At 42.5% G+C, this 124,512-nt stretch overlaps 3 protein-coding genes and 4 long non-coding RNA genes across 13 annotated transcripts; 4 read left to right on the top strand and 3 right to left on the bottom strand.

Annotated features, from left to right (window-relative positions):
• Nucleotides 1-3,176: 3,176 nt before the first annotated feature.
• Nucleotides 3,177-10,867, bottom strand: LOC136007221 (uncharacterized). Its single transcript, XR_010609533.1, has 4 exons — nucleotides 10,822-10,867; nucleotides 9,144-9,244; nucleotides 5,335-5,444; nucleotides 3,177-3,846 (listed from the first exon to the last, which is right to left on the bottom strand). It is a non-coding gene; the product is annotated as an uncharacterized LOC136007221 (long non-coding RNA).
• A 3,232-nt stretch (nucleotides 10,868-14,099) lies between these two features.
• Nucleotides 14,100-21,968, top strand: ETFBKMT (electron transfer flavoprotein subunit beta lysine methyltransferase). 5 transcript variants are annotated; one of them, XM_065681814.1, is made up of 6 exons: nucleotides 14,144-14,161; nucleotides 15,847-16,033; nucleotides 16,710-16,753; nucleotides 17,067-17,495; nucleotides 20,178-20,308; nucleotides 21,062-21,968. In XM_065681814.1, the coding sequence occupies exons 4-6, from the start codon at nucleotides 17,173-17,175 to the stop codon at nucleotides 21,424-21,426; spliced, it is 819 nt and encodes a 272-aa protein (XP_065537886.1). In that variant the 5' UTR covers nucleotides 14,144-14,161; nucleotides 15,847-16,033; nucleotides 16,710-16,753; nucleotides 17,067-17,172; the 3' UTR covers nucleotides 21,427-21,968. The 5 variants fall into 5 exon arrangements, with proteins under 5 accessions (XP_065537895.1, XP_065537886.1, XP_065537876.1 ...); XM_065681804.1 differs by lacking the exon at nucleotides 14,144-14,161 and adding an exon at nucleotides 14,169-14,867; XM_065681823.1 differs by lacking the exon at nucleotides 15,847-16,033 and having other exon boundaries at nucleotides 14,100-14,161.
• Nucleotides 21,969-22,648: 680 nt separating this feature from the next.
• On the bottom strand, nucleotides 22,649-37,712 carry AMN1 (antagonist of mitotic exit network 1 homolog). Its single transcript, XM_065681846.1, is given in 8 exon segments — nucleotides 22,649-25,763; nucleotides 26,407-26,518; nucleotides 27,646-27,702; nucleotides 30,514-30,731; nucleotides 32,824-32,968; nucleotides 34,419-34,551; nucleotides 37,406-37,510; nucleotides 37,512-37,712. Coding segments are annotated over 8 exon segments (897 nt in total). The 5' UTR covers nucleotides 37,565-37,712; the 3' UTR covers nucleotides 22,649-25,689.
• Nucleotides 37,713-53,053: 15,341 nt separating this feature from the next.
• On the bottom strand, nucleotides 53,054-66,609 carry LOC136015611 (uncharacterized). The gene is made up of 3 exons (XR_010613259.1): nucleotides 66,433-66,609; nucleotides 55,602-55,879; nucleotides 53,054-53,113 (listed from the first exon to the last, which is right to left on the bottom strand). It is a non-coding gene; the product is annotated as an uncharacterized LOC136015611 (long non-coding RNA).
• On the top strand, nucleotides 62,020-63,132 carry LOC136007220 (uncharacterized). Its single transcript, XR_010609532.1, has 2 exons — nucleotides 62,020-62,556; nucleotides 62,704-63,132. It is a non-coding gene; the product is annotated as an uncharacterized LOC136007220 (long non-coding RNA).
• A 242-nt stretch (nucleotides 66,610-66,851) lies between the features above and the next one.
• LOC136015616 (uncharacterized) lies at nucleotides 66,852-79,836 on the top strand. The gene is made up of 3 exons (XR_010613264.1): nucleotides 66,852-66,936; nucleotides 67,888-67,977; nucleotides 79,612-79,836. It is a non-coding gene; the product is annotated as an uncharacterized LOC136015616 (long non-coding RNA).
• A 508-nt stretch (nucleotides 79,837-80,344) lies between these two features.
• On the top strand, nucleotides 80,345-110,747 carry RESF1 (retroelement silencing factor 1). Of its 3 annotated transcripts, none has more exons than XM_065681769.1 (4): nucleotides 80,345-80,664; nucleotides 102,288-107,435; nucleotides 108,233-108,307; nucleotides 109,515-110,747. In XM_065681769.1, exons 2-4 carry the CDS (start codon nucleotides 102,323-102,325, stop codon nucleotides 109,655-109,657), a joined length of 5,331 nt encoding a protein of 1,776 aa, XP_065537841.1. In that variant the 5' UTR covers nucleotides 80,345-80,664; nucleotides 102,288-102,322; the 3' UTR covers nucleotides 109,658-110,747. The 3 variants fall into 3 exon arrangements, with proteins under 3 accessions (XP_065537841.1, XP_065537824.1, XP_065537832.1); XM_065681752.1 differs by lacking the exon at nucleotides 80,345-80,664 and adding an exon at nucleotides 102,166-102,199; XM_065681760.1 differs by lacking the exons at nucleotides 80,345-80,664; nucleotides 108,233-108,307 and adding an exon at nucleotides 102,166-102,199.
• Nucleotides 110,748-124,512: the final 13,765 nt, after the last annotated feature.

The following is a 124,512-nucleotide window of genomic DNA, read 5'->3' as shown; positions in this document are numbered from 1 at the left end:
ACTAAACCATGTCACTGAGGGTCTCATCTACACGGTTTTTTAACACTTCCAGGGATGGCGATTCCACCACTGCCTTGCACAACCTGTTCCAATGCCGGAACACCCTCCCAGTGAAGAAATTGTTCCTGATATCCAGTCTAGACCTCCCATGACACAGTTTGGGGCTGGTCCCTCTTGTCCTATCGTCTCTTACTTGGGAGAAGAGATCAGCAACCTCCTCTCTCCATCCCCCTTTCAGGTAGCTGTAGAGAGCGATAAGGTCCTCCCTGAGGCTTCTCTTCTCCATCTTAAATACTCACAATTCCTTCAGCCATTCCTCATAAGACTTGTGCTCAGGCCACTCCCAGAGGCCAGCCCCAGTGCTGACCACTTTCTGTGGGAATTCTGCGGGGGAAATGGCGTTTTGTCTTCCTGACTCAAGTGCTGAAACAACCACCACCACCCCACAGGCACCCCCCTCGGCAAGGATCTGCTGACAGAGAAGGAGGGGGGCTGGCTTTTGTGGGCTCTCCGTCCCTGCACCATGATTGATGGCAATCACGTCCCCCAAATTGCTAGGATAGAGAACTATTTCTTTGCCAAATGCACTCTGTTTCAAAGCAAAAATCTGAAACGCTGCTTCATTCACAGTTTATTGAAAATTTATTACCCACTCTGCGGAATCCAGGAAGAAATCAATATTATTTTACTCTTGTTGCTAAAACTCCTCCGGTTATTACTCCCTGATGGCAAAGCACAGGCAGATCCATTCAGGAGTGGCACCTACTTTGAAATGGACAATAATGATTCTTTTGGAGTTCTAAACTTTTCTTCCCTAAACTGATAAGATCCCTGCTTATGACAATGACTCTTCATATGTGTACTTTAGGATGCTGTGGGTAGCGTTCAATACACACTTTCATCCTTCTGTGTTTATCTGTTTACTAGTCTTGGTTCATGCAGTCTGTAATAATTCCAGTCTGATCCTTTGCTTACTGTGGACTCTTATAACCTCTTTCTCTTTCCCCTCAGCAATGTGAGCCAAATTTTTCCTTTGTATGATTTATGCTTGTCCTTATTTAACAAGCACCTTTGATAAAGAAATGGCTGAAGGAACCTTGCAGCATTTCATCCAGTACAGGTCATTTTACAGGGGTATGTGGAATAACTGTTCCTACCCGCCTGAAGGCAACCTGGATCAGCATATCTCTCTCTTCTGTCTTTTGAATTAACAGGTTTTATGCCTTTTTACTTCTCAGCTTCCCACAGTGCTCTACTGAAAGCAGGCAAGAACTAACCCCAATATCCAAGGAAAAACATGAGTACTCTGTCACTTTCAATGATTCTGGTGGTTGCAGCACTTGGAATAACAAGCTGAACCTTGCTAGATCCACGTAGTAATTTGCTAGGACACCAGCTGTTTTCTCAACTTTGCACTGAGGGCTAGGTTATTTTGTGTAGCTTGGTTTGCTTATTAACTTGTATGTAATTGCTTATTCAGCTCTAGGTCAGATGATAAGAGTTTGACAAGTCAGTCTCATTCAAATCTAACTGCTGTTACTGTGGAGAAGTACCATCTTCATCTCTTATTGTACACTTTTCTTTTGGAGGCCTGATGGCATGGTTGTCTCCAGCCAGTCCAAGACAGTGGTTTCATCAGCCTCTCTGAAGGATGTATGAGTTAGAACTGATTCTAATATTAACCCAAAGTTTAACACAATGGTCCTGACTTCTTTACCTTGGGTGGCAAGTGGTTCTAGGTTGTTTTGGTTTAGCTGCCTTCTGCATAGGACAGTATTTTTTGCTTGGATAAAATTGCAGTGCCAGTAGAGCTGGCTGTGCCAAGTTCATCTGGACTCTAATAAGTCATGTTATGTCTCTGGGGCTAGGTTTTTCTCATCTAAACTCCTCCATCTAAGTTGTTCCAGTCTTTCCCTCCAAGCTGGTCTAGCTTAAGTCACTGCATGCTGCCTTTGGGCAGCTCTTCACTGTCATGTTTTTTAGCTCCATCCTAGCTCTCATCCCAAGGAATCAGTTAATTTTCAGGAGATTTTAATAGTGAAAACAGGCTTAAAAGTTAGCTTACTGGACAACAATATTGATTATAATAAGCAATTTCAGAGCTCAACTGCAGGGTTTTAATGACGTCAAAACCTTTTCCTTCCTGCCCAGTGGCAATACTTTTCTCCACTCCAGGAACTGGACAGGATACCTGTTTACATCTATTTTTTTTCCACTGGTCTTCTTTCGCTACATTCATGTCAGCACAAAATGGGTAGGAATACAACCAAATCTGTTGCAAGCTGCTTCCTTCTTCCATCCACATACAAACAACTGCTCCCAGGAAAAGGCATCAAAGGCCTTTGCCTTTGGCTGGAGGAAATGTGCAGAGCAGAGCAGAGCTGGCTGAGCTACATTGGCTTGCAGCACCCAGGAGAGCTTTGTGCCCACCTCATGCTCTGTTGGGCCTGAAGTCTTCCCACATCAGGCATGTGAACAAAGTGCAATTACACCTTCTCTATTACTTGCCATCACCTAACACTATCTTATGATGTGCAGCACACGAAAGCACTGCAGCAGTCCCTCAGTGTCCATAATTGCCTCTTCTCCATACTGAGATTTTTTGCACTACTTTTCTTCGAGAATCTCAATATTTTGGTTGTCTTTTCACTGTCCAAAAGCATTCTGCACTGGTCACTGGTGCCTCTCTAGAAGGGCTGCCCAACTTTAGGGACAGACCAAACACTTCTGCTCTGCTTGCAATGTTGATTGCTTAAATTTCACAGCATTCACAGGCAGATGCACAAAGCGGCTGTGGAACTTCTTGCAAGAGAGACAGGATAACAAAGACAAGGACCCAAGGCATCCAGAACTTCTGTATATGCTCCCTAATAAGCCAAATGCCATTCAAAAGCATTTTACAACCTGGGAAGACGCAGTGACTGATAGGATTGTGCTGTGAGGCACATCTGGCACAATCAGAGGTAACTGGTGGGACTACGAGTATTTTTTCCTTTCACAAACAAAGGGTGTTAAAACTCCACGAGGAGCATGGATGGGCTGGATTTCCCCTATTCAAAGCATATTAACAATAATCCTGGGAAAATAAGCCTTGTCCCTCGCACAGCAGTCCACAAAGCACCATCAGAGCACTAGGAGCTTCTTATCCCTGTTCCTTGGAGGAACACGTATGGTAGGATTGAGAATTTCAGACTGGGACAAGCACAGAAACTTGCAGGCATAAAGGAGAACTGCCTGGGATGTTTCGTTTTCATCTGCTCTCCTGTGGCAGCAGCTTTGTCCCATTACCAGCAGGATTACCAGTGGTGCAACAGCAAGGGAAGGTTTTTGGCTTGGCAGATTTGTTCTTCTTCCTCAGGTACTTATGTCTTCAGTTGTGGTGAATATTTCTCTCAGTATCAAGTTGGTTCAGCTTTCCCTCTCCTTAACCTCTCAGGAAGCCTTTGTTTCTCAGAACCTCTTAGTTTAAACTGGGTCAAATGCTGACAAGTGTGTCGCCCCCCTGCCCTTAGGATCTGACATAAAAGATCAGTCTACAGGCTTGTCAAGCTCTTTGTCCTACTTCTGTAAGAAGCCAATGCCCAAAGCTTCTGAGAAGTGGAAAAAAACTGCTGTTTAAAGGTTACATCCCTTCTCCTTGCTGTGATGGTGTTGCATCAATTTTTATTTTCTTCTTTATTTCCTCCTTCAATGACTTGGAGATCATGCTCCTGGTGATGGATTGCCCAACTCCTTCACACCGCTCTACAGCTCCCTGCAGAAGATCTTTCACCAGCTGCCAAGCCACATTGATTTCCTGTTGAAAGCTTCTCCTGTTTTGCTGTAGTGCCTATGGGGTCATGAGATCTTGTCGGGTGGAAGCGAGAGAAAACAACCAAGATCCAATATGAATGTTTGTAATACTCAGAACAGTTTTCTACTTCCAGCTGACTTTCAGTTGAGTGGTTCACAGCACTGTGAGCTACTTGATGAGAAGTATGAAGTATGAATATGAACAGTATGAATAGTCAGCTAAAACAAATGGGACAAGGATGGACTTTAAGACCAAAATTGAAGCCATTCTGGCACAAAGTGGAGAAGAGCATATAGCAGAATGGGAACTAAAAAAACAACAGCGGAAAATGTTACAGCAAGCTTCATACAGAAAGCGATTTTTATTCTCTGAGCTTATACAAGAAGACTACTTAAAGCACTGATAAAAGTATTGGCTGCCTTAGGGTTTAAAACCCAATAAACCAAATCACTAGCTGTAAGGCATAAAGCAAAGATTGTTTCTTCCAGTGCAATTCATCATTGCTTAGAAAGCAGGTACTATAGGCACATATTCTAATATTAAATCAAATCGTAATACCATTATAGCAAGTAGCTCATCTTCTATACTGGCCTTGTATCTATAAAGATTAAGCTTGAATGAAAGCACACAGATTTCGTCTGTCAGATTGGGAAATTATTATACATACAGCAGAACTACAGATAACAGTGTAAAAGATGACAACTTTCCTGCATCTCTGCTATAGGGTCTCTAAAGCTTCAGTGATTTAAAATTTAAATGCTTAAAATCTCTAATTCCCTAATGTAGCTCATTGCATTTTATTCCTTTTATGTATATCCATCCTACGTGCTCTTGCATTGCAAATACATATAGACACATTCCACTCATATCTGCTTTCAGAGAGGATCTTTGAGGGAGGTGTTTCAAGAGGCAGCGGAAATGATTCAATAGTTAACCGCACCTTCTTCCCCCCTCCCTCCCAGGACTGGCCCTATGTTCTTGCTGCTTCCTTCACAAAAAATCCTTGGTAATGAGAAAACAGATCCTTCACCATGGCCAAGCATGGAACTACATTGCCTGTCTTCATTTGCATGGTTTTGGTCCTGCCAGCCAGGCTTTGCAGCACACAGCTCAGTGCTCTGCTGAGGAGGTACCTCCTGTTCAGGCGTGGCCTCACCTCCTTGCTTCAAACCTCCCCCAGCCTGAATCAGCCTTCTCAGGGGTTCAGCTCTTGTGGGGAACTGGCAGTGACACCCCAGGCAGAGAGGGCACATAGACTTTGAACACTGCCTCAGAAACAACTCCCGGGCAATAGTTCCATAGTTGCCGGGCCCAGTTTCTAGAGGTTTGTGCCCTTTGCCACCCTGCCCTTTCCTCTCCAAGTGCTCAGCAGCACAGAATGGCAAAAGTCTGTTGTGAAGACTGCCATTTCACTCCATTTCTGCCTGTGCTTTTACACAGAGCTTGCAAGATGTGCGTTTTCCTGCTGAGCAACTGACTGGGTAGAGGTTTTCCTTCCCCCACCCCATGAAGTCAGGAGAAGAATCATATACAGCCATTACCTTTTGTATGATTCAGTGCCAAGACCCTGAGGTCAAAGACTGTATTTTGCTCAGAGCGAGGTACACCTTCTGCTCTTTGGACATAGGAGGTACACAGACTGTTCCAGCCACTACGGAGATAAAACCTAATCAGTAAAGTATGCTGCTGGAATAAATCACTAGCATGTCATGCACTAGTGGAGGTGTTGCGCTGGGACCAGCAAGCCAAAGCACCCACACAGAGATTCCCGTCCATCTCCAACAGCATCACTCACTCACTGCATGACCTTGGCCAAATCACTTGTGGCCTGGTTTACAGAAGCACCAGCTTCCTGGAAATCAGGTCAGTGCACTCCTCGTGCCCTCAGAAAAGAAAGGAAATACTGCTTCTCCTCTGCCCAAACATCTGCCAGGCACAAAGCTCTATTGTTGCCAAAGCTGGCCCTGATGGCGTCACACTGCGAGGCAGATGCACCTCTACACAGGCAGCAGCCCTGACGCTGAGTCCTTCCAGCCCACACATCCCAATGCCATTATCTGCTGACAGATGCCTTTCACGCCAGACCTGAGATGAGGTAGGAATTCAGTGCGGACAACAAGCCTCTGTTTTTCATTTTGAAATAATCTTTGCTCTCTGCTGAGAAAGTTTGTTTCCCTGCCTCTAAACTCCAATTCCTCTGTTCACAGTGCTCCAGGACACCAGCACCTTACAATCTGTCTGCTTGTGAAAGACCCAGGAAGGTGAAAGACTTGCAACATAATATACCTGCCCATGTAAAGCATGAGTAAAGAACTGTGGCCTTTTGTTTGTTTCTTTCTTTTTAAAAAAACATAGGTACATATTGTAGCAAGGAGAAAGGCAGGAGGAGATCCTGGTGAGATGCTTAGGCCACATACCCACAGCAATATTGTCTGCGGTGTCAGGGGGTCAGGCACAGCTGTGTCTGTGGTCTGTGCTCCCCACTAGCTGATCTCTGGTGCTGGGAAAGCTTCCAGAGAAGATGCACTCAAGCTGTCACATCTACATGAGTAATGGCAATGTGTTCAAAGCCTAGTCACAAATACTGTTTTCCTGTATTTCAGTTTCCAAAGCTCAGGCAGTCCCACGTCTGCTGATACCAGTGGGAGCATGAACCAACCCCACATTTTCACATGCTCTGGTCAAAGTCTGTCCATGAACAGCAGGTAAGCTCTTTGTCAAAATGCATTTGGCCTCTGTACAAATGTAATTAGAGTCTGATTTCAGCTTCCCTGATTTCAATTTCCAAACTTCCCTTTGAAGCCTTATTTGGTAAGAAGTGCCAGACACCCCACATCTCCATTACAATGTGTCCTAACACCCTTGAAAGCCCAAGGGCATGCTAAAGAAAACCAAATCCACTAAATCCATAGCCAATATACAACATAAGATCAAGGACAGATGAAAAGTATTTCCTGCAATGAATATGCATTATGAATTCTGTCATTAAGCAAGGACTGCTGCTCTGCTGTGTGCTCTGTCATAATACATGTTCACATCATTGCAATGTTGTTATATTTTGAATCTGAAAGTAATTCTTGCTAATCAAAGCACTTAAAAAGGGTCCTTTTTAATTTCTCTCCTAGAGATTTTAGCAGAAGTCTAAACATGTACATCCACAGATTCAGCTATATCTCTCTACCACTTATTTTTCATGCCTGATAACAGCACATCACCTCGAAGTACTTGCTGCTTTAGGAGACTTTCTACTGATGACAGCTAAATTGTAGCTTTTCTGCATTCGTGTACTGGGCTCGTACTTTTCTCGAAATCAGCTCTAACACTGAACAGAAGAACAGGACAGAGATCAAAGCAGTTCGCTTCTCCTTGAGGATCATGTTTCTTAGTGACTTCCTTGCAAACTAATAGCCACAACTTCTTTAAACCTGGATCCATGCTGAGTAATTCCCAAAGTTTCCATCAAGCATATCCTTTGGGGGTGGGAGCATTTGGCACTGCCTGATGTGATGACGGGCTAGCTCAGTACCTCCCTCCAGGCTGAAATGCAGCAGTTACTGAGAAATCTCAGTAATAAAGTGTTTCCCAGGCTAAATCAGAGCCACTGGCTTCCTGGTGCTCAGCACTACCAGACAGGAGTGAAGGCCAGACAGCAGCAGTGGTCTTTGGTGTCAGGCACCATCAGTGTGTCCAGCTGCTCAGACTCTGATGTCAGCCCATGGGCGGGGGCCAGGATCAGGCCCAGCAAGGGGAACGAGGCTGGGAACACAGCCCTTGGGTGGCCATGGGGAGAGATGTGGCTTGGTAGGGCCCATGGACGGCCAGGGCAGGCGTGTGGGGAGACAGACACCAGCCTTGATATGGCATTGCTGTGGCAGGGACTGACAGCCCCAGGGCTGCTGTAATAGGGTCCTGGACTGTAAGGGGGGTCGGGGGAGCCCCATTGGGTGGGCAAGGCCCCCAAGGCCCTGACATCCAGCACATACAGCTGTTACATGCTGGTTTCAGTCATGAAAGCGCATACTTTCTTGTATGGAAGGTGGCAGAGCCTGTCTGCTCTGTTAATCTTGGGCCACTTACTCAGACTGAGAATAAGTCTGCCTGCAGATGCTCCTGCCCTGGCTCTAGCACAATTAGCAGTGATGAAGCTGAAGAGTTATGCTGTAGGGTCACAACAGCACTGCTGCTCCCACTCCAGCTGGTATAAGCTGCTTGCGTGAAGCTTGACATCTGAGCTGATAAAACCAGAGATGAGAGATCACAGCACAAGGTCAGGGGTTCATCAGACTGCCTTCATTATCAGGAGCTCCTGGACTGTGACAAGGAAGCACCCAGGCAGCCCCACATGCAACCTGTCGAGCCCTGCAGGTAACAGGTCCATTTGGAAGCAAGCCTACTCCCGGAGCACCGCTTGGGTGTTGCTGTGCCATGTCCTGTGCTGCAGTGAAGGAAACTGCAGTGCATTGCCAATGCTCCCAGCTTGGAAAAGCTTGAAATGCACAAAGATATTATGCATGGGCTAATGTCAGTTTAAATTGTTCTGTATGCAAACCCCATGGAATCATCTAGGTTGGAAAAGACCTTTAAGATCATCAAGTCCAACCATTGGTCATGTATAGTCAAACCTGCTGAAACAGAAGTAACAGAGTTGCCTGTAAGAAGAGGCATGCCAAAGACCCCTTTGGAGGACGTGCTGCCGAAGTATGGATGGGAAAGGCAGTGGAACTAACACTTTGAAAGCTGGTAAGAGGTTCAAAGCCAGAATCCTCTTCCAGACTTTTGTGGCCTTCCCACGTCTCCATGTGCATAAATAGTAACCATTCTTTGCCTGGTCACATTGAACTTGAGCTCCAACCTTTTCATCATGTGAGGGAGCTGGCTGGTGTTGCAGAGGAGCTGTTTACATTCATCTGGGCACACTTGCAGCGGTATCACTTGTTTTCCATGTACTCTGGATACTAGTACAAAATACTGAAGAGCAGACCTCCTGACATAGCATTACCCTGACTTACAACTAAGTTGGTTGAGGACCCTGAAACCCTCCAAAGATGCAATAGCAAACATCAGCCAAAAGGGAAGGCGTATTGTATCTGGTCCTTGGCAAACATCTTCCTCTAGGAGCTCAAGTGGGCACCACCTGTCCATCTTGTCTGTCTCAGATCCCCATAGTTTCCTATGTTCCCAGGTCCCTTGGAAGAATCCAAATATTTGGCAGACTACGCCGTGGAATATGAAAGGAAGAGTCCAGCTGGTGCCAGGCCCTGAGCACCAGTGGGAAACTAAGAAATTAGAATTATAAAAACAACCAGCTGCTGTGAACTGATACAGCTCCTTGAAAACTTGATTTGCTTACCTTATCCTTGACACTGGTTGGCATGATCATTAAAATGAGGTAACCAAACATACTACAGCTTCAGGCTTTGCTCCTGGACCCAGCTGCAGGAATTGCTCTGCCTGGAGAAAGAGAGAAGGAATTTTTCATAGGTTTAAACATAACAGTGAATCCAGCCTACTTGGCCAAAAAGAGGGCTAAGCTTGGGAAACATCATTTGTGTTAGGGTCCCAATTGGTGGCCATGTGCTCATGCTTCAAACTAAAATATTGTCTTAGCTCTGTTGTTTGACATTGTTTCTGCCTGTCTGGGAAAAGCTAAGGTCTAATAAATATGCTGAAGTCATAAGTCTTGAATAACGCCCTTGGTATGTCACACGTGGAGGGAATGTGGGCCAAGCCACACAGGCAAAGCAGACAGGATGTGTTTTCCTGTCATAGAAAGTTAGGAGGGATGAGGACACGGAGGATGTCTTTGTTTCATTCAAGAAAACTTAGGCAGCTACAGATTGTCTGGAGAGGCTCTGTAGTGCCTAAGCAGCCCCCTCCCTGGCTGCCCGTTTTCACTCAGCTTCCATCATCTTCCTCTCTCAGTGCTTTGTGGGAAAGCACAGAAAAAGCCCAAACCCAAAGAACAAAAATCCCCAGATACAGGCTATGACATCAGGCACAGCCATTGCTCAACTCTCTTTACAGGCCTTCCTTCTTCCCTCTAAAGCTGTGTCCCACCGTGGGCTAGCTCCAGAACTAAATCCAGACCTTGGATACCCAAACATTTCCTGCAAACTGAAGTGATCCCAGACCCCTACCCACCCAAGACAGGACACTGGCATCCAGAAAGCTACTACAGATGACAACAGCATCATCACAACAGCACAATACAACAGGGACAGTTCAGCTTCTGGAATATGGAAGAGAACAACAAACAGCCCACTGCAAACTGACCACCACCGCCACCTCATTTGTAGTGTATTAATAACACAGGCAGTTGTATCACCAGAAGTGGCTGTGTCAACGTGATGGCTCCCTCTTAGTCACTGCCTGTGCTGCAGTCTTTTTATTGTGCAAGTAAAGCCAGCAGAGTACCTGTTTTTACAGGACATATCTCTGGATGTGTTCGTTAGCTACAAGTACATTCATCAGGCTGGACTGCTTTCCATCTAGTTTTCCTCTACAGTGAGATATCACTGGGACCTGAAACTTAGGAACCCAAGTGTCATTACTGTAACAGATGTATTGGAGCCAAAGTCCTGCTAGTTCAAGGAGACTTCAACTATGGAAAAAGGGATCTTGAAGACATGCACACTCTAGTTTTAACATCAAACCAAGCATCCAAACTGTATACCAAAGAAAAGCACAAACCATCTGACTTTGTGTATCTTTTCCATCTTCATCTGTGTTATAAAAAGGCTCTCATGTCTGATTGTGCACAAGCAACCCAGCTAAGGCCATGTATGCTACCATTGCACATGGGGACAAAAACCAGAATCAAGAACATACTGAGAGACAATAGCTTCTAACTTCTTGGACTTTACCATTGAGGCTCTCACAAAGACTCCTCATATCAGAAGGACTGCATCTGTTGTAGCACAAGGGTCATATTAATACAGCTTCCCCACATTCCATCACCCCAACCCCACCCCCCACCCCACCCCCCCCCAAAAAAAAAAAATCTGCAGCTTCCAGCTTCCCCTTCTTACATTCATTGCTGGAAGGTACCCGATGTCTTCATCTCTGCCAGCTGCCTCTTCTTCCTGCTCCTAACCTAATACAGCTGGTAAGACAGCCAGGAAAGATAATCCTATGAAAAACACATTTGATGCTTTCAGCATATATTACAGGTAATGTGTGATTTTTGTTATGTTAGGGTATCTATTCCTTAACTGAAAAAGATGTACTGTGATTCTGAAATGAGTAGGTGTGGATTCTAGCTGAAGGCACAACAGAATAATTGAATTGCCTCTCTCTCACCTAGCCAGAGCTCTCATCTTCAATTTTACCTTAGCTAATACACCAGCTACATTTTTATGACTTGCTTCCGCAGCCTCTGGGCAACCACAAATTGATCCTGATGTGCAAAAACCCTGGCTCTGGATATTGAGTTGTTGGGATGCTTTTTACAAACCTCTGAATCCATCCCTCTCTCTGCTCTGTGAATTTCCGTTAAGCAAACTGTGACAGCTGGCCTTGCAACAAAGGAGGTCTGGAAATAGATGCTGGAGCTTCAGCTGTACCAGCTGGAAGAGAGGGTGAACTGGGATGATCACCTGGTTGCTAAACTGCAGGCCTGCTTTCCTCCTTTTGTATCTATAAAGATTCATGTGTTGCTAATTGCTAATGTGGAGGTAGCTCCACTTCGCTTTCTTCTTCTTTCTGTCCTTGAGCAGTTTTGTTTCTTTGTGGTTAATTGGTTCATACAAGATTTCCCCAGAGCGTTGGGCAGTCCTACCATCAGCCAGTAATCTGCTAATTCCCTTGGAAACACAGGAGCCCCCTGTGTGTTACTCTGCGTCTGCATTTTGCACATCTTGCACTCCTCCATAATACATTAAATCAATGTTATGTTGTGATCAAAGATGTCCTTGTTCTCAGAGCAAACTCCAGCAGTGGTGGCTGTTGTCTGCACAATATACTATGCATTTGAGCAGCAGAAATTCTCAAGATGTCCCCACCTAAAGCAAAAAGCCTTTGGAAATTAAACATTATTTTTTTTCCTCACAAGGAACGGGCTTTGATACTTTGCAGAACTGATCAGCACAAAGCATGTCTTGAAAGTCTAAGTGGTTCACCTAAACTTTTACAAGAGGGATGGCAGCTACCAGTGGTATCAGAGCTTTCTTATGTCATGCTAGGAGTCTATGCAATAATAACTAAACATTGGCAATTAAATAAGAAAGAGTGGGTTTCTGGTTTTAACACTGCAGCCAATGTAACTGGGAAGCAAGGACTTCACCCCTCTTTTTTAACTTCAGCAATCCCTAAGGTGGGAGCAGCCAAGGGATGGTGTTTTTTCCCTAACTGCCTCAGCATGATGTTGGTCTGTGTTAGACAGCAGGGACTTCACTGAGATGTATATAGCTACCAAGTAATACCATATATCAGGAGTGCAGAGAAAACAGACCTGAGAAGTTACCTGTTAAATACCCAGTCAGAGAGCCTGAAGACTCAAGTGCAAAAGCTTTCCTTTCAGATTTCTCTGAGAACCTTCTCAGGCACAAAATAAAATGTGCAAGGCGGAGGTGTAACATCACCTGTCAGTATGCTTAAAGCTGTTACCACACCTTACCTGGCACCTTGAGCTGATGCTGGTAAGATTTTCCTGTTACCAAGTTCTTTATCCCTAGCATGGTGGTGAATATCTAGAGGGAACAAAGACCTGTGTCCTGAATTGCGTATTTTATGCACAGTTTTGGGTATTATGAGTGTTTTCAGTGTCTCCCTCCTTTGAGAGGACCAGCAAGAGCTGCTGAAAGTCTCAAGACTTTCGAAACATCATGGTTCCCCTAAGAGCTTCAAGATATAATGTCTTTCCTGACCTTAAACCACAAATCTCTGCACCTTTATATAATCTGGGGGATCATTTCTGAGAAAACTGAGCACGCTTCCTGCTTTATGAGAGTAAAAACCATGCAAGTATCCCTACAGCTTAATGTGTCAGTGGCCTTCAGGCTCCTTCATATGGCAGGTGGACATCAGCTTCTGCCTGGGCCTTCGCCTCCACGCAGTGCACCTCCTCCATCCTGGCCCCTCTGCAGCCCAGCGTGGAGGGACCACCTTCTCTCGGGATGCTGGAGATCACCCATCTTCAAAGGTCCTGCCTTACATGCAGCTTCCACACCCTGAGGAGCGCGCTTGACGTGTAATAAGCCGGGAGATCACTAGATGGCCTCATCACCTCAGAGATTTGGGCGCATCCAGGTTTAGGCTCTTCAGCGGCCAGACGTAATTCTTTAAACCCTCTCACCCTAAGCGCTGCAGAACTCAGGATCGGCACCTGGGGCGAGGTACGAGAACCTTTTAAGAACGCAGCATGTGAAATCTGGGACGCTGTCCCATAGGGAAGCTAGAGAAAACCAAGTTTGTCCCCTTGTAAGAAGATGCTTGTATGGCCTCCCTGGACCCATCTAGGGGGGAGATCCCACAAATCTGTCTGGGGAGATCCCCGTGTGGAGGACAGGGGGGACACAGGAGGGGTTTCTGGTTCCTTGTCCAGCCACCGGTGGGTCGCAGCCACCACCTTGTGAAGATGCACTTTGTGGCCTCAGAGGAACCGCCACTGTTTGTAGGCTTGCCAGGCAGTGGCTTGCAGCAGGGCTGTGTCCTCCCTCCCAGGTAAGAAGAGTAGTGCTGTAAAGGAGGACCCTTCCCTCCTGTCTGCACTGGAGAGGGTTTGGGGAGAAGAGAAGGGATCTTTGGAGCAGCAGAAATACTAATGGGGCGGATGGAGCATGGGGAGGAGAAACATGAAGAGGGAAAGGAAAAGAGATGTCCAGCTTGCCTGAGGAACTGACTGACTCTGGAGCAGCGACGGGACCATCTTTTGGTGGCTGACACCTTCAATAGCTGTTGCTGTTTCAAAGAGATTGGGAAGATTGGTTGGGCTATGCCGGATGAGGTGGTGGCCTGGGTATGATGTGTAAAGGAAGAAAAATACATGACATACCATTTTTACTGCTGTCAAATCTGAGTGTGTGTTGCCACTCCTTTTCCCACATGTATTTTTATTAACATTTTAAAGTACAGGCCTAGTTCACCCTGACACAAGCCTTTTTAGAAGCACTTTAACTGAAGCAGGAGTGGAGTAAGCACATGATGCCCACCACTGGCCTACACTTAGAGAGGGGCAAGGCCCGAAGCGCTGCGGGGTAGGAACAGACAACCCCAAGCACTAGCACACGCTTCGGGGCGAAGCTGCCGGCCGGTACCGCCCGCTCCGCAGTGCTGCCGCTTTAAGGGCGGGCGGGCAGGAGCTCGGCCCTCCTCGGCCCGGCCCCGCGCAGCGGGCGGAGCGGAGCGGAGCGGAGCGGCGGCCTGCAGCAGGTAGGTGTGGGCCGGGCGCTCCGCGGCCCGTGGCGCGGTCCCGCCCCGGCCGGGCCTGCGGGGGTTGGGGCGGCCCGGGCCGTGGCCTCGGTGCCAGTCTGCTCCTTGCCCTTGGGGGCTGGAGGCCGCTTGGCTAGAGGGGTGCCCGGCCCGGGTGGCAAGCTGGGAACGTCGTGGGGGAAGCGGTGACCGCCCGGCGGCGCAGGCGGTCGCTCGGTGCCGCGGCTCCGGGTGATGGCGCGGTGCTGGCCTCCGTCGGTGCAGCGGGCGGCCTTTGGGCTCGGCTAGGGCTGGCTGCCTGCGATGGGAAGCGTGGGCCGGGGCGGTTATGGTGTGAAAGGCACCTGCTGCCCTGCTCCGCCGCCCGGGGGAAAGAAAAGGGAAAAAGCTCAAAGCTTACATTGTACAGGATTTTGGTTGGTCGGTTTGGTTGAGGTTTTGTGGTGGTGGTTTTCTGAGGGGGTGTGTTTAGTTGATTGTGTGGTTTGTTGGGTTTTTCTGTTGTTGTTTGGTGGGTTTGGGTGGGTTTTTTTTCCCTTTTTTTGGTTGTTTTTGGTGGCTTTTGTCAGTGTTCTACTCACCCGCTCGTTTTATTCCCAATAAGATGGGAAGGCCACGACTGTCAAATGAAAGAATATTTGTTCTGACACCTTTCTACAGTGAATGCTTAAACTCAGTTTGGCATTTTGAGGGCAGCTCTTAGCAGGTACTTTTCTACTCCTACTGAAAAGGGTAGATTTAGATTAGACATTGGGATGAAATTCTTCACTGTGAGGGTGGTGAGGCACTGGCACAGGTTGCCCTGAGAAGCTGTGGCAGATTGGTTAGAACTAGATGAGCTTTAAAGTCCCTTCCAACCCACACCATCCTGTGATTAAGTAAACTCATTTGGAAAGAGTAGCCCTTGTGACAGGCGATGTAATGTGCTACTGAATCTGAGCCCTGCTACTTTGTAGTAATTCATAGGGGGGGAAAACCGGTACAGAGCATTAGCTGGTAAGATTTGTATCTACGATTTCAGTTAACTTCATGCTTCCCTCAAGCAAGTGAGGATTATATAGCCCTGCCTTCAAAAAGGAAGGCATTAATTAATTATGTTCATAAGTTACATGGACTGTGGAATGGCATTCTCTGATGTGGAAAACCTCAAAGTGTTCAGTCACGTGTTTATTTGTAATAAAAATATAAAGCTTTTAGGCAATGACTTAAGTAAAGATTGAACTGGACTATCAGCCTAAATAGCAAAGTGTAACAGGAGGGATGTTCATGGCTTAACATTCCAATGAGCAATCAAACTAAGCCCAGTACCTGAAACAGCAAAAATGCCAATAAACACATATTAATTTTTACTACAGACAAAGAAAAGCTGAAGCAGTGAAACATGAAGTGTTAGGACTTTGTTTTATTAGCATATTTTTCCTGTTGTCCCTTTGCCTCATTATTTTCTAAGGACAACCTTCATAGCTCTAGGTGGTGAAGCTGGCCACAGTTCTTCTGTTGTGCAAAACGGGCAGGGGCAGGCTGAAGTTGATTCTCTTGATGCATGATTCTGCTTTTCCATGAAAACCATTGCAGAAGAGAGAGAAAACAATCACAAACCACCAAGTGCTGTTTCTTTTGTGTCTCTGTACCTATGGTCTTGCTGCTATGGAAGTACAGGCCTCAAACATTTCTCTGGTCATCAGTTTAGGGAAAGGTTCGAAAACTGTGCCTTGGAGCAAGTACATCTGAGTGACTGAAAAGAAATTAGCAAGATGAGGAAGGAAAAAGATACATAAATGCTGAAGGATGGATGAGATGTGAGCAGGAAGGCAGAAAACCAGCTGCTCTCTCTTCAGGCCACCCCTTGAGAGGAACAATCGCAGGATCAGTGTAAGAAGGAATCAGGGGGGTGGTGGGTAATAAAGTGCTGAGAGGCTCTTCTTTATCTGCTACTCAGCCAAGAGCTGTGGCTCTTCACACTCCATTCTCCTGATTCTTAGATTAGTCTAAACTCTGACATACCAATCCTCCATTCTCCTTTTCTTCACTGTTTGTGACCTGAAAACTGGCCTTGAGTGGTGTCAGGCCTTTGAGTGAGAGCTCATCCAGTCTGACTGTCTCACCTTCTAAAAACTTCATTTTTAAAAACATGTTGGATTCAGCTTCTCTCTCTTTAGACAGCTTGGAGCATGTTTCTATAGTTCCCCACAGTGAGTGGGCTACAGTGATTGAAGTTCTCCTTTCTTCTACAGCTGAGAACATCCACACGTGACTATCGCTCCATAAGACTAATGGAGCCTTTAAAATACAGACTGAAATGCAACAAGTCAGGAGCGTTCTGATTAAGATCAGCTCTTGGGGTGGTCTTATTATTTATTTATTTTCATTTTTCATTTTGGAGCTGGCAGCCTGCCAAACCCGAGAGAGAAAGAGGAAAATCTGTTGAGGAAATCCTTTAATTGCTTGCCTTTGAAAAGATGCTTTCATTTGAAAGACTTGTCGTCCTTATAATACTTGTAATTAACAGTGTCTCTCAAGCAACTGATAACCTTTGCTATGTCCATAGGTCCTGCAATGCCAGAGCCCTACTGCAGAATCTTAAGATTCAGTGTAAGTACCTTAAATGGGGTAGGTTGCTGTGTGCAGGGAAATGTTAAAAGGCTGCAAGTTTAATTTTTCGGTCTGTCTGCTATCCTGCTAATTGGTTGTTTCGCACTGGGTATGTTCATAGCACACTCCTGAATGGGTGTCTTGTTACCTTCTTCTTTAAATGCCCTTCTTTCAGACTCCAAAGGCTTTTTGAGAAGGGGCAAGGCACACATTCATGGTCATAGCTCAGCACATGCACCTCCTTCCTAAAACCCTGGTGGTGCACAGCCTTGAAGTTAATGAAGAAACATCACTGACATTGTTCTCCTTTTAGGAATTGTTATCCTACTATGAAAAACAACATCCTGTGAGTTTGTTTCAAGCTTTCTGCCTTATCATCTGCTTCAGTTAAGCTGTGCTCTTAGCAATCGTGGGGAGACATGGCCTTCCGCAGCTGGAAGTGGCTCCTCCTCTTGGGCAGGCAGGACACCTTTGCCAAGGGTTGGAGGAGCAGGAGGGGAGGAGGCCCTTCTCTGCGCTGGAAGCGCTGCAGCCACTGGAGCACCGGCAAGACTCTGGACCCCGAGGTTAGAGCGTTTTTGGAGGAGAACACTGAGGTCACCAGCAGTGGGCACCTCACACCAGAAATACGTCTGCGCCTCCTCACACCTCGCTGCAGGTTCTGGAAGGAAAAACCCGACCTGTGGCCTTATGGGGACCCATTCTGGGCAATTTACTGGCCAGGAGGCCAAGCCCTCTCCAGGTAACCAGCATGCATCAGTAAAGTTCTAAGTCCAGTTTGCTGTGGGCCAGGATGTCAAACCCAGCTGTGTTTGTAGTGATTCCTAGTGATGTGTATTTGCCCTGCATGAGAGTGCATTATCTGTACTCCTCTGCTTATACAGGAGTGCCAGTCACTTTGCTGATTGGCAGTGAAGGTTCAGCACCTGCTGTAATACGGAATAATTTAGAGCTCTTGTGTTGAAATCTGTTATCTTCAGTGGCGATGCATGTGTTGACAACAGGGCTGAATTTGAGTCTGTGGAATGCAATGAAAACCTAGTGAGCTGTTTAGTTTTATCACTCATTGTCATTCTGAACAGGAGGATTGCTGTTTTGTCGTAACATGTGGGTTTGCTTATTTTTTTATTTTTTTATGGTATGGTCTGTTGAGAAAAGTAGGTTTATGCTGATGCACTTGGAGTGTTGGTTAGCCTGTATCACCCTCCTCATGTAGGATTTCAGCAGCCTTATTGTAGCTGTCTCTTAGTCACATCTGAAGCCACACTTCAGTTTTGCCCACTTACTGTCAAAATGTCTTTAATGTTCCTGATTTCCAGGAACTAGTTAGAGTTCTTTTATTCTGTAAAATCAGATCTCTCACTTTGAACAGCAGCAAAACCTTATAATTGCTACAGCAAAGAAGCTGTCAGACATCCCCCAAATAGATGAAAGGATATGAATTGGGGTTTTACTGTTTTTCTGTCAGAAAGCATAGGAAGCAATGTATTTTTGATGAGGAGAAAGAGGAGTCTTACAGGTAAGTTGTGACTTGATTAGCCTGCCGTGTAGATGAACTTGAGTGCTCCTACATATTGCATGATAAAATTAGGTAAGGTAGTATCTACATTTTGTCATTGTATGATCCATATGCTCAGACATTTAGGTAGCAATAATAATTATCTGACATTTCATTGTGTTTAAGCACTTGTTTGATGTACTAGGGATGTCAGAAATTAGCTGCATAAGCTGGAAAAGTAAAAAGGGAGCCTGAAAACATGCTGCTTCCATAATTGTGCTGGTTTCATGGTTGGCATTTCCATAGCATCAGGACTCTCCCATTTCAAGCTATTCCTCTTGATGAAACCCAAGGCACCTTGTTAAGCCAGCCTGGCAGACAGCAGTTCCCAACGGCAGCATAATGTGGGTGGCATGGGAGAAGGTAATTTTCATTAAAACTGAAGCAGTTTCACTTACTAGTTTTATAACTACATACTCAAAAGCACCAAACTCTGCGTATCTAAACTGGTAGGATTTCTTGTGATGACACATAGAACAAGAGGCACAGGATGTCAGGCCATCCTCATGTCTCCTGATGTATTCTGATCTGGGTGTTCTGTACCTTCAGTCCTGGTCTTGATGTTCCTGCTGTTGTCTCTTAATGGCTTGAACTGTTTAGTATGAGGGTGGGTAGTCTTATGTTCTCCCAAGCTGGGCTTCTAGGAATCTGCATACAGATCTGTTGGGCTCTAGCCAATAGGTGCTGTTAACACTTGACAATCTTACTAGGCCTCATTCTGCCATTCCTACTGGTGCTTCTAAGTCCTGGCCTTTCCATCCATCTGTTTGCCATTTACACCAATCTTAACATTTCCATTACAGTTCTCTGCATTGCAACCCACAGCAAAAACTGTGCTTACCCATAGCCCTGTGCAAAGAGTCAGCTATAATCCTCAATCTTGGAACACAACACAGATGTAGAATCCTTTGTTTCTACTTTAAAAGAAGTTACAGCAATTGGTAGTGAATTTATGCCAATTTGCAGGAACTTGTCACCTGAGGCTCTTGCCCCCTTCACTTAAGGCCTTCCCCTTTGCAGAAGATTGAATTTCAAGGCAATTGTTTAAGTTGTGAGCTTTTGGTAATGGCTAGATGATCCGTAGTGTTCAGCGGTAACTGCTGCTTGCTTTCTGTCAGTTCTCCATTTCCAGCCCAGAGGATTTTGTTTGTGGATTCCTCTTGGCAGGTGTCAGCAACTGGGTGAAGATACCGTTTGTCCTCACTGCTGCTTTAATCTCATTTGCTTACTCCTAACTCAGGAGCAACATTAAGCAGACTACAAGTAGTTGCATCTGTGTCTGCCTGGCTTGGGAAAAGTAAGAGGAGACATTGGACATTGTTCTTCCAAGCAGTTGCATAAGCAGTATTTTAGGGCAATGGGTAGGCCTTCTCTTTTGATGGGTACAATATTCAACTGCGAATATATCCTCATGCTTCTTCAGTCAGATTGCTTTTAATTTCTACAGATCCTTCCTTTCCTGAGTCTGGTGCCAAGCATTTTAGTCACCTTGCAGTTTGTGTCCGTGTATTAGATAAGCTCACCTGTCAGAGAAGGAGCTGATTGAAATAAAATGTTGCTTACTTGGATCAATTTTGTTGTTGTTGTGTCTGTTGGGTTTTGGTTGGGTTTTTTTGTTTGGTTGGTTGTTTTTTGGTGTTTTTTTTTTTTGGGGGGTGGAGGACAAGTAGGGGAAAAAGATGATGGGTCTTGATTTTTATATCGGTAGAAACAAAGAAGGAGCCATGTACCAGCTGCACATGTGGAGTCATGTTCTTAAGATACTATGCTTCATTACATGTGTGACAAGAACTCTTATGCAGTGTAATGTAAAACAGAAATCTGCATAATTCCGTTCATTGCTTGAATGTTGTTTTTTCTTTCCAGGTATATTTTAGATAATCCACGTGTTGTTAAAGGACGATCGGTTTTGGATCTTGGAAGTGGATGTGGAGCAACAGCAATAGCTGCTGTGATGAGTGGTGCATCACAGGTCCTTGCTAATGACATTGACCCCAGTACGGCCTTTTTTCTTTTTATCTCTGTGTAAAGATATTTAGTAATTTTAAAAGCACATTTAACACAAATGTTTCTTTGCTCCACTGGGGAGAAATTCATGTCCAAAGAGGGTTCTAAGAATGCTAAAAAGATGAATGGATTTTGCCAGTATGGGAAGCTGGGTTATACCCACCTCTCTTGTACCAAGTATATCTCTGTAGCTCTGTAGAATGAACAAACAGGAAAGTTCCTATTGAGTATTGCTTGTACACCATCACAGCTGGGTTGGAGGAGAACTCCAAGCACAGGTGACAAGTTGGCTTCTCTGTAGGACCATAGCAATTTCTTGCTCTTCCATGTTTTAGGGCCTAGATTTTGCCTTTCCCCTTCACCCCCCATTTAGTTTTCCCATTATTGACTTATGAATTCAGTTTATTCATGATTTAGTTACACATTGGTTAGGGAGGAAGTATATACATAGATTAAGTGTCCTGCCTTAATGTCCTTGGGTTCAGCAGCTGGGATATTCTGGTTCAATTCTGTGATTGGTTTCCATTGGTATCCATCCAGGAATATTCTTTCCTACGTCATGGTGCAGTGAGGGTAGAATTCTATCACTTTATGCCAGATAATGAAAACTGTGGAAGTTCCTAGGTAGGATAAACAAAAATATCAAAGAGATGAAATTGAAGGATGTGTCAAGGAAATTTGTATGGGGTGTGAGTGGCAGAATGCAAAAATGTAACTTTCATTTTACTTTGTCTTTTCTTTAGTTGCAGGAATAGCAATGATCTTGAACTGTGAACTGAACCACTTGAATCCCTTCCCCATCACCATTAAGAACATCATTAACTCAGAGGCTGGCAACTGGGACCTCATTGTTCTAGGAGATATGTTTTACGATGAACAGCTTGCTGATGGTCTACATCACTGGCTGAGTAAATGCATCAGGATACAGCAAACTGAAGTGCTGATTGGTGACCCTGGCAGGCATCAGTTTTTAAGCCACCGCATTCACAGTCAGTTGCACAAAGTCATAGAATATTCACTTCCCGAGTATACTAGACAAGAGAACAATGGATTAACATCAAGTATCGTTTGGAGCTATCAGCCCTCAGATAGCTTGGAAAGCTGCTGAAGCTGGCTTTCTAATGAATTCTGTCTCACTTGGCTGGCTTTTTTATTTTTGTAAGTGTGTAAACTGAAAATGGAAATTTAAAGTGAAACACAACTGTTGACACAAAATAGATTGCTGTACCTTCTCTGTATTGATTTTGGTCGTACTCACTGAGGCTTTTGCTCCATTTGAGGTAAAAACTACATGCAAACTATATTCAAAGGGGCCTGCTCTGAAGTATAAATCCAAAGACGAGTAACATGAAAGAGTTTGCATGCTTGATGTTTTTCATGTATATTCATGTTTTGCTATTTGACACTATTGTGAAATGCATTGGATGTCCAGCATATTGCTGTGCGGGAATAGGCGGTGGCTGAAGTACTGCAGCTTAATTACAATGAAAATTATTGCTGTCCTTCATGAAACTCTCCACTAAAGTATTAGCTCATACTGTGCTCAAAGTGCCTTGCTCTTTTTTGAGGTATTTCTTCTGAATGTCAAAGTAACTTATTGATTCTTTCCCCCCCTCCCCTCTATAATAAAACATTTTCTCTTCATTTAAACTGCTGGAGTGATTATTCAGGAGTTGCACACAAATCTAAATTACACTTGAACTGTAGCTAGCGTTGAAGTTTTTAGTAAGTGGGAAGTGACTAAATAATAATAGCTATAGGGTAACTTCACCCTTTAGAGAGTAGGTCAAATGATCTACATTCTCTAACTTTGCAGGGGTAAGAAAAGGCAATCTCTCACCATGGGAAACTGGTGAGGGTAAAAAAATCTTTCCTTCTGTGACATTTTAATTAAATAAAACCAGGAAGTAAAAAGTCGGGTAGAATTATTTTTCTCTTCTCTGGAAGGGATACTGAACAAGAAGCCTAAGAATCATTCTCGAGTCCATCTGTCAAGGAAGAACCCTCTGCATGGTTAAAACACAGGCCGGAGATTGTGATTGCAGCCATTTGAAGAAGAACCAGCGTTTCAGGAAGTTCCGCAGGAACTGTCACCTTTAGCAGATAATTACTAGACAAGCAGTGATGAGGAACCAGTAACTGCAGAGTTGAACACAGTGCACCTACACCTATCCAAATACCAGGTGATATGGTAGAAGCTTATACAAATGAAAAAGCAGCTGGTGCTCCTTCAGAAAACTATGGTGTTCATGAAGTAGAAGGTTTAGGAACACATTCACAATGTACATGGTTACAAAATATAATTTAAAAAGTTTTCATAACTATCCAAACAGGTTTGCAAACTTTAATCTTCAGTACAGTAAGTATTCTGCAGTGCTCACCCAACAACATACAACAGTAACAATATCCAAACAATATGGAATAAAGTCATAAGTGCAGACCGGATGTTCTTCTCCCACTTCACCCAATGCTTGTAAACATTTGTTGAAAATGACTGTGATTTAACTTGAATCAATAAATATTCCAGTAGTTATGCTAGTAATAAACACATAAGCATACAGACTCATGCTCTGACACTGAAGGATTTAACATGACTTATGTTAAACTTTCAAGCCTAAAAATACATTGGTAATTCATTGCAGTATTGTACAGATTTTTAAGCACATCTACCTCTAAGTTACACATTTAGTAGAGGCGATAGGAGAAGATGGTAAATCTACATGCACATTTAAGGACACAGTGTAAGCTGCATTTGCCTTCAACCTGACAAATCCAAACTTACATTAACAAGGGGAAAAAGTGAGGTTACCAGTAGCACTGTCACACAGAATTTGTTTTGTAAGTGTCCTTTGCTGTTAAAGACTTTGGTGCTCTTACACCTTTAGCTGCTTTATGCCATCTCCATTTAGAATCTTCTTTCTGAATGTAGCACTTGAGATTAGAGTCTGGTGACAGTCACCACACTATGTTGTAGTACATGTCTTACAATAGCAGTCTGAGGGAACTAGGCTTCTTCAGCTTGGAAAAGAAAAGGCTTCAAGGGATCTACAAGCAGCCTGCCCATACCTACTGAGGAGGTTGGCAGGATGATAGCCAGGCTCTTCCAGCGAGAAAGGTTGTAAACTGAAGCAAAAGAGGGTCAAAACAGGCTAGAAGGGAAAATCTTTCCACCATTAATATAGTCAAGCCATGGAACAAATTGCCTCAAAAGTTTGTGAAGGCTCTGTCATCTTCAGTTTTTCAAGACTCGGCTGGATAAAGCCCTAATGAAGCTGGTTTGAGTTCTGAGGTGGCCCTGCTTTGGGCAGGAAGTTAGACTAGAAAACTTCCGAGGCCCCGTCCCACCTGAGTTAGCTCACAGTTTTACTTTTTTTGCGGTTGCTTTCTTGAAGCCAGGGCTGGCAGCATGGTCCTTATGCTTTACTTACTTGCCACAGCATTGTCAGATCCATTGCCAGAGTGTCATTGCTGCTGCCTAATCAGCTAGATGGATCAATATGAAAAACAGTGCAAAACGAATTTATTGCCAACTCATGTCCAGGACTTCAAAGAAATGATGGGCCCTGACTGATAACAGGGATTCCACAGGGCAATCCAATAAGCTACTCTTTAGCCAAGAAAGGGAATAAAATGTGGCCGATAAGGTTCTTAGGGCTCAATCTGGTCCAAGGAGTCACTGCAATTACAGCCTTTAGATGCAAGTTGCTAATGTAGCAAAACCAACTTCTCCTGTTTGCAGGAATGGTTTGTACTAATGCCACTATACCTATAGGTATCATAGGAATGTACTCATCACTGGGCTGAGACATGGCACTGCATGCAGCAGAAGTCAGGCATTTAGGCACTGGAGTTTGAAAATTATGCTTTCAGTTACACTTGAACAAATTTTCCACATGAACCTGCTCTTCCTACATCATATAATCAACAGAAGAACAGAGATTATTGTCAGACATCATAATATCCTTTAATGTTACTGGATGCAACATGTATTATTACCTTCCATGCAATTTGACCTGAATTTTAAATAATTAGTATAAGACTGGTTTATTTCTGCAACACTTTAAATAACTGTGGCTGTGATAAGTGTTAAATTATAATGTAAACATATTCCTTATGGTTGCCTAAACTCATGGCTTCCTAATTGTCATCAGATCCATGTAAGATCACCCTAGCTGAACCCTGCTACTTCCAGATGCAGAATATCAACATAGTGTGTCACCTGCCCTGTATAATGCTAAAATTGCTAACATTTTTTAAAGTTTAATGTAAAAAAATCCTACAAGTGCCACTAGAGGTTATGCTGTTTCAAGAAAGCCAATGAACATGACTTCTAATTGTCAGCATGTAATAAACACATTTTACACTTCTAAGATTTTTTTATTATGGCCACAACTGAATGATATATAAGTGGTTGTTATTTTCAGCTTCTGGGGCCACTGGAAAGATAATAAACCACACACAGCAGAACATATACTCTGCTGAACTCTACCATCCTGAGATTCATGTACTCATTCAATTTGGTCCTATTTCACTCACAGCAATGCTTATGAGGACCAGTATTTTGTTCCCTAGAAGGATTTTCATCAACTTAGGCAAAAGCCAGAGCAAATAAGTATTTGCCCATATATAAGATTTTTTTTAATCAGCCATAGCTACTACTTTGTAGCTAAGTCACCACAACAATTTCAAAGTTTATGTTTACATGTTTACAGACTGCAGTTTTTGACGTATAAAAATCCAGCAAGTATTACAAAATAAGAACAGAAACCTGCAGCATCAGTAACATCAAAAAAAAGGTACCTATAGTTTTTTCCAGACCCAGCAAAAGTACATGGTGAAAGGAGACTGTTTCTTACTAAAAATACATTTGCATTGCTGTTAATGCCACCTCCAGTCACCAGTTCGATCTGTTGACTTTTGTCAGATCCCAACCTTACAGACACTCCAGCATAATGTTTGGGTTGGTACTTTTAGTTGCAACTATCCTCTCAGACTACAAACTCAGAACACAGATTTACTTAAATTTGGTTTGTATATGTAACTACAATGGTAAAAAATAAAAAGTAGTAAGCCAAATCTCATACTTGAAGGAGGCTGAGCAATGATAGTGCAATACTAATTATAGTTTAACTTTCCTCTTACTGAAGTATGATCAGCAATGCAAAGACAGACAGGGCTCTAAGTAGAGACAACAGGGAAGCCCAGACTCACAGGCAAGGACTGGAATAGCGATGGAGACCTCTGGTGGGAACAAGGAGGGAAGCAATCTGATGGTCCAAAAGTCACCAAGATGCTATTTCTCCAAGGTGCTTGTTTTCTGAAAGAGCTCTCCCAGCTGTAAACTTTACACTCATACATACATGATAAATAATCAGTAGACGGTCCATGTTACTTGTTTGATTTTGTTTGATATAACCAGCTGTTCCAAAACTTCTCGGGAACGATCTGCAAAAGAACCAAGGAATTTCTTGTTATTCATTCAGAATATATGTAAGTGGTGTTTCAAAATTAGGTTAACAGCAAAATAATTCCACATCTGCATTTATGCTTATTATTGTAATCTGCTATTACAATATCACACTTCAGACACAGCTGTAATAATTCAAAACTACTCAATTTTTTCTCCAGTTACATAACTGCAATGCATCACCAACCAACCAAACCTAAAAAACTCAAGATATATCATAACCTCTCTTAAATTTTTTTAGGCTGATCAGTCCTTCCCCATTCCACTGTTTCTAGAATGGATACTGTTGCATACTTTTGGAATAGGGGAGGGGTTTAAGACACTAGCACATGTTTCTGAAGTCTTATCATCAACTTTGGGTCTTCATCAGCACATTGGGCTAGGGGGGAAGGAAATTGAAAAACTCCAGATTCAAAAACAACAAAATTCCCTCTCTGATGGTTTCCATATATCAAAGCAAAACTCTCATCATGCTTTGAAAAATCTCGCAGTATGATTATTAATTTATTGAGTTATTAGTTGTTTGGGATTATTTGCAAAGTGTAGTGTGCGTTTCCGGACAGCAAGAAGATACTATCGGGAAGTAATTACTCTTCTTGCTCCCTGCATGATTTGACCTACCTGTTATCAAAGGGCATCCATGGAACAGAAAAATGTGTATCTTCGGACAACAAGTAAGGACCGCTTCCACAGCGACATCAGTTAAATTCACACAGCGTTCCATGTGGATCTCCTGTTATGAAAACAGTAGTTACAAAAGCCTGTCAGGGCACCCATCATTTTGGAGGCAGACCTTGTTCAACCATTTTCAGAGATTCCCACCTAGAAGAAATCTTGACCTACTATGCCTCTTATGAAAGCTATCTGCATAGTCTCAGGGTTGTTGAGAACAGCTGGAATTAATGTTTTGCTACAGCTAAAGGTATAACCAGCTAAAAGACATTTTCAAGTCAATTCTAGTATATAAAAAATATCTCACTGCTATTTTCTGAAAGATAGTATCATCTTGTACTACATCACTTATGAAGACTAGATTCAAGACTAAAAAGATTGTCCAAAATAGACAAAATTAGCCAGGGAAAAAACAAACCCAAATCTAACTGCTTGCCCTCCAAATAAAACAGTTTTATTTTTCCAGGTTATTAATACTGTCAGTTGACTCAGGTTTGGTATTTTGTTTGGGGTTGGCTGGGTTTTTTTTGTTTTTTTTATTATAAGCTAGCAACTGTGATTTGTTTCCCATCTTAACTTCTAAATGCATAGCTTGGATTCAGAACCACTCTTTATTCAAGTAAACACACACAGATATGCACTACATAGAAAAGTAGATCATTTGTGGCAAGAGGTATGGAATGCCTCTTCAACATTTTATCACTGTCTCAGTGTCCAGATATTCTTTATGCAAAGACAACTTCATTTTCACGGTCACTTTCACAAATTAAGAGATTTATCTGTGCAGAGCTGCTAACTGATTTCTTGTATCTGTGAAATTATTCACATTACAAATTCTGCCTCAGTGTTCAACAGAATCAAGAAATAACTGCACAGAAATCAAGGGAAAAAGTTAAGCATTCATTTGCATTTATTATACAGCTCTCAGAAAGAATGCGAGTTAAAATAACCATACTACATTAAACAGCAGAAAACTCACTTTAAAGAGACTGAGCTTCTCAAAAAGCTAGTCTAGGGCACTGCTACAGAGAGACAGAGATTGAAAATATTAAATTCATAACCAAGATCACACCAAATGTGTACATAAAGGCAAACATCAGTCAACAAAAACTATCCTTCGAAGTAATACTGATAATAACTTTAAAATGCAGGCAATTGCTTTAGTTCATTTCTTTGTTATTAGGTTACCTTTAAATTCTCTGAACATGTTCCACTTACTAGTGCTACAACGCCATCATCTGTTACCTAAAGAAAAAAATCACGTTGTTATTACTATAGCAGATTAAAGCTCATTTTTTCAAACACAGCTATTTGCGGGTGTGCAGAAATGTTATTAATGTATTCACTCCCTACAGTCACTGAATACACGTAACATTACAGGATTTTCTTCCCAACTAAGCTTGTAGAGAAAATTACCCAAGTATAGCTTTTTTCAGTCTGTTACCTACTGTTGCATTATACTGCTGTGTGATCCAGCCTGCCTTTCTAAACAGATGTTTCCAACTGTGTCATTGCTGATCCTGCAGCTTCCTTGCCTCACTGAACAGTGGCCACACTATCACGGTCAGAGCATGGCAGTTTTTAATTTCTTAAGGCTTAAAGCACTTGTGCTCTACCCAGACTATTTTTTCTCCTGTTTTCAGGACTGCTGCAGATATTAATGAAATTTCTCGGATTGGGAAAAAAGACAAAAAAGTAATCACAGGAGTCTTTTATCTGTTGTCTTTGTTACCTGAAGCAAAACAGTTACACAAGACAAAAATCTCTCAAAACAAGCAGCCTTACAGCAGTTATCATGCACTTGCTCTAAAAGTTTTATCAAAGTGATTGAACAATGATTACCCGCAAAAGCAAGGAGAGAGACAAAAGACATGCCTTTCCTCAGAAAGGCAATAAAGGGCAATTTATTTATTTGCTTCCAGGAACCAAATTCATTAAACTTCTTCTTCACTTCAAAAGCTGGATTGGATGTCAGATTCATCACAGAGGCTTTTTCACAGAGCTTATATTAGATGCCAGGAATAATAGTCATCAAATACAGACAGTAAGGCTCAGCCAAATTGGACAGCTAGAATCCAGTGACCACAAGCTCCATTTCTGTTTAAAGGTTTGGATATTCCTGTTGCTTCAATTGCTTTCTGGCCCTCTATTACCAGTCTGTCTTAGAGAACTATAACAGAAAGCCACAGATCAGTACAAATGGAGAACGGACAGGAATGTTGCAGCATGAAGGCATATAAAGGCCTGTAAGAACTGTCAGGTATTGTCAATACCTATCTTAGCAGGTCATCAAGATGACAACACATTTAGCACAAGACACCCAGACAAGGAGACAAAGAGCTGTGAATGAGTAAATTCTAGTAATTCCCACAAGTGGGACAGAATGGAGAGAGTAATTACTGTCAGTTCCCAAAGGGTATAAAATGACACATCCAAAACCAATTGTCACCAACCTAAGATCAGCCTATCTCCATGTCACCAAAACAAACCTGGACCAGACTGAACATGGGAAAGATCATCTGAATGCTACTGTCTTGTTTCTAATGGGTATATGGTTATGAGAGCATGAGAGCATGAAATCAGTTTTGTATTAAAGCAAAGTCCCCTTCCTTTCCCTGCACCACTTCCATACCTTCTACTTACTGTACTTCATCTCTGCAGGCACCAGGTGAGACCTATTTTAAAAATGGCTACATCACCTTGAAGCACTTAGTCCCTTTGTGATCTAGCTCACATCTGCTTCCATATTCCTACAAGTGAGCTGTGTCCTCCTTTGCCTGTTCATTTATTTCCAATGTTCTTGCTATCTTGTTTTTTCACACAGCTTTGCCTGTTACACTTGGTACTTTTACTATGCATTCGGGCACTCAAACACAAGAATATGGCTAGGCCTTGCGATCTCTATAGGCAAGAGCCATCCACTGTTTCTCTGCTTCACTTCACACTTATTTCATTTATATCTTGTATATATTGCTATTTAGTTTTAGTAAAAAAAAATAACTATCAGAATTCTAGTGTATTATCATGATATCATTATCAGAAAAGAATTCAAAATGCGGAAACGTTTAGTTACTCAAGAAACTTTAATCTCATTTAAAACATGGAAAATGGGGAAACTTAGTTATTTCCTATGAAGGAGAAGACAGGCAAGGGAGCAAAAAAGTAATGAAGAAAGTTTGAAGAAGTAAGAGTTAAATGTTAATAATAAAAATTACCAAGGAAAAGATTAAAATTACTTTTGATGCCCTACTTCTGCAAAATCAGAAAGAACAGCATCTAAAATAAGAACCTGTTGTGTGTTTTCCAAACCTGACACTTTATTACAAATTCTCTGTGCCTGACTCACATTCAACATAATCACTCACCATCACAGTCAACCAGATGCTTAGAGCGGAAAATCCTTTCCCTCACTTCATTATCTTACTGTAATTATAAAGTATGTTACAGCATTGCTGTTGTAGCTGAACTCCCCTTCTTATGCTGAATACTGTTGTTAAGTTCTCTTACCTGTCCTTTCTGACATTTTAAATGTCATTCTTTCCATGTTGACTCCATAACTCTGACAAGCCATTCAGAAAGCACAGTCACTCTTGAACTAGAATTAATTACAGTGTTTACTTCTACTAGGGGCTTATTTTGTTTGATATCCTGTATTATTATTACTCAGGTCAGCTTATTCTAACTAAAAGCAGACGATAATCTGTCCAAGACTCTACTTTCTTTAAATGAAATATTTTTGATTACTTTACAACTTGACGAAAATTATTGCTCTCAATAAAGATACTGAAAAAAAAAAATCTCCACTATTAGGTTGATTCTAATAAAAGTTTGTGTTTGGTCCACCATACCTGCTGTAATTATCAAAATGTGGTCTTTTTTTTGGTTACCAAGATGCAAACACTGTCTTTCTTCTTCCTTGAGAGGAGGAAATTGGAAGGACCTATGGTCCTAAATCTTGTCAAGAGTACAGCTAAAAAGATCCCTTTTCAACTTTGTCATGACAATCTTATAAAATAAACAAATAGAAGTCAATTGGCCAATTGCCACCATAGCTACCTGAGTAGATGAGAAATCCACACTGTGAAGAAATTTGCAGTTTTCTCCTAGTGCTTGCAGAGATGCATCCATGATGCCTGAACAACTGCCCAAGTTCACTATTTGTAGGAACTGGCAATTGAGCGCAAGAGCAAGAACTCCACTGTCAGTTATATCACAGCACCTTTTAAAAGATGCTTCACGCAAGTAAGGACAGGATAAGGCCAGTGCTATGACACCTGTTGGAGAAACAGAGCAATTTAAAGAATTACTCATTTTTTTACATAACCACCATGCTGAATCCAGTATGCTGTCCTCTGGTCACTGACTGCTTAACTTTCATCTCATGCCATTGCAGCATACTCAGTTTTGCAGTTGGTTTCTTTAAATTCAAGAATAAGAAAAAAAAATTACCATGAACAATGCCAGAGTTAATTAAAATTTCTAAATACTGAATTCCCTTCTGTAGTGCAGAGGGATACCTGAGAGATCTTACATACATGAGGTACCAACTCAGTGAGTGCACAGAAAAAGGCCAATAGCTCGAAAGCAGACTAATGGTAGTGCTAGGTCCCACATAAAAAGTGAGGTAAGAGATTATGCCAAAGGTCAATTCAAAAAATCAAAACAGTAGTTCAGAAACAGGACAGGAACCAGGTACACCTATGATATGGCTGAGGCCAGGACTTCAGGGTCCCTAGGCAGTTAGTCTATGTGGATCTGGCAGGTGAGACCAGTCATGGCCATTAGGGTCTGTTGGTGCCCTGAGAGCCCAGACAGTCAGTAATGACCAAAATATTGGTAGTCAGTAAAAGTACATGAACTGCAGATGCAAATCGTGAAAGGAACTTTTATTGTAAGGATGACAGAAACATGATAATTATAGGGGTACAGAAACATACATTACTTCTGGATAGATAAAAATAAACAGCTCAATGACATTAAGATACATTACTATGCAAGAACTCCAAAGAAGCATTGATAAAATGGCACACACTTGGGTCGGAACCACTTTGCAAGCAATGACAGAAGAGACAGTAGTGGTAGTTGAATTTGACAAAGAACTACCACTGGATATTGTATTAAGGCACATGAGACATTCCATGTGCAACCTACAGAGCAAATGATTCCTAGTAATGACAGGGCTCAGATATTCCTACATGTGGTAGGCAACAGGATCGTTAAGACAAACAAAAAAGCCTCACTCAAACAAACCAAACAACAATCACACACACACCTAGTACTGAATTAGTAAAAGGCAATGCAAATGGGGGGGTTTTAAGTCTTTCGTTTTTGTTTTTTTTTCTCTATGAAAATTGAGATGAGAAAGAACTGTTCCAGCTTAAATTAAAGGCTTCATAACTGATTCTCAATTTAAAAAGGGCTCAATTTAGAAGAAGGAGAGTTAGTAAAATTCGGTGGACTAGGAACTTGCCAATAAAGAACCAGACTTCAGTTTTAATTGCAAAGTGATCAGGAACCTCTATCCAAACAGATGAAAAATATACCTAAAGAGCTTTAGTCTTAGCTGGTACCTTAAGAACCGTACTAGAAATCAGTGGATAGACGAAGCCATGCAGGAAGACCATCACAAACTGTATCTCAGGGGTCAAAAAGTGTAATAATGAGGTGACACTGAAAATCAACAAAAATCCATTTTTAAAAGTTTAACCACTTAAAAAGTGTACCAGTTTGCAGTGGTAAGAAAATACAAACCAGGACTGATTTGAAGTATGGTATACATTAGCTCAATACTAAATGAGCATTTTGCCTCAATTTTCAATAAGGATGAGTAAATGATGGAGCAAGGAGTAAGTCTAACCAAAAAGATAAAACAAAACTTGTGGGAAATAGAATTCAGCAAGCTTAATTCTTTTAAGCTAATAGCTCCTGATACTTTCAACCTCCAGTTCCAAGTTGTAACAGCTGAAATCCTGAAGTCCTAAAGCAAGTCAAGTCTTTTAAGTCAGAGAAGATACTATAAACTTATTTAATAACAAACATATTTGATGAAACTTCAATCCCAGTAGTATTGGAAAGGCTCTGAAACAAGTTTTGAGGAAAGAATAATTATGATGAAGTGGAACAGATTATCAAATGTAGCATAGTTTTACCAGAAAACTATCATGAGAGTAACCTGATAGCTCTCTTTTGTAAGTTAATCAATGCTCCAGGCCTGTAATTTACACAACCCTGTAATTAGTATTGGTGTGACACTGGGGATTTTTTTTAAGCAACATTTACCCAAGACATTTTTTGCGACTTTCTCCAATCTAACAAGAAAAATGAAACAGAATTAAGACCCCTGTTACCTGTGCACAGACAACATACCTTCTGAAGTGATTCCAAATCTGTTTTCTCTGCAAGAGTTTAAGTTGATTTTTTTCAGTTGCTTGCAGTTATGAAGCTGCAGTAATGCATTATCTGAAATATCACAGTCTCGAAGGTCTAGAGACTCTACAGCAGGGTGCAATACCTGTAATGAAAACTTACTGTTTCAGGCAAACTCTGCTATGTCATAGAACATACCTATTTTTATCTAAAATCCTTGTAATGTTAGACATCACATAGAACTTTTAAAAAATATTCACTAGGGAATGGGGTTACCAGTTCTAGGAACTAAAAATTCTAAAGAAAATATGGTATATTTGCCACAACTGTTCATCCCCTACAGCATGAACATTCAGTTTCTGTGATCACATCTACAGTAGGAGCACATTAACACTACTATTTAAACAATGGAAATACTGTTTTGATGGTGCAGTTGCTATCACTAATGCTTCTGCTAGCTCACCTATGTTTACTGAGGATAATACCCTCAAAGTCTTACAATTTTGATGGCAGTAATATGAAGTGTAAAAATATACTGATGGCGATCAAAACTTAAATCCGCTGAACAGAAAAGGGTAATATTTGAAAGATATTTTGCCCCAGTGTATTTCTGTCACCTATACCACACAGGCTCTTTTTCTCATAAACAAGCAATCCCATTATCATACCATGAGGAGGTACCAAATCCTCATTAAATAGGCTGTCTCACTCCCATAAGACCATAGGTTGGATTTTGTGAATCTTCCCCAAGGGGACATTTATGAAATTTAGACCCAAAGCAATGGAAATCCTCAGATTTTAGTAACAATAGCCACATATATAACTTCTAATTTAATTTTCAAGGATTCTCACTACTTTTTAATAAATACTGTTCATAGCTCCCTCTTGTGCAAACAACCTATACCTTCATTGAGCTGCCTTTCAGAACAACAAGCAAGCGTTAAATCAGATTTTCACATTACTTTCTATTACTCCCTTCAGCTTGCAATCCCCTTCCTTAACAAGGATAAAAGCATACAGTAGATCTCCATACACAAGCAAAGTTAACAGCATAACTGACAGGTTTGTTAAAGGCCTATTTCTTTCTCAGGTTCATCATTCTAAGAGGCACAGTAAAAACCGGCACACATCGGTGAGCAAAAGAGATGAGATAATTCGACCATCGATTTCTAGCCCTACCATCATCATATGATATATTTAAATCTTAATTCTTTGAAATATGGAGATCATGTGCATAATGTCAATAGAACATAAAAGAAATCTAACAAGTTCTTGAATTCTTTTTGTTACTAAACTATGCACTAGCTTCTTGAAACATACTACATTCAGAAACAGAAACTGGTTTGCAACAGTCTAGTTTCCCATACTGAAAAGAGATGATACACGTCACTGAACAGAGAACATTTTTATCACTACAAACATAATCTTATTACTACTAATAAAAGTTAATGAAGGATAATGAAGTTTCAGAAAAAACCTGTAGAGACATACTGTAAACAGGCCTGAATTTATCTGTTGTCTACTGTAAAGTTTTAGTTCAGCTCTTTCTTGTGTATTAACTAGCACAGACAGTATAGTTTTGAATGGGTTCTTACCTCGCTGATATTTGAATCAGTTATTTGACCTTGCCTACTCATTAATTTAATCAGTTTATCCTTTATGTTGGGTGGCAATGACTTAATATCTGCAGCATATCTGGAAAGGTTCTTTGTTAAACACTGAAGGCATCTGAAATAAAGGAAAGTTATAGTATAGTCAAAAATAGGCATTACATATTAGAAGTAGAACAATCAAGCCATAAGATGTCATCTTCTGCATCTGGCTATGCTGCCTTCAAACCTTATCAGTTCCAGCTGCTCCATGCTACCACCAATTCAGTTGTTGCCCTTTGGGGCTGATCCTTCTGTGGCAAGTTCCCCAATCAACTCTAGGCATAAATTAGCCTCATTCACTGCAATCACTAACCCAGCTCACAAAATGAGTTTGTTGGTCATACATTCACAAGCTCTAAAAAAAACCTTTTTACCAGCAAAGCCTCCACTTGGTAGGCAGTAAACCTTCAGTTAGGGCAGCCAGTTCCAGAGAAGGAACACCTTTGATTCACCTCAGCTAAAAACGTTAAGGAGATATTTTCAGATACAGTATTTTGTTCACTGCCTAGTTTGTAGCACTCTTTTAATATGAATTGTACTGTGTAACCTTGTGTCCAACTCTCTTAACTTTGTGCTTAAAACTAGATCTGATGACAGAGGTTTGTCACTTGAGACATAAATTTTTCTATCATAGTATTATCTTGACTAATTTTGTATTAATAAATCATGAAACTGTGAGGTCACGGAAACACTACTGCCACAAGTGGCTGAGGGCAGGGGGCAGCAGCATCCTAGAGTTAAACCAAACGAGATTTTGCATACAGCCACAACCCTGGAGTCCCAAGTGACAAACTTTCTTTCAAAAGAACCTTGTCTGACACCAGACTGCCACCAAATCACAACAAATTCAATTCATACCAAATAGAAACTCATGAGAGGTCAAAACATTAAGGCTCTACAGTCTGAAGTGTGGCACAGATTTAAGCAAGGAAAGAAGTAAGACTTCCAGTGTGGAAGCACATTAAAAAACCCACTGAAGTTAGCACAGTGCAGTCAGGGCACCTCTAGGAGATCACTGCAGAAGACACTAACTAGAAGACACTGATTTCAAGCTGAATCCAAGCAGAGTGTAAACACATGCCTGGCTTACATTGTATCAGCATGAGTTGCTGTTACATAACCTGAGCACACACCCCAACTGCCTTCAACTTGTTCCCCTGGAGATGTGTAAGAATGCAGCATCTTCACCGAACTGTGGTGACTGCTGGATGAACCTGGCTAACTGACGCTGAGAAGCCTGTACCTGGCTCCGAGTCAGTGCACGTTCAAGCAAGTTACACCACCCACATTCTTTGTCTTGAGATTAAACAGCATACCTACATGTAACATTCCTTTGCTTAACCGCAGAAATAAAGAACAGTTGTTTACTTCCTAAAAGAAAATCTCATCAAAGCTCCAAAGACTGTAGCAAGTGTGAACCTCACCCCAGACAGGATCTGCATAGCATGCTGCTCAGTGTGAGGGGGCTTGTCTCATGGTGCCATAGCCAGGGTCCCCACATCAGAAGGAACAGCAGATTGCTGTCATGTTTTCTACTATCCTTTATGTAATAAACCAGTTAACTAGCCTTGAAAACCCAGATCTTTCCTGTGGAGATCCCAAATGAACCAGCACCTCCTCAGTGTTAAAACAGCACCTATCTCTGGCTAGGGTGAGTCAAATAATAGTTTCTGAGCCTTTTGAGGGGCTATGTGTGCACTTTCCATGTGGCTGTTCCCTCTTGTATGACGGATGCCATGCAAATGGGCAAGCAGTCCTCTATCATACAAGGGCACACACTTCGGTCACGTGCTAAATGCTTATTTTCATATGACACTGCATTTTGGCCACTGGGTAAATGAACTTATCAATTCATCCTCAAGGAGGCCAACTGTCACCATATACTGTAGTACGTAAAAACTGTGGTATCTAAAAATCAACATATATTTAAGGTTAATTTTTTTTCTCTTGAAGATAACCAAGTGGCTAATACAGCCACGCTTGAGTAGGGACCAAACAGACTTCTGATCTACTTGGTTCTAATTTGCAGAAAATACTTCAAAACCTATACAGATACACGGAAATCAGTGTAAGCTGTGCCAAATCATCTGGTTACATTTAACTGTCTCTTGCCACACAATTTTAACTTTAGCTTGAGAGAAAAGCTTATTAAGATTAATCGTATTATTTTTCAAAGAGCAGGTGTACATTCTCAGGGTACATTACTGCTCTACAGTTTAAACAATCATTTCAGTTATGTTTTCACTGTTATTCTATTTTATAGGAAACTAAACCACTTGTTCGCTACACCAGAGGAACTATAATGTCATACTGAATCATGAAAGTCTAACTGTATTGTTTGCTAGCTAATTTCAGTTGTCAAATCAAATACTTCATTCCTATGCTGTTTCAAACTCCCTCCCGAACACGGAGGAATTTGACATAATGAAAACCACAAAGCAAACACCATTCGGTGCATTCACTGGGGCCAGGTGAAGCCAGGGATCCTCACCCATCCCTCCACATCCAGATCTGCCAGGGATCACGCCATGCTCTACCTGCCAAGCTCTGTCACTCCTGTCAAACCCTGCCACCTGTCCTGGAACTCTTCCCATGCCGTCACCCCTGCCAAACCAAATCACTCACCCTGCCACCCATCCTGGGGCTCCCACTGAACCCCGCCGCCTGCCCTGTCACCATGACCAAACCCTGTCACCCACTGTGCCACCCCGGCCAAAGGCTGGCCCAACCCTGCCCCCTGACCAAGCCCTCCTCCGGGCTCCCCACAGGAGGCCCCGCGGGCTGCCTCGGCGGCGATGCGCTTACTCGAGGCCGCGGCCCCGCTGTGAGCGCAGCGGCCTAACCCGCCCGGCCGGCCCGGAACCCGCCGGACCTCCCGGAGGGAGAGGCGGCCGGCGGGCACAGGGGCAGGGTGTCGGGAGGGCACTCACAGGTCCAGGAGGAGCTGGGCTTCCTCGCCGGCGCCTTCCCAACCGCCGCTGAGGCGGCTCATGGCAGCGGCGGGGAGCGGGGAGCGCAGCACCGCCCGGACCCAACGGCTCCGGGGAACGGTACCGAAATGGCGGCGGCTCTCTGGGTGCGGCAGGCATGACGGGAGATGTAGTCCTGCTCTCGGCCCGCCTGGCATCGCCGCGGGGGTCGTGGCGAGGAGCGGCGGGAGGGACTCGCGAAGCAGCACGATAAGTCCCAAAACCCGCACGAAGTGTCAGCCTCGGCCCACTTCCAGCGCTTACTGTCTGGGACAGAGTTCTTCCCAAGCCGGGAAGAAGCACAAGGGGCCTTAGGGAGATCAGCAGCCTTCAGGCAAGGGGTGCCGTTGTTCCAACCGGTTTCCCTCATAGCTGGCATCATTGCAGTCACACCGCAGCACAGGTTTTCCTAACCTCCATTAATCTGCAGAGACGAGAGCCTGCTGCCTGCCAGATCTTGCTATTTGCAATTCAGTTTCTTTTTCCTTCGGTCTTTTACATTTCTGTCTCTATAGTGTGGTATAAATTTAGACTACACAGTCCTTTAGACCTAACAACATTATTAGCATATAATTGCTGCATCTTTATCTTCAGACCTGTCACCCCTACTTAAAAAGAACAAGTGATCAACTAAGATAAGGAAACCCCTGTTTACACAGAATTAAGTATCTAGGAGAAACATGGGTTGTTGATGATTCCCAGGTAACTGCTGAAATCCGTGACTGGAACATCTGGATTTACAGATAAACCTCAAGGATGCTGATGGATGATGATACTACAAGATCTACAAAATGTACTTTCTTATGATTGAATAACTAGAAATATGCATTAGTAGGTAATAGGATGATTCATATTAGAGCATAAGCTATAAAACCCAATTAAAGAAAAATCGCTTGGATGTTCCCGTTTTGGCTGGGACACTTCACGCACATGGATAAATATTTACCTTTGTAATTCTATTCAGTCAGCACAGGCCAGTTGAGTTTTTTTTTAACAAAAGCAGGAGGCAAACGAAGCAAACAGAGCAAGCTTTGTTTTAGCTTTCCCCTCGATTGCACAAATGAGGCAAGTCAGAGGCACTGAGGGGTGCTTACTGTAACAAGAACCAAGTGTGCCATCTGTGAGTTGCTTGGGAGCATTCCCATTCTATATGCAGGAGTCCTTTACTAAATATCCCACCACTCTTTTCTCCTTGTCTTATGACCATCGTTTTAAGAGGTGACACTGCTTTAACACTATGGAAGCACCAGTTTCCTAATAATTATTAAGAACACACATTTCCCTTAGTTTTCTTATCCCACCTTCAAGCACCAGCTTTCTGTCATTCCTTTCACAGAGAGAAGCAGCAGAAAGAAACAGGCCTTCTCTTTGTTCATTCCACTGTCACTTGGAGAAGGAAGTTATCATCAGTGCATTCCAGGAACCTCCTGGGTTGCTTGTGCCCTGCTGTGTTGCCCCTACAACGGATGCCAGAGTGGGTGAAGCCCCCCATGAGAGCCAGGGCTTGTGAATGTGAGGCTGCACCTACTTGTCTATAGAGGGCCTCACACTCTCAGTCTTCATCTAGCTGGAGGTCTGTGACTAGTGGAGTTCCTCAGGGGTCGGTGCTGGGACCGGTGCTGTTTAATATTTTCATCAATGACCTGGATGAGGGAACTGAGTGCACCCTCAGCAAGTTTGCTGATGACACAAAACTGGGAGGAGTGGCTGACACACCAGAGGACTGTGCTGCCATTCAGCGAGACCTGGACAGGCTGGAGAGTTGGGCGGGGAGAAACTTGATGAAATTTAACAAGGGCAAGTGTAGAGTCTTGCATCTGGGGAAGAACAACCCCATGTACCAGTACAGGTTGGGGGTTGACCTGCTGGAAAGTAGTGAAGGGGAAAGGGACCTGGGGGTCCTGGTGGATAGGAGGATGACCATGAGCCAGCAATGTACTCTTGTGGCCAAGAAGGCAAATGGCATCTTAGGGTGCATTAGAAAGGGAGTGGTTAGTAGGTCAAGAGAGGTTCTCCTCCCCCTCTACTCAGCCTTGGTGAGGCCACATCTGGAATATTGCGTCCAGTTCTGGGCCCCTCTGTTCAAGAAGGACAGGGAATTGCTTGAAGGAGTCCAGCGCAGAGCCACAAAGATGATTAAGGGAGTGGAACATCTCCCTTATGAGGAGAGGCTGAGGGAGCTGGGTCTCTTTAGCTTGCAAAAGAGGAGACTGAGGGGTGACCTCATCAATGTTTACAAATATGTGAAGGGTAGGTGTCAGGATGATGGAGCTAGGCTTTTTTCAGTGATATCCAGTGATAGGACAAGGGGCAATGGGTGTAAACTGGAACATAGGAAGTTCCACGTTAACATCAGGAAGAACTTCTTTACTGTAAGAGTGACAGAGCACTGGAACAGGTTGCCCAGGGGGGTTGTGGAGTCTCCTACACTGGAGATATTCAAGGCCCGCCTGGACAAGTTCCTGTGTGATGTACTGTAGGTTACCCTGCTCTTGCAGGGGGGTTGGACTAGATGATCTTTTTAGGTCCCTTCCAACCCTTGGGATTCTGTGATTCTGTGTGATTCTGGTGGCCTGTACCAGACCCCCCCCTGTAGTATCCCTTGCCCCTGCCCTCCCTTTAATCCTGATCCATAAGCTCTTGGTCAGCTCTTCATCCATCCCATCTTATTTCTCTGTCATACGCTGCTTGAAATTTTAAGAATGGCTTTCATTTTTAATTTTTTTTTTTTTACTACAGATCTTGTGACTGTTCACTGTCTACATATTACAGTATTTTCCTTACATAATGCCTTTTAGCTCATAGCATGTGTTAAGGAATTCCTAATTTCCCATGGAAGTTCAGGTTTTTCTTGAATTATCCCATATAAAACTACTCCAAGTTCTTTGGAGTGATGCAGCCAGTTTAATACGTTCCATTGTGTGCTTTGAGGTCAAGCTGAGTGGTCTCACTGCATAATTTAATTTGAAAATAACATTTATGATGCTTCTGTGGATAATTCATCACAGTTCTTGTTAATGCAAATCACATGGCTGCATCTGTGTTGGCCTGATGAGTCAACAAGGCAGTCTTCATTCTTAGAAACATCATTGTAAGGCAGTGCTTGAAGAACTAGTTGGAGTAATAACAGCTTAATTGTTGTAATATAAAATACAAACAGGTCACTCTATGCCTAATTCCTTCCTATGAGCCTGCAATTGCTCTCTTAGTATCAATTTCCTAATTTGATCCATTATTACTTCTAATATCTTCTTAGCTCCATATTCTCTGGTCCAGGCAAAAACTGCATTGGTCCTGATTACACTACCTCCACTGAACTCACACTAACGGCCTGGGCTTTGAGAAAGTGTCGCATGCCAGTCAAAGGCCTGAGCGTGGTTTTGCTTGTATTCTCAGGAACAGAATTGAGACTCAAAACAGTCAAGCACCAAGGAACTGTATTTGCACAACAACAAATTTGCAAATTCCAAAGAGAGAGAGAGAGATGAAGAGAGAAAAGAAGTAAAGTAAGAGGAAAGAATAAAAGAGTTCACAGCAACAGCTACTGTGGAAGATGGATGCAGCTTAATCTCCACCATGAGCAGCTGTTGGACTTCATACAGATGGTTGGACGCAGGCCTTCGGAGAGATAAAAATAAAGAAGAGAAAAGGAACCAGGAGAAAGAACAAGGAACTGGCTCTGAGCAAAAATAGTATGTGTAGACACTGTGTTTGCAATAATGTGATTATAAGATGCTGTGTTTGCAATAATGTGATCATAAGACTAATATGAGATAAACCTGTGCAAAGAAAAAGGAATAATGTCATAATCTTGTGATCAATATTTCGTATATAAATAAGGTAAGCAAAAATTGCTGTGCTGCACTTTGCAGGGCTGAGGCAGGGGCTATAAAACTCAAGCTGTATTTCAATAAAGGGTCTTCTCTTCACCTCATGAGAGGAGTCTGTGTCATCTGTCGTCTCAAGCTACCACCCCAGAGCTGTGGCATCCCGGCAGTCTGACTAGTTTCCAAGTCCAGTGGGGAAAACATTCCCCCTCATGCTGGTTGGTGCTGTTCTTTTATAGAGCTGTCATGAGCTGCTCTGCTTAACCACATCCTCCATCCAGCAGCAGTAGTGAGCATGCCCAGTACCATCACTAGGGGGTCTTCCAGAAACTTTAGGTGGTCCTCGGGGGCCTCCAGACTCCTCCATCTCCTTGACCCCAGGGCTGTGCACATACACAAGGGTTTGGTTAAGTTTCTCCAAGTTAGCTCTCCCCCTTTGTTCCAAGGTGTTGGTGCTTTTCCTGCCATAGCAATATTGGGACAAACATCCTGCACAAACATCCACCATGGCAGTGGTGTCAGCAATGTCGGGTTTTGCTGATGCTGTCTCTTTGGTGGTGTTTTCACTGACACAGTCTGTTACACCCACTGATGAATGCCCAGCTCATCCCTGAGCAGTGACTGACCTCTCCTGTCCAACTCTTCCCAGTTTATGTACTGAGCATAACATTCTATGGTATGGAATATCCCCTTGACTACTTTGGGTCAGCTACCCTGGCTATGCTCCCTCCTGGATTCTCAGTTTCCCATGCTCTGTTCTTCATGGGCAGAGCATGGGAAACTGAGAAGTCCCCGATCAGGGTAAGTATTACTTAGCAACAAGTAAAACATCGGTGTGTTATCAGCATTGTTCTCAGACTGAAGCCAAGACACAGCACTGCACCAGCTACTAGGAAGAAAATTAACTCTATCCCAGCTGAAACCAGGACAGTACCCTTAATACCAATTATGTCATGTCACATCCCACCCTGCCAAACACCATCACTTTTCCTGTCTTTTGATATATGCACACACAGATATCTTTCCCTTAGTCTATGGACCATCCCTATAAAAGTCTGTTGAGTTAACTTAGTCCATGGCTTTGGGCTCCATCTGTCACAGCAGACTTTCACAGGGCAGTAGAGTGCTGTGTGGTGGTGTACTGTTGCATGCTGAAGCCATTTTCATCACTGCTCTTGTTCAGTTTCATCAAAGTTCATTCTTCATTAATGATGATCGAAATGGAGTTTAGAGTGGTGAATACAGGTGCTGCCAGACACCCGCTTCGATGGTGGGTACCTAGCTGCCATAGGAGTGATAATATAGAGTATTATATTGCAATAAATATCATACAGTTTCATTAATTGCCTATTTTCACCCAAAATCAAATCCCCCTGAGGCATGGACTAGACTTCCCCATTCTCCTGCACTACCCGCTACATGCACCAAGGTCCTTGAGCAAAACCAATCCCACAAATTGGCTTGCCTTTTCCTGAGGCAGGAATAACCTAGCCTGCTTTCCTGTGTCACCGCCAGACTTGCTTCTCAAGGCCCAGGATAGTGTTCTGGGCAGTGCTGTGGAGCACAGCATAGATTTCCAGCCATTCTATGTTTGCTTCCACCATGGTAAGCACATGGTGCTTGCCTTGGTAGGTCAGTGGGAGTGTGATATAGTCAATCTGCCAGGCCTCCCCATATTTGTACTTCAGCCATCCTCCTCCATACCAGAAAGTGGACCTGATTTACTAGCCAGTCTGTTTCTAAATGGATGTGTGTGACATTTTTGTTGTGAGCACAGTAAAAGTTGTAGGCAGGTGAAGTTAGACATTTCATTCACCCAGTAAAATAAAATTATTCTCTTTTGCTGAAAAAGGTTTTGCAACATTAATCAATAGAATTGTAATCACTGAGTTGCAGAGCAGAGTTTATTGAGTGTTTCAATTCGTCTGTAAGTATCTTAGTTGGTTTTTAACAGTTATTACATATAGTAACAATGGCTAAAAATGGGGAGTCACTTTTCAGTCATGTTCTGCAGGGCCCAGGTCACCTTGAATCAAACAACTGACACCTGGTAACATGGAGAACTATCAGTTTTATTGATTATGTCTGAACTTTATCGTATGTACATACTGAAGTGATTAGTGCCAAGAATCTATCTCCTGTTATATTGAGTTCACTGTAAGATCAGGGATGTATTCTTCTGTGCTCAGCCTCTTTCTCTGGCTGAGAATGGCTTTATTTGATCACGTTATGTGTAGAAAGAAAGGCTGTACAATGTGCATGCCTATTAATTGTTTTTCACTGTAGCTTGAAGCAGGTCATAATAACACTACACAGACAGGACAGCTTAAAAATTATCTTCTTCACTGACACCCCCCCCCCCCATTTCTAGATGCAGTACCCAGAAATGTGTCTTCTTTTGGTGTCTCATTCAGTATTGCTGGCCAGCATCAAACGTACCAAGAACTTTACTTTTGGTTGATCATAGAAACATTACAGAATACACAGCTAGGCAATGTCTATATATATTCCAGTACCTGTTCTCTCTGCCTTGCTGCTTCTTTGCTGACATCTAAAACTGGGTTTTAAAAAAAGAGCTACAATGTACAGCACTGCACTGGAATTTGCAGATTTTCAGTTGAAGTGTTTTATCTCAGAGCACATGTTCTGTCTTGGGTCTATGCCATCCTTTGAAATAAGCTTCTAAACAAAAGAGGTGAAGATAATGAAGAAATAACTATTTAATAACTGCAACACAAATGATAATATTTTGCCTTCATTGAGTAAATTAAGAAAAATCCAGAATGTACTAGACCTAATGAAGTAATAAAACAGTTGTTGGTCAATTTGTTTACCTATTTTTTAGTGGATGCTACACACACAGACCTTTTCTGGCTGTTCTGGGGCTAAGGAATAAGTTCTGCAGTTTGAGCAAGATTACCTGAGGTGAGAAATGCCTTGTTTAAAATGCTCTATTTCAAGTAGTTTATAAATTAAAATCATAATATATAGTGAAACAAATGATCACATATCAGCCTCTTAAGAGAAAGGTAACAAAAATGGTCGGATGGATTACCAATGCTGTGATAGAAGCCACAGGCATCTCTCACTGACAAAACAGGCATTTTCACTATATTGCATCAGCCTGCAAACACTTTCCTTTTATTTTGCATTCCATAAATATCTATATAGTTTCTTATTTTATCATCACAGACCTGACTATAAGAAGATATATATTTGGTTTGTTACCTGCAGTTGTCCTACCTTGGCAGGCACTGCAAATCAGTATTCAGATCACAGCCCTATATGCTAGGAGTTAGATGCAGAAAAGCATTGAGGATACAGTTTCTGTGTGGTTTACCATAAGTACAGCAAAGGATAACACACTGAAAGATATTTAAGGTAATACAAAACTGGGATAAGACAGAATGATATAAAGAGAAAATCAGAAGTATGGATGTGAGCATTTAGAACTGTTACGAACATTTTACAGATTGATATACTCCTATTGCTTTCCCATCCACAAGAGAAATCAACATCGGTATCTTTTTGAAATGCCACTTTGCGACATAGATATAGTACAGCACAGTAGTATGGTTTCCTAACCCATTCCAATCTCTTAATAAAGGTTTAAAAATTTAATGCTGATGTATTGATATCTTGAATACCAAGGGAACTAACAGAATTCCTGATATCAGCTTGCTGTAGGATTTCAGTGAAAAAGGTCAGAGAGGGACAACCAGGTGATTGATCTCTGATAAGGCTGATTATCAATTATTACAAAGACATAAGAAACATGGTAAGTCATAGCAAAGTGCTGTGGCTGCTCTGATATTAATGCATTGTGTAGTGTGTTAAAGAGACCTATATTCAAAAAGAAAGGAAACAAAAAGAGTCTTTATACTCTTTTATTGGTTCTTTGTCTGGTATAAGGGATTTCAGTGTCTTCCCTAGTTTGTTTTAGTTTTTTTTTTACCTGACTACGTTACCTCAAAGTTGTGAGATAACAAGGGAGAAAGCACAATGGTGACACAAGAAATATGCTAAAACTAACATTGATGGGGGAAATATAAAACTTCATTTGTAGGAAGATGGTTGCCTTATCAGGATGGAAAAGGGATTCTCTGAAGTCAATTAAATTGAAGACAGTTAAAATATTGGATTGACCTCAAGAGGCTTTGGTCACAGGAAATTCTGGTACAATATTGTATGAAATATGTAGGAAATTTGCTTGTGAAGCCTCATAGGAAGTGACTTTGTTTAAAGCAAACTGAAACAAACCTAGAATCATTCCCCCCAACATGCACCACAGTGTATGCGGTGCCCAAGGAGTCTGCCTGGCAAGCAGGCATCAGGGCATGGGTGTTCGAGCTATCTGACTAGCGGTAAGGCACCACAAAAGATACTAGATGTTGTATTTGAGATCTGTCATGATGACAAGGAGGACACATGATGCTAGATGTGCTGATGCTCCTGGGTGGTTCTTAGGTTGGTGACCATGGGCAGAGTTTGGGTATGTCCTTTGCAGTTTTGGATCTTACAGTGATCAGTGTTTCCATCTCTAGGAGTCATTGGGAGCCATTATAGTTCTTTTTCTCCACATCTCAATGTCCTTTGAAGCTGGATGTGGTAGGGTCTCCATGACCTGCTCCTTAGGTGCCATTAACGCAGGCCCCTTTCCCTGACTGGTGGGTGTACTTGGCTGTCTCCACACCCAGACATTCCCATTCTGTTCTCACCAATCTTAGCCTTTGTATTACAGTTCTTACAGTCAAACTTTAATGGTTGTTGTAGCCTAATTAGGTTGCAAAGGAGTTCTGCACACCCAATTCTGAAGAAGACAGGAATCCAAGTGCTGGTCCTTTTAGCCTCACACCCATGGTGTACAGTCATTTCCACCTCTGTTACGAGAATGATTGGTTGAGTTTTCACCAGGACGTTTGCATTTTCTTTAACTTGGTATCCCATTTATCTGTAGACCATTCATCAAGGTAGTTAACAGTCTTACTAAGGCATGCTTATCTAATCAAGATAAACTGTCTACTTCAGATGCAAACTAAGAGTCTTTCAGATGTTGCATCAGTGTCATGTTTTTCAAGTTGTGGCTCCAGATAGCCCATTTATGTTCTTAGTCTTGTATATGTAGCAACAGGTGAGGGACAAAATGGCAGGTGATAAGGTGCACTGGAAGTCGCAGACCCAACCCTGCATGCAGGCGGTTCAGGACATTGGTTGCTCAAGATTGACCCAGGAGATGACAGTCTTGTTCGGCAACATGCTGAATGACCAAGCAGCCTTTTTTCAAGGAGAGCACTAACTTCATATGGAGAGAGGCCTAGAAAAGGTGGCCAAACCAAAGCTCATCTCCCCTTCCACCTGGTTGGCTATCCTTGGCCAATGGGCATCTTCTGTTGCGGTCGATTAAAGACAAAGAGACGAAGGCATACATCTGCCTCCAAAAGTGTGTCCAGATTGACACTCACATGTCAGAACATCAGAACCATACTTGATACAGCGAACAGTGGACGTCTTGAGCGCCATTCTGTGCTAACTGCCCATGAATTGTCACTACTTGACATCAATATTGCTACTCTCAGTGAAGTTCACCTTCATGAGGAAGGTAGCCTTAAAGAACATGGTGCTGGCTATACACTCTACTGGTCAGGCAAATCCAAAACTGAAAGTCATCTTTCTGGAGCTGGCTTCATGATCAAATACTCCATCGTCTCTAAACTTGAAAATTTGCTGATAGGTCATTCCGATTGTATTATCTTCTTACGTCTTCCACTACACAATAAGCAACACGTTGTTCTTTTCAGCATATATGCTCCAACTCTGCAAGCTGACCCTGCAGAAAAAGAAAAATTCTACTCTGACCTGCGTTACCTCACTCAAAAGGCTCCTATAGAAGATCATAATCCTTGGTGACTTCAACGCCCGAGTAGGTAAGACCTTTGAAGCCTGGAAAGGAGTACTAGGCAAGCATGGTGTTGGTAGCTGCAACAATAACGGTCGCCTCTTGCTACAGTTTTGTGCAGAGCAGCAGCTTACCATCACCAACACTATTTTCCAGCAGAAAGACAGCCGGAAGACAACCTGGATGCATCCTCGATCTAAACATTGGCACCTTATTGATTATGTCTTAGTGCGCCAGAGAAATATTCGTGATGTCTGTCACACACTAGTAATGCCTAGTGCAGAATGTCAAACAGACCACTGCCTTGTGCGTTGCAAACTTAACTTCCACTTCAAACCCAAACCTAAGAGAGGCAGCATCCCGAGGAGGAGGCTCAATGTTAATAATCTCCAAATAGCTGCAGTGAGGGACAGCTTTCAGGCTAACCTTCAAACTAGGCTTGAAGACCATCTTATAGATTCTTCTCCTGAAGTGCTTTGGCAACATATTAAAAAGTAGCATCCTGCAGTCCTCCATAGAATCCACTGGGTTCTCCTTAAAGAAAAACAAAGACTGGTTTGACGATAGCAACCAGGAGTTCCAGGAATTGTTGACAAAGAAGAGATCTGCTCATCAAGCACACCTTGCTCAGGCACTTTGCCATGTAAGAAAAGCAGCCTTTCATCTTGCATGTAGCAAACTCCAACAGAAACTTCGAGACATCCAGAACAAGTGGTGGCTCAACCTAGCAGAAAAGACTCGATTATGCGCAGATTTGGGTAACCACAGAGGACTCTATGAGGCTCTGAAAGCAGTGTATGGACCCACATTTCAGGTTCAAAGCCCCTTACTTAGTGCAGATGGCCAAACGCTTCTTACAGATAAAATCTCCATCCTGAATCATTGGTCTGAACATTTTCAAGCACTCTTTAGTGCTATCTGTGTTGTCCAAGGCAAAGGAATCCAGAACTTTTTACAACATCCGGTGAAAAATGAATTGGATTTACCCCCTGCCATGGGAGAGACTCTTAAGGCTATACAGCAGGTGAAAACTGGCAAGGCAGCTGGGGTCGACTGAATCCCACCTAAAATCTGGAAGCACAGAGGCCAAGCACTTCATGCTAAATTTCACGCTGTTGGGAATGTGCGCTGTTGGGAACAAGGTAAATTACCATCAGGTTTTCGTGATGCAATCATCATCACTCTGTATAAGAAGAAAGGTGTAAAGTCAGACTGCTCAAGCTACCAAGGTACAATTCTGCTCTCCATTGCTGGAAAAATTCTTGCAATACTATTGAACAGACTAGTACCCGCTATCGCAGAAGAACTTCTACCTGAAAGTCAGTGTGGTTTCAGAGCTAATAGAAGTACCACAGACATGGTATTTGTTCTCAGACAACTGCAAGAAAAGTGTAGAGAACAGAATAAGTGGCTCTATGTAACTCTCGTTGATCTCACCAAAGCTTTTGACACTGTGAGCAGAAAAGGCCTGTGGCTGATCTTGGAATGATTAGGTTGTCCCCCCAAGTTCCTCAAAATTATTATTCTGCTACATGAGGATCAGCAAGGTCAAGTCAGATACGGCAATGCACTCTCTCAGCCCTTCCCAATAACCAGTGGTGTGAAACAAGGTTGCGTTCTTCCACCAACTTTATTCACAATCTTCTTCAGCATGATGCTCCAAAGGGCTATGGTAGACCTTGATGAACAAAACGGCATTTATATTCGATATCATACTGATGGTAGCCTATTCAATCTAAGGCAACTGAAGGCCCACACTAAGACCCTAAATCATCTTGTCTGTGAACTGTTTTTTGCTGATGATGCCACCTTTGTTGCCCACACAGAAGCAGCTCTGCAGTGTTTAATGTCTTGCTTTGCGGAGGCACCTGAGCTTTTTGGGCTGGAAGTCAGCTTGAAGAAGACAGTAGTTCTCTACCAACCTGCACCACAAGAAGATTATCATCATCCCCACATTCCCATTGGTGAGTCAGAGCTGAAGTCAGTTCAGCAGTTCAGCTATCTGGGAAGCATTATTTCCTCGGATGCCACGATCTACAAAGAGATAGACAACAGAATAGCAAAGGCATATAGAGCCTTCGGAAAACTCCATAAAAGAGTCTGGTGCAATAAACACCTGAAGAAAAGTACAAAGATTAATGTCTACAGAGCCCTTGTACTGTCTACTCTTTTATATGGGTCTGAATCATGGGTTATCTACTGCCATCACCTATGAATCCTTGAACGCTTTCATCAGAGCTGCCTCTGTACAATTCTAAACATCCATTGGACTGACTGTGTGTCAAATGTCACTGTCCTTGAACAGGCAGGGTTCACCAGTATTGAGGCCATATTGCTGAAATTGCAGCTGCGCTGGGCAGGGCACATGTCTAGGATGAAGGATCACCACCTCCCTAAGATCGTGTTTTACGGTGAATTTGCCACCAGTTGCTGCAAGAGAAGTGCCCCAAAGAAGAGATATAAGGACTCCCTGAAACAATACCTTAGCCTTGGCCATATTGACTACCATCAGTGGTCCACCTTGGCCTCCAATCAGGAGACTTGGAGACACACCATACATAATGCCATTGACTCCTTTGAGAACTCACGCAGAACTAGTCTCGAGGAGAAAAGACAACATAGAAAGAATCGCTCCCTGCCTATACCACCCAAGGAGACCTTTTGCAACCAGATTTGCTGTCCTACATTGGCCTTTTTAGTCATCAGTGCGCTTGTAGTAAGCGTGGGTAAAGCCCTTTCCACATCTTCATTCGCGAAGTCAAGCCATGATGATGATGATATGTTCGCAGTTTTGAGTCCCTAAATTTTTCAGGGTTCATGGAGTTCCTACTGCATAACAATAGAAAGCCAGTCTCTACATATGCATATGTATACAGAGGTGTATGTATTTAAAATACCTTTAAGCTATTTATTATTGACATCTCTTTGCAGAAATATAATTAGCACACGTTTACACTTGATTCTTTTGGGGTTTTCTTTTCAAAAGTGTTGAACTTTGTCTGAGGAGGATGTTCAACACCACAGTAAATTAGGTCAAATTTGAAGTAAACCTCCTGAACTGGAAGGAATGAGGAGGTGAAAAGCTTCAAGATTAGCATATTTCATAGAATCATAGAATGGTTTGGGTTGGAAGGGACCTTAAAGATCACCTAGTTCCAACCCCCTGCCACAGGTAAGGATGCTTTCCACTAGACTAGTTTGCTCAAAGCCCAGTGCAGTGTGGCCTTGAACACTTCAGGGAAGGGGCATCCACAGCTTCTCTGGGCAAATATTTCCCTGTTCCTGTTGCATTGACTTCCTTGTTAATGTAGACAAAATCTGAATCAACACCACTTAATCTCTTTCAGGTCCTTTCAGCCTATTTTTAAAGCTTTCCAAAAGAAAACAAGCATGTTTTAGTCCCATTTGAAAAGAGCTATTAGAGATCTATTAGTAGAAGTTTGTTGCCTTGAGTGCAGAGATTTTACTGTCAATTCACATGACTTTTTTGTAACTGAATTTTTAACTTAAAAAAATGTAAAATAAAAAATTGTATCAGTCTCTTTAGAGCATCGCTAAGCAGCTGTGCATGGAAACCTACTGTGCATCACATCTATTGTGCATGGAAAAGCACTGCCATGAAACAGGCTTTTTAGGAGCTGTGTGAGTGATGTAGGCTATATAGTTAAAATTGGAACTTGTGTTACTATTGAAAAAGCCTGAATAGATACGAGGGCCTCCTAAAAGTTCAGGCTGACCTCGAAACAACACTGACTAATGAAGATAATTGATAGCTGAGAAAAAGACCTCATGTAGGTGGATTATGAAACAGGGCTAAAGAATTTCTTATCAGAAAATGCTATCCTAGAAAACTGGTATCCTCCTGAAAACACATGGACATCATCAAGATATGAATTCAGTGTGTCAACAAGACTTGATTAGGCTGTCTTTTAGATGATCTATCCTCATTATAACTTCATTTTAATGCTAAAAATTGTGCTTGAGGTCAAAAGACCCCCACCCAGGTTAAAATACCCTTTCCCTTAGCATCTGTAGTAAGAAATCAATGATGTAAATTAACTACCCAATTGGTAAATGGTGTGAGATTCACGGGGAGTTACTAACCTGAACCGAATTGTGTAACTAACTATGTGAATTTTGTATGGTTTGGTGTGGTAGCAGTCCTCTTTGCACATAATAACAAATTATGTGCAATAAACAAATACCTTGGCTCTATGTGTGAATTGGGTGTTCTGCACCGGGTGATACATGCTGGGTTTGAGACAATGTGGGTGCATTTGAACTGTGTGCGGTCACATTAAGTAAAAAAGGAGGCAGGTGGGTGAACTAGAGGGATCACTCTCTGCCTGCATGATAATGGTGCGATGCTAATACACAGATCAGTATGTATCTCTGGTGCAAGTTGCCAGACTCTTTGAAATGCAGTGGAAGATAATATGCAACACCTTTTATCCATGTAGAAAGGAAGAGCAGAAGAAGCACATGGTTGTGATGTTCTTGCTAGAGGCACACAAGTGTTAATATCATCTTGAGACAAATGCATTGCTGCTTTGAAGCTAGCAGACAAAGCATCCAGCTATCCCTTCTGAAGACCAGCTTTGGAATTTCCTGGCAGTGATCCAATGGTGCTGATATCCCTGAAAGGAGTGTTACTTCTTGTATTCTTATGCAAGACACTCATCATTGTTAGACAGGGAAAAAAGAATGACTTGGTTTTTCCCATGCAGGCTTTTATTTTCAGCATTTGAGAGTCCTTTGCAATGTGCTTCATTCAATGCTGCCGTTGTAGCAAGCTTGCAGTTTCTTCTTTTTGTTTCTGCAGGGATTTCTCATAAGTGTGTGTGGTAAACTAACTTTTGGAACTAAAGAGGCTTTCTGTAGCTCCAGTACATTTAATACTCCAGATTGATTAGGACATAGATCGGAAAGAGCCTGTAGAGCTAGCGACACTGGTCACTGGAATATGATGAGGACTAGGTCCCAAATGGAAGTAGCACTTAGTGCAGGTTTTAATACCTCTTCATGAAGTTAACCCAATCAGCGGCTGTTGCTGTTTTAAGGGAGCAATATCTAACAGAGGAAGGATAGTGTAGCTTATTCACTACCCACCTAATGCTAATGAGATTAGAATATCCATTACACAGGAAAACAGAAACATAAATGGCCATTACCTACCACATGGTCTTGCGACTTTCTCCCATGAACCACTTTTCACACTCAGCCCCAGCTGTTACTCCTAAAACACTGTAACGAGTTTATGCAGATAGTTTCCACAAATTCTGCTAGAGGGCGAGAAGGCAAGCTCAGCACCTAAAGGAACCCCTAGCAGAAGTTACATGGCAATGGCCTTTTTCCCTTTTTCCAATGCATTCAGGCAGAACTACAGAGAAAAAAATCTAAGAAATGTCTAAAATTTAGGTAGGGTTGGATCCTCTACCCTCAAGGAAGTAAATGCGCCCTTCAGATACATGTGTGGGCTTCATTCTCTGCTTGTGTCTCATCCTGACAAGCTCCTTGCAGCTCTCCTCCAGTGCCACAGCAATCTCACCTGGTGTCAGAGGGCTAACAAAGATTCTCCAATGTTTTGGTCACTTGCATACACAGATGACTCAGTAGCTTCTTCTGCAAGCTCACATGGAGCATCTTGAGCCCCACTTCTTCACCTCTGTCAGCCTGTCTCTCTCAGCAGTTAGACCACATTATACTTAAAGAGAATTTGGCACCTCTAGCTGGCCAACCACACAGCATTGGGCTGTGCTTCCCCTTCTGCCTCGCTCCTCTGGCATTTCTGTGTGTCTCTCCCTTCTGGGCTGCCTGGCGCTCTTCAGTGTGGAGCTCTCACCATTGCCAGAAACACCCTAGCCAGCTGAAAGTGAGGTGGAGATCACCCTCTGTCAAATTCGTTATGGGCTCCTGCTTCTTGTCACCTCCAAATTTTCCAGTTCTCTACAAGTTGAGATGTGGGTAATGGTTAGAAAGAACAAATAAGAGATCTTGTGAGACCCAACCCACAAGGCTATACAAGCTGGTTGTGAAAAACAAGCCTTGAGGGAAGTGCTAATAAACTGCTTTACCCAGGATGGTTGCAGGAAATCATGCTGTGCTTGTGTCAGAATAGATCAATTTGAAAATACATCCTCTATTTGCTATGTTGTAGGTGGACTTTTGTGTTTTCTTTGGTTTGCTGTTCTTTTATTTTCTTAACACTCCCCTCTCAGCTTCTAGGAACCTGATTGTCAGACATTTATTACCTTGCTTACAAAATGAGCTGCAACTGGCTGGGAAATCCAAATGTTCCTTCTCCTTCCCCACCCTCTGAATATACTTATCTGACCTTTATCATTTAAGCCCATCAAACAGAACTGTTAAGTCCAAGCAAAACTAAATCCTTCAGAATCCTGTCTGCCTGGCCTTTATAGGCACTTTGTTCCAGACATCCTCCAGCCTGGTCATCTGGCATTTTTCCTTCAGAAACAATAAACAAGAATGAGATTCACTGATGAAAATTCACAGGCTTGTGTTAAAAAGTTTGTTTTTCCTAACAAGAAATTTATTCCATTGTTGCCTGTTGCTGCATTTCTGTGGTGCACTGGAGTAATACAGACTGCTTGTCTTTAAAACCAGTGGAAAAGATACAGGTGGCTGGAGAGAAGTTCAAAGGGAAGACTGATCAATGACAGTGCCAGAGGTGATGAAGTCCACACAATGTTTTAAGACAGAAACGTGAAAATAACTGAATAGGGTTAATTCATGCCATGATGTAGGCTCATACCGTCCTAAAGAAACAGGCTAACCACATGTCATGGGAAAACACAAAGTGTTAAATACAAGGCAAAGGCATGATCTACCCAAAGCAGGTAACCCAGCTGGTGTAACTCTGGCAAACCAACCAGGCAACACAGTAGAGCTGAAAGGTCGAGCATCTGACAGAAACTGATGGCACTGTAGTATTATTTTTTTCTTGTTCAGAATTAGATATAAATTGCTGAACTTGCTGATACTATTTATCTAAATGCATGAACCTGTATAAATCCGTGGCTTTTATGCTTGAAACATAATTTTTCATATTTTGAAACTTTCAGCCTTGAAAAAGGAAGTTCTATTTTTAATTAATTAATCTACCTTTTATACAGTGCTTATGTTGCTATAAGAACATGTAATGCATCTTCGGGATAGATTCTTCATTTGGTGTAGAGAACATGACTGTACACCTGCCGGTAATTTTGCTTATTAGTTAAGCAAGATAGTAAAGGTCTGTGAGAACACTATATATATCCATGTAAGCATACATGCCAAGCATTTTGCCAATGTACGACATTTTGTTAACACAGTGAAAAAGCTTTAGATAGATGGATAGATGGGTAAACACAGTTTAGCATGGGATAATAGGCTAGTTAATCTGTGTTTAAATTGTTGGGCTGCTTCTCCTTTGCATCTGAACTGAATAAATGCTCTTTGTGTGAGAAAAAAGGTTCTGCTACTGATTTGTACTATTTTGATGGCAGTGCCTCCTAAATTATCTTCAGTTATAATATGTATCCAGGAAAACACTAAGAATCTATTAATTTGTTCCTGTGAGACACATCATACCACTGCTGTGTGACCTTGCCTCCCTACCTTGTTTTTCTTTTATCGAGGCAAGATGGTTTACACTGTGCTTTGAGACAGTTCATTTGATGATGAATTGTGCTAGTTGGTCTTAAATGAGCTTCTTATATTCTGGGAAAAGAAGAGCTATGCACATAAACAATGGCTATCTCTAGTATTATAGGAGACATGAGCTCAGGAAAAGAGACCACCTCTGACAGAGTGCTCCCACTAATCCGTCAGGTCCCTGCCTTTCCCCAGATCACTGTTATGCGTAGGGCTTTTGAATGTAACTAAGAGCCACATGTACACTCAGAGGGTGCTAAATGAAACTGACTTGGGGAAATAAGTTAAAACCACAGAATTGTTAGGGTTGGAAGGAACCTCTGGTGATCACCTATTCCAACCCCCCTGGTTAGCAAGCACACAGGGTTGAGGTCCAAATTCCCTGCAAGACACACAAATCATGACAGTCAAATTCAGAGTCTTATTTGTAGAAAAAATAAATAAATATAGAAACATGAATGTGCAGACAGACAGAGTTTGCTACAAGGCTCCTTAAAAATCATTGCTGGTAAAACACAGTTTCTACTGCAAACAACACATCCCATCTTTAGTCAGTTGTCAGTTTAGCAACTCTCAGTTTCTTCAAATAGGACCAGCATGCTCAGGATTCCTCTGACACAGGGGTCCCTGCAGGACCTGGGAGATTATCCAATTCCAGTCTAAAGAAACTTATAGCAAGGAGGAGTAACTAAAGACTGAGCTTCGGTAAAGAGAAAGAAAGAGAGAGTGAGAGCGAGCCAAATTCATTTTCTCACATAAGTAAAGTAAGGAGAATTTATACCTGTCATTTAGGTTTGTGGTGAGTGAAGTCAAGGTCCCTGGTGTGGGATTTGGATATAACTGCTCTGCTTCTACCCTTCTTTTCTTCTCTCTCTCCTTCTGTTGCTCTTTTGCTCTGTGGAGACTCCATATTTATGTGAGAAGTTTACGTTGATTCTTACAGTCTTTTCAGTGTCGCACGCATTAACAGAAAGGGGCCTTTCACTTGGAAGCAGTGTTTGGTCAGCACTAACAGGGAATCAGGGTTGCTCTGGGTTCTGGGCTGACTCGGGGAAATGGCTGATGGGAACAAAAGAGACACCAGAGAGCCATTATGTTGGAAAGGTCATTCAAGGCAGAGGCAGCTGCAGATAACAGATCTTTTGGCAGCTGACAGCTCTTCTTAGCTTGCTCCAGGCACTTTCCCCCCACTCCAGCCCCAGCCCGGAAGGAGACTGTGATAACATGCCTGGAAGGGGAACTGCACCGCGATGCATCCCAGCCCATGTGCATCACAGGTGCTGGGATCCCTGAACTTCCAAGGAAGAGGGTTCAATTGGTTCATTCAGAAGAAGCCCGACTGCCCCATTCAGCCCATTCACTTTCCTTATTGCCAAAGACTCCTGCCTGCCCACCCACCCTCAGACACAGCTGGACAACCCTTCCTGCTTAACCCTTGCAGCTTTGCATCTGACTTTGGCTGTGAGTCAGTGAACTGCCTGGGAGCAAGCTGGAGTCTGCGTTACAGAGCAATTGCTTTCATCCAGGACTTTTGTGGGATTGTTTGTTTCCTCACAGATATAATACATTTTACATCTGCTGTTGGTAGTCACAGTTACTGTGATATGCAGATAGACTCCGCAACTCGTTGAAGTTGTAAAGTAGGCATGCTTTATTCAGCTGAGGAGCATGCTATGCTCCTCCATAGCATGCGCACCTCAGTGTCGTTTCCCTCTACATTTATTCTCTAAAGTTATGCATATTCATAAGGTTACACGATACACCTATACATATTCATGTCCTATCCCCACTTTCTATTATAATGAGCTAGAAGGTCCTTTGCGCCTGCGCAGTGCCCCCCCCCCGTGGTTGTGGGCGAGGGTCTCAAGACGAAGCAAATGAGTCTTCCTCTTGTGAGTAGGGGTCTTCAAGATGAAGTAAATGATGAGTCTTCCTCGAGCCTGAACTTTTCACCTCTAGCCGTCATGCATGCTGTTTAGGAGTCTGGTCAAAGTCCAAACCGCAAAGCTGGTTTTCACTGGAACTAAGAAACTGTTTCTCCCCCTTGTCAGTCTGTTTCTCCCCCTCATCAGGAGCTTATTGTCCTGGTACTGCATGGAAAGCTTGATAGGTATTTGCAAACAATACTTTCTGTTAAGCAAGCAAAGTTCCTTTAACCCCCCTTGTACAACCCCCCTGTACATTGGTCAACCCTCTGCATCAACTGCAAGTATTAAACTTATTACAAGATCCTGAACAGGGGTCAAAATGACCTCCATTAACAATAAGGCATGGGTAAAACCAGCCCTGGTTCTATTTAAATGCTCAAAGGAGAACAGCCAGGATTGACTGTATCAAAGATGAGTCATTTGACAGCCTGGCAAAGTAACCATCTGATTAACTAACTTGGCAATGAAACTATTTTTTAAGGCATCCTGAAGAGAACTTTGTTACAGCATTAAGATCAAACCCACAGGTCAAAAAGAACCCAACCCAGGTGAAGCCCCTTTCTCTGAGCATATGTAGTTATATTAATATATAATAATATTTTAATAACAAATCAGTACGTAGAAGGTGTGCACAAAATACTATTTTTGTATATAAAAGAACACTGAAACTTGCTGTTGGTGTGCTTGATTTGAGGAGATGTTCACGGAGCACCCAGGCCTGAATAAACACAGTATCTCTCCTGAGTGTGTGGAATTGACTTACTGCGCAATGAGTACTGATACGCGGATAGACTCCACAACTCGTTAAAGTTGTAAAGTAGGTATGCTTTATTCAGTGCTGAGGCACATGGTGGATCGCTCCTCCAAAGGCATGTGCACCCCAGTGTTGTTATCCTCTATATTTATCCTCTAAACTTACATATGCATTAGATTATGCAACCAACTTATACATATTCATGACCTATCCCCACTTTGTATTATAATGAGGTGAGAAGTCCTTGCTTGCTTAGTATCTCCTGGTGGTCATGGATGAGGGTCTCAAGATGAAGTAAACGAGTCCTCCTTGAACTTTTCACCTCTAGTCATTGCGCATGTTCCCTAGTGATTTAGTCACTGTCCAAACTGCAAAGCTGATTTCAGCCAGTTTAGGGGTCCAGAGAACAGGAGTTACTTTTCCTTCCTCTTATCAATAGCCTTGGTCCTCCCACCCTGTTCTGGCAAGCACAATATGTGTTGAGCATGCATTTGTTGAGTAAGCATGGGTAAGCGGTAACACTGTTAAGCAAGCGGCTTAACCCTGACCCCCCTGTACATCAGTTAACCCTTCACATCAGTACAAATCTGCTTTTCAGACAGCATGTCTCCAGAATAGTGTTGCCGGGATTTTCACATTTTCTCAGGTCTTTATTTACTGATAAACACTTGTTGCTTGATCTGAATAGCCCAAGAAAAGTATTGACCTGGTTCATTTAGATTCACTTACATTTTATTCTGCGTTACCTCGCTTGGCCCTAGTGAGGTGCCTGTACTACTGTGGAGGGGCAGAAAGATGCACAGAGCCAGTAAGACCCACAGAAATACATACTTATGAAAGGCATTCTCATGGTTTTTCACTCACGTAATAATACGCAAAACTGCTGGCAGTTGCGAAGTCAAGTTCCCTACACTACCAGATGAAGAACCTAGCCCAAAGATGCACTATATATTCTTATAGCAAAATAAACCTAAAATAAAAGGTGATGATGAGCTGTTAAATTTGCTCAGCCCTACAATGGAATTTACCTTCTGGGTGCGGTTTCACAAGGGAATAAACTGATGGGATAGAATAAGTCTCAATCCTGTAGACCTCATCCTGCCTCCTAGATATGTGGTGCCAACAAATAAGTCTCAATCCTCTCAGACCTCATCCTGCCTCCTAGATATGTGGTGCCAACCTCAACCTCGTACTTCTGCTTTTTGTTTCCATGGGAGCAGATGGAAATAGCTAACTAGCATATTATTTTTGTCGGTGTAAAATCTCTCCTCTGCATTAAACCAATATCCTACAGTGGATTTTAAAGCGGAAAATACAATGTGCATGGGGATAGTCAGTACAAGGGGCTCCTGGTGGTTTGGAGCTGGGACACTGCTGAGACACAGCTGAAATCCACATTAAGGGAACGGGACTAACTGTAAAAGAAATGTGCCCCACAAGATACGCATTTTCCTACAGTGTCTAAAAAACAAGGTAATTATGATGTTCAGAGGAGAGTGAGCTCAGAATTTATGCTGTTGTTTAGGAATGAACAGATTTGTGCAAATGAAGGTACTTTCCTGGTAAAATTATTGTGCAACTGGTGGAAGCGAGACTCTCTGGATTTGTTTGTGATTCAGCAGGAATGAGGTTTAGATTCAACTGGTCTGCTGAGCCAGCAGGTTTGCAGAAGCAGTTGCTAACAGCTGCTGGCAAACAGCTGTAAAGGGAGGCTTTTTAGCTTGGATATCCAAGGTCCATCATGCTTTATATGTGAACCACATCAGCTAGGTTTGTACTCATAAGGCTTTATTCCAGTGGGCTGCAGATGGTTAAAAGCACCTTCTGCTTGCTTTAGCTATGGCCAGGAAAAAGGTTACATGCAAAAGCCAGTCTATACAGGAAATTTTATAGTATAAATCTAATACAGTTATAGAGATATTTAATGATTGATAAACGAATGATAAAGGGTAGTGTGAATTGTATGGTTTATGTTGATATTATACACAATTGTTTATGGTGGCTCTAAACAGTCATTAATTTAACATGAAGCTCCTGTATTGCTTAATGCCGGGGGCAAGAGTTGTATAACTTCATCTAACCTTATGTTTGGAGGACAGAGGAGTCATGATGGATTTCAGGAGCTCCTTTTCAGACCATGACTAACATACGTTCATCTGACCCCAGAGCAAGGCATCTGTCATGTAAAATTCTTGCATGGCAAAAACCTGAGAAGTCACAAAGGCATTATTACAAGAAATAATACCAGGCTATGGAGTTCCAGCCACCATATCTTCAGACAGGGGACCACATTTTATTTCAAATGTGGTACAACAAATTACCAAACATCTAGGTATTGATTGGCAACTTCATACCCCCTACCACCCTCAATCAAGTGGTCAGGTGGAAAAGATGAACCATTTAATCAAACAACAAATTGTGAAATTGGACCAAGAAGCCAGTCTACCTTGGCTCCAGGCACTTCCATTGGCTTTGCTAAGAATTAGAACTAAGCCAAGGAGAAGGGAGGGATTAAGCCCTTTCGAAATGCTATGTGGGAGACCATATGGAACTCAATAAGGAACATCTCCCCAAGTGGGAGAAGAAACTATAAGTACATATATAACGGAATTAGGAAAACAACTTAGAAAAATTGAAAAACGTGGCTGGAACTCAGAGCAGGGGATTGGATAGTCCAGTACATAAAGTACAACCAGGAGACTATGTATACATAAAATCTTTTAAACCTACAGGAGACGACGATCTTGAGCCGAGGTGGAAAGGGCCATTCCAGGTGTTACTTACTACTTTCACTGCCATCAAAGTAAAAGGACAGAACACTGGGATACGTCATACTTGAGCTAAGAAAGCTCCAAAAACTCCTTGGAAGGCAATCCAGACGCAAAATGAACTAAAACTGAAACTAGTTTGTGAAAAATAATATTACAGGTTATCTTCATGGTGGACACCCTTAATACCCTTGATTGGATATGTCCTACACGCAATGATTGTGTTCCCTGGGCTTTGATATGGTATGATAAATATAATAGAAATATTTGGGTTTGAGCATCAAAAATCTTCTTAGGCTGCTATACGTGTGCAATAGAAGCACCCCAAACAGCGCATGAACTAACACAATTATTAATAAGACTTGGCAGTGAAACAGGGGAGGACATTTTAAAGGTCATAAAAACTCAATAGAATTATACACACAATTTCGTAAAGCGGCAGAAGAAATCACTATAAAATGGTTAAAGTGCTCTAAATTTAAGGGAAAATTAGAAAGAAGATGATTATAATTGTGGGAATAATCATGATTTTCATAACTGCCAGAAGTCTCGATAAAGGATTACTATTACTTGGAACAGGTACAAATGTTTGGTTCACATGGGCCAACAAGGCAGGAGTTACTGATTTCTGTTTAACACTCACACAGGTTGGGAAATCCATTTCAAACATGTCTGATTGGAGTTCCCTATTTGAATCCTTCTGATTTTCATGGATGGGTGAGAGATGATTCGGTCCTAAACATAACTACAGTAAACACTAAAATTCTTTGAACTGAATGGACAGCCACCTCCGCCCAAGTAGGTGGAATCATAAGAAGATTAAACCACTCAACCATCCCTGTACAAGAACTTAGACTTCTCGGGTCTGATCAGAGTAATCAAAGTTGTACAACCTTTAGCTCTTGGTCAGATGTACTAAAGTAACCAGTGGAAAAGAATGGTATCATAATGTCACCTCGTACTGCTTAGGATTCTCTCCCTCTCTACCTTATAGAAGCATCATCCCCAACGCTTTACCCCGAGGATATTTCTTAATATGTGGGGATCGAGGTTGGCCAGGAATACCTTCAAAACCATACAGGGGCCCACGTTATTTGGGGAAACTATCTTTATTCGCAGCTTCAAAGAAACACATGATTCAGGATCTTAGAAACAACCTCCAGAGAAGGAAAAGATCCGCAGAGCAACTGAGCCCTAATTGTGATCCTACTTTAAGAATTTGGAATCACACAGCAAGGTTCCTTGTGGGAAGGATTGTCATGGCTGCGAGCAGAGTCAAGAGGCCTTGCAAGAGGCCTCATGATGGAGGTCGGGTTTTTCCACTCAGACAGGGCCTCATGATGGTCTGAGTGGAAAAACATGAGTTCTATCTAGCAAGGCATCGTCAGCGGTTTTATTTCTCTAATATGCTTAATTGTTGATGATATGTAACCTTGGGCATATTTAGCAAGTAAGGGAGTTGATTCTGCATAGTCTTACCGTTAGGAAGCAGGATGCGCATCTGCAGAGCTAGGATGTTTAGGAAGTTGTGGCTGGCAAGCGAGCTATGTTGGGAAGACAATATGGTAAATGTGGAAATGTTAAAATGCTGACCAGCGAAATCATTGTCGGTAAACTGGTGATGTAAACCTTTGTACACTAACCAATGAAATTGCTGTAACTAAATGACATAATGCAAGCTGGAAGAATGCAAACAGTATATATATCCCAGTGTGTGCGCAATAAACTTTGACAATTGCTTGATCGCATTGATCGTCTTTGCGTTGTTCGTGACTCCCTTGTCTACAGTTCCTAACTGCATTATTCTTACCAAATTTAGCAGCTGGAAAAGCACTGTCAGATATACATCACCTTGCATGTTGGGCAGCAAAACAAATGAACATAACCTCAGACATACTATCAGCACTCGCTACAGATGTACACAGTGTACGACATGCATCACTACAAAACAAGGCAGCCACAGATTTTCTACTATTAGCCCATGGACATGGATGTGAAGACTTTGAAGGCATGTGCTGTATGAACCTATCTGGCCATTCAAAATCAATCCATGCTAAATTACATGAACTACAGGAAAATATGAAGAACTTGACAGTTGTAGGAGGACTAGATGGATAGCTAAAAGGATTTGGAATTACAGGATGGCTCAAAGACTTGATCAAACGAGGAATTTGGATCCTGATTCTAATTCTTTTTATCCTAATGACTATACCATGCTTAATACAATAAGTTTTGGAATTATTTTACAGATCAATAGACGGAACATGGATATCTCTTAAATGAGAAGTAAAAGAATTTACTTAGTTGATAGAAAAGGGGGGAATGATATATGTACAGGGGAATATAAACCGTACCGGGGAGGGGTGGGGTGTACAAGGGAATACCAAGTTAAACTGCTTGATTGCTTGACTGTTTAACCTTTATATCGCTCAGGAAATACCTATCGTGCTTACCATGCAGTACCAGAGCATCAGCTACTGATAAGGAAAGACAGTTACTTAATTCCCGCAAAAAAACCAGCTTTTGCAACTTGCATATTAACCAGACTCCTGAAGACTCCTAGAGAGCATGCACAGCAGCTAAAGGTGAAAAGTTTAGACTGAGGAAGACTCACTTGCTTCATCCTGAGACCCCTGCCCAACAACCACCCGGAGGCACTGCGCATGCGCAAAGGACTTTTTGCTCATTATAATACGAAGCAGGAATAGGACATAAATATGTATAGGCGTATTGAGTAACCTAATGCATATGAATAACTTTAGAGGATAAATGTAAAGGGAAGACAACGCTGAGGTGCGCATGCCTTTGGAGGAGCCATTCTCCCATGCTCCTCAGCTGAATAAATGCATACCTACTTTACAACTTTAAAGAGTTGTGGATTTCAGGAGGTCCTTTTCAGACCATGATTAGTGTATGTTCATCTGACCCCAGAGCAAGACATCTGTCATGTAAAATTCTTGCATGGCAAAAGATAGAAACCAGCCTTCCATATCCTTCCCACACACCTCCATTTGCTCATCTACTCAGAACTTTGTGCCTAAATAATATATAACTGCTGTAATTGTTTAAGTTATGTGGTTAAAATACGTGCTTTGTGGTTAAGTTTGCCTGTAACAAACACCATGAGTCAAATGATATAAAAGAACTCATCAGAAATGCACTATATGACATGACATATGTGCACATACGAAATTGTTTTAAAATCCCTCAGAAGGGCAGGGGATTTGCAGAAGCAACAGTACTCCCTATACAAAAGCAGGAAGCTATTTATATTGCCCATAAAATGTTCTGTATTGCGGGCAGCCTTCAATCCAACAATCCTGAAAATTCTCCAAACAAGCACTAGATACCTGTGCTTAGAAAAGAAAGTACATACTCCAGTGCCCCAAGGCTTGCTTCATCAGATAAGCTGGAGGATTAATGAAACAAAGATTCATTTTCAGTTCCACAACAACTGTGATCATCACCTTGACACTTAGGCAGGATTCCTGCAAATTACAGCAAGGGGAAATGACTACCTACTTGTCTTTGCTGATATCATTGACCAACTTGATAAAAACACTCTCCTAGAAAAGGACAGCATAGAGGTTTATGGACTTCCTTATCTGACAGAACAAGATTTCCAGAGGAGGCACTTTCAGTGTTGCAAAACGCAGTCATTAGTCCGACTGACTTGTAAATAGCAGGTTACAAAACACACTTCCATGGTACTGGGTAATCCTCAAGTTAATGGGAATGCAGGGAAATCAAAAATTATAAAAACCTGAAGGAAAGAGGTAACTCCAACATTTAAATGAACACTGATCCCAAAGGCTGACCTTCTGCAAATGCTTCAGCCAAACTTAGCCTATTTGTATCAATGACTAAGTGCCAAAGATACCCTTCCAAACTGGAGTACCTCTGACTTTTACCTTGAGAGACCAATGTGCAGTAAACTGGGCTTCAAGCTGAGCCATGTAAGACAGCATACTGTTTAGCATTTAGGTAAAAATCAAATATGCAGCAAAGGGGCTGATCTGTATGTTACCTCTGAACCTAGCCATGCACAGGCAAGGCATTACCAGCCTAGTTTAGGGATGGAATATTTCCATCAGGTTATGCAACTAAGACTGCAACTATTCCATATATGAAAATTATGGAAACCCAAGAGAGGAGCTGAATAAATGGTGACTTTTGTAACTGACAGTTACTGGCTTGGTTTTGCTCTTGTCACAAAATGTTCTGTAATCTTTCAAGCTCTCTGCAATGTTGTGCATGACACATACTTCATTCAGAGGGATAAGCCAACAAAACTGTAAGCCTACTTTTAGGACATTCAATAAGCTTCAGGTGTTAAGATACTACATGATCCTAGCTCAATAGGTCCACAAATACTGAATATGTCTTAGCAAGCTTTATGACAATAAATTAGCCTATACTGAAAGCATTCTTACTAAAAAGATACAGAAGAACTGGAAAGCGTAACAGAAAAAACATTCAGAAGCAAAGAGCTTTCCTATTGTGAATCCAGCTAGAACTTGTTTGATAACAGAACAGACAAATAAAACTCCAGCCCTCAGATAACCTTTGTGGCAATTTCTACACTTGCTTGCACAGGTCCACATCCTTCTTATACTGGGGCCTCAGAGCTGAACACAGTACTGCTGGCAGGGTATCACAACAGTGGGGAGAATTGCCTCCCCCAACCTGCTGGTCACGGTCTTTTTGCTGCAGCCCAGCACACAGTTGGTTTCTGGGCTGCAAGTGCACACCGCTGGGTCATGTTGAGCTTCTTGTCAATCAACACTCTCAAGTCCTCCTCAGGGCTCCTCTCAATCCACTCTCTGCTCAGCCTATAGCTCTGCCTCAGATTGCCCCAGCCCAGGTGCAGGGCCTTGCACTTGGCCTTGTTGAAAGTGTGTCCATGTCCCTCTGGATGTCATCCCTGCCCTTCAGCTGTACCTGTGTCAGCTGCACCACACAGCTCAGTGTTGTCAGCAAACTTGCTGAGGGTGCACTTGATCCCACTGCGTATGTCGCCAACAAAGACTGTACTCAGGTTGTTCTGAACAAAGTGAGAATGGAAACGAACTTGGGCAAGTGGAAACATGAGAAGAAACAGTTGAACAAGGACTAAAATAACAGCATATATTGTTACCTAAGGTCAGCAGTTCACCTGGATCACAATGCAACCTAAGCATGGTTTCAATCAATAACCAGATAGCAAGAAAATTAAACCATAAGGTAAGATGAAAGGATGATAAAGGAACTGGCCTGGAGCCAGAAGATAACTAGATAGCAAAAACAAAAGCAGAGCATTGACTCGACAGTGTTGACTAAGACACACGCAGAGTGAAACCAGATACAGCAGCAAAAGCTCAAAGTAACTGTTGACTCTTAAAGGCTATAAAAGGCTTAGCCAAAATCAGTTTGTTCTCAGCAATGAAGAGGATCTTAAGACATGCAGTGAGGATTCAGTACTGGCAAGTCTTGTCCTGTTTGTCATCCACAAGTCATCCTGGCTAGATTACTTGGACACACCTTGGACGCACACATACTAATACTTCTGTGGGTGAAAATATGAGTAAAAAGAGTCAGCTAATTTACAAAGATTAATAAAAATCACTTTCCCTATCTCTATGATTTTATAGGGAGTTGTTTCATTGACTGCCACATTAGCTGGCAGAGAACCCAAGGTGGGAAAGCAATTGCCTCTTTGTTGTGAAAAGAAGTGGTTAGATATATTCGCTGGAAAAGAAAAAAGGTAGGAACTACACACAGTGATTGATAATTCAGATAGAGAAAAAAAAGGCAAATTTGTATTAGTGTTTGGGTCTATTGATGCAAAGATTTGTAATAGAAGTATTAAGATTAGTAAATACGCATATATGTTTAAAAGTATCCCCAGAAACAGTAACAGAAGGTTTAAAAGAATGGCAAGTGTTGGTGGCATAGAGACCAGATTGTCAGCAAGATCACAGAATATCAGTAAGCATACTGGGGAAATGATGGACAGAACTGAAGGTATGAAGAGAGAATGGCAGGAAGACAAAGAACAGGATTTGATCCATAAACTATCTGGAGAGGGAGGCACAAAGAGGAGTAAATCAGCAAAGTTAATTCAGGAAGGTTGGATAGGAAAAAAAGACAAAAGATTACAATTATTGTCAACTCCACAAGTACCTTGAGGAATGAAAGGCCCATTCCAAACCCAGTTCATTTTCCCCAGCCAAGAGAGAGTGTGTCAGGGACAACAGATAATAGTCCGCGGTGAAACACACAATGTTAGAAAAGTACTGTTTGTCTGCTTTGGCTCCTGTCCCGAAGGTTCCGCTTTGGTTCTTCCCTGGAGAGTCCTGCTTTGGCTGCTCCCCAGAAAGCCCAGCTTTGGTTCCTCCCCAGAGAGTTCTGCTTTAGAACTTCCCAGAAAAGTCAGGACCCTTGGAGACCTTTCTAGATATTGCTGGCCACTTCTTTCAACATAGGCTGGCCCGCTGCATTGGAATGAGTGTGCATTTTTGTCAGTATAAAAGCCTGAGCCTCATGCGATGTGAGGATGCAGAACTTCGTACCACCCAGTAAACACTGCCTCCATGGGAACACCCACTATGGTTGAGCCTGCCACCTCACACTGCAATGATGTTTCTTGGAGCTGGTTTTCTGATCATTACATGGTCCTTGGGGTTGGTAAGATAACCAAACATCAGAGATATCCTTTACTGTATCTTTTGTTACCTCTATATTTTCTCTGTATTAATAAACTAGTTATGACTAAAGCAGTTGATGTCATCTACCTGGACTTGTGCAAAGCGTTTGACACTGTCCCACACGGCATCCTTCTCTCTAAATTGGAGAGATATCAATTTGATGGATGGACCATTCGGTGGATAAAGAACTGGCTGGATGGCCGCACACAAAGAGTTGTGGTCAATGGCTCAATGTGTCTTAGACTTCTATTGCCTGAACCAGCACATATTCCCAAAAATCTCATCTCTCTGCCCATTGTTGCAGCCATATTACCAATAGAATTCAAGCAGAAATAAATAGAGACAACACAAACATCAGAATATATTTGCCTTTAATAACATAAAACTGAAATATGTAGCACTGTAGGACAGTGACTGATTCCACACACCTGATTCTGAGGCAATGGTGCCTGCACCATTTATAGTTATTACTACATTTGAGTTATAACTATTAGCCTGCTAGTGGTTTGGTTTTTGTTGTTGTCATCTTAGATGCATGCACATCTAAAGATGGTTCCAGTTCTGATATTAATTACATGCATCTTTATGCAATGCCCCTTATGCAATGTTCAAACTGCAGGATTTTGGTTTTCTTCGATATTGGGCTGTGACAAGTACCATTTGTGTGGTCTGAAGAAATACACTTCACTAGCACAACCAATTTACTGCTTGGATTAACATCAAAGCATTGTAATCACCCTGGTGACAATGTACCAACAATAATAGTTCAATTAATATAATTACTACAGAAAAGGCATTAACTAGCAACCAAAAATGCTAATTGTACCAGCAGTTAAAACTGTTTAAAGTGCTAGTTGCACAGAAACTTTGTAATACCTACTCCTGTTCTCTGGTGTTAGACTCACTATTCCACTCCCCCTCTTACCCCGAGGTTTGACAGTGACAACTCTTACTTGAAAAGAAGAGTTATGGTGATTCATCTGTGTCCCTTGTTCTTCAGTGGGAGGAATCCGAAGTCATGGTAAGGACTTCCTCTTCCCTAGAGGATCTGTGCTTGGATTTATTTTTATATATTTTGTAACATGTACCATGTGTTCCTCTTTCACAGTTTCTTATTATAACAAAATTCACTGTCTGTGGTTTGGTTAATATAATGTTGGATACTGGCTCTTTGTTCTCTTTGTTATCCTTAAAACCAGTTTTAGCCAGCTCCCAAGGCTGCATTCCTTTAGTGACCAGTAATTGACCACCGGTGATTTGTTTATAACCCTGGGGCCCCTGGTATCATCTTGTGCCTGTATTTTCAAGATCTGTTTGTACTGCAGTTGTACTCTTCTGCACTTCTAATGTCACACACTGCTCCCTCTACATGGAATAACGACCTATTTTCCCCAACAATAGTTGCATCAAAACTACTGTAACACTACAGGATACAATTGCAAAAAGCTAACTAAAGTTAAAACAATTTAGGTAATATAATAAGTAATCTGATTGTTAGCAGCTGCTATTGCAGCTAAACAAGCTAAGAGAATGCCCCAGGCAGGCCAAGACAAGCCCAGACAAGGCAACTGTTGACAAATCCTAGCCTTGAAGCAGTACAAAACTAAATCACAGCCTCTGGCCTCTGTACCAGCAATGGCAACAGCACTTCTCCTAGGCTACAAGGCTATTCCATGAAGATAAAGTTTCCTGACAGCATTTTCATGTGTGATTCCATCAGGTTTACATCTATTGAGGTATTAATTCCTCAGTAGCATAGCTCATGTTTTCTCTGATGTAGCTTAGCATAATTTAACATACAATATCTCGATAATGTTATCTGGGTGTAGAGTCCTAATAGTCTCAGCACATTCCAATATGGTCTTATTTTAGAGTCCTAGCAACCTTCAAAATTCACCTTATACATTAATGGTAAAATAATACATGAATACATAATTCCCGCCCCCCCCCCCTTGTCCTTAAAATCTATATAAATACAGCATCTTACTGGTATTAAAAATCTGATTCTCTTCAGGGTATGATATCATGCCCTTAGTATTAAGGACCAAAACATGAATGCCCAATCACTGTAAAAGAATATTCTGTTGGTAGAAGGCTTTGAAACATGAATGCATAATTTCAGCACAGGCAAAATTTGGTTCACTGCTGGAAGTTTGTAGCAGCTGCATCCACCCTGATGGAAGGACCGTTGAGCTGCAGCACTTGCTAATAAATACTCTGCTTACTCTCATCTCTGTTGAAATATAAATATATATCTGATAGTTCTACCGTATAGCCACTGACTCTGGGCTGGCTTGGGTAACCACAAAATCTGCTGATTCTGGTTACAACAGGCTTGCACAATAGGCTGTTGCTAGACCCATACTTTGGTTGAAAACCAAGAACCCTCAGATCATATTTTTGACCACAGATCAGGTTTGACTGGGGAATAGATGGGCTCCTGGCGTAGAGCAAGAGTGGAGTTGGTCCTCCTTGGAGTAGTGCATCTGTAGTGGAGGACTCTCCCATCTGGACAGGACACTGCCTGAGATAACCCTTCAAGGTTGAGAGCCCTCATCTTGACTGGTGATTGAAATGTGTTTTGGGTTATTTCCCTTTACAACTTCAGGTTAAATCAGTCATATTTGACTCTGCTCGGCATTTAGAACCTGTAGTTTACTAATGTTGTTGGAGTATTAAATTATTTTTTGTTAGAATAGATTTTCTTTGTGGCTTGTAAACTATCTCAGCCAATTCTGTGGGCCTCCATGACAGTGACTAGTAGCACACTAAACTCTGAAATCTTTACTATGTGATATAAAGGACTGATCATGCATACATATGTATTTCTTTAAACACTTGACTAAGTCTGGGACTAGGAGTGGATCCAGCCACCCCTAACCACTTTTTTGAGAAGCAGCTTAGAAAGCAAGAGGTTCTCTCTTAATGACTCAATGGGAGGGCCTCCCTCACAGTTCTATGTAACCATGTCCTCTATGCAGTAAATGATCAAATGAACTTTGCCATCGAATCATATTAAACCCCTGTCACACTTACCACTCTATAGACAGATAGGAAAAGCCTCATGCTCGCAGGCCCTTGTTCTCATGGGGGACTTCAGCCACCCTGACATCTGTTGGAACGATGGCACTGCACGGAACAAGCAGTCCAGAAGGTTCCTCGATTGTGTGGAAGACAACTTCCTTCTGCAAGTAATAGAGGAGCTGACAAGGAGAGGTGCCATGCTTGACCTTGTGCTCACCAACAGGGAAGGGCTCGTTGAGAATGTGGTACTCCAGGGCAGCCTTGGATGCAGCGATCACAAGATGGTCGAATTTGAGATCCCCAGGACAGTGAGAAGAGCGTGCAGCAAGCTCACTGCCCTGGACTTCAAAAGAGCAGACTTTGGCCTCTCCAGGAACCTGCTTTTAGTAAGGTTCCATGGGATATAGCCCTGGAGGGCAGGGGGGCCCAAGACTGTTGGTTGATATTCAAGGATCACCTGCTACAAGCTCAGGAGTGCTGCATCCCAACTAGAAGGAAGAGCGGCAGGAGGGCCAGGAGACCTCCTTGGATGGATAAGGAGCTGCTGAGGAAAATTCAAAGGAAAAAAGAGGCTTATAAAAAGTGGAAGCAAGGACAGGTGGCCTGGGTAGAGTACAGGGATGTTGTCCGGGAAGCTGGGGACCAGGTTAGGAAGGCTAAGGCCCAGTCAGAATTAAACCTAGCCAGGGATGTTAAGGATAAGGGATTCTACAGGTACGTAGCAAACAAAAAACAGAGTAGGGACAACACAGGCCCCCTGAGGAAGCTCTCGGGAGAACTGGCTACCATGGATTTGGAGAAGGCTGAGGTTCTGAATGACTTCTTTGCCTCAGTCTTCACTGGCAAAGGCTCTGACCGCACCACCCAGGTCTTAGAAGGCAGACGCAGGGACTGTGAGAATGAAGACCTTGGGCCCACTGTAGGAGAGGATCTGGTTCGAGACCATCTTAAAAATCTGAACGCGCACAAGTCCATGGGACCTGATGAAATCCATCCGTGGGTCCTGAAGGAGCTGGCGAATGAAGTTGCTAAGCCACTGGCCATCATATTTGAAAAAACATGGCAGTCAGGTGAAGTTCCTGACAACTGGAAAAAGGGAAATATAACCCCCATTTTCAAGAAGGGGAAAATGGAAGACCCAGGGAATTACAGACCAGTCAGTCTCGCCTCTGTGCCTGGCAAAATCTTGGAGCACATTCTCCTGGAAGGCATGCTAAGGCACATGAAAAACAACAAGGTGCTTGGTGACAGCCAGCATGGCTTCACTAAGGGGAAATCCTGCCTGACCAATCTGGTGGCCTTCTATGATGGGGCTACAGAATTGATGGATAAGGGTAAAGCAGTTGATGTCATCAACCTGGACTTGTGCAAAGCGTTTGACACTGTCCCACACGGCATCCTTCTCTCTAAATTGGAGAGATATCAATTTGATGGATGGACCACTCGGTGCATAAAGAACTGGATGGATGGCCGCACACAAAGAGTTGTGGTCAATGGCTCGATGGCCGGCTGGAGACTGGTAATGAGTGGTGTCCCTCAGGGATCGGTGTTGGGGCCAGTCTTGTTCAACATCTTTGTCGCTGACATGGACAGTGGGATTGAGTGTGCCCTCAGCAAGTTTGCCGATGACACCAAGCTGTGTGGTTTGGTTGATACGCTGGAGGGAAGGGATGCCATCCAGAGGGACCTTGACACGCTTGTGAGGTGGGCTGATGCCAACCTTATGAAGTTCAACCATGACAAGTGCAAGGTCCTACACCTGGGTCGGAGCAATCCCAGGCACAGCTACAGATTGGGCAAAGAAGAGATTCAGAGCGGCCCTGCGGAGAAGGACTTGGGGGTGCTGGTCGATGAGAAAATGAACATGAGCTGGCTTCAGTGTGCACTCGCAGCCCAGAAAGCCAACCGTATCCTGGGCTGCATCAAAAGGAGCGTGACCAGCAGGTCGAAGGAGGTGATCCTGTCCCTCTACTCTGCTCTTGTGAGACCTCACCTGGAGTATTGTGTGCAGTTCTGGTGCCCTCAACATAAAAAGGACATGGAACTGCTGGAACAAGTCCAGAGGAGGGCCACAAGGATGATCAGGAGACTGGAGCACCTCCCGTATGAAGACAGGCTGAGGAAGTTGGGGCTGTTCAGCCTGGAGAAGAGAAGGCTGCGTGGAGACCTCATAGCAGCCTTCCAGTATCTGAAGGGGCCTATAGGGATGCTGGGGAGGGACTCTTCGTCAGGGACTGTAGTGACAGGACAAGGGGTAACGGGTTAAAACTTAAACAGGGGAAGCTTAGAGGGGATACAAGGAAGAAGTTCTTTTCTGTAAGGGTGGTGATGCACTGGAATGGGTTGCCCAGGGAGGTTGTGAGTGCTCCATCCCTGGCAGTGTTCAAGGCCAGGTTGGATGAAGCCTTGTGTGGGATGGTTTAGTGTGAGGTGTCCCTGCCCATGGCAGGGAGGTTGGAACTAGATGATCTTGAGGTCCTTTCCAACCCTAACTATTCTGTGTTTCTATGATTCTATATTGTTGCTTCTCTCTTACGGGTGAAGTTCTGGATTCCTCCATGACAAAGTTCAATGTTAAGTGCAGATGGAACACTGGATGTGCAGACCTGAGGACAAAATTTGGGGCAGGTAATCAAGCCCTATATGCAGGCTTGCAAGTAATTTTAGAGGTCATGAGGTAATAGAAGGATGGGTGGTTTGAGATTCAGATTATTGTATGCAGGGAATATGATTCTGGTTATTTGCTTGAGCAAAAATGTGGTGGAAATCAGGAGATGGGAATATTACTTTAAATAAGGATTCATGTAAAAAGACTGATAAATGGATGAGTCAGTCTGGGAACCGTTTGTGAATCAGATGTGAAAGTTCATCAGAGGAATAGGATTACAAAACTTAATAAAAGAATGGGAAATATGCCTTTTAGAGAAATGGCCAGCCTGAGGCATGTGATACAATAAGTAATAGCAAATATCAGAAACATGCCCAACAGAAACGTGAAGATCAAAAAACCAGGTAAGGGAAAAGGAGACAGAGACACATATACACATATAATGCACTACACGGCAAGTGGAAACACACTCCACATGTGCAGCTGTGCTTCAAGGGTATAGTGACCACAACTGGCCTCCAAGGTCTGCGGATAAAGCAAAGGTCTCAACTGCTAAATGACCTTCTGTCATCCTGACTGCACAACTAGTGCAAGAAAACCAAACCATTAGAGAGGCATTATGGAAGACAATGAAGAGCAGGAAGAACTAAAATTACCAGTTATCCTGATCTTGACAGGTTTAAGAAGTTCCAGATGATTGGCATGAGATGTATTTCTTCCAAACTCTTTTTGAATGAAGATGCAGTTCATTATATCCTTATCTTCACTAGGAAGTCCTCCAGAGGGAGGAATTTTAACCTGGATAACTGAGAGGCACCAGGAATGGTCATAGATACTAGAGAAAATAAAGCAGAAGATTGGAAGAGTAGGAATGATAGAAGTGAAGGTGCTCCTTTGACTATGTATATATGCAAAGACTGGGGACACAGTTTTGCATTTGAAGTTGTTGACATAACACAATTTGTAGGATAAAATCGAAGGTCCGTCTGTGACTATAACTAGGATGGCTCCTCTGTCATATCAAATCAATGAAATGCTGTAATGAAAAATGAGCACGTGCATCACACCTCAAACATATGGACTACTATATTCCTTAGACAGCAGTGTTATTCATTTCAAGGAGAGGACGAGGAAGATTGGTGAGGAATCAAGGACACGGCTGGATATTCATAACCCAGTCTCAGTCCACAAAGTGAACATCCTGTCCCAGATGATAATCGTCAGTTCATAGTGACCCCAGCTTCTAATCACGGCAACATTGAATCGTTTGGTGCGCAGCCATGTGAGCATGATAATAAACAATGTGCTGTCAAAAAGAAGAGTATGTAAGTGGGGTGAAATAGAGAAATATAGGATGGAATATAATCTAAGTAAGTAAACTTAGTTCTGCTTAGTGGTCATCCTTGTATAAGATAAATGACTGTAGCTGACATAGTTCTAGGACCTTATAACCTTGCACAATATTTATTGTAAGCAAAACAGGACGTGCAGATAAAGATTAACTGAAACTAGCAGATGTTCAGGATGATCTATAGCTAAGTTAACTGCTAAGTAGAAGGACGGGAAGAAATCATTCAATTATGTCAGTAGTGTTTCTAAACTAGTTAAGCTAGCATAAGCATTTATCTACTGCGCATGCTCCAAAGACTGCCAGGACAAGAGTTCAAGGAGCGGCCAAGTGATGAAGATTGGTGGAAGAAGTAAACGACCCCCAAAGACTACTACCACATTTTTGTGCGCATGCGGGAAAAACTTCCTAGAAGAATGACGTAACACATAAGTAACCTCATGAATATGCAAGTATATTTCACATATGTATGCTCAATGACTATATAATCACAGCTTTTTTAGCACTCGGGGGAGACACACTCGGAGGAGCTATCCCCTGTGTCTCCCAGCACCACAATAAGGGATACCTGCTTGTCAACTTAAAACTTTGTTGGTGAGTTCTTGATAGATTCATAATTCAGGAGGCAGGGACATCCCTGAGACAAGCCACAACTGGACACTAGCTCTGACTGCTTTTCCAATGGTCAGCAGGGCAGAGCTGGCAGCCAGGTCTACCCCACTGCTCCAGCTGGGACGAGGGCATTGCTGGGACACCAGCCCATGGATGGAGGTCAGGGCCAGGCCCAGTGAGGGGAACCTGGGTCAGACACAGCCCCAGGATGTCCAGGCAGGGCTTGTGGGTGAACCATGGCTGGGCCAGGGCATCGACCTATGGGTTGGCACAGCTCAGTGGGGCCCATGACTGGACAGGGCAGGGTAGGGCTGTGGGGAGGTGGAAACTGGCACTGCTTTGTTGTCACTGGGGCAGGGAGTGACAGCCCTGGGAAGGCTCTGAACTGGGGTTCTGGGCCATGGGCAGGGTAGCTGGAGTCCTTGGGGAGCTGGGCAGGGACACTCAGGGCTGCTGGTGACCTCAGGTCTGTGACATGCACCCTAAGACACAGTTGGGCTGTTGGCCCAACTTTGGGCTGCTAGGGCACACTGTTGACTTATATTCAAACCCCCAGATCTCTTTCCATGGGGCTTTTCCAAAGCCTCTCATCTCCCTATTTGTATGGACAACCAGGATTACCCTGTCCCAGGTGGAAAATCAGCACCTGCACTTGTTAAATATCAGATATTTGGTGATGGCCCAAGCTCTCCAGTCCATCCAGATCTACTGGAGCATTCCACAGCTCCTCCTAATTTAGTATCAGTGCCAAACATAATGTACATTTTACTCCTGCATCCAGACTGCTTATAAAAACACTGAAGAGCACTGGCACTAAAATTAAGCCTTGTGGGATCTTCCTGGTGAATGGATACAAGCCTGATGTAACCCCACTTACTAGAACTCTTTGAGCCTGTGTCAAGGTACAACTGGAGAAAAACCCAGTGTCAGAAATATGTTGTTCTGATCCTCAGAGTGAAATTAAGACGTAAGCAAGGTCAAGTACCGCAATTGATCAGTTTGTTTATTATAAAAAGACAATTATTAAAGAAAAGATGGTTATTATAGCAAGGTTATTATTGTAAAAATAATAGGACAGATCAGAAAAAAGACAGAAATTAAGCAAGCATTCAGAATGCAGAGAGAGATAGTCACCACTGTGGATGAAACGGCATCCCAAGGGTCTATAGTCATTGTCTTCTGCAGTTGGTGTCCCCAGCAGCGATCACTTTTTTCCCCTTCGTGTTGGATGGGGGGTATCTCTGTTCTTAATGTCATGTACTGCAAATTCCTAGTGGATCACATGTATCCAGTTTCGCTGTCTTGCAGCCAGATCTTCAGCACGTCTGTCAGCAATCCTTGAGCTAACGGACAGCAGTTCCTCATACCAACCCTTGAGGTAATGGGCAGCAACTCCTCTCAGCAATCCTTGAAATAATGCAGGGAGGAGTCTTAGCTCAGCTCCTCCCACCCATCTCTCAGGCAATGGAGGATTGGTGTCTTATCTCAGCATTTCCTGCCCATCTGTCAGACAATGGACAGTGGTGTCTTATCTCCTCTCACCAGTCTCTCAGACAATGGAGGGCGGAATCCCATCTCAGCTTTTCACATCAATCTTTGAGACAATGGATGGTGGAGTCTGATTTCAGTCCAGTCTCTTACAGCCTGATGCATCAGCCTATTGATCACCCAGTGTATTACAATGTATTATGGACTTGTCTAGCTGTGTGCTGGACATTTTGTCCAGAAAAACACTATGAGACGGTGGGACCTTTGGTGCTGATTCTCTGTTGTTGATGCCACCTCAGACTCTGAATAATCTTTTAATGTGTTTCCTTTTTTTTTTTTTTTTCCTTGAGTTTCTGTGGCCCCTTGTACTTCCTTATATCCCTTAGATTAATTGCTAATTGTCCCTGGCAAATTACAATTTGTATATCCATCCCAGAGATAATCAGAGATAATCAGTCACTGAGCCCTCATCCTCTTATCCTGCAGCTTTCTTAAGTGCAGCATTGTTACATTGCTTACCCTGTTGCCTTTCCGGATGTTAAACCAGCAATATTCTAAATGTGCTAAATCAGTAAGCTAGTCTTTGCTGCATCAGAATAGATGATAAATGTGTTTGTGTTATGCTAGGAGTTGGATTGGTGTCCTGTCATGGCACATGATCTCATTTCCCCTACTCTGGGTCTGCTGTTTCTGGCTATTCTTGGATTTCCTCTAATATATATGTGTTGCATTAAAAGTATAGATATTTGGCCAAAAATAAAACCCCTTACATTCCAGACAGTCCTCAGAGATCAGAGAGGCTGGGGGCATCTAGGCTTAATTTCTGATTATAACCAATTCAACATTACATGTACAGTAGCATTCAATGAGAACTATCACGATTATGGATTTACAAATAATGCAGTTTATTGAAGCACCAGAAATAAATATTTGGGATTGCTGTTCATAAATTCACTTACTGTATTAGCTCTAAAATCCAAGGCTAGGCAATGATTAATTGATCTCATATGGAAAAACAACCAATTGGTAATTCATCAAGCTTAGTTCCGCTTGGGTATCATCCAAAATAGTTTGAGGTGTAAATCTTACCAAACAGGCTTCCCTGTTCTGTGGAGAATTGAGGAGCAGACTGTAACTGCTCCACTCTCCTCTCCTGACAAGGAGACTTGTCTGCACGGTGGGGTTGTATTCTCATTCTCTGCCACAGAGGAGTTCAAATGCCAAATTTATACTTTTGGGAGAAGCAGAGGTGAGACTGTGGTCAGGTTACTGGTTGCTGCTGTCATAGACGGTGTGTGTGTGAAACCACGTTCTCACTTTGGTGTATAGTTTATACGCAAATGAGGGATAATGAGAGTTTAAATTGCCTTCAGTCAGGCTGCTCAAGGGCTGTGGGGCTTGCACAAGGACAGAACAGAGACATCACACCAGCATCACCCGCTCTTCCACCTGGCTTGAGGCATCATTAAGGTCCCATCAGGGACCACAGAATTTTGCAAGAGAAATATTGAGGTTTTAAATAAAATGGACATGATGTATTGTTACCGAAGGTCTGCAGCTCACCTGGATCAAAATACAGGCTATGCATGGTTTCATTCAATAATCAGATAGCAAGAAAAGAAAGCCATGTGCACCTGCCTGCTGCCCTCAAACTTCTTGTACTGATTTTCTGGCAGCCTCTTTGGAATCTACTACTTTATGGAAATGGTAAAGACCACACTTCCAAATTGAGAGGTATAAATAGATAAGCTTATCAAAAAGGCTTTTCAAGTGGATCCAACAGCAGATGGACTGCTAAGGTCTTTTTATTTCCCTGTGTGATACAGGCACATGGAACGCAGGCACCCTTGCCATCGGCTGGAGTATCTGTCTCCATTATTCTTCTTCCTCTGAGGGCTGAGTGGGTGACTTGTGTGCTTTCAAAAGGAAGAGTCTAGATTATGATTGTTGTATTTTGTGTTCATTATTAATAATTTGACCCGATCTGCAGAGGTGACTGCAGGACTAAAAAGCCTAGTTAACTGAAATTTTAAGTAATAGGAAAGCTACGCCAATTGCTAGATATTCTTTGTAACGATAAGCTATGCTGGCTGCTAAAATCTTTATATAATAATAAAGCTCTGATTAAAACTACAAACTTGTGGTCAACTGTCACTCTACCGAGGATCCTTTAAGGAAGCTGCCTGTCACTGGGCGACAAATGGCCTGGAGTGGGGAGGTAACTAGAAAGGGGAAACAAAAGCACAGCATTGACTCAGATATGTTTCCTAAGACTCATGTGAAAGCAAGATCATAGTAACTGTTGACTGCAGAAGGTTATATATATATATATATAAGGCCTATCAAAAAGCTGTTCTCAACAGTATGCAGACTGAACCTCACAATCACCAATTAATGTCCGAAAGAGAGATAGAGGAGTCTTTTAATGAGCTTTATTTGAATAAAGGGAGAGTCCACAGGGACATTCCCCTGTGGTACCTCTCAAATTGATCAGAGGATGCAGCCTCTTTTTAATCCTATCTACCTGGCAGCATACCACCCTCTCCCTTTCCCCATTGGCATAGGTACTCTAGAGCTACAGACTTCTCAATACACCTACTACATATTCCCCTTAGTATGTACTCCTCTCTCCTTCAGGTGTTGTATGATCATTATTTTCTACTTTATACCCTTCTAGGTGGAGAAGTTAATATTCTACCCTATCAACCATGTGCATTTCTTCTAGCAGTTCAGAAGGTTATAACAATTCTGTCTTAGCCATGGTCTGATTTAATTATTTTATTACAATTGATTAATATCGAGAGGCAATAAGCAAGCAGCGCTGGGTGCACAGGGGAGTCTCCGCTCCACCAAAGACGCACACCGGGTTTTCTTTGGGCTTCTGTCTCTTATACTTTTGTGGTCCTGGGTCTCAGCCAATCATGTCTTCTCCTTTATGTTGATGTGGTTCCTTTCTATCAGTCTTCCTTGGTTGCTGGGGTATTTTCGTGGTTGAAAAACTTCTTACAAAAGGTTATCAGTCTTCCTCAGTAACTCAGGAAGATGTCTATCACAAGCTTAACCACCATAGGTTCCATTCCTTACATGGTTATTTATTCAAAGCATAGGTTTCACAAACCCCTGTAACAGGATGTATCTCTTGGTTACCCAATCCCTTCCTTAAAGCACTCAAGCAGTAAAACAAAGCCATTAAGCACCCTTATTATTTTAACAGTCAAAAATGATTAAAGAGGGGACTAGTCTATTCACTTGTTTCTTCTTTCCCTTCATTACGTTGACAGCAACATTTATTATAATCAAAGTCATTTTTATACATCCCACACATGATATACTGGTCACAGGTACATTGGTAACAATGATTCCTAAGTTCTTGACACAAATCATTCTCCTATTGTTTACAAGAAGTTCATAGCCTTAAGCTTTGCGGTTTTGTGCCATTTTGTTACTTGCTGATTACACCATTTTCTTACTCTTTTTGTGGAGGTACATCCGTCTGTGTTCCAGTGCTGTTTGCCGATTACACAATTTCCTTAATCTATTTGTAAAGACACCCTCCTTTCTTGCTTTTGTTTCAGCAGTAAAGAGGAACTTTGGTCACACATAGAGGATCCAGCAGCTGCCATCTTCTCCATCACATTCCAGTCCCTTAACCTACAGGTCACACCAGCTCGCGCGGAGACAGACACCCTAGTGCTTGTGTGAGTGAGCAATCAACTCATGTATAATGCTTAGTAAAAATCACTTTCCCTGACTATAGAGTTACATAAAGAGCTTTGTTTCCCTCAGTGTTACTCAGGATACGCAAGATCTATTCAGTATAGGCTTGTCAGTTGTTTAAAACCTAAACCTTTTAAACAGATCACGGCCTTCTGGCAACTTTGTAATGTGAAATTTAAGTACTGCATTGCTTACATGTATTTTATTTGCACGTTAAATATACAACCTTTATTTATTTATCTACCTATTTTTTACTACAGAGCCTTTACATTTATCACTCCCCAGTTCCTCTGACTGCAGGCTCCCCCTTGAGCCGCAGCCGGTCCCCAGCTTACGGCGGTGGGCTAAGGAACCACCGTGTTTTCCTTGGAACGAGACGTTCCCGAACGCGGGAGCACCCTGGGGCCCTGAGGAGGTGGGACGAGGAGCTCGCTCTGCAGCGATTGGAGAAACCGAAAGCGCAACATGACCGCGCGGTACAGCTCCCTGCAGCGGCACGCCGAAAGCACGGGCAAGCTGCTGCTGGCCGCCCTCCCGGGCGGCACCGGCCACCGCCTGAGCCGCACACCGCGGCTTCCTACCGCTTCTCGGCTGCGCTAGCGCGGCCGGCCCGCCTCAGGCCCCTCACGGCCCGGCTGGGCAGTCCCAAGCGCACCAGCGATCCCACCCCCCCGCCGAGGGCTCCGCCTGGGGGCGGGCCTTATTGCTCGTCCCGCTGCTGGCGGAGGGCTCCTTCCGTCTCTCCCCGGAGCCGCTGGTTCTTGGCTCCGCCTCAACGCGCGGAGCGGCTATCAAGGCTCGGTGGGATCGGGCAGCGGGTTGTAGAAGAGGATCTGTGGCGGGCCCTTGCTGTCTTCCGCTCTCGGGGCCGGGGACCCCGCCGCTGTGGAGAGTCGCTCCTCGGGCCGTCGGTAAGGGCCGCGCCGCTCCTCTGGCGGGGCTCGGGGCGGGTGGTGCGGCAGTTATCTTGGGCTGGGCCGGTGAGGCCTTCCCCGGCTCCTCCCTGTTGGAGCAGGGGAAGCGGCGATGGAGGCAGTCTTGGAGCCCGCCGCATGGCGGTACCGTCCGGATAGGCGAGGGGCATCGGCAGCGGGAGCTGGTGCGGAGCGGGGGCTGGCAGGTTGCGAGTTCGCTGCTCGTCTCGGAGGGCAAATTAACGGCGCTTAAGCGCCGTGTGAGTAGCTGAGGAAACACAATGAGATCCGCGGGTGCGGTTGTCGGCCGAGCCGTTTGTCTCCAGAAACACCCCTGGCTCTTATCACTTTGAGCCAAAGTTCATTGTCTTTATTGTATGCCGATTGAAGGCGATAAGTCTGCAAGATGTTATTAAAGACCTGCGAAAAGTAATGCTTTGAGGGTTGTGAGCTCGGTGTTTCGCGTCTCCTGTGTTCTAAGCTCTTGCGCTGGGAGTCCAGTGCTTACTGTGATTTTTGCTTCAGCCTTTCAGGTAGGCACGGCGAGGTAAGCGGTGAGGAGCCGGTGATCCGCCTTGTGTAAGAGGGCCACCTGCAGTCGAGTGTTGTGATTGAACTGCTAAGCTTATTTATATAACTAACGGGAAAATGAAATGGGTTTAGAGGTATAGGTTGATATTTTCTTTTTTTTTTTGGGGGGGGGAGTTGTCTTGAATAGTGCTGTTGAAAGGATTGCTTAGCTTATTCCATCTGCAAAGGTAGATGGAAATGTGAGGCAAAAAAGGCAAGTACCCCATCAATACTTCTTTGTCAGCTCTCTTTATGTGCTCAGGGAAATATGTTTTAGATGGTTTTGGTATTGGTGAAGTAGAAGGGCATTAGGTAGTACGTTAGTGGGTTTTCCCTGAAGCACTGGATATCCTTCAGAAGCCCATAGGAATGCTGGAGGTTGTTTTCCTAGAAGTTATGAGGTTGATTCAACTCTTTCTAGGAGCTCTGGGGTAATGTGGGGCCTTTTCTGGCGTGTAACTAGCCTCCTGGGACGACTTAAAAGTAGAACAAAACAAACCCAGCTCATTCTGACTCTTGGTAAATGTTTTCTAGCTCTTGCATCTGATAATGATGGGAGTAAAACTTGTCGCTAACATCAAAAGCTCCTCACTGGGCTCTTATCTCCCTATTTCCTTGAATTAAACAGCCAGTGTCCCAAAACATTTAAGATGAATGTTCTTGGCAGAGAAAGCAGACTTGTGTTAATGATCACTTTTATATTACTGTCCACAAAATTAAATCTGTTACTCTCAACAGCTGTGCCAGTATAAAAGTTCCCCTGGGTCTGGAAGCAAAGCCTTAGCCAGTGTGCTGAGGTCACTCTGAAGGTGTTTATCAGGAACCACTGGTTCACTTCATTACCTCACTGCAGTAAGGTGCTTAAGAGTTAAAGGATGAAGCCTGCTTCATGCATCTTGAACAGTATTTTTGTTGTTTGTTTTCAGGAAATAATACATTGTCTGATGTTTTGGCAGCAGAAAAAAACCACCAAACTACAAACCCTAACCCCAAAGCATTACAACGTGCTTCATATTGAGACCAAACCGTTAGGCCCTGCTTAGCATAACTTTGCTATTTAGCATGAGTATGACTCGGCACTTAAAACCATGACCACTTAATAGAAACCCATGTGCAAGTAAGGACCTGCCCTCCTGGTAGGGCATGATATACAATAAGTTAGAACTTGGGTACGTAGGCATTTCTGCTTCTAGAAGTTGCTTATAAGCAGGGGCATCCCTAATGGCAAAATATGATGAGAATTTGAACAAAGAACCAAGCATGTAGCTGGCAGGTATTTGCATTTAATCAGTAGTACTAAGCTAAAAGGTACACAGTTGTAAGAGTCCTGATTAATACTAACACATAGACTACCCTTGTAGCCCTAACCCAAGTGCACAATAGGATAAGAAAAGCACAAGTTATGTAACTTACTGAATTGTATGAGCGTATGCTTTAGATAAAATTATATCAAGATGAAAAGTAGGTATAAAAGAACTCCTAAGATTCGCTGTTCTTTGGACATGTGTATGGAGGTTTGAATCCCCACGTGCTTCTGATGCCAATAAAGGTTTGCGCTTTATTTTACAATGCGTACTGTGGAGTGATTTCTTTGAATCAATATCAAGTCTGTTGTTGGAGCGTTTTGATTTCCTGCTTAATAGTATCTAAAACCATTTATCATTTAAACTGTTTTTCCAGGTCATTGGTCTGCCAGGTTTTTAGAAGAACTTTTATTTTGCCATTTTGGTTCTGTTTTCTACTTAAAGCACAAATGCTTTTTTACTTCTACCACTCTTCAACAACAATAATTGTAGATCAGTAAAATATTATCATCTGCAGGAGACTGGCCTTCAAACACTGGCTTTTTAAAAGCCAGCAGGCAAAAGTGTTTTGGTAGTAGAATATTTTTGTTTACAAAAATTATATAGAACACTGTTTCCCAGTTTCCCTCCTCTTTTTGTGATGAAAAGTGGTTAAAAGGGGCTTGTGTTCTCTTAGTCACCTCTGACTGAATATAAGGGTGTATGGTGGTATATTTCCCCACCCCTGATCCTCTGGGCCACTCTGATCTCAGGAATTCATTAGCCTTTCTTGTACCAGGTTGGGCAGTGTTATAAAAACTTGCCACAGACGTGAATTTGTCTGATTAATTTTATTTACAATTGATTAGTATTGAGAGGCAATAAGCAAGCAGCGCTGGGTGCGCCAGGGAGTCTCCGCTCCACCTACGACGCACACCTATTCCCAAAGATTCTGTCTTTTTATACTCTTTTGTATCTGGTATACATGTCCTTTCACATATTGTAAAGTGTCCTTTTATGATATAATCCGAGTCTGCGCCAGTCTGCTGCTAGAGGTCTTTATCTTCCTTCCTTGAAGATTGCTGAATCCAAGGTCTCAAATCTTCCTGTTTTGTGACTTCTACACAATAGGTGTCAAGCCTTGTTTACATTACCGGATGTCTGCAGTTAGCATCAGGCTTAGCATCAGCATATCTATACGTCTGTGCTTGAGGTTACAACCTTGCATAAGCATGGGTTAGTTTGAAGTTTATCTTGGTTAATACAGTTAAATGCAAAAATTAATTCAGTAGTTTTCTAAGTTACTGACACGAATCGCACCCACATTCCTCACAGCAGTGAAGTGTCTCTTGACTGTAGAAGGAACACTTGCCATGGCTAAGGTGGAAGACAGCATTGACTATACCAGGAATTCCTCTTGCCTGGCCAAGGTTGGAAGTGAGAGCAGGAATAGTCAATCATCCTGACAGCCTCATAATGTTCCTGCCCTTGATCGTAGGCCGAGTGGAACAGTACCACTGTTACTGGAGTTTTAATCAGTTTCTACTGACTCAGGTTGTGGCCAGGATGGAAACTTATGACTAAAGCCAGTCATCTTGCCACCCTGTACACAGTGGTCCTAAGTGAGGCCCTTTGTGCTCTCCTGGACCACACTGGGCTGCGATCTGCATCTCCCCCGAAGTGGGAGGCCTCTCAGAGGTCGTGAACTCTCAAGTTTGAGATAATCAAAGGACTGTCCCCAAAAGCTGATGGTGGGTTCTTGATCGAAGACTCCCCACTTCTTGAGGCTCAACCCCCCCACCCACTGAGAAGTGCTGAGACATTTGATGTATTTCACTGAACTCAAGGGGAATTTTTAACAGGTATATAAAGTATTGAAGTACTGAGGCCTGAACAGTAGGCTCTAACCAAAGTTGACCTGTAGATGAACCTCACAACCCAATAATACACATCTTTCTATATGCATCGTATTAATTGCATATGTAATATATTATCTATTTTAGTATGAATATATATATTTTGATGCCAATCTAGAAAAGCTTTGTTGTAATGCTTATTATGTAATAGTAACTAGCAGAATGATACCTCTTTATTTAGAGACATATTACAAGGCCCTGAAATCAAATGTCTGGCCTTGTTGAGAAATGTGTGATGAAACCTGAAATAGATAAGAGATACTCCCTTGGGCTTCTACTTCAGTCTTGGCCAGGCTTTGGGCAGAATCTAACAGGGAGTGTGACACCAAATGTTTCTGCATGTGAAGTTTTGCAAGATGTTTATTCAACTATACATAAGCCAGACCCTCTTGCAGTGACTTTGGAGACCTCACCTACAAGTGGATGCACTGCACAGGACCTGCCAATTGCTGGAAAAGGTTGTATCCTTGCTGCAACTGGGGCTCTCCAGCAATTCTGGCTCTGGATGATGGTCAAGTATAAAGGCAATTGGTGATGTATCTTTCTTTACTACATAAGGTTAACTATAGTAATTATGATGCATTACCCTGCTTATTTGCTTGCTGCTTAAAACTAGAGTATCATAAGTTTATTATTTTGGCTAAATGCATTACTTTATTCCTGTATTACCTTGATGTAGACAGTAGAACAAACCTACTCTGGTGCTGGTGTCTGTGTTCCTTCTGTCGACAATTGCTAAACAGTATACCATTATGTGTGTGTATATATCTGTGTATAAATTGATTTCATTACCCTATTGCAAGTATAGTATGAACGTTGGCATCTCGGATCTGTACTTAAGTCACTGTTGTGACTGCAGTAATCCTATTGGATAGCTTTGTAAATGTTAAATTAGTCACAGAATCACAGAATTGTTAGGGTTGGAAGGGACCTCTGGAGATCATCTAGTCCAGCCCCCCTGCAATGTAGAGTGCTGATAAATCTTGTGATCCACCTTAAACTGTGAATAAACCTTAGACAGCTGTTAGTTTTTGTGATCTACTTTAAAACTGCAGACTGCTGCCAGGTCAAAAGCTGTGTTAAAAGCCCATCTGTGGTGAATTGGTACTTTTACAACATCATATTAAGATTACCTTTTGCTGATATCTTGGGAAGCGATCCTTTAGGTGATCCTAATTGATTACACATGTAACCCTTTATACATAAACAATTGACTAAGTCTGCAACTGAGATTGGATTCGTCTGCGACTGAGATTGGATTCATCTGCACCTGAGCTCTATCAGTTTAGAAAGCAAGGGGGTCCACCCTGAACCTCATGACTCAATGGCGGGGTCTGCTTTACCCGTATGTGTGTTCGATCTTTCTGTGAATCGTTCTAAATTCTAACTTGATTTCCCTGTGGTCCTTTCCAACCCTAACTATTCTATGATTCTATGTTTCATCCGTGTAGTAACAGAGTGAACCTTGCTGTTGAATTTGTACATTATACTTACATATTTAAGCTATTTTTGCTAATACTTTTAGTGATTCTTTGATGTTATAAATTGGGACCACAACGGATCATAATTCAATTAAAATTTTATTAATTATAGCAAGTAGAATATGAGCAAAAACAGCGCTCGACGACAGGGGAGTCTGCGCTCCGCCAACTGCCGTGCTGAGCAGTTCAAACAGCCCCTTTTATACATCTTTACTTCCGTGTTCATGAAGTAGTGGAGGTACTCTGCGCATGCTTCAGCTGTTGCTAGGGGGTCAACTTCTGTCTCCTGGTGGTCATTGAGGCTGAAGTAAGAAGTCTTCCTCCTTTGTCCCATAGTTGACCTTTTACTCATATGTCCTTATATGGAGTTGTTTGTCTTATTTCTGCCAGTTCCTGGAACATCTTACAGTTGTCTTTAGTTAACATCTGCTATGTTTGCATAAGCGGTACTTGATTTAGTTTGTGTTAAGCGATTGCGGTTATCTTATCTTGCACAAGCTGTGTCTGGTGACTGAGTAAGTGGTTTCATATCTTTTGTTGCCTAACTTTTACATTGGGCTTAACATAAATCTTAATAAACAATACCTTTATCCATAGTTTCTTACATTTGAGCAACCGTGAACTACTAATTTGTGACAGTGTGATAGTGCACCTGGCCAGGTGAGGGGGTGTCCTTCTCAGGGAGGCCTTTACCCATAAGAGACCAGCTGAGCTGCTCACTACAACCTTCTGAGCCACCACCCAGGTGTGTTGACTTTTGCCTGTGGGTTGCGAACAAGGGAAGTGGTTTCTTAAATCCTGTATGTGCTCAGTTTCGTTTGCTGCAACCATGAGCAGCGTGTCAGTGGATTGGAGATGTGTGGCACTGTCATGGTGTTTGTGGTCTCTCCTGGTCCTAATCAGTGCAATAACTAGCCTGTTAGTTTGATGTTGAGCCTTTTTTCTCTTTGTTGATGACTAACAAGTGGGCACAGGAGGGAGATGAATATTCCTCACCAACTGATTTAGGGGTCAGGAGGGAAAGCTGAATGCAGCAAAGAAAGTAAAGGGAGCAGAAGGTGCTATTCTGCTATCTTAATTCCTAGAGCATTCATGCTTTGCTGGGCCTGACTGAGGGTTTGTGGGAAACTGTAGAGCCTGCTGGTGACTCCTTAGAAGAGGACAAAAAAAAAAATACAAGGAAAGATGGTGAAAACACAGACTATGGTTGTTAGCTTTAGGTGATTGGTATATTTGCCTTCATGATACTGGGTGCTAATAAAAAGGAAGCTGTTGCTTCACAGCAGATGGGATTTCAAAACCTGCAAGGTGATCTTATTACTATAAATCAGGGACACAGACACAAGAGTTCAGTGATATTGCTAGTACAGGTCATTGCTTTCTGCAAGTAATGGTAGCACTTGCAGCTTAATGACTATTGTGCCTTTTAGGAGTAAAGATCAGTAAGGAGCTCCTGTTCTTCCAGTGGGTGCTACACATCTGTCTGAAGGGGCACACTAATGAGGTTGCTGAAGCAAGTGATTTTTTTTTCTTTTTTTTTTTATTATATAAAAAGGTGGAAATGTGGAAGCTATTTTGCTATCTGTGGTCTGGATCATCCTGAAGTAGCATAATGCATGCAATTGATGATGTAGAAATAGGGAAGGAAATAGGGTTGGGGAAAAATGTAAACTCAACCTATCTTTCCACTCAGAGTATTTCTTCATACCATTATAGCCATAGTTTTTGGAAGGACTCCAGTACTTTCCCACTGATGATCCAGAATGGGTTTTTTGTTTTTCACGTTTGACTGCTAAACACTACTAGGATCTTTCTGGCTAGTATTTGTGTTTCTGATCAATGGAGTTGTAAGTTCTCAACAGTTTTGAAACTGCAAATGTAAACCAGAAGAGCAGCAGGAATTTTATACTTGGAGAAATTGCAAGGAAGGTCATTTTATGAGTGGAAGTGTTAATAATATAACCTCTGGTATACAAGAAGCTACACAAATCAGCAGAGAAGAAAGCATTATCACACCTATACCTTTTTCTTTTGAAATACTCCTGTAATCTTGAAGCTAGTAGTGATCTTTATTGCTGGTATAAACTATCTCCATAAAATAGAAATATGCCAAAGCGCTCTTCTAGTATGTGCTTGTGAAAGATTGCCGTTATTTTCCATGACAGAAACTCGATTAACTTAATTTGCACTTCAGTCAGTGTTCTGTATGTAGATTGCAAACTTCTCTCCAATTAGTAGTCATTATGTAATGAATTATTAGAGAGCAACAATTTTAAAAGGAGATAGGTACAATTACTAGAGATGTAAGACAGTTCTTTGAATATGCCTTAAGACTTGGAGGGAGCTTGGAAATTCTTCAGAGTGTAAAGTGCATGTCATGGTTTTTCTCTATTTCACTGTTGTTTCTGTGAAGTGTGATGGTAAGTGGAAATCTGCAGTGGTTTAGGGGAGTTAGATATTTTCTAAAAAATGTTATCCTGTCCAAGAAAAAGCAACTTCAGACTATATTTTATCATTAACTTCTGTTGTTGTAATGCTTGCATCCAGAAAACTTTAGATGTGTACTTATGTATTTCTATTTTGTATGTGAACTACATACACTACAGAGGCAGGGACATTCCAGATAAAAGAGTCTGTTGCTATTAGAAAAGCTTTCATTTGCAGGTTTCAGAATAGAATGTTAAGATGCTAATTTGTGTGATGAATCTGATCTTTGTTACTAATCCCTTTTCCTTGCAAATTTTCTGATTTGTGTTAAAAATAACTTTCGTGCTTATGGCAATTAGTCAGAAGTGACTGTTTTTTTCCCTGAGGAGCATAAGCCATAAATAAGCTTGGCTGATGCCATCAAGCAATTAAAGACAATCTTGAAGAATCTGTTTTCTTTTGAACAGTGACATCTCTTTTGCTGATACTGGTATGCTTCTTTGTACCATGGAGAACTAGAATTTTAAAACTCCTTGTGAAGCATAGCTCCCCAAATGCCTGGAGTCTGCTGCATGCAGGAAAATACAGTTATCTTTCAGAATAATCTCTTTGAGCTCAGTTTAGATGCTGTTTATGACAAATGCAGATTTTATTGTGTCTAGCACTTCTGATAGTTGATGGATGCCATGGTGTTTATCTGTTTTATCTCATTCTTGGTGAAAAGAATGGCCTCTTTCCTGTTGCCCTTCTAGCTGTGACTGCAATTCCCATGAATCTTGCAGCAGCATTGCAGGGTGTGATGCTGTTGGACTGTGGATCTGGTCCATTGCCAAATGCCGTGGTGTGCTTTTGCCTAGTTTTCTGATTTTTTTTTTTTTTTTGGTACTATCTCTGAATAACTTTTAAAAATTGAATTATGTAATTGTAATTTCCCAGCTGCAGAATTTCCAAGTTCCTTCCAAGTTTTAAGGCATATTCAAAGATGGAAGCACATTCCATGTTTTCTCTGAGTTTGTTTCCATGTGTGGAATAATTATAAATTAAACTTACATTTAAAATGTAGCATTCTTCACATGTAAAGGAAAAACAGACTTTCAGGGGAAGATACAGCTACACCTGGTATGCCAGGGATGTGCACTCCAGAGCAGTTCCCCTGCCAACATTGATGGAGGATGGAGCGAAGTAGAGATTCTGCGGGCAAGCTGTCATAACATAAGGAGAGATGGGAACTAGGTGGGACTGAAAACCGATAAGCTTCATACTTGTGTTATAAAAACTCTGTCTTAGCCATGATCTGGTTTAATTATTTTTATTACAATCGATTAATATAAAGAGGCAATAAGCAAGCAGCGCTGGGTGCTCCGGGGAGTCTCTGCTCCACCAGAGATGCACCCCGGGGTCTTTGGTGTCTAGTCTCTTATACTTCTTGGGCAGGGGTCTCAGCCAATCCCTTCTTCTGTACCCGGATGCCAACGTGGCCCCTTTCCATTATTTTCTTGTTGCTGGGGTCTTTCTCCAGTGAAGACATTGCTGAACTTCTTGGTAATAAATTAACAGGGAGATGTCTATCACAAGCTTAACCACCATCTTAGCCCCATAAATTCCATTCCTTATCTGGTTACTTATCCTGTAACAGGATGTATCTATCTCTTAGTTACCTAACCCCCTTAAAGCATTCAAGCAGTTAATCAAAGCACTCTTTAAACAACAAAGTGGTTCCAAGCAGTTAAGCAAAGCACCCTTTGAAAAACAAAGCGGTTGAGTAAGAGGGATTATTCCTTTGTTTCTTCTTCTCTGTTATCATTGTATTGACAGGAACATTTATCATAATCATGATCATTCCTATACATCCCACACAAGGTACAATGGTCACAAGGGGTCCCGATTCCACACGAAGTGCAATGGCGACAAGAACTCCTAAGTTGCTGACACGAATCATTCCTGTGTACCTCAGACTTGCTACCCTGAGCCAACAGTCTGTCATCTTTTGACAAAATGTTGTCCTTTGTTCAGACTTTGCTTCATCATAATGCATTTTAATAAAAAACCACACCTCTATCTCCAGTGCTACCAGCCTCCAAAGTGAGACCACCCCTCTTTGAGCATGCTCTGAATTCTTTGTGGTGTATACATTTAAAAGCAGAGTGAGAGAATTTTACACCAATAATAATAAAGGTATGTTGTGGCAATGGAGGCATGGACTCCGTTTCTGGTTACAAACAAAATCATTTATTGAGTGAGCTTACAGGCTTTTCTAGTATTCTGCCTAGCGGTTAGTAGTGGTTAGTTTCTTTGGTACTTTTCTATCACAAAACAGTGTTCCTGATCAATGCTCTTTTAGCCAATCACCTTACTGTCTATACGCCTTTGCTTAAGCAATTATTTCTAAACCTAGTTCTTTGCTAGCACTACTTGTTACATCGTTACTTCCACTCCCCTTGACCACACATTCTTCATCTTGTCTTAAGCGACCTCCTGTTTCCATATTTACAGTTCTCAGCAATTATCTTGATTTTTCTTTCTTTGGTTCCTCCTGATGTTCTTTCTCTGGTTCCTCCCGACTTGTCCCGTTTACTTCTCTCAAGGTTTGTGGCTGATAAGAGTCCAGACGTCCAGGCTCTCATCCAGGTCTACTGGCGTTGCCAGTGCAACTTGTTGCACAATGTTTCCCAGATCTCTCCCTTCTTTTAAACTACTAAAACATTTTTGATAGATTTAGTAATCAAATGATTTATACAAGCAATTAAATAAGGAACTGTGATTAAAATACATAAAAAGATTCCTACACAGGCTAATGCGATTTTAATAATGTCTTTCAACCATGCGCTGATGCTGTCAGGATGGGGCATACTTTGTAGCCAATTCCAGCTACTGTCCACTTGCAACTTCTGAACTCCATCCTTTAAGTTTTGAATTGCTTCATGGACAGATTCAGAGTGATCGGACAAGTTCATGAACACATCCCATCAAAGTCTTTACAACCACGTCCTTGAGCTCATGGCAAAAAAATCTATGGCAGCTCTGTTTTGGAGCGTAGCATGTTTGACTGAATCGTTTCCTGTTAACAAACGGTTGTTGCGGGTGAAAAAACTCCGGGGTAGAGGCTGCGTTTTCCCGCCTCTCACTGGGAGGAGTGGACTCCCCGCCACTCTGCAGCACGCGTTTTGGTGGGTGCAGCACCAACCTGTGCCTACCAGAGTACGCAAAGGCGAGGGTCGGGCGAGCAGCGCAGTCCTCTGCCCGCAGGCAGGCAATGGGTGGAGCCCGCCGGAGCCTGCTGCCGCCCCCCCCATGCGAGCGAGCGAGACCTCCGTGCGAGTGAGCGGTCTTAAGCGGCCTCCTGTTTCCATATTTACAGTTCTCAGCAATTATCTTGATTTTTCTTTCTTTGGTTCCTCCCGATGTTCTTTCTCCGGTTCCTCCCGACTTGTCCCGTTTACTTCTCCCAACGTTTGTGGCTGATAAGAGTCCAGATGTCCGGGCTCTCATCCAGGTCTACTGGCTCTGCAAGCACACCTTCTTGCACAACATTCCCCACAGGTATGTATGACTAGAGTCACTCAAGCTCCACCTTGATGGTGAAAAATAGTATAAAAATGGCCAAAGGAAGTGGGAATGTTAGGAAAGACATTGTTGTGGGTGAGTTGAGGAAGATTCCATCAGCAGACTACCCTTGACTCCTGGGACCGGTCGACAGGGTGGACCTTTCTTCCCCACCGTAGGGATGCCTCTGGGTAAGACCTGCACTGTACCAAGTGCTTCCCCGTAAATATTAGGAATCTCTATATAGTTACTTTTTACTTTTATATTTTAAAGCCAGGCTGTGTTGTTCATAACTTTATCGTGCATTTGTATAACCTGTTATTTGCACGTGCTGTTGCAGACGGTGTATTTATTACCAGCAATGCATAAGAACCTGTATCTGTTGCTTCAATAGACCACTGTTTAAGTAGCTAATCGTAATCGTTTTCTCATTGAATGTGACCAAATCCTTCAGTGGCCATGTTAGTTCACGAGCATGATTAGGCTGAAGGTTCAGTGTGCTATTAGTGCATCTGAAATTGTGATTGTTTAATATATCAAATGTGACCAGACTGGTAGTTGTAAATTGGGCATCAGTCAGAATCTAAGCCTAGCTGCACCCAACCTCTCTTAATATCTGAGGACCAGGTGGAGCCCAAGGGGGTTTATTTTCTGCCAAATTGTCTTGCCTTTTAACGCAACACCATGAAGTGCTGGTCAATGAGAAAATGAACATGGGCCGGCAGTGTGCGCTCGCAGCCCAGAAAGCCAACCGTATCCTGGGCCGCATCAAAAGGAGCGTGACCAGCAGGTCGAAGGAGGTGATCCTGCCCCTCTACTCTGCTCTTGTGAGACCTCACCTGGAGTATTGTGTGCAGTTCTGGTGTCCTCAACATAAAAAGGACATGGAACTGCTGGAACAAGTCCAGAGGAGGGCCACGAGGATGATCAGGGGACTGGAGCACCTCCCGTATGAAGACAGGCTGAGGAAGTTGGGGCTGTTCAGCCTGGAGAAGAGAAGGCTGCGTGGGGACCTCATAGCAGCCTTCCAGTACCTGAAGGGGGCCTATAGGGATGCTGGGGAGGGACTCTTCGTCAGGGACTGTAGTGACAGGACAAGGGGTAACGGGTTCGAACTTAAACAGGGGAAGTTTAGACTGGATATAAGGAGGAAATTCTTTCCTGTAAGGGTGGTGAGGCACTGGAATGGGTTGCCCAGGGAGGTTGTGAGTGCTCCATCCCTGGCGGTGTTCAAGGCCAGGTTGGATGAAGCCTTGTGTGGGATGGTTTAGTGTGAGGTGTCCCTGCCCATGGCAGGGGGGTTGGAACTAGATGATCTTGAGGTCCTTTCCAACCCTAACTATTCTATGATTCTGTTCTAAGAGTGATGACAGGAAATCTGCAGCTGTAGCCCTGCCTCGAATATCCGTATTGAAACATAATTTCAGATTTGTAACATGAATATTAACATTGCCATGACTGATATATCAATGAAAATGTGTAGAAATAGCAGACCAAGAATTCAAAGAATGACCTGTGGTGGCAGTGAAGAAGCAGCATTTCCAGGACAGTTTCCAGCAATAAAATTGGGAAACGTATTGAGTGTAAGGGTACGTGGAAGGTGAGAGCATCTGCTTTAATGACCTTTTCAGTGCAAAAGGAGACATTACGTGGGAAGGAATAAACCAAATGTTCAGAGTCACAGACTTGATGTATAAACAATACTGGGGATAATAACAAGAAGTAAATAGCTACGCTAATTGGTAAGAATGTGTAGAATGTGTTTATTTCAGCAGGGTTATCTGATCACACACCTTGTCAAATGGGGTTATAGGGAAAAGAGGGAAGCAAGAAAGAAGACTTAGACAAACCTGACAGGCAAATGTGAAGGAATCAAAAGAAACAAACCTCATTAGTCTTGCTAACTAAGTCATGGGCCATTGAGAAACTATAGGCGAACCTAGACTTTTAAACTGAGGGTGAAAACCTGTGAGTCCCTGGTGTGACTGGGACGAAGAGGGTGGTGCAACTCTGCAGAGGGGAATCAGACAGAAGAGGTTGTAGAAGGGGCCATTTGTCTAAACAGTGGCTGATCAGGAGGTCTGTGGCTGAGCCCTATGCCTGATCACTGCAGACAGTCTTGTCATCTTCAGTGTTTTCTTAACCATTTATCTGCATAGTGTCTTTATCCCTTCTGTGTGGTGCCAGCAACTGGAGTGAGAGGGTGTGTGGGTCAGTAGTTGAAGGACCATAGTTCTAGGCACCATTTCCATAGGTCCCACAGCTACATGGGAACAGATGTGAGTGGATTTGGTGCCAGCAACAGGAGGTGGACCAGGGCTGTAGGCACCTGTGGTGCCAGCAGTTGGAGTGAGTGAGTGGGGGCCTCACCAGGGTGAATGAGATGCTTGGTGGCTAGAGCAAGACTGTGCTTTCACCGCTTGTATGCCTGATACTGGCTGACAGTGAAGGTGAATGGGGTGTATCTTCCCCACATTGGGTCTATGGAGTTTGCCTGTATAATTTGCTAGCAGACTTTAAGGTGGACTAGCTGGTGGGTAGAAAGCACTGGGTCCAGGCAGGGGTAGCAGATGGGCAGAGTGTCTATGCTGGTATTTAGGGGGATTTGTGAGTGTTATGGTTTAAGCATTGTACCAGCTAAAACGAAGGAGAAAAGAAATAACTGTTACAGCTGAAACCGAGACAGTGAGCATGGAGTGCTTATGAAACAAGCATGTGAGTGTACGCATCTGTTTGCTAATGAGCATCAAGCTCTACCAGACAGCAAGCAGGAGATCCTTCAAAGTGGGCGAGAGGGTGTGGGATCCGTGCAAGTGTATTGGATGGACAGAGGAGCTGTACTGGTACTTGATGGATCTTAATGTGTGTGTGCCTGTGACTGTAGAGAGTGGGGGTATGTGGGTTTTAGAGAGGCACTTGATCCTGACCAGCGAAAGAGGAGGAAAGTGAATTGTCTCTCTGTACTTCTGTTTTATGTGAGTCATAAGGCAGCACACTGTGTCTGTTTCAATGTCCTGTGTGTGCCTCCAGGATGTATGCTCAGCCTTGCTCCTGTATGAACCTGCAAATGGGATAGCAGGAGCAGGAGTGCTCATAGGCCTGCTGTGGAGACACCTGGGTTTCCAGACAGGGTTCCAGTCTGGATTACCAAACCACCAAGCTGCTTGGGGTGGTAACTTAGGGCATCCCTTCACAAGCATTGACACTATGCCAATATATTAATTAGAAGAGAATAATTTTGATGGGTTTTGCTTTAATGGCTGTAGCTTGAACTGAAAAATCTGACCTGTTTGTTCTGTGTGCACTTCCTGCTGTGCTAGATTTGGACTTTGAGAATGAAGTGCATTCACTTAACAAAAAAATAAAAAAAATCCCCAAATGAGAAAAAAAGAACCTTGTTAACAAACTGACTGAGATACTGTTGGGTGATACTGATTAAAATCACATTAAAAGTCTGGGTGGTTGGAGGAGACAGTGGTAAAAACACAAAGGAAGGCTGGAAGGAAGAGCCTGATTCAACATGAAGTTCATGGGTGTAGAACTGAAACGGGCCCATCCAAAAACCATTTTTCTAATGCTCATCTGAAGCAGCAAATGGCGTTAGGACAGCAAAGCTAATAGGAAAATGCACTGTTGGAAATGATGGAATGGGAATCGGCAAGAAGTGACTGGTCTTTGTATTCTTAAAGTTACTGTAGCTACTGTGTGATTGACTGTCAATTTGAGATGCAGGTAATTTCTGACACATTATCTCCTACATAACTGCTAAGAATTGTTGTGGCAAGAAAACCTTGTTTGCTGGTGCTGCTGTGACAACCAAAATACAGACATAAACTGAGGAAAATGAGAGTTCTCGTTGTATATGTACTCTTTCCTTTGGGCACATTTGGTTGATTCAGGCCATCCGTACAGATGCAGGTCTGCCAAGCTGCTCTAATATTTCTGTGATATTGTATATCAAATGTACTGAATTAATTTAAAATGCTTTTGGTTAACTGAGATTGGCTGCTAGAAGTCTAGAAGCAGAAATGGGAGAGCAAAGTTGTGCTGGCCTGCAGCTGAACTTTTGTCCTTTCAGTTCTTGGAAGCTTATGTTTGCTGAATGCCATGTCCTGTAGAGGTAGGAAACAGCCAAGATCAGAGTGACTGGCATTGCAATATGTATGCTTGGTGTTCAGAGTTTTGGTTCAGTTAAAGGAAGCTTTTAGTAATGAGTAAGAATCTCTTATAACTGTTGTGAGTGCCTCAGTTACACTTGTTGCCGGGGAAGTTCAAACTGTGTAAAGAACCACTGCTAAAGGTAGCAGCAGAAGAGGTTTTATTCAAGTATGGTGTAAAAGTGAGGCTTAAGATAAGTCCCATGGCAAGGTTAAATTTATTGCTGCACAAAGGATATAATACTAATTAAAAAATACCAATACAAGATCTTAATGCCCTATGATACAAGGTTATGCATTATAGCAGTCACTTACCAAAAATCTGCTGTTGGTAAGGGGTCTCTCAACCTCAAGGAGTAACCTTGAGAGGCCTCCCAAGTCAAGGGGAGATCATCACTGTGCACCCAGCTGCTTAGCAGGGAGACTTTGGAAAAGGCTTGCTCAGGTTGTCACATTTATGGAATAAAATGGTTGGCTTGTAGTCAAATTATATGTGATGGGAATGGTAAACATTAGAGTACTTGTACCCACAACTTCAGTTTGACAAATTAGACTTGGAAGAACAGCTTGCTATTCATGTGTTAATCGCATGGTTGGTGTTCTGGTTTCCCAGCTCACATGCTTCAAAGCTCATTGTCTCACTGTATTCCTGTGTGGGTTTTCAAAGAGCAGGTTGGAACTAGAGAAGTTTGTGACCTGGTCATGACCTTGCCATTTACTTCCTTGGGCGCCTGAACCAAACTATCACTATTTTGGTCAGGGAGTTGAGCACTTCTGTCACACTCTACTGTGTGACTACAGTCAATCGACCTTATTGAATCACAGAGCCATAATACGCTTACTTCTTGCTTCTATGCCGTAAATACTCAACGTATTGCAGATCAGTGGTAAGGTACACTTACTTGGTGAGTTACTTAGTTTAAGCGTTACTATTAATGCTAATTGTATGCCGTTGTGCAAACAGATCAGTTTGATTGCATGTGTTTTACATATTGCTGTAGGAATGACATCTGAGGCCATGAAGTATGTAGTGAAAGGATTAATGAGGTCAATATTCTAATGGAGTGATTGGTTGCTGAAGAAGGTGATATCAGAGGCTAGATGGCCTGCCTCAGCAGGGTTAGAAGAGGGTGAGACGAAATGATCTACAGTTCTGTTCCACCCTTGTGCAAGACCCATAGCCCATGGGGTGCCTGACTGAGACTCTTGTTATCCCTCATTTACATTTGATGGGACATCTTTGAGCACATCTCGAAGCTGGACCTCCCTGCTTTTCCATCTCATTTCTATACCTGCAAAGACAACGAATCTTGAATGTGCCTTAGGAGTGCCTACCTTATGCCCATGATAGAAAAGAACTCCTATTACACCACATTGGTGGAGCGAACCAAATGTGAGTTACATCATGACCCAGAAGGGTGGAAAGATTGTGGTGAAGCCGCTGGATTTGTGTGGGCTGTTGAAGGATTGTTTGAATCTCGTGTGCACTCAACTCTGGTTAAATAAACTCGCCTATCAAGTAGAAACTCCAGCTAATGCTATTTGGGATTCTTTAGTTTTACTTCATTCTCAGCCATAAGCCACTTCCAAAATGACCCTTGCAAAGCTGATACGCCAACACACAGTAAGTGAATATCCATGTCTCCCAAGAGGACTGTTATATCTGTGTCCCAAATGTGACACATGACCTAGGAAAACAAGTAGCGGTTATGAAAAAAGTTGCAGAGGAAACCCACAACCTTTGGGAATCAATGCCCAGTACTTGGTTGGGAAGAATGTTCAATATGCTTGGTTTTGCTGTGACAGGATGGCTTCAAGACTTCATAGAATATGCATTAATAGTTGATTCTTATTGTTGTTATTGTTATACGTGTAAATCCTTGTTACCAAAAGCTATAACCTTATGTGTCAGTGTACTTCAAGGTTAAAGCCCTGAATCTGTACTGATTGCACCTACCCTAGGCACAGATGTTATGAAATGAAAGGTATGCCAAAGGAGGTGAGACAACAAATTTTAAATTCCCTTATTGCTACTATAATGGAATTCTAGAACTGAAGGTAGTAGGTCACAAGAATGAGGCCTGAGGCCATGAGATAAATGAAGAATGATTAAAGAGCTGAAAACTCTGATAGGGATGATTGGCTATTGATAAGGGTGCTATCAGATGGAGGCCATCTGGCCTGCCTCATCAGGGTGGAAGAGGGAGAGTTCCTCTTCCACAGTTCTGTTCCACTGCTGCACAAGACCCATAGGCCATAGGGTGCCTTACTGACACCTAACTGGTACCTGATAGAGACTGCTGTTGACCCTCATTTACATATCAAAATACATCAAAGTGAGAAAGTAGCTTCCCCCCTATACCATCTATGACCAGTAATTTGACCACAGTCTCACCTCCGCTTCTCTGAAAAGTTAGATTTGGCATTTGAACTCCTCCATGGCAGAGGATGAGAATACAAGCCCACTGCGCAGACAAGTCAGGCTTGTTCTCTCTCCTCCTCAAAGCAGGGAAACCTCTTTGGTAAGATTTGTGTCTCCAACTACATTGGATGATACGTGAGTGGAACTGAGCTTAATGAATTACCAATTGTCTCATAATCTCCCTGTCTTTTCCTTGTTTAGGTGTTTTCTGGCTCCAGTGTGCAGGTGTAAAGACTTTAATGTTAAGTTACAGTGTTCAGTGAATGAAGTATTAAGTCTTTGTTGGAATGTCTTACCCATTCCAATCGACCAAAAGCCTGTAACAATTTATTCTGTGTTTTAGGCTTAATTTATTTTCCTCTGTATGTCTTTTCCTAGAGAAGTGCCTCTCAGAAGAAGTAATCAATAATAAACATTGCCAATAAAAAAACTGGAGTCTTTTGTATTAGAAATCAGAGGCTGATTCCAGGACGTAAAAGCCAGAGACATGCTTAAAACTATCTGATAGAGAAATCTAGGTGTAGGCATTTTAGTCACATGATAGATTTGTTGAAGAGCTGTGCTGTTACTGTTACATTCAGTTGAGGTGTGTTTGAATCATAAAAACAATGAAGAAAATCCAAAAGCTCAATGTGGGCGAGGGAGACCAGGGTGACATGATGGATATGTGGTGGTTTATCTTACTCTGGCACTGGGGAGGAATGTGAAGTGGGGCAGAAGCTACGCAGTCCCGTTCTGCCTGATAACTGAAAACACGCAACTGTCCTCTGTGTCATTACTCTATGCAAAATCTTGCAAGAAATGATTACCAGCAACTTCTACCAGGTACAGCTGCTCTGTACAACGTGACCACAAGGAGTGGACTGTTTGACCACAGTCCCATCCACCCACAGGACTCTCTGCAATAATAGTTGGTGAGGTATTAAGAAGACACTGATTTTATACCTAATGAGGAGAATGAGAATTTGACACTAAATGGTAGGGACAGATCAATGAGTTGGTCCTCCTTGCCCTCTGTTTTGTAATAATACCTGATAGAAAAGTCTAGGCATAGATGTTTTAGTCACATGATAGATCTGTTGAAGAGCTGTTCTTCTAGGTGTAGGTGTTTTAGTCACATGATTGTTCTGTTGCAGAGCTGTTCTGCTACTCCTATGTTCATTGGGGATGTCTCTCCATTCGCTTTCTATGTGCTGTCAATCAGAAATGGGCAGTTGCCTATTTAGTAGTTGCTGATGATTTCTGAGACTTATGTTCAGGGTGAGAAGCAGGTGAAGGTGTGAAGCAGGCATGTATATTGGATGGGAAACTAACTGAAGGTTAGTCATTGCTCATGACTGTGAGAAACATAACAACGTATGTTTTTGGTAAAGTGTATGCAATAAAGTATATATTTATATTTATTATGACTCAGAAAGAGGTAGTAAAACCTATGTGTGCAGCTGTTCCATGACCTCCACATTTGGCCAATGCTCTTGGCATGGCCAGCAGTGAGATAATGAGAAACTGTATGGCCACACAAGTAAGCAAGTACAGATCAGGCATAAAGCTGGCTTTGTTTCTAAGAATATAAAAGCAGGATACTCTTGTAGCCAAATCTGAAGCCTCACCTATGGGTCGGCGCACCGTGTAGGAATTTTCCCGGTTACCCGAGACTCCTGGCATTGGCTGCAATGAGGCTTCCCATCTGAAGTGTGGGCCTGGATGATGAGGATTAGGTGGTAATTGGTGATGTATTTATTTCAGTCGTTCTTTCTGTGTAGTAACGATTTGACACATTGCTAATTTTCCTCTGTACTATATGTGTGTGTGTGTGTATATCTGATTCACTTTATTGTGCTTGTTTAATAAACTGTTCATGTTATACGACTAGTGCGTGATCATTTTATTGAGTACCCTGCCTGTTTGCAAAACAGTATGTGTGAAGAATAGTCTTTTCTTTGTCTTTTGGAGTCTTGTACTGATACTGAAGTTCTTAGATGTTCTTCCTAAGACAAGCACTTTCTGTCAAATACCACTTTTAAAAGTAGCATGTTTTGTTGTATTAAAGCTATGAAAAATTTTAAGGTTGTGATCACAGATGCAAAATTAGTTTTCTTAGTCCAGCTAGTAATGGTGATGGGCTAAGGTTGTACTCATTGTTACAGTCTTTGGCAGTGAGAAGAATCAGGTTTTGTTCTTGGCTAAGTTGTGTGTTGTATGTAATTTCTCCTGTATTTAGCAAAGACTTTACAGTTACTACTAGTTGGCATCTTAATCTTGTTAAAATACCTCAGTCATTTTTCTGGAACATATAAATGTTTTAAATTTCTTCAGCAGTTGCCTAATTCAGGAACATGATTATTTTATCCCCTGATTATTTTTCAGGAAATACCCAGTGTAACATTAGCAGTCTGAAATCTTTAGCTTGGATGCAAAAACCTCTTTTCTCGTCAGATTCCTGTCTGCATCACTGTTTTAAGTATTGCCTTAGTACTGTTGTTGATGTTTTTTATGAATTTCATCTGCGATTTTGCTTTCCTGTTTTCTTTTGTTGTTGGTGTCCTTTGAGAGCAGAGATAGCAGAGAGTGAGGGAAGATTGAACTATTGTTGAATTTTGATAACACCTTGAAAATTATAACTTTGTAGGTCTTATAGGCTGGATCTGAGTGATACTTCTAAGTTTGAAATAGGAGTCTTAAAAGAGCCCTAAAAGACAATTAGGAGCTTTGGGTCTAACACCTACACAAAGTGAGGTTTTTATTCTGTCCTTAGTGGGTTTGACCATACTGAGAGGAACTTGCCAAGATGCAAATAGCATTCATGCTCGTAGTTTTGTCATGGCTTTTTTGTGCTTTTCCATTTTTGAAGACTGAAATAGTGCTTGAATTTGAAGACATTGTCTCTAGTAACTTTCCACAGGTCATTCAGAAATAACACGCTCAACAAGCTGTTGGGCTTGTTGGTAATCAATATGAATTCTGGAATATAACACATGAATAGTTAGAGGTTTGTGACTTTGTCACCTTCTGGAGGTATACTTAGTGCAGTAACAGAGGTGTTGATGGCATCTCTGTGCTTCATACATTTTTTTGATGACTGAATAAGTTAATGTTACCAAACAGAATCAGGGGTGGTTTGCTTGAAGCTACCTGTGCTGTTAACTAAAGTCAGAGTTGTGTTTCTCAAAAATTAGTAACTGCCCACAGTGTCAGGGAAGAACAAATGGCGTGTGAAATAAAAAGTGGGCCACATTATGGGAGATCTTTACTGTACCCAGATTAATTTTCTCCTTTTGTTGGACTGGAAGCCAGAAAGGGACTCTTTGTCAGGGACTGTAGCGATAGGACAAGGGGTAATGGGGAAAGTTCAGGTTAGTTGTAAGGAAGAAGCTCTTCACTGTGAGGGTGGTGAGGCACCATAACAGGTTGCCCAAAGAAGTGGTAAATGCTTCATCCCTGGCAGTGTTCAAGGCCAGGTTGGACAGAGCCTTGAGTGACATGTTCTAGTCCGAGGCATCCGTGCCCATGGCAGGGGGTTGGAACTGCATGATCTTAAGGTCCTTTCCAACCCAAACCATTCTATGATTCTATTTGAAGGTACAATTGAAGTTGGTTTTCTTGTCTGAAAACTGACATGTATTATATTCTGTAGGTGATTCTTATGCTTAGCCCTTAAGCATGTGCCAGTGGAGTTGCTCTTCTAACAATTTAAGTTCAACACTTCTGTTCGTAATGCATTCTAAATCACTTGGTAAGTGAAATAAGTTTTGATTGAAAGGTTAAGGCTTGATTATTTATTACTCTTTCTATATATATTTTTTTTTTTTAATTTTTGTTAGCATTTCGGTTTTTGGCTGGAAGAAATCAAGAAAAGATGGACTGGAATATAAGGCCGCTCCAGAATGCTGATGCAAAGAACCACCTGCGAAGTGAAGAAACATGTTACAATCAGTTGCTTTCTAATACACATGCTTTTCCTCAGACAAATGCCTATTCCTCTAACAATGTGTGCACTTATGCTGGAAATAACCAAGTAGTTTATCAGCCAACTAGCAATGCTGCCTTCCTTCTTTTAAATGGTGAAGGATACAAAACTTCAGATCAGGTCTTACCAGGAGCATCTGTCTCAGTTGATCGACGTCCATTGTGCTGCGTACCAGTAACTCAGAAACCTCCCAATCCAACATCACGTATGTGGGCAGAGATGACTCAGACTTCTTTGCCGAAGTCTGATGCCTACTTTTATTCTCACAGTGATTTACCTCCCATGTCTTCTGGAAGCAATGTTGGAAATAATGTGAGGAACGTACACTGGGAATTTCAGTATGCCGCCACAAGCAGCTATGCTGTGCAGCCACAAATACAACAACATAATTCTATGAGAACTCCAGCGTTATATCAAAGTCACATTAATTCCCGGAATAATTCTATGTCTCTTGGTGCATCTGGGCAACATGTCCAAAACAAAATATATCATCCCAACACTCAGTTTAAAGTTTTAAACTCCCTGAATCAGAATACTGAACCAAATGTGCAGCTGCTACACTGTCAACCAAGTCAGATGGGTTCAGAAGCTCCTAGTGGATGTTCTGCACCATCTTTGTTGCCTGCCAATTGTGATTCAAGTGCTGCAGCACAATCTTCAATGGGTGTACCACAGGCATCTCAAAATGTGCCTAATGGATACAGCCGTAGCCAACTGCAGCACCCATCAGATCCAAAAAATGCTTCTGGATTTAATAGTGGTCAGCAACATTGTCAGAAACAGCAATCTGGAGATGTCAGTCAGTCAGTTAGGAATGTGTGTAATTCAAGTGGAAACATGACAGCAAGTCAGCCTTTTAATGAAATGTCTGTGCCATCCCGTGGCGTTTCCAAAGAACTGTGTAATGTTGTGCAAGAAATGGAAACTTTTTATTCAATGGCTGCTTCAAAGCCACTGAGTGATCCTGCTTCAGTTCAAGAAGGCCAGACTAGTAGTATAATGAATGGGCCTGTTAATTCTCAGTTTTTTTCAGCAGCAGCAGCACAAGGAAGAACAACTGCAAAGGACAGACTAGATAAGGAAGCTCAAAAACTTCTCACTATAAAAAAAAAATATGTCCTGCTTGAAAAGATACATCAGTATAAAAGAAAACTCTTAGAAGGTTCAGAACATGACAAAAGTGTTCCCCCGTTTCCTCCTCCAAGTTATTATGCTAGTCTTAATAATTTTCTTCCATGGATGCCCAACCAAAATGTACCACCTTCCCCACCTGAAACAGTGAGGACAGAGTGTCCAATACTTAACTCTTCACTTGAAGAAAGAAACGACAAAAATGCAGCCAGTGCCGACAACAGAGGATTACAGGTGACTCAAAGTAACCCTCAGGTAGAGCAGGGAAGCCTTTCATCAAGCTCCACTTCTATTCCTTCTCAGAGCAAACTCTCAGCTCAGTTATATAATTCTGAGAGCACTCCCATCTCAAAACAAAGGGACACATATGCCTTGGCCTCTTCTCAAAAACCTGTGACATCTTTGAACAACGCTCCGTGTTCCAGTCAGGTGGATAAATCTGTCAGAACTGCACCAAAGAAAGTGCCAGCTAGTTCCAGGAACTCATCACTTCTTCAGGTTTTACTGCGCAGCACAGATGTATTGACAGAGGAGGCAGTTGGTGCTGCTTTTGATAAAATACTGACTAGTCCCCTGTGTAGTGAAAAAACACAGGTAGATTCATCTGTCTCAGACGGAAGCTTACAAAAAGACACTACTGTGAAGGTAGAAAGTTTGCAAGATAAGCAGGTGTTCAAGGTTCACATGAGTAATACAGAAGTGATTCCTGTATCAGAAACAACCAAATCTGGTGAAGCTAAATTGCAGAGTGATGTAGACCAGAAAAAAACACCAGTTACTGGAAATGCATCTTTTAAACAGAGCAATGATAGTTACTCTGTGGAAGAGCTGACTACACGCCTGGGCTCATTGAGAAAGCATCTTTCGGAATCTGCAAGGGTGCAAAATAGCCAGTCAAATGAAAGCCCCACAGCAAATCAGATTTCACCTTGCAGCCAAAACACAAAAAATAGAGAACAGAATAATGTTCTGGTTAGCACAGATGAAGCAACTTTGCCTATAACAACAGCTTCTATAGGACAAAAACCTGATACACTAAGTAGCAATTTGATAAAAGGTTTTGAACCCCAGGTTGCAGTTGTCTCACCTTTAGTACTTTCTGAGCAGAGAGCACAGAGTGATCAGGCAGACAAATGCCCAACATCTGCAGGTAAAACCTGTCCAGTGATTGACTCAGGAACCACATACAGCTTTCAAGAACAGGACAAAAATGGCTTAAATTTTTCTAGTAAAATCTTTCAAGTAGATGTAAGAGACCGTAAAGACAAGCAAGCTGTGTTAAAGACAGGAAATAAATCCATAGTTGTGTTGGAAGAACAGATGTTTTGTATTTCTAGTGTATGTACTCTTGTTGAAGGTGATACGTTTTATAATCCACAAATAGCAAGTATTTTCAGGTCAGTCCCTGAGACACAAGCATTAAGTGGTACCTCATCAGAACAAAATACATCTGATCCAAGGCAAAAGGAACAACAGCTTGACTTGTGTAGGAATGAGCTAAGCAGTAATGCTGTCCAGGGAGAGACCTTGCCACAAAAGATGTTGCAAGATTCATCAAGCTGCATGACTAAAGCAGTTAAGACGTTGGATGGTATCACAACTAGTCATTTGGAGAAAGAAAGCAGTGGCAGTCCTCTTAAAACAATTTTTACCTCAAAAAAAGGTAAGTCATTCAATGCATCTTTAAAGCATCCTGAAAATGACTTGGAAATTCTTGCTAGTATAAACCAGGAGTTAGCTAAAAATTCATTGGATTTTTCAATCAATGTAGCTGCTGAAATGAATGCAATCAGTGTTCCAAGAGACAACACTAAAGAAAATTACGTATCCAGTAAAAATAGTCCAGTAGAAGAGATGAACCTTTTTGGACCACAGCCTATTAAATATCTAAACAATCAGCTGTCTGAACTAGTGAAAGAGTTTCCATATGGCATTGAAGGTGGTAGTGTGCTGATGAAAGAACCAGTAAAAAATGATTCTGTGGCTGAGCAGATAAAGAATCAACCGCAAAAAGAGAATGAAATTTGTGACAAGAGTTCTCATTTGAAGGACTCAGTAGTTGTGATGAAAATTTTAGTGTTGCACTCTAATCAAAACCAAGAGCTATTTCCTGAACACGACCTGAATTCCTCTAGTGATGGCAAGGGAGTGGTGAGTCAACAGTCAGAAAAAGCTTCAGCTGAGAAGAAGAGCCCTGAAGGCAGTATTCAGCCTGATCAGAGTCTATGTGAGAAGAAAAACAAAACACGAAAAATTTCCAAGCCCAGGGGAAAGAAAAAAGGCTGTTCTATAAGGAAGAGTTTGCTGTGTGAAGCACCTAAAATGCCACAGCACCCTTGTAAACTTGAAATGTGTGTTTCAGAGAAAAATGATCAACTTTCAAAAGCTGTACATACTAGCTCTGTAGAGGGACAAGAAAATGACAGCAAATCTGATGCTATAATAAAAGACATCTCTGCAGAAGGAAACCTGCCATTTTCTGAAAAAATCCCGAACAGTATTAGCAAAAATGAAGATATTTGCACATCCACCTCTGTAATGAACGAAAATGTTAGGCTAAAGGTGGATGATGAATGCAAACCACTTACAACACAACAGGAAAAAATTGGACCGCCTACTTCCTCTGAAAACCAGGAAGCTGATAAATTTAAAAGCAGCAGCTGGAAGGAAGAGCTGCAGATAGACAGAGAAACCCCATTGTTAGGCAATGAATTGAATTCTGATAAAGAAGAACATAAGACAACTTCAGAAGAATTGTCGGAGAAAACAGCTGATTGTATGGATGGTGATAACACAACAAAGTTACCTGGAAAGAGACTTGTCAAAATGGAGTCCCTTTCAAAAGATACAACCAAAACGCATTTAGCCATGAAATCCAGTGCAGACGTTCACAAATTTATAAAGTCAGAAGCTGTTGAAATTACGCATGCTGAAATCAATCAAGGACAAAAAATTAAAACCTCTGATGGGAACGCAGCTGAAGAACAGAACTGTGGGAAACAAAAGCAGATACTTGGGCAAGATGTAGGAGTTAACATCAAGGAAAAAGCCAAATTATCAGCAGGCGTAAAACATAAAAAGCGGAATAGTTGTCATGCTGATGCTATAAAGCTCCCAAATTTTGGCACTGTAGACACAAAAAAGGCCAAATATTCTCAACATGAATCTATGAAAGTTCTTCCTTCACAGGAGCAGTCATACAAACGGAAGAGGAAGCAAAATGTGATTGGGAACAGAAAACCTAAAAAAACAAAGGTGGAAGAAGAAAGACTGAAGCAATCTGAAGCAAAGAAATCTGAGCAGGTTTCATATAATCACATGATAAATACTGACAAAGCTAAAAAATTGAATGGAGAAAATGGCTGGAAACCTAAGAGCTCATTAGCAGATTGTTCTGTGCTTAAACGACAGAGGAAAAGGGCTCGATCTTCTACCATCTCTAAAACCTACTTTTCTACCAAAGAGAGACATCTTGATGGTCAAAACAAAGACAAGTGCTGTGAGAAAGTGTTTCCTGATAAAAGCATGCTATACTTGAATAGAAGAAATAACAGATTAAAAATACATCTTCCAAAGGAACCAAAAAAACACTACCTGAACAGAGTTGCATTTAGGCGTACAACACAGGAACGCATATATCTGACAAAATTAGAGACATCGCCTGTCAGACCCACCTGGCATCTAAAGCACAAAGTGTCCCAGAACAGTGGTGCGAAAAGAGATGCTTCTGTCTCAGAAGCTGAGAAATCAGGCAACCTGGGTGTACTAGGATTTAAGCTGTATCCAGAGATACTGTTCAGAAACCCAGCCACTGATGAAGAAAGATTAGCTGCAAAGAATTCCCTGGAAAGAGAGAAAGCCATTGTGGCAGGTATGATGCTATCTTGTTTATTGATTTGTAAGTAAATGAATTTGCAAGTAAAAAGTATTGCTTCTGTTAAAATTCATGTTACACAAAACTACAGACAGTGAAAACTTGGGGCTCTAGAAGCTGAAAGTTGAAATAGCTAGATTTTTTGACAGACTGTAGCTGTGTGTTAAACAGAAAAAGACCATGAGATTTTTCTTTCAATTCAATGTTTTATTCTTTTCCTAAAGTTTTGCAGAATAAAGTTAGGGTTGTTCAGAGTGCAGCAGTTTCAAGTAACTGCAGGGAGGCTTTCTGACCTACTTGTAGAAGGTGGGTTGGCTTGCTTGTAGAAAGCACATTCCCTCAAGCATGGTTATGAAAGGTGAACAGGTCTGTACTCGGCATTCAGCTGGTTGTGTATAAATCTGGCTAGGTAGGCAGCAGAGGGAGAGATCTTCTGCAGCACTGAGGAAGAGAGGGCTTGGGCCAGAAATACCCTGTACACGGTCTCCGTAACCTTTGCCATCTTTGCTGTAAGCTGCCTTTCTCTCGTCCTTCCCTAGCCCAAATCTTTCAACATTTCACATGGTGCATTGTGAAGCATGCTTGTGTCAAATGCTCTATTTGTTTTTAAGTAAAACCAAATCTCGAGTTCTATATGCCAGCCTTTGCAGTCATTCTCACTTCCAAAGGAAACTGCCTTTTGCATTCGCTAGTATATGCATTAAAACTTGATGCTGAATACAAACCAAAACTTATGATACAGGAACCTGAAAAATGTAGGAACCTGAAAAATATGTTTTAAATTTTCTCTTAAGGTGTCAAGAGTAAAAGAGAAGATTGGTTAAAATGTGATCCAGTGAAGCAAATAAAGCTGGAAGAGATCTGTACAGGTGAAATGACTTCTGATTATCTATTTTGAAATATGAGTTAAATAAATTCTCATTGCTTGGTTTTAAATGTTTCTTTACAGTAGCAATTCTTATTAAAGAATTTTAGCTTTATTTTACTATTCTTTACTAGCTGTTCTTTACTATCTCTGCTGCGGAAATGGCTACTGTAGAATAGACATAGTTTAAGATTTTTGGAGATTTCTATTGCCATGAGAATTATGTTATTGGAGATGGAATTTTCCTGCGTGCGCAGTTGAATTTGGGGTAGCACTGATGACAGCGTTCAAGTACAGTTTTAAACTGTAGGTAAAGACCAAGGTAGCTTTTTCCCCCATTAAGATGTAGGAAGTGACATAACAAAATCTAGTGTGACACTCTAAAAACAGAAAGTGATTTTTTGTAACCTTATTTGGCTTTCACTGTAAGTTGACTCTCTGCACATGCATCTGTGCTCACAAGTGCCAGGACCTGTGTGTCCCAGATGACTACACAGAGGAAAAGTGGTGCCATTTAACTTCTTTGTTTCTCTTGATTGGCCAGTTAGTTTTTTGGGTTGTCTTTTGTACCCTTTAGGAGTCAATAGTTACAACAATGGCATTTTTCATCTTTGGATCTTGGTTGTTCCATCCTTTCAAAGTTGTGGCTGAGGTTGCTCCGTGCTGTCTTTGTTCTCTTGGTTTTTGTTTTTGTTTTGTTTTTTGGTTTAGGTACCTTTGCATCTTTAGTCTTGTTTTCCTCATGGTGTAACAGAAAGTGAAATGGTGCACTCAGCATGCTGTAAACTTGTTACCATCGTCTTCTTAACAGCGTGCAAGTCCTCTGCTGACTGGTTATCTTTCTTGTGATCTTGATGCATTTTGCAGCCTTTATGTCTTTTATTGCTGTTGTGTGTGTCCTTGGCTATTGGTGTCTGCCATTCTTTTATTCTTTCCTGTTGTTTCTTCTCTTACTTTAACAAATGCACATTTTCATTCACACCTTTCTTAATGTTCTTTAGAAATGTCTTTTATGAAGACACTCAAATGATGATTTGGTGCTTAAAGATACATTAGAAATTGATTTAAATCTGAGGTGAATGGTGCTTTAGGAAGGAAGTTTGTAGCATCCTTTTTGACAGTCAGTGACCCTAAGTACCACAAGCAAGAGGAGCAGTCATTTGAGACTCTTGGATTTTTGCTTTAACTTGCTTTTCTATCTTGTCTTTCAGCTGAGGGCAGTATTCCGCTTGATACAGCTATGCAGATCCTGGTTGGAGATGGCGAGGCTCTCCGCAGCCCAATCAAAGACTCAAAAGAGATGTTTCAGACCTACAAGAAGATGTATCTGGAAAAAAAGATGCAGAAGTCTTGATAGTACTCATGTAACATCATAGTCTATCACTAGAGAATAAAAAAGGCAAGACTAAAATTCTTTTTTCTGTTTACTTTATATTTCTGAATAGTTGTGGGGAAAAAATAAAAGGTGTTGGAAGTTCTCCCCTTATTTGCCTCATATTTGTGAATGAATGAGATCTTTTTCTGTATTTATTGCACAAATATGATTTGGTGCTGAAAATGCCATCATTAGATGTCTTGTTTCTTCTTGGCATATTTGATTTTATTTTTTTTTTTAATAAGATACAAAAGTTAGTTGACTCTTGACCAAAAAAACCTCAAATGCATTTACATTGCCATAGTCTGGTTTTGCTTCTGATTCTGGAAACCTTCTGTTTGTGGTCTGATCCTTTGCTGGTAGTGGGAAAATATTCCTACAGGAAAGGGATTCCAGTGGATTCCCAAGCATTACACCTTTATTTCCTACAAATCTGATTGTTGTGCTTTAACAAGGCTTTCTGGTTTTGTAGACTTTTCTTTAACTGGGCTTAATAGTTTGAACTATTAAACAAATATAAATCCCTCATATCAAATATACATATTGGGGATACAGTGACGCATATATGCTGCTACCCAGTTTCCTTATACTTCTTTTTGTGGAACTTGTATGAAGTGAACTCTGAGTTCTTCATCTGAACACATGCTGTAAATTCATAGTTGACTTCTCTTGTTTTTCTCTCTCTCTGCTTTCTTTACACTTGAAAGAAAAGTGTACTGTTAAAGTGCAGGGAGTTTGAATTCACTCTTGTCTGGACTGTGTTTCTCAGTTTAACCAGACTGTAATTAATTTCTTTGCTTAAAAAGTGTTAGATAGTGTTTGACTACAGATAACGTTTGTCTACAGATAACGTTTGACTACATGTTAACTGTGACATAAGAGTTATATTTGTTGCTGGGTATCTTTTGTTAAGTGCCTTGTCACTATTGTTCGGAATTTTTAGTTGAATAATATTTTTTCAGATATTTGCTACTTGATTCTATCTGTTAAAACCTTTATACTGGAAGTAAAAACTCTGTAGATACTTAGTTGAATAATTTTTATACTTGAAATAAACTTCTGAAGGCTATGGGCTGTGCCTTGTCTCTTTTTTAGTTTAAATGTATGAAGCTGTATTTATTGCAGTTAGTTTAACTGGCATTGAAGATATTCCTGTAGATGAAAAGCAGCTTTCTTCTTAAAAGGTTTCATAGTTGCAAGTGAGAACTGGACTTTACTCTGAGCTTTTTCTAATGTTCTTCTAACAGTCCTAACAGCATGTACTTATACTTTGGAGAACTCATCAGGAATGTTGGTTTTCTTCAGCATCTTCTTTTTTATTACCCGGTGGAACATAACATTATAATTCCCTTGCTCTGCCGGTATGCTGAATTATAAATTGGCTTTTTTGGGAAAAAGAAGTCCTCCCATCACACATCTCCTTTCAAAATAGGGAACTATTTGTGATGTTTTTACTCCCTTCCTGTCTGGCACAGCAGTCCTGATTTTTTAATATACATATGATCCAGAGGTTTAGTTAATATACAGGGGGTTGTACAGGGGGGTTGTACAAGGGTGTTCTACAAGGGGGTTAAAAGAATTCTGCTTGCTTAACAGAAGTACTGCTTGCTCAGCAAACACCTATCATGCTTACCGATTAAAACCAGCTTTGCGGTTTGAACTTTGACCAGACTTATGGTTAAAACCAGCTTTGTGGTTTGGACTTTGACCAGATTCCTAGAGAGCATGCGTAACAGCTAGAGGTAAAAAGTTCAGGCTCGAGGAAGACTCATTTACTTCATCTTAAAAACGCCTACTCACAAGAGGAAGACTCATTTACTTCATCTTGAGCCCCTCCCCCGTGACCAGGGGGGCACTGCGCAGGCGCGAAGGACCTTCTAGCTCATTATAATACGAAGCGGGGATAGGACATGAATATGTATAGGCATATCATGTAACCGTATGAATAGGTATAACTTTAGAGAATAAATGTAGAGAGAAGCAACGCTGAGATGCGCATGCTATGGAGGAGCCATCCCCGTGCACCTCAGCGCTGAATAAAAGCATACCTGCTTTACAACTTTAACGAGTTGTGGAGTCTATCTGCATGTCAATTTGGCGAGCCAGCCAGGAGATCTCTGTTAACTGCAGGGTCGGCTGGGGGTGGATATCCTAGGCACCCCAGGCCACTTGCCTGGAGGAGCTCCGCTTCTCGTCTGTTCAGTGCGGTGGCAGACAACAACCCATGCTGACTGCGGAAAACGGTATGCTTGGAATTTAGGTTTGTAATCTTGGGGGTCTATAAGTTGTACGCTTGACCCGGGGCTGCTGGTAAGACGTGCAGAGATGTCTGGCGCACAGCATAGTTCCCCATGGGAGGGAGGGCTTGCAAGCAGAGGACTCGCTGACCGATAGAGCAGCCGCTAGGGATCCTGAGGGTGGATCAGGCGAGTCCGGGTTTTCACCATATCCCAGGTTTTGGGAGCCAGGACGGACCTGCTGATGACCACAGTGGAAGCAGGTGAAGGGTAGGCAAACCCACCAGGTCTCCGCTGCGTCCCAGGTTTTGGGACTCGGGATGGAGCTGCTAATGACCGCAGTGGAAGCAGGAGAAGGGTAAGCGGAACCATTGTGTGAGTGTGTCTGTGGGATCCTGTGTGTGAGAATTTTGTGTGGCTGAGATGTGGCATAGCTACGAAGCGAGTGCAGAGTCCTGATCCGTGGTTCTGTGTTCTCCGTGAGGAGAGCGGCAGGAGATGGATGAAGCGTTTATGTTTCTTGTCTTGTACATCTTGTCTGCTTGTAATCAAGGAAGTTTAGGAATTGGGGAGGGTATGGCTACCCCTCCTACAGTGGTTAGCTCTACGCCAAATAGTGAAACCTGAATTCTTGGTGCGGCACACAGAACAGGTCCTTGGATACTAGGAAGGGATTCCATGTGTGCCCTGTAGAATTGTGACTATATATATTATAGGTGGCATTTTGCGTGGATACTGTGGTAGTGTCCCTACTGTAAAGCTTACTTCTATAGCCACTCAGAGTGGGCTAGATACTGTTCTGAGTGCGTTAGAAAATATAAAAAGGAAAATAATCAAAGATACACGACCGATCATTTCATAGGACCAAAATTAGTGGATTGATCTGAGGATGGAGCCATAGAGTCCCGGGAATCTATCGGGAAGTAAGGAAAGAAAATTGGGAAAGGGTTTGCAAGAAATATTGGAGAGAACTCGAGGGGAGACAACTACAAGATAGAAAGTAGACATGGGAGCAAGTCAAAGTAAAGAAATTTTGCAAAAGAGCCCCTTGGGATGTATTTTGGCACATTGGAAAGAAATTGCAGGGCCCGGAGGGATGGAGAATAAAAGAACTCTAGTTAAATACTGCAATCAGTGGTGGCTTCTCTATAAATTAGAAGATGGGGTAAAGTGGCCACTTAGTGGAATATTGGATTATAATGCCATGTTACAGTTAATGTTGTTTCTGAGGAGAGAAGGGAAATGGGATGAAGTATCATACGCAGATATGTTTTTCACCCTCCAAAACCACCCAGAGTGGCAGAGAGCCTGCGGAATGATACCACCTCAGGATCCCCTGGTGTTAGCCCTGGAAAGGGATGGCAGGGAAAACAAAAACAAGCCAAAACAATGTTGTTCATCATGTGGTATTGGTCAGAGGTGTACTAAACAGGATAAAATTCACCGAGATGCAGATCAGGAATTAGTAGACATATTTAAACCCCCACCAAAGAGACAGGTAGACATGGTTTCGAAGGACACCATTACTCCCCCAGGGAGTCCGGTCTCCTTAGGGACCTGACAGAAACACATCCTACAGGCACCTTTTTGGGAGGCAGTAGGACCTGAAGGAAATATGATGTTAATTAAAGTACCTTTTTCCACCCTGGACTTGGAGGCGTGGAAGAGGGTAGCTAAGGATTATTGAAATGATCCCATGAGCATTACAAAATACTTGCAGTTTATAATGAAGCAGCATAATCCAGACTGGAATGACATACAGCTGCTATTAGAAGCAATGATAGAAAAACAACTGATATTAAAAACAGCGGGAGATCTAGCTGACGATTACTACAAAATGAGACAACAAGATGTGAAGGAATTTTTTCCTCTCCAGGATCCAAAATGGGATCCAAATCGATCAGCAGAATGTGAAAGGCTGCAGGCTTATCAAGAATGGATTGTTAAAGGAGTAGAGAGGGCTATTCCAAAAACTATAAATTGGTCAGCGTTATATGCAGTAAAACAGGGCCCTTCGGAATCACTGTCTGAATTTTTAGACCGATTAAGGGATGCAATGCGCCATAATACACCGTTAGATCCGGGGTCAGAGGTGGGAATACAACAGTTAGTTTCTTTGTTTCTGGGACAATCTACTGGGAACTTAAGGAGGAAACTCCAGAAGTTACGACCAACAGAAGGGAGAAATTTAGAAATTCTGCTGGATGAGGCATGGCGAGTGTTCAGTAACCAGGAGGAAGGTTATAAGCAAGGAATGCAGCAGTTAGTGGCAGTAGTGGAAGAAGGGGGAAGAAGAGAACAAAGACAAAGATCCCGACTGGGTAAAGGATGCTGCGCGTTGTGTAAGAAATTTGGGCATTTGAAAAAAGAATGTCCAGAAAACAAAGGGAACTGTCGCCCAAATAGAGCTACTAAAGGGAGGGTGGTCGTGCATGTAAAGGAAGAATGACGAGGACCGGAGGAATCTTCCCTAGCAGACCCACTGGTTATAATGAAGCTAGGGGACGAGAAGAAGGACATAGAATTTTTGGTCGACACGGGCACAGCATACTCAGTTTTAAAGCCTTGATGCCCTTAGGGGATGAGTACATTACGGTAAAAGGAGCAGCTGGCCAAAGTGAAAAGGCGTACTTTTGCAAACCATTGAAACATTAATTGGGAAAGCAGTGGGGCATTCATAAATTCTTATACACGCCCAATTCTCCAAAGGCTCTCCTGGGGAGAGATTTATTAGAACAATTGGGAGCAACCATTACCTTCAAAGGAGGCGAGATTACCTTGGAAGTTAATGACCAACAATATATAGAAATGTTGAGCTTAGTTCTGATCACACATCAAACTGAGGAAAAGGTCAGGGAAGATGTATTGGATCAGGTATTCCCAGGAGTATGGGCTGCAAATATACCTGGAAGGGCCAAAAATGCAACCCTGATACAGATTAAGCTCAAAGAAGGAAAACAGCCAGTTAGGGTCAAACAATACCCCTTGAAAAAGAAAGATAGGGAAGGAATCTGCCCAATAATTGAAAACTTCCTACAGTTAGGGTTATTGAAGGAATGCCAGTCTGATTATAACACCCCTATTTTACCTGTCTGTAAACCTGACGGGTCATACCGGGTGGTACAGGACTTAGGAGCTGTTAAAAAAGTGACTGAGGATCTTTACCCTGTGGTAGCAAACCCATACGCTGTATTAATGTGTTTAACACCAAAGTTAACTTGCTTTACCGTTTTAGATTTGAAGGATGCTTTCTTTTGCCTCCCTCTCCACGAAGCCAGCTAGAAAATCTTTGTGTTCGAATGGGAAAACCCTAAGAGTGGGCTCAAAACCCAGCTCACATGGATGATGCTGCCTTAGGGATTCAAAACCAGTCCCACTCTGTTTGGAAAACAACTTGCAAAAGATTTAGAATCCTGTGAAGCTGCATCAGAATAAGGAAAATTATTGCAGTACGTGGATGACATCTTAATTGCTACCCAGACAGAAGCCTGTGTGGCTTGGACGGTAAGCCTTTTAAATTTTCTGGGACTCCAGGGATACAGGATATCTAAGAAAAAGGCTCAGGTAGTGAAACTGAGAGTAATTTACCTCGGTTACGAAGTCAGCACCAAACAACGAACTCTGGGACAAGATCATAAAGAGGCAATATGTTGGACCCCGAAGCTCCGGAAAATAAAAGAACCGTGAACCTTCCTGGGAATGACAGGGTGGTGTAGACTGTGGATCTATAATTATGGGTTGCATGTAAAGCCTCCGTATGCACTCATTGCTGATGGAAATAGAGACCTTCAGTGGACAAAGGAGGCTACGCAAGCCTTCAACCAACAAAAGAATGCTCTCATGTCAGCTCCAGCTCTAGGACTTCCAGATGTGAGTAAACCATTCTTTCTGTTCTCCCACGAGAGGCAGGGGATTGCCCTGGGAGTACCAGCACAGGACTTGGGTCCCTACCGGCGAGCAGTTGCTTATGTTTCTAAGGAATTGGACTTTGCAGCCAAAGGATGGCCTGGGTGCCTTAGAGCCGTTGCGGCAGTTGTGATAAATATCCAAGAAGCGCGCAAATGTACCCTGGGCCAGAAAATGACAGTGCTAGTGTCCCATACAGTGTCTGCAGTACTGGAAGTAAAAGGTGGGCACTGGCTTTCTCCTCAGAGGTTCCTGAAATATCAAGCCATCATAATGGAACAAGATGATGTAGAGATAGCGGTAACTAACATAGTCAACCCAGCTTCTTTCCTCAGGAGAAACGAAGGAGAACCTGTACATCATGATTGCCTGGAAACTGTTGAGGCTACGTATTCCAGCCATCCAGACCTGAAAGATAATCCTTTGGACAACGCAGAAACCTGGTTTACTGATGGGAGCAGCTGTGTCGTCAGTGGAAAACGGCATGCTGGGTATGCAGTCACCACCTGCATAGAAGTAATAGAATCTGGACCTTTACCAGTAAACATTTCTGCACAAAAGGCAGAGCTGATTGCACTAACTAGAGCTCTGGAACTAGCAAAAGGACAAAGTATAAACGTCTATACAGACTCAAGATATGCATTTGTGTGGGCAGGTTTGTCATAGCTGTGAGCAGAGGCAAGAGGCCTTGGACAGAACTTGTGCTCCTTTACCCAGATCATCTGGGGAGGCATATTAGGGTACATAGCAAACAAAAGCTACAGGTACGTAGCAAACAAAAAACAGAGTAGGGACAACATAGGCCCCCTGAGGAAGCTCTCGGGAGAACTGGCTACACAGCATTTGGAGAAGTCTGAGGTTCTGGATGACTTCTTTGCCTCGGTCTTCACTGGCAAAGGCTCTGACTGCACCACTCAAGTCTTGGAAGGGAGAGCAGGGACTGTGAGAATGAAGACCTTGGGCCCGCTGTAGGAGAGGATCTGGTTCGAGACCATCTTAAAAACCTGAACGTGCACAAGTCCATGGGACCTGATGAAATCCATCCGTGGGTCCTGAAGGAGCTGGCGAATGAAGTTGCTAAGCCACTGGCCATCGTATTTGAAAAATCATGGCAGTCAGGTGACGTTCCTGACAACTGGAAAAAGGGAAATATAACCCCCATTTTCAAGAAGGGGAAAATGGAAGACCCGGGGAATTACAGACCAGTCAGTCTCACCTCTGTGCCTGGCAAAATCTTGGAGCACATTCTCCTGGAAGGCATGCTAAGGCACATGAAAAACAACAAGGTGCTTGGTGACAGCCAGCATGGCTTCACTAAGGGGAAATCCTGCCTGACCAATTTGGTGGCCTTCTATGATGGGGCAACAGAACTGATGGACAGGGGTAGAGCAGTTGATGTCATCGACCTGGACTTGTGCAAAGCGTTTGACACTGTCCCACACGACAGCCTTCTCTCTAAATTGGAGAGATATCAATTTGATGGATGGACCATTCGGTGGATAAAGAACTGGCTGGATGGCTGCACACAAAGAGTTGTGGTCAATGGCTCGATGTCTGGCTGGAGAGCAGTAGCGAGTGGTGTCCCTCAGGGATCGGTGTTGGGACCGGTCTTGTTGAACATCTTCATCGCTGTCATGGACAGTGGGATTGAGTGCGCCCTCAGCAAGTTTGTTGATGACACCAAGCTGTGTGGTCCGGTTGATACGCTGGAGGGAAGGGATGCCATCCAGAGGGACCTTGACACGCTTGTGAGGTGGGCTGATGCCAACCTTATGAAGTTCAACCACGACAAGTGCATGGTCCTACACCTGGGTCGGAGCAATCCCAGGCACAGCTACAGATTGGGCAGAGAAGAGATTCAGAGCGGCCCTGCGGAGAAGGACTTGGGGGTGCTGGTCGATGAGAAAATGAACATGAGCCGGCAGTGTGCGCTCACAGCCCAGAAAGCCAACCATATCCTGGGCTGCATCAAAAGGAGTGTGACCAGCAGGTCGAAGGAGGTGATCCTGCCCCTCTACTCTGCTCTTGTGAGACCTCACCTGGAGTATTGTGTGCAGTTCTGGTGTCCTCAACATAAAAAGGACATGGAACTGCTGGAACAAGTCCAGAGGAGGGCCATGAGGATGATCAGGGGACTGGAGCACCTCCCGTATGAAGACAGGCTGAGGAAGTTGGGGCTGTTCAGCCTGGAGGAGAGAAGGCTGCGTGGAGACCTCATAGCAGCCTTCCAGTATCTGAAGGGGGCCTATAGGGATGCTGGGGAGGGACTCTTTGTCAGGGACTGTAGTGACAGGACAAGGGGTAACGGGTTCAAACTTAAACAGGGGAAGTTTAGATTGGATATAAGGAGGAAATTCTTTCCTGTTAGGGTGGTGAGGCACTGGAATTGATTGCCCAGGGAGGTTGTGAGTGCTCCATCCCTGGCAGTTTTCAAGGCCAGGTTGGATGAAGCCTTGTGTGGGATGGTTTAGTGTGAGGTGTCCCTGCCCATGGCAGGGGGGTTGGAACTAGATGATCTTGAGGTCCTTTCCAACCCTAACTATTCTATGATTAGGGAAATAAGATTGCTGATGCTGTATAGTCTTAGGCATATTTGGCAAGTAAGATTGCTGATGGTGCATAGTCTTACAGTTGGAAAACAGGATGTGAAACTGCAGAATTAGATGTTTAAAAGTTGTGGTCGGCAAGCAATGTTGAGCAAGTTGACATTGTTAACTTTCGAATCGTTGTTGTTAAGCTTGTGATGTAAGTTAGCCTTTGCATGTTAACCAATGGAATTGCTGTATCTAGGGACATAATGCAAGTTGGAAGAACACGATCGGTATATAATCCAGTGTGTGCGCAATAAACTTTGGCAATTGCATGATCACATTTATCGTTTCTGTGTTGTCCATTACTCCTGCGTCAACACATTTGGGATTGTGCATGCACATGGAGCCATTTGGAAAGAAAGAGGACTGTTAAACTCTCAAGGGAAAAACATCAAATATGCACAAGAAATAGTGAGACTGTTGGAAGCGGTCCGACTTCCTGAGAAAGCAGCAATCATGCACATTAAGGCACACCAAAAGGTGAGCTCAGAGCTGGAAGAAGGGAATGAGTTGGCGGATAGAGAGGCAAAAGAAGCTGCAAGGGGTGAGGTAATTACTGAAGGGGCCCTAGTTTCTGATGGGAACATCTCCCTGGAAGGTGAGCCAAATTATAATAAGGAAGATCAAAAATTAATTACAGATCAAGATGGAGTAATCAATGAGGAGGGGTGGGCTCACACACCACAAGGGAGAATAATCGTTCTCTCATCATTGTTATGGTCCCTAGTGAGGAATGCACATCAAAAAACACACTGGGGAGTGGATGCCTTGCATAAATATTTGATAAACAAAATTATGGCTAGAAACTTATATGCCACCATTCAACAAGTAACTCACCAGTGTGATCTCTACCTTCAAACAAATTCCAAAACTACTCCTAAACCCAAAGTGGGCCAAATTGGTAGAGGTAATGGACCAGGACAGCAGTGGCAGATTGATTTTACAGAACTGCCAAGAAAAGGGGGGTATAGACGTTTGTTAGTATTAACAGATACCTTTTCAGGGTGGCCAGAAGCCTTTCCGACTAATAGTGCGAAAGCCTAAGAGGTAACAAAGATACTGTTACAGGAAATAATACCACAGTACAGAGTCCCAGCCACTGTATCTTCAGACAGGGGACCACATTTATTTCAAGTGTGATACAGCAAATTAGCACATATTTGGGTATTGATTGGCAACTTCATACCCCCTATCATCCTCAGTCGAGCGGCCAAGTGGAGAAAATTAATCATTTGATCAAACAGCAAATTGTGAAACTAGGCCAAGAAGCAAGTCTACCTTGGCCCCAGGCACTCCTATTGGTCCTGCTGAGAATTCGGACTAAACCAAGAATACGAGAAGGGTTGAGTCCCTTCGAAGTTTTATATGGCAGACCATATGGGGTTCAACAAGGGGCATCTCTCCAAGCAGGAGAGGAGATTATGAGCACCTATATAACAGAATTAAGGAAACAGCTTAGAAAAATTGCAAAATATGTGGCTGGAACTCGGAGCAGGGGATTGGATAGTCCAGTACATGATGTACAACCTGGAGATTATGTGTATGTAAAGTCTTTGAAACCTGCAAGAGAAGAAGACCTTGAACCAAGATGGAAAGGACCACTCCAGGTGTTACTTACGACTTTCACTGCTATCAAAATTAAGGAGCAGAATGCCTGGATTCATCGTACTCAAATAAAGAAAGCTCCAGGAGCCCCTTGGAAAGTCACACAGGGCGACAACAAACTGAAAGTAAAGCTTACCCGAACAAGATAAGTGTACCATGAGTACAACACTCAGAAATTTCTGGAGTGGAATTACTCTATATGTGATAACCATGTGCTTAGAAGGAGAGGGGATTACCGAATCAGATGTACAAGTACTGTTAAAACAGCCTCTACCCCTAGATATAAGGATCCTGCATGGAGACCAAACAGAATATCCCTTTAACCTTACATCAGCAGACAAAAGGATATTCTGGGAGAGAGCAAGGACAGCAGGAGACTGGATGACATACTCCTCAAATAGTAAGGTCTGGGGAAACATGGGAGAAAAATTCGAAGTGAGATGCCAATTCTTTGACTTTTCTAGCAAAAATCTGCATAAACCCCAGAAACCAACCTTAATTCTAGGGGATGGCACCCGACTTGGAGTAGAGATCTGTGATAGTGAAAAACAACCCAAAAATAGCTGTTGGTATAATTTTACGTTGACACAACCAGTGAACCTAATTTGTGTTTGGCAAGATGAAAATAATTCAGAAGTGATCAAATTCAATTCTTTTATAGATATTGGATCTCCCACAACAACCCCCACAAATGTTAGAAAAGGGCGAAGTTTTATGATAAAATAATCATATAAAATAGTAGAAATGATTATATTTGAAAAATCTAAAATTCAATAGTGAGGTTTTGTATATTAGAAGATGGTTGTAACTTTGCAGTTTTGTTCGAAGTTTTGTATCATGGTTACTCTATAACAAACGTTACAATGGTAGTCTTAGTAGCAAAAGCTAACATAACCATATATGGTGAAGGGTGTATGGTAGATTTGGAGAAGTGTGTATTGTGAAACTCTACCCAAGCAGAACCTACACATACCAGAGGCAGTCAAGGGAAGATAAGAAAATGCTGGCGTCCACACAGAGGTTGGGACATGTCCAAAGAACGAAAAGGTGAAAAGGACAAGCCGAGGAAGACTTCTTACTTAATCCGAGGAAGACTCCTTACTTCATCAGGACGACCACCAGAGGGGGGCTGCACAAGTGCAGAAGAGGCTGATGTCGTAATAGACTGATGTGGTAATCCTTGATGCATGTGTATTAGTTAATGTTGTAATCTGTGTTGAATATGTATTAGTTACGAAGTTTTAGTGTATAAATTGTGAACGCGATGTGACGAGGTCGAAGACAGATTTGGGCACGTGCCCCTGGTTTCCCAGCGCTGCAATAAAGCACCTCATATAATCATTCCGGTGGCTATGTGTTTGTTCCTACGCTAACATTATGAGTATTGTGTCTGAATTCACTATTACAACCGTTACGCCACCCAAACATAAACTTTATGAAATTGGTCCATATGTAATAAGAAACACGGGCCCACAACAACTGATATTTAACCCAGAATGGTCTCTCAAACGTGTTGAATTATTAATGCAAACCAATATCTCTGAAATTCAGCCAGCCTGTTCTCCTTTCCTAAAGACATCCTTTGAAGGCTGGACAATATGGTTACAGACAAGCACCCTTCAAAGGTAGAAAGCGGAGGGATTTCATTGGGATGTTAGGAATAGGACTGGGGATCCTAAATGGAATTGATTCAGAAGTACTAATGAGTGAACTGGCCACTGCAACCAGTGACTTGATAAAACTCCAACAACCCCTACAGTCTTCTCTACTAGCATTAGGAATTAGCCAGTGGCAAGTTTCAGAAGTGTTAACAAAATGCAAAAAGGTTGAGGAACAGGACCAAAGGTTGATAATGCACTTGGTGTGGCCCAGGACAATGTATCCCTGGCCCTTAGTTGTATACAAGCACAACTGTGGATGCAATCATTAGCTGCCTTAATTATAAGGGAAGGAAGTGAAGGGGTTTTTGCTGCTGAGTTCCGAAAAGTTGTTTGGGATAATGCTAATGATCTGGAAAGAAAGCTCCAATCTTGGTGGACCCTAGTAAATTTCACCTATGACCCTACTACAAATATGGCTATAGCATTTGTGCTCAATGTACATAATGCCACAATTTACAATATCCACCCCATTATTGCATTAGGATTGAATCATGAGGGAGCAATACTTTATTCCTCCAAACATAGGTTGTGGGCTCTGGGTCGGGAGGAAAATGAGAAATGGCAGACTATAAATTTAGAGTCTTGTATTACATGAGAACAACAGGGATTCATTTGTGAGAGTAACACAATTGGTGCTAAGGACATACGTCTTGATATAGAACAAGGCATTTATCATTTTGAAGTTCATCCAGATATTATTCAAAAAACTGTGCTTGTATACATTGGCCAAGGCTGCGTATGTTTACGAACTGCTCGTGCTTTCATCAAGATAGATAATAACGAAATAGTAGCTGCTAAGAATCATTCTAATTTGTGTATTTGTAACTTTGTTAACATTGTCGGATGTGACTTTACATACTCAGCACCAGTTGTATCCCACCAACTGATAAAATCCAATTACACAATGTACTACAAGCCATCACCTACCCCCATTGGAATGAACCTTACGTTGGTGAGGCAATTAACAAAACATCCTGACCTGATAAACATAATAAAAGAGGTCCAGGAAAATGGAAAGAAAACTTTAATTACAGTTCATCATGACACGGAAGAAATACGCAGAGTTTTATTAAGGGCAGAACAAGATACAAGCCACCATTGGTGGGATGTACTTTTTGGATGGTCACCAACTACAACTGGTATGCTGTATACATCGTGTCACCCCGTTGTTGCTCTTCTAATATTAGTTAGTATTAGTTTCATATTGTCTATTGGATTATTTGTTTGGAATTGGCGAATGTTACAGCGCATAATGGGTTTGGCCTCTTTGTTAAACGCGCCTGGTAAAGCTCTGAGAGACACCTTCCGCAAGGAACTTGTCTGAAGAGTAAAGGAATTTACTCACTTTATAGAAAAGGGGGGACTGATACAGAGGTTTAATTAATGTACAGGGGGGTTGTACAAGGGGGTTGTACAAGGGGGTTAAAAGAATTCTGCTTGCTTAACAAAAGTACTGCTTGCTCAGCAAACACCTATCATGCTTACCGATTAAAACCAGCTTTGCGGTTTGAACTTTGACCAGACTTATGGTTAAAACCAGCTTTGTGGTTTGGACTTTGACCAGATTCCTAGAGAGCATGCGTGACGGCTAGAGGTAAAAAGTTCAGGCTCGAGGAAGACTCATTTACTTCATCTTAAAAACACCTACTCACAAGAGGAAGACTCATTTACTTCATCTTGAGACCCTTGCCCGCGACCAGGGGGGGCACTTCACAGGTGCGAAGGACCTTCTAGCTCATTATAATACAAAGCGGGGATAGGACATGAATATGTATAGGCGTATCATGTAACCGTATGAATATGTGTAACTTTAGAGAATAAATGTAGAGGGAAACAACGCTGAGATGCGCATGCTATGGAGGAGCCATCCCCGTGCACCTCAGCGCTGAATAAAGCATACCTGCTTTACAACTTTAACGAGTTGTGGAGTCTATCTGCATGTCATATATATATGTTTTTCTTCTGTCTGAATGCCCAACTGTTAGTCATGGGGGCACGTTGTCACTGGAGGATTGTATAATAATATTGGCAACTCTGAGAAGGTTTTATTCTCCATTCTCTTGGAGCTGAGCACCTGTATTATACTGCCTGCATTAAGGAGGATTCACTGTAGTCTTAAGTGTACCCGGTACAAAGGGCATCTAGTTCCCATCAAGAATTTATTTTGGATTTTGTGCTGCATAATGATAGATGAAGCCGACTTAAATGCTTGAGTGAATTCTTTTTAATAGTAAATCATTCAGTCCATTGACCCATGACAGCTACATTCTAAATATTTGGAGAAGTTTACTCGCTGACCCTGTGCACCCAGTAAGGGTGACTGCCAGATCTGAGTCCCAGTGTATACAACTACATCTTCTTCCTCTCTCATACCAAGGAGTGAATCTTGGCTCTGTGACCTTGTTTACATGGTGAATTATGTCTACATTTCCTTGGTATGGCTAGGATCTTTGTGATAGGTTGGCCACATTCTTTCTGCTTGGTTCACATGGTGGCTCAGTAGGTATTCTGTAAGCCTTTGCACTTAACGTACTGCGCACTTAACGCTGGCCTGTGGCCTGTGCTATGCTTACATGTGTAATTGCTGCATGCACCTGCTTATTAAGAGGACTGTGCCAGATGCTCTTACTCAGTTGCCATTTCTCCTGCTTCTTATGGTGCTGGCTGAAGCCATGATACCATAGCAGGCCCTTGGCCTTGGACAGGCAAGATGCTGACATCCACCTAGATGTGGTACTGTGAAAACACTAGTGCTATGTTGCTTGAAATGAACTGGCAAATGTAAGCATGAGGGCATTCACTATCAGTGATGGTAGCCATCATGCATACGATGT

This window comes from Lathamus discolor, chromosome 1 (assembly GCF_037157495.1).
Source record: "Lathamus discolor isolate bLatDis1 chromosome 1, bLatDis1.hap1, whole genome shotgun sequence".
Taxonomy (NCBI): domain Eukaryota; kingdom Metazoa; phylum Chordata; class Aves; order Psittaciformes; family Psittacidae; genus Lathamus; species Lathamus discolor.
This window is presented reverse-complemented; position numbering and strand designations above follow the sequence as displayed.

Coding starts and splice junctions, on each gene's coding strand:
- ETFBKMT (XM_065681823.1), top strand. CDS start 17,173: ATGGCCTTCCGCAGCTGGAAGTGGCTCCTCCTCTTGGGCAGGCAGGAC. Junction 17,496..20,177: donor GGAGGCCAAGCCCTCTCCAG/GTAACCAGCATG, acceptor TTTTCTTTCCAG/GTATATTTTAGATAATCCAC. Junction 20,309..21,061: donor TGCTAATGACATTGACCCCA/GTACGGCCTTTT, acceptor TCTTTTCTTTAG/TTGCAGGAATAGCAATGATC.
- RESF1 (XM_065681752.1), top strand. Junction 107,436..108,232: donor AGAGAAAGCCATTGTGGCAG/GTATGATGCTAT, acceptor TTTTCTCTTAAG/GTGTCAAGAGTAAAAGAGAA. Junction 108,308..109,514: donor GCTGGAAGAGATCTGTACAG/GTGAAATGACTT, acceptor CTTGTCTTTCAG/CTGAGGGCAGTATTCCGCTT.